Consider the following 129,897-nt stretch of genomic DNA (forward strand, 5'->3'; position numbering starts at 1 on the left):
ACTTGGCTTAGCCCCATAGCCCAAGTGGCTCCCAGGTGGCAACCCCTGGGTATCAGAACTCATCCTGCCACAGCAACCAATAGACCAAGGAAGATGTCTGTCCTCGCGGTCAGTAAGGGACTCCCAAGAGAGAAAGCCCAAGATTCAATAGACCATAGTAAGGACCACCCACAGGAAAATGTCTGGACACTCTATAGGTAACTCTTAATCTCTATTGACATGGTCTTTACTCCCCCGCCAATGGAAAAGAGATTCTGTCCTAGTCTATTTAGACTACTGTGCCAAAATACCTGAGATTGGATAATTTATAAACAATAGAAATTTATTGCTTACAGTTCTGGAAGCTGGGAAATCCAAGATCAAGGTGCCTGCAGATTGTTTAGTGAGGACCCATTCTTCATAAATGGTGCCTTCTTTCAGCATCATTATGTGGCAGAAAGGCAAACGGGTTCCCCCATGCCTGTTCAAAAGGGCACTAATCCTATTCTAAGCCCCCTGACCTATTTACTTTCCTAAGGCTCCAGTTGTTAGGACTATTGCCTTGATGATTAGGTTTCAACATGGGAACATTCAGATCATTGGGAATTATCTTCTCATGGCTGGCCTCTGAGACATTAGAACTGGGGACTAGCTGCCACTTGACAGGTCCTGGGTCCATCCAGATAAGAAGGGGTCCAAGGAGACCTAGGTGAGCTTGTGAATCCAGAGCTAATGATCTGAAAGGACTATGAGCAATAAGAAAGAACGTGCTAAGTTTACATCCACAGGGAAATTTTCTCTGCTCATCCCTCATTCCTTGAGGGATGCATAATGAAATTGTCTATATTTCTTATATGCAACTTCTGTGTCCTAAAGCCACCTGACACCTAGAGCTCCATGGCTGTGTCAACCACCTCCCTCTTTTTACCTCTAATCAGCAGCTGAGCTCAATCAGCAACTGAACTGGTCTAAATCTGTGGACTGTGAATGAAAAATCTTTGGGTGCCTTGTTCATCCAGCATGGGCTCACCGTCCCTCCAAGGATATGGTGTTTTATAGTGTTTCCTCTCAGTCTCATCCTCTGTACCTAAACCATCATGGCTAAGAATGTTTTCTCTTTCTAACCTTCTCCACCAAACTCTCCAATTAAATCACAACCCAAATGATTATTCTCCACGTTAAGTAGATAACCGGTGTCATTATTTGAGAAGCCAACAGTCTTTCATCTGCTTCCACCTGGCTGTGACCCAACATCCCCAGCACCTGTGTTCCCTCTCAGTGAACCCAAGGGATATGAGGGGACTAGGAACCATGGTGGGTTTAGCAAAGTTTGAGGGAATTGAGTGGGAATTCCCCTGATATTATGAGAAGGAACCATGAATACAATTTCCATATAATAAGAGTGTATTTTTGTAATAGAAATCATGTCTTTTATTGCCAAGTAAGAGTGCCCACTAAAACTATGCTCACTCTCCTTTATCTTCTTTTTTCCATTTCACATTGAACTTTGACACATAGGTGGCTATAATTACATGCACTCACACATAGGCATGCACATGAGGCACGCTAACCCATTCTAAGCTGTTCATTTTCACTTACAAAGTTACCAAACATAAACCAGTGAGTGTTTGGATGGATGGATGGATTGATGAGTCAGTGAATGACCAAATGAATGAATGAGTCAATGGGTGGATGAATGAATAAATGAGGACAAAGGCGAGGACTGTTGACAGGAAGACACTCCGGAGCAGAAAATACGAAAAGATTAGAATTCTTAATATACCCCAACGATTCAGAACATCAAGGAAACAGAGTATGGGAGCCAGAAAAATATGCCATTTCAATTCAGCAGTACAGAGTGTCTGAAATAACCCCCCAAAAAATAAGAAATTAAAAGAATAGGGAGAACAAAAGATGGAAAAAGGAGGAGATTTTTTAAATGGGGGAGTTATATGAGCGGTTTATGTAGCTAATTGTAGGATAGACTAAGAGTCAGTACTATAGATTTAGAGTCAAGTACTTCCAAGAGGTTCATATGTGTCAAAACAGATTTTCACACATATCAATACATTTAATACTCACATTAACCTTGGGAGGAGGGCATTTCTCTTTTTACTTTACAGATAACCAAATCAAACCTTTACGAAGTCAAGACTTGCCTAACCTAAGAGCTGTGAGCCTGAGAATGTGTGTCAGGGCACTTGGACAGGTAATTTGAGGAACCTAATGCAAGTGTTGACTATAGGGGGCACAGCTGGCTGGTCATGGAATGAGCATCACTGGAGTTCAGGAACCCCATCCCATCTCAAGTTCAGTGAGTCCCTTGCTGCCTTCTCTCCTAGAGGACCCCTCCATAAGTCACATGCACAAACACTCAATCCTTTGGAGTTGAACCCTCCCACGTGCTCTGGAAATGCTAAGAGACCTTGAAGAGAAGATCCTCATCCCCAGAAAGCTTTAGGTCGGCTCAACAGACAAAACTGAGCATGAAGTAGAGACAAAGTGGACCTAGAGCGGGGGGCCAAAAGCTATGCTTCAGACACTCATTATTCTGAAGGAAGAGGATCCTGTCATGAACCCAACACTCACAGAGGAGGTGAGGGACACTTGGAGGATGTAGATTGGTAGAAGAAAGGAGCTCCCAGGGCAAAAGGACAAACTGAATGAAAGTAAGGATAAACCTGGTGTTTGAAATATAGCCACGATGTTATCCTGGAAAGGGCCCAGGAGTGGTGGAAACAGAATGGACATGAAATAGAACTGGACTTCTCCGGGGCCTTCGCAGTCAGACAGAAGTAATCCAGGTTAACCTGGGTGTCAGCTGCTGACAGAACGTTCCTGCAATATTGATGAAGATGGAGGAGGGTGGCCACTCACTAGAACAGAGTTTGTAGACCTGGATGGAGAAGGCCAATCCGAGGCAGATGTGAGAATATATGCTTCAACAGAAGGACTCTCACCCCTTCCCCTATGGCCTGACCTGATTCCAAATCTCAAAATCTGTATTGACCAGAAAACTGCACAGGCAGAAAGCAGAGCAGCTTCTTCCAGAAGGAGGCAAAGCACTCTCCCTTGATAGTGCTTCTCTCTTTCTCCATCAACCTCTAAACATAGGAAGGCAGTCAGTGAGAGCTGGGAGAACAGGAAGACACATCAGGAAGGACTGGTACTGGTGAACTCTATAGATTCTGTATTTGGGAATATCAGACAAGCAGGCCGAGGGACTGCAGAAGAGATCCTTTCAGACCAAGGGATGGAGGAGAGTGCCACTGCTAGACGTGGGGACTGGGCCAGGGACTCTGCTCTCTGACTTGTTGTCCAAAGATGGATCTGGAAAGGGAATTTGGCAAGTAAAGGAACACACAGTGAACGACATGGCCATCTGTAGACATACACCAGATGTGGGAGAATCCCTGGGGCTCTGAGGAGTACACCCAAACTCAAGGCAGGCCCAGGGAAAACATGCTGTCATGCAAGGAGACATCATGTGGAAGACTTAGCCTTCAGATCTCTGGAAGTGATTTTCTACCAAAACCAAAGGGAAAATTGAGATCAGGACTTGGCATTCTCTCAAGGAGGCAAAAAGAGAGGGCCTGCATAATGCAGAGCAAAAGGGGAAATGATCTGTGATGAAAAGACAGCAGATATTATTGTACATAAAGGAAGGTAAGAAAAAAAATAAGCATGCAGTAGCAGATTTAAAATTCACATTAGTAGCAAATATCTCCGCAAAGATCATCTGTTAATCTCAAGGGGGAAAATAGAGCTTTTACAATAAAAGGCCCAACAGTTACTACCTTCACCAGGTGATCAAACTTAATATCACTGATATTGGAATGGGGGGGGCAATACAAAGAATATAGCATCACTATGAAGTATTGCTACAGTTTGGAGAGCAGTTGTACTCCAAAAGCTCATGTGTGAGACAATGCAAGAATGTTCAGAGGTGAAGTGATTAGACTATGAGACTGTAACCTAATCAGTGAGTTAAGCCACCAAATGAATTAACTGGGTGGTAACTGTAGGCAGGTAGGATGTGGCTGGGAGAAGTAGGTCACTGGGGTCATGCCTTTGGGGTTTATATTGTGTACCTAGCACCTTAACCAACCAGTCCCCCCACCTCTCTCTTTCTCCTCTCTCTCTCTATCTCTCCCCCACCTACTTCCTGGCTGCCATGAACTGAACAGCTTTCCTCCTCCAGGCCCTTCCACCATAATGCTCTGTCTCACTCATCTGCGGCCCAGAACTATGGAGTCAGCCAACCATGGACTGAACCTCTAAGACTATGAGCCAAAATAAACTTTCCTCCTCTAAGTTGTTCTTATCGGATCTTTTAGTCTCTTGGTCACAGTGACAATAAGCTGATTAACACAAATATTCTTGCCAAAAATATTTGCGCAGAATGTAACCACACCTTCAAACCTGCTTCTACTTTCTACTTTGTTTTTCTTTTTCTTAAAGATACATAATTGTCTTTATTTAAACAACAGTTCACCAAGGTTGCAGAATACAGAATATAAGGTAAATACACAAAGATCAATATTATTTCTGTATATTAGCAATGAACAATGGAAATTTTTTTAAAAAAATTAAACTACCATTTACAATAGTATCAAGAAAAGAAAGGGAGGGAGGGAGGGAGGAAGGATGAGAGATCTGGGTGTGGTGGCACACACCTGTAATCCTAGCAACTCAGGAGTCCGAGGCAGAAAAATGGCAAGTTTGAGGCCAGCTTTGGCAAGTTAGTGAGACCCTATCTCAAAATGAAATATAAAAAGGGCTGGAGATGTAGCTCAGTGGTAGAATAGCCCTGGATTCTATCCTCAGTGGGGTAAAATATGTTTAAAAATACATCTAGCAAAATATATGTAAAAATACATACTGAAATTTTTATATTATTATGAAAGAATTTTTAAAGGACCTAAATAAATGAAGATATATCGCACATTTATGAACTGTAAAATTCAATGTTATTAAGATGGCAATTCTTCTCAAGCTGATTTATAGATTCAATGCAATTTCAATCTAAATCCTAATAGTATATATGGTAGATATTGACAAATTGATTCTAAAATGTACATAGAAAGGTAAAGAAACAAAACAGCCAAACAATTTTGAAACACAAAAGCAACGTTGGTGGACTAACACTACCTGATTTCAAGGCTTCTTTTAAATCAGTGATGGAGAAAGTATGTCATTTGTGAAGAGGTACATACATCAGTGGATCCGAGTTCCAAAATAGGGCCTTGAATACATGATAAATTAATTATCTTTTTCAAAGGTGTGAAGACAGAAAGCAAGATCTTTTTAACAAATTGTGTTGTAATGACTCTATGCAAACTTTGCCTATTCCTCATATCTTAGACCAATTTCATCTGAAAATGTAGGCATAAATGTAAAAGGTAAAACTATAAGAATTTTGGAGGAAAACATTAGAGAAAATCTTTGTGACCTTGTTAGGGCAAGAATGCTTAGCTACAACACAAAAAAAATAACAATCTGTGTTAGGGCAAGAGTGCTTGGATACGACACAATAACAATCTCTATAAGAAAAATATTTACAAAATGGACTTCACTGTTATTAAACATTTTCACTGTGCAAATGATACTGTTAATAATAAATCGAAATCACAAGTCATAGACTTGGAGAAAATATTTGAAATATCCTATCTGACAAAGACCTTTGATCCACAATATATAAGTAACTCTCAAAATTCAAAAATAAGAAAAAAATATAATTAAAAACCAGGCAAAATATTTGAACAGTTTATTAAAGAAAATACACAGATAGCAAATAAGCATATGAAAATATGTTCAGTATCACTGATCTAATTAAGAATAGGCCAATTAAAACTGCCATGTGTTGGGACTGGGTTGTAGCTCAGTGGTAGAGTGCTCACCTCGCATGTGGAAGGCACTGGATTCAATCCTCAGCCCCACATAAAAATAAATAAAATGAAGGTATTGTATCCATCTACAACTAAAACATATTTTTTAAAAAACAAATGTGACTTTTTTAAAAAAAAACTGCCATGTGGAAACACTACTTATAGATTAGAGAGGGTAAATCAGACTGCCCAGTCCATGTACACAGGGAGATGTGGGACAATCAGAGCTCTTGGAGAGACTACTACCCAGTAAGTTTGGGAAAACAATTTAGTAATTACATATAAAGCTAAACATTCACTAAATTACAATCCAGCAGCCCACTCGTAGGCATTTATTAGCTAAGTGAAATAAAAACCTATGCTTCCAAAAAACCTGTAGGTGAATATTTGAACGGCTTTATCCCTTACCACCAACAACCACAAATAATCCAAATGTCCCTCAGCTGGAGAATGACTAAACAAACAGTGGTGCATTCACCCACTGGAATATGATTCATCTATTAAAATTATGAACTACTGATCCATGCAGTAACATGAATTAAATTCATTATGGGGCTTCCACTTTGTAGAAAATGCAGGGATGAAGGAACAAGGTAAGTGCACCAAGAGGAAATGATCAGACTAATCCAGGAAGTGGGACAGTCTAGAATTAATAACATAGATGGGGTGTGGTGGTGGCAGGAGCAGGTACTCTCTATGAAGAGACCGGAGGCAAAACAACCAAAGGTCACTGGGATACTTCCTTGTATACTGGCTTGGAGTGGGGGGTAGGAAGGCATTTTGGCAACCATTAAGGAAGTCTGAATGTGAACTGAATTCAGATATTAAGGAATTATTAAATTTCTTTGATGTAATCAAGATATTGAGGTTATAAAGAAGAGCATCTGTACTTTAAAGAGGCTTTTTTGTTTGTTTGTTTGGTACTAGGGGTTGAACCCAGGGGCACTTAAACACTGAGCCACATCCTCAGCCCTTTTAATTTTGTTTTGTTTTGTTTTGAAACAGGGCTTTGATAAGCTGCTTAGAACCTTGCTAAGTTGCTGAGGTTGGCTTTGAACTAGCAACACTCCTGCCTCAGCCTCCTGAGTCACTGGGATTATAGGTGTGCACCACCATGCTAGCATATGTATTATTCTTTCACATGTTTTACTTAATAATGTTTTGTAGTGATAGGTTGGGAATGTACAAAGCAGAATTAACCATGCTCTGTAAACCATTATGCAGGGGACAAATTCAAAACACACTCTAGAAAGTAAAGGAAAAGAACAAATACATGGAAACTCTGAGAAAGACAATAGCAGGTGTGCAGGCAGATGTCAAGAGAGCTAGAGACCGTGTGAGTGAGAACGCATGACAACATTGAATTTTGTTTCCCAAGCAGCAGAGATGAAAGAGAATGGTACGACATTCCCATGTGATCCAACATAGGAATTATCAGTGTTCCTAAAGAAGGCCTTACAACAAATAGAAGAAATAATCAAAGATGTAATTAAAGAACATATTATATAACTGATAATAAACCTGAGTAAGAAGAATAATGGCATGGTCTGAATTTCAGGAAAAAAATCAATGAGTTAATTCATTTCTAGAAACCCTTTTTAAAATTATTTTTAATTATAAAGAACTGCAAGAAAGTCCCAGGAGCATCTACATAAAGAAAATTTTATTTTCATTATAAACGAAGGAACAGATTTTATGTTGCCTACTTCTCAGTGATGCTAGATATTGAGGCAGGGGGAGGGTCCTATCAAGACAGTATTGAGTGAAGAAAGTAAAGTTTCAATAATATGATTCCCAGACAAATTGTGATATGTAGAGACAGCATTAAAATGTTCTTATAAATGGGCATGGAAAAAAATAACTTTTGTGGGAAAAAAATTACATGAACATATGTTCCATTCAACCAAGAGATAAATTTAAAACACAAGACTGGTGAAAGTACATCTAAAAGTATTTTCAGATTCTTTCTTGCTGGATTTACATCCCAATCTTAGTAATCCAATCTAATTATGTGTCTACCCGGAGCAAAGCTTGGCCATGCAGTCACCTCCCTATGTTCACTTCTGCTAAAGCATCTTTCCCAGCACCAGGGGGTGTGGCTTTGAGCCAGATGCATCACTCCATAATTGCAGTGGTATCTCTTGCCATGCTTGACAGACAAGGAAAACAATAACTGCTGTAGTTCTGTTCCAGCAGTTACAAACAATAGCACACAATCAACATGGTAGAAGGGAGAAGGCTATGCCAGGAGATTTACTAAACAATCTTTCTTTCCTGCTTTCTGTTTTAAAAAAGATGTTAAATACAGCCACATAATAATAATGATGAGCTTGAATCATGATTCTTCTACATCTCTTCAGTGGCATAAAATTTTTGGCTTTGACTCTTTCTTTTAAGTACTCAGGATTGAACTCAGACCCTTGTGTATGCTTTACCACTGAGTTACACCCCCAGCTCCCTTTTTTTTAAAGTAATAAAATACCATAAAGGAAATATGTTATCAAGCTCTATTCATATTATCACCAAGACAAGTGAGTAGTCTTACGTTAACTCTTCTTTAAAAGTAATATATGTAGTGTGATATTGACAGCAATACAAAGTGCATCTATGTCATATAAAGAGAACTTGAGAGAGTATGAGAAAGCAAGATAAAAATGAATCTTATTTTCCAAGTAACAGTATCTTCTGCTGTCATGAGGAAACACTTCTTTATAATAGACATTTACCTTGATAAGCCTTAGGTGCATGGTGACAATTCAATTGCTAATTTTTCCAACTGTCTGGCTTTAGTTTACTGAGTGGGGGATACAAAATGAAGTGGCATGGAAAGAAATAGAAGGGTAATAATAGCTAACACTTCTGAAGTGCTAGACACTGCAACATAAGGAGTGCTACAAACTCTGTGAGGTTAGTACTATTCTTCCCACTTAACAGATGAGGAAACTGAGGCCCAGAGAGGCTAAGTAACTCATCCAAAGTCCTACAGCTAGTAAGCAGCATAACTTGGCAATCACACCAAGGAATTCTGGCACCATAATCTGTTTTAAGAGCCAACATGGTACTGCCTGCTATAGCTTGCTATCCAGGAAGGAGAGCTAGGGCAGAAAGAGTGAAATAAATTTGGGTACATTTCTGATGGATAGTATGCCAAGTATGGACTGTATCAGAACCTGTGTCCGAACAAAGAGAAAGCAAGAATGTAGAGGAATCTGGGTAAATTTTTTGCTTTACATTTTCATTTCCTATAATACTCTACAGTTGAATGTATGCTTTTATAATCAGAAAAGAATCATTTCTTAACAACATGATGATTGCATCTAAAATATTCATAGCAAGTAGCTTGGAAAGAATCTCAGAGAGAAGTTAGCAATGCTTATAACTAGATGGAATAACTGTGGGTGATTTCTTTCCCTTTCTTTCTTTACTGAATTTTGTAATCTCTCTACAGTAAACAGATGTCGACTTTGAAATGGAGAAACAAGTTATTTTAGATAAAATAAAAAAGAGAGTAATTTTAGATGCAATGGACAATGGGACATTATCCATGAGAAGTGACATGAAGACAGAAGGTTTTAAGAAAGTTTGAGGGGCTGGGGTTGTGGCTTAGTGGTAGAGTGCTTGCCTAGCATGTGTGAGACACTGGGTTTGATTCTCAGCACCACATATAAATAAATAAAGGTTCACACATCAGATGGAGCACTAAACTCTAGAGATTAAAGAACTCAAAAGGTTAAACACCAAAAAACAAATAACCCAATTAATAAATGGGCCAAAGACATGAACAGACACTCTCAGAAGAGGATATACAATCAATTAACAAATATATGAAAAAATGCTCATCATCTCTAGCAATTAGAGAAATGCAAATCAAAACCACTCTAAGATTTCATCTCACTCCAGTCAGAATGGCAGCTAATATGAAGACAAACAACAATAAGTGTTGGTGAGGAGCAGGGAAAAGGTACACTCATACACTGCTGGTAACTCTGCAAATTGGTGCAGCCAATATGGAAAGCAGTATGGCGATTCCTTGGAAAATTGGGATTGGAACCACCATTTGACCCAGTTATCCCTCTCCTCGGTCTATACTCAAAGGACTTAAAAACAGCATACTACAGGGACACAGCCACCATCAGTGTTTTATAGCGGCACAATTCACAATATAGCTAAACTGTGGAACCAACCTAGATGCCCTTCAATGATGAATGGATAAAAATATGTGGCTTACATATACAATGGAATATACTCAGCAATAAAAGAGAATAAAATCATGGCATTTGAAGGTAAATGGATGAAGTTAGAGAAGATAATGCTAAGTTAGCCAATCCCCAAAAACCAAATGTCAAATGTTTTTTTTTCTGATATAAGGAGGCTGATTCATAGTGCGGTATGGAGAGGGAGCCTGGGAGGATTAGACGAACTCTATCTAGTGCAGAGGGGTGGGAGGGTAAGGAACGGGGCAGGAGGTTATAAATGATGGTGGAATGTGATGGACATTATTAACCAAAGACATGTATGAAGACACAAACTGGTGTGAATATACTTTGTATACAACCAGAGATATGAAAAATTGTACTCTATATGTGTAATAAGAAATGTAATGCATTCAGCTGTCATATATAAATAAAAATAATTAATTATTAAAAAAAGAAGTTGCCAGGATCATGAAGCCTAAATTTAGGGGTATTTTTCTATGCGGATGGTTCACTAGATTATTAAGATATCTAAAATCCCCCAAAGAACTAATGCTTGCAAAAATAAAAATGCTAAGAACAATGGAAATAAATAAAGGTCCATCCACAACTAATAAAATATTTTAAAAGAAGAAAAGCAAGTTTGACTGACTGCTTCAGAGTTGGACTAGAGCCAGGTAAGAGGCCAATGATCGAGGTGTGAAAGGTCCCACTCATCCAACCTTGGTGAGTATTAATGTACTCAACAAATTATTATTGAACACCAACCATGGGCCAACTGTGGGCCAAACACAATGGACAAGGAGTTTAAAGACGGAGTGGGAAAAACATGTGCCCAACAAGTAAACCCAGGAATACATAGTTAATTTCAGATAGTGATAAGGGGCAGGAAAGGGGAATAAATAAGGTACTGATCAGAAAATAAGGCCAGAGGAGGAAAGCAAAGGACTGTGCTTTAGATAAGTGGGTAGGACAGGACTCCCTGGGGAGTTAGGGTTTGAGCTGGGGCCTGAGGGTGAGAAGGAGCTGCCCTGGGGTGGGGGGGTGGGGGGATCTGGGCACAGGATCCTGCAGAGACAAAGGCTGGAACAGAAAGATCTCCAGTGTGGCTGGAGCCCAATGGGGGTGGGGAGAGGAGCAGGAGGTGAGCTTGGAGAAAGCAGGAACTATCTGCATAGGGCTCTGTGTGCTGTGCAAAGGAGTTTTTATTGTATCCCACAGTCTAGTTGAAGCCATTGGAAGGCTTTGAATAGAGGGATAACATGATCTGAATTATGCTTTAAAAGGTCACTCTGACTGCTCATGGGGAAGGAGTTGAAGACAAGCAGAGAGACACTGAAGAGACCAGTTAGAAGGTCAGCACCATCTCGGTGAGGGAAGATGGGGCTAGGAGATATATATGCAGACCTCTGCTAGATGTTCTACATACCGAGATGGTTAATCTCAGGTGTCAATTTGACTGGATTAAGGGATATATAACTGGCAAAGCATTATTTCTAGGTATATCCATAAGGATATGTAGGGAAGAGAATGGCATTTAAATTAGTGGATTGAATAGGAAAATCTATCTTCACCTAATGTAGATGAGCACCATCCAATTGGCTGAAGACTCAAAACAAAAATTTTAAAAGAAAGGCAATTTCTCTTTCTCTTTCCCTCCCGACTTCCCCATCTCTCCTGCAGCTGGGACACACATATTCTCCTCTCCTTGGATATCAGAATTCCAGGGTTTTTGGCCCCTTGAACTCCAGTACTTACATCAGTTCTCAGGCCTTTGGACTTGGGCAGGAAGTTAGACCATCTGCTCCATGGCTCCTAGGCATTTGATCTTGGGCTATGCCATACTACTAGTTTCCCTGGTTTTCTAGCCTGCATATGGTGCATTGTGGAATTTACCAGCATTAATTAGCCTATTTCCCTAATAAATCCCTATCTATCTATCTATCTATCTATCTATCTATCTATCTATCTATCTATCTCTTCTTACTGTTTCTCTGGAGATCTCTGACTAATGCACATGTGTGGTATTAGTTTAATCCTAGTGATAGCCTGAGAAGGTAGACATTATTCATTCCATTTTATAGATCTAAAGCTAAGGTTTAGAGAGATTAAAAATCTCACCCAAGGTCACAAGGTTCAGAAGTAAGAGAATCTGGGCTTGGAATGCAGATCTAATAGGGTCTCAAACTCACATTGCCATTGAGTGGGGATTCAAGCAACAGATGATAAATGGGTGAACGAAGAGAGGAGGACTTGGATCAGAGCAGCACTGATGAGACAAGAGATAAAGAAGTGGCATAAGAGAAACCTCAGAGGAAGTTCAGATCATCCTCTGGATCTGTTAACTGTGGGAGGTGAAGCATTCATTCCAGGTAGCGTCAACAAGGCCCATCTGCAAGACTTCAAGACAGGGACCACCTGGTCACAGAGGTGGGAGTGGAGCTTAAAAACTGGAGAGCCAACCACAGTGTCACACACCTAGAATCCCAGAGATTCAGGAGGCGGAGTCAGGAAGGTTGCAAGTTCAAGGCCAGCAACTCAGCAAGACCCTGTCTCAAAATAAAAAGGGCTGGTGGTGTAGTTCACTGGAAAAGCACTCTGGGTTCAATTCCTAATCGAGAGAGAGAGAGAGAGAGAGAGAGAGATCTGAAGAGAGAGAATAAGATTTCTGGGACTGGGGATATAGCTCAGTTGGTAGAGTGCTTGCCTTACATGCACAAGGCCATGAGTTCAATCCCCAGCAGCACAAAAAAAACAGAAAAGGTTTCTGAGTCTCATGAGGAGCTGTAATGAAAAGGTCAGAAGTAACTATTGTGTCACAAAAAAAAAAAAAAAAAAAAAAAACAAGAGAGGAGACAGCTTGGTAGAAGTGGCCAAGTGGCCAGCAATGGAGTTAGACTGTTTCTAGGCCAAATATCTAAAAAAAAAAAAAAAAAAAAAAAGAAAAAAAAAAACAATTCCCAATTCCCACAGTGTGTGTTTTGAGGAACCCAAATTGCAATAACACCTAAGTTTATTTTGCAATTTGATTATTGAGAAGAGAGTCAAGTGTGAGTGAAGTGAGGGTCATCAAGTCTGTTTCCACCCCCTTCTCCCACCATGTCCCCATTAGTCACAGTAAATGAGAGGGTGCACAGCCAGGAGGTCACTGGTCATGGTGGGCAGATTATCCCCACCATAAGGCTTCTGAGTCTGATCTAAGGGGGAGGCTCCTTCCAACACCCTGCCAGGGCCCACCTGCACTCCAATTATGTTTTCCAGACTCTGCCTTTGCCTGCAGGGAGCCATGTTTTCATCTTATTACTGCTCCTTGACGGGAACATGAGTGTTGGCGGTGTGTGTTTCAGGGGTCTCACTAGGCCTCCCTCAGTATTTTCAGAGACATGTCCAACACAAATGAAGAGCAAGTATACCAAAGTTCAAGATAAAGAAAAGAATAATTCATGTTCCTGACATGAAGAGAAGAGGAAGTAAAAGGAGAACACCTCTGTTTCTCATTATTGGAGTTACCAGAAGCACAATTAAACCTTGCTAGAAGAAAAGTGCCTGCACTCCCTGCCAACACACGCCTCCCTCTGGCTCACAACCCTGGATGCCTGGAAAGTCTAAAGAATGCACAACCTTACGATGCCATCTTAGCAGTCCTGCAGCTGTGCCCAAAACTGATAGGTGAGCCCTGGAGCTGAACTTCCATTATTACAACTGCTAGGCATTCATTGACAAGGTGAAAGGTGGTCCACCTTGACTACATCTTTGGAGCGGGTGGGGTAAGGAGAATGGAAACAGAAATGTCCAGGAAGAAAGAGCCAGAGTGTACCTAGAATCAAAGGGGAGGAGGCAGACCAAAGAATGCCTCTGGTCACGCAGGTGTGCCTGCACCAAACTCCCGGAAATGAAGGACTTTGTTTTGACATAGGTGGAGGGAAGGAAAAAGAAAAGGAGAAGAAGGAGGAGGAGGAGTGGAGGAAGAGGAGGAGGAGAGAAGCAGAAGAAAAAGACAATTAAGATTCAAAGATCCAAAAGGACAGAAGTCTGAAATCTAGCACTGAACGAATGGATAAATTTGATTCACCTTAGCAGAAGGTAAGCAATTGTCCTTCCTAACCTAAAGTGTTGGGCAAAGGTGAACTTCCTTGGCAGTTTAGTAATAAAACTCGAATTACACAGGTTTTATCATATCTCTGAGTCCTTTGACTGTTTCATGCCCTCAAATAATTGACATCCTGAAGAGCTATAAAATACCAGACCAAGAGGCTATGGGAAACATTTCACTCCTGGGATCTCCAAGACTGTCCCTAGATGGGGCCATCTCAGGTGCCCTCTCCTTGGGCTCCTTTTCAATGGTATGTAGCCACCTGGCCCTGGAGAACGGACAACGACAGTCACCCATGGGGCTTTCTAGGGTTTTCTAATTACCTAAAAGGACAGTGGCACCACAGAACTCCATAAGCCCAAAGATGCCACAGAGGAAGTCCACTCCCTATATCCCCAAAGCTTGGTTGTAGTGGGCATAAAGCCAGCATTATTGAGCATTTGACAAGTGTCATAACCAGAGTCAAGGGCTGAGAACATAAATATGGAGATAAGGAAACTGTGGTAAGAGTCCTGCCTCCTCAGCCCCCAAGGCCTGGCTGAGGCAATGCACAAGATCAAATTGGACACCAGGTGGAAAGTACAGCCAGTGGTGGAAATAACATGCTATGGGCAGCCTAGGATGATTGAGTTGACCAAATCTGTCAGGCAGTAACATGAGGGAGGGAGTCAGTCCAGGCAGAGGGACTGCAGGGTCCCAGAAAGCTTCTCTCAATAACCAGCCCTCTCAACCCTTAGGTCATTGGCCACCTGCTGCATTTGTTTTATACTGTTGGATAGTGAATACCAGAGATTTAGTGGCTCAAAACAACAAGCATTTGTTATCTCGCACATTTGTTATCTCACACTTTCTGTGGGTCAAGAATTCAGGCATTGGGTATCTGGGTTCTCCTCTCAAGGTTGACATAAGGCAGAAATCAGGTACCCCACCGGGCTGCATTCTTTTCAGAGTCTGTAGGTGAAATGATCCAGTTCCTTGTTAATTGTTCAACTGATGTCCCTGTTTTCTTGCTGACTGGTGACCAGTACCTGCTCTCAGCTACCCACATGCCCCCCCTCTGTGTGCCATCCGCAGCAAGGCTGTCTGCTTCTGTAAAATCTGCAGGTGAATTTCTAGACAGTCTGCTCAGCTGGGGTCTTATATAGCATCGCCTAACTGAGGGAGTAACTAGTCCATGGTAGTTGAGGGAAGGGTATGATACAGGGTGAGAGTACCAGAACATATGAATCGTGGGGACCACCTCAAAATTCTGACCACACACCTGCAATTTATCATATCTAATGAGAAAATGTCACTTCTTTTGATACTTGACTTCTGGAACCATTGACACTCCATTCACTGATTCTCACTACTACCTTGAAATTCATACAGTGATCTTTTCTTGTCTCTCCAAACAGAACTCATCCATCCAAGTCCACTCCAACCCTGTATTTCCTAACACCATGACTGACACAACCATCCCCCAGTATCAATATAAAGATAGTGGCTGAGATCATGGATTCTTGAGTCTAAGTGCCTGAGTTCAAATCTTGGCCTTGTCATTTACTAGCTACATAAGTCTATGCCAGTTATATAACCTCTTCTCCTTTAGTTTCCCCATTTGTAAAACAAGAGTGATAATAGTACTGATTCATAAGATTGTGCTGAGGATTAAATCAGTTAATGCATGTATAGTGCTTAGAAAACAGGAGGGAATGTGATAAGCACTTGATAGATGTTAGTGGTTAATAGTCTATCCTACTACCTAGCATAGTAAAAGCATCAATAAATATATACAGAGAGAAATGATGAATGCCTCTGTTTTAGCTTAGACTCATTGCCTTTGCTTGACTATTGCAGTAGCCTCCTCACTGGGTTATGCTAACCACCATTCCCCTACTCCATTCATACTGCTCACCACCCTTAGGCACATACTTCTAATATTCATATATGAAGCTATTTTGTCCCTCTGCATTGCTTTGCACAATCCAGTGACTCCCCAACCCCCACATGGAGCCAAAGCAAACTCTGAACTCCTCATCTCAGCACATGTACAATGACCTGTGATCTCCTCTGCCTACCTACCTCTTGATCCGTGCATTTTCCAAACCACCAGCAGTTCCCAGAACAAGCCACCTTTCTTTATTCTTTCCATGCCCAGATTTCCAATTTCCTCTGCCCTGCCCAGCTGAGGAAATTATCATCTTTTGTTTCTGATGCTAGAGATTAAACCCAGGGTCACTTTACCACTGAGCTACATCCCCAGGCCTTGTTATTTTTTATTTTGCCTTGTTATTTTTATTTCCCTAAGCAGCTGAGGGCCTGGTTTAGTTGCTGAAGCTGATCTTGAACTTGTAATCTTCCTGCTTCAGCCTCCTGAGTCATATTATCAGTTTTTGCCTATAGCATCTGCAGTACCTGGTCCCAGACATGAGGGTTTCCAGGCAGAGTTAGATCTCTATGTCACTGTAACATTTATCAAATAACCATTTGTTTATATGTCAACTCCCCCAATGGGCTGAAGGCTCCTTTATAGAGAAAGTTAGATCTTAATCAGATTGGTATTCCTGGCAAGAAGCACAAGATATATAGTGGAAGATTAATATATGATTATTGAATGAATGCTTTGCTTTGGGAAGTACCTAATAAACCTTGATATTTGTATTTTCCCGAATCTTGTTTTGCTTGTAACTTTTGAATAGAAATAGTTACTGATGCTTATGTCACAAATTCATTGAGTTTTATTTGTATCCTTTAAAATGAAGATTGCTAGTTATCATTCATTCCCTAACAAATATGTATTGGGAAACACTTATCAGATACTAGAATTGAGGTGAGCAAATCAAATTTGGCTCCTCCCTTATAAGGCTTACAGTCTATTAAATCTATAACTTTGAAGAAGAGACTGACCTTGAGCCATAAATGCATCAATACAAAGTTATAAATCTAAGTGAGAGTTGTAAAGAGAACAGGTTACAAGGAGGGATCTAATTTATACATAAATGCTCCCTGACTTATAATGGTGCTATGTCCCAATAAACCCATCACACATTGAAATATCATAAGTGGGAAATGCATTTAATACTTCCAATGTACTGAACATCAGAGCTTAGGAACACAGAACACCGTAGGTTATTGGTTGTTTGCCCTTGTGATCACATGGCTGACTGGGAGCTGTGGTTTCCTGCCATAGCCCAGCACTGTGAAAGAACATTGTACCATATATGGATAATCCAGGAAAACATACAAATTCGATTCTCAAAGTATGGCTTCTACTGAATGCAAATCATCTGTGGACCATTCTGAACTCAAAAAAGAAAAATAAAATCACAAAAAGATCTACCATAAATCAGGGACCATCTGTAGAAAGTTTAGGGAACTTCTCTTTGAAGCCTTGACACTAGAGGGGATGTGAAAGACTGGATAGGAGTGAGCCAGGAAAAATCATGGGGAAAGAGCATTCCAGCCCATGGAAACCACATGTGCCAAGATCCTAAGCAAGCAAAAGGCAGCTGGTGAGGCGGGGGCTGGGAGTTCGAGTTGAGGGGACACAAACGTTGAGGAAACTGTCAGGGGCCAGATCATAAGGCTTTGATCTGAAATCTGGATTTTATCCGTGCATAAGGAAGCTGCTGAAGGTGTAAAACAGGAGAGTGACATGAACCTCTGGGTGGGATCTTCCCATGAGCACTATATTGTGCTCTGCTGATGTGGGAACAACTCTGGATTTTAGTGGTGAAAACACCAAGAACCCTTATTGTCCCTGATAAGCAAAGCTGTGGTCACCAGCTCCCTCCCCTGAACCCACAGAAGAAAGATAACAGAAGCTCACTTCCAGGGTCACACAGGAGAAGACCTTAAGCTGTCCTGGCTATTCAGATGGAAGTTGTCATCTCCTCCAGAGACCGTATGAGATGAGACATGCCAGGTAGATAGGATCTAAGGGTCCTTCCAATTCTGACATGAGTCTCTGGAGCCCAGTAACTGGAATCAGTATCCAAAGCCAGGTGCCTCACTTGCCAAGGGCTTTGGGTGACCCTGGGAGGCCATAGCACTTCCTAGAATGCTCTTCCCTCTCCCACATAGTCACAGCACTCCTATGATAAGCCTGGCCACGCTGATCTGGCAGTGTTCTCCTATGAAGCAGTAAATGGTGGCCTGTAACAAACTCTCCCCCATCTTGCCCTTGGTTCCACAGACAAAAACAGGAACACTCAACTGGCCCAGCAAGGTGTCATTTAGGTCAGGTTCTGGCAGCTGTGGCTCCCAGCTCTCACTATTCTCTGGGTGCCCTTATAGACCTGGCTCCTCTGCCCTGCATATCACCAGAATGTAAGCACCCTCTTCATCTCACAGCTCCTCATACCAGGTAGGAGGAGGAAGGAAGTAGTTTCATCCTCTCTGCATGCAACCCTTTGAGAGCTACTTGAGGCAATTTGTCACTCAGTTTCAAGCTGCCAGCCAAGGAGGGGAGCTGAGAAGACTCTGTAATGAGATCCTTACTCTGTAATTAAGTGCCAGGCTTTGTTTTACACCTATCTTTCCCATGGAGCTGATCACATCACCAGGATCCCCCAGGCAGTGAATGGGGAATGGGAGTCACTCTGTGATTACCCCTGCTCCCAAAGACAGGTTAGAGGGGAGGGTCCTGTCTGCCCCACCTGTTCCCCCTTTCCCCAGTCTTACTCAAGACAGTGCCATTTCTGTCCTTGAACTGGATTTCACCCCGGAAAGCCATTCCACTGCTTTCTGATTCAACTTCTCTTTCTAAACTTTGGGTTGTGACAGCCTCCAGGGAGTCGTTTCTTTCCTTTGACAAACCCCTTTTCCTGAAAGTGCAACAAATCCCAGCAGCAGAGGAAGGGCAGGAAAAGGAAAGAGAAGTTAGGGCAGAGGAACACTAGACTCATAGGACACAAAGGGTCTGTCCTCTCTTGCATTCTCCCAAATGAGAACTTTCCTTCCTCAAATCACCCCAGCTCACAAACACGGTAGCATGGGCTGACCAGATCCTGTCATGAAGATCATCAGAATTTGCCCTGAAGTTGCGCAGCGGAAAGAGCAAGGCACTAGGACTTTGGACACTTCAGGTCTTTGGACAACACTTCAGGGGTTTGCTGAAGTGTTGGGTTTTGCTTCTCTGTACTACGGAAAGAAAAGGGGCAGTGCTGACCTGGATGATCTCGGTGGACAGACATATTTGGGATCTACAAGGGCCCCTGCAGGACCTCTGCCTCCTCTCGGCGGCCCTTCCCCTGGATGCAGGGTACTCACAGCGGCCAGTTCCCTGCGCCACAAACTTTGGAGCATTTTGTGTTTTCCCTCGACACGTGGACACCTTGTCCAATCCCCCAGGGTCACTGCCACGGAAGCCCGAGGTCTCCTACTTAACAAGAGAGCAAGAGGGGACGGGGCGGTCGGTGGGCGTGGCTTGGTGGTGGGCGGGGCCTCCCGGGACCTGTGGGGCCTTCCCAAGCCCCGTGCATTGCTGCTGGGAGGAGCGAGCTGAGGCTGGAGGAGGGAACCGAGGCTGGAGGAGGGAACCGAGGCTGGAGTAGCGAACGGAGGCTGGAGGAGGGAGCCGAGGCTAGCCACGCTCCGGGATTCACCCCGGGAGGTGAGCGTCCGCAGCTGCAAGAGACCAAAGTGGGGCCCGAGTCCTGCGCGCGGGGTGGGAAAGCCGACGCCTTTGGCTGTCGGGGGGCCTCTGCCCCTCCTCCGGCCTCCCCCAGGAGCTGGCCTGGGTAGTTTCCAACTCGTTTCCCTCTGCGATCATCCCATACCCGCATGGCACTCTCAGTATGGCGGTGCTGAGGAAGGTGGGGGTCCCTTGACCCAAGGTGGGGAGGGGAGAGTGACACGTGGATCCCTGTGCCCAACAGGCAGGACAGGAAGAAACCTTGGCAGTATAACTAAGGCATTCTCATACTTGCCTTGGAACAGAGCCATTCTTTCTTGGCAGACTTTTACATTTTTAACCTAGTCCCCACCCTGTGGAAGGAGCAGGTGACTTGTTCTGAGTTAGCTTTCTCCTTGCCCTCTTGGAAAGGAAAGACACATAGCCACTGCTAGTAGGGCCATGGAGATCCCAGAAAGTCACTGAGATGCTCCACAAAAGGCTTTAAACACCTTGCCCCATAGTGCCAGGTGGAGCAGCCTGGCAAACACTCCACAGTAAAAATTGTTGACCTTTTTTATGTTGGAAAAAAGAAAAAAGAAAAATGTCAGCCTGTGATGATAATGGCCCAGTGGCTCTGCGTCTGTAAAACCACAATTGAAAAGACATTTTATGGGGTGGGTTTGGAACCACATTGTGGTTTGGTTGATTGACTCTCCTGTGGGTGAGATGCTTCCAAGAACACTACTTGAGGCCTCATTCAGTGGAAATCTATAATGGTGGCTTTCTCCCAGGTGTGGGTTAGCTATATGGATACCTAGTATTTGGGACACATCCGTCCAATATAGTCAACTCTGAACAGCTTGACCCCACTGACCTTCAGATACTGTTGCTGCGCAATAACCCAATCAATGCAATGCCTTGTTTGGACATCAAGTGTGTTTGTAATGCTGTCCTGCTTCTCGGTGCCTGGAAGAGGGGGTTGGTTATCTGATGATGCTAGCTGCCAAGCAGGCGTAATCAGACTCTTGCCAGATGAGTTTAGTTTGATCACTTTTCTCTGCATTTACTCAGGATCTGAACAGTCCATCCAAGATCTCCTGGACACTTTGACTCATTTCACCTTTTTCTCTGGGAAAGAAAACAATGGCCAGGAAATTCCCAGAGTGCCATGCACAGCCAGTCAGAAGGAAAGCCCTGGAGCAGAGCCCTGGAAAAAGTTCTGTGGGGCTAGATGCTAATCCTTCCCTTATCACATTGTGGAGAGGTTCCAGAGGTGTCCCAGAGGAAGGGCCCAGGCCAAAGCTAATTACCAAGCAGTACAAAACCAGTCTATATTTTAACAAAATTGTGATGGTACCCACAGGCTTAATTATCCTAACAGGCACTTATTTCCATCCTAAACAGTGGCACAGGATCACTGCTTTGGACATTTATTCTTTGAGCAGAGCAGGAAGCTTTCTGATTCCATTGTCAGAATGCAAAGCCGATCCTGTCGGGTTTTCAGTTTGGTTTGAGGAGGGAAGACACCTCCTGGGGAAGGCATGTGCATCACAGAGACTACTTTGTTGATTTCCACACATCTGGAAGTGTGACTGCCCAGCGATGAAATCAGAATCGGTCTATTTGTTCACAGACTTGGATAGCAAGGAAACCCTGGAATGTCCAGTTACTGATTCCAGATGTGTTTGTTTCATTCTTTTTTAAAATTAATTAATTTATTTGTTCTAATTTGTTATACATGACAGCAGAATGCATTTCAATTCGTATTACACACATGGAGCACAATTTTTTATTTCTCTGGTTGTACACAAAGAAAGAGTCACACCATTCGTTGTCTTCTTACATGTACCTAGGGTAATTATGTCCATCTCATTCCACCATTTTTCCTATCCCCTTGCCCTCTCCCTACCCCTCCCTCCCCTTTGCCCTATCCAAATTTCCTCCATTCCTCCCATGCTCCCCCTACCACACCCATTATGAATCAGTATCCACTTATCAGAGAGAACATTCGGCCCTTGGTTTTTTGGGATTGGCTTACTTCCCTTAGCATGATATTCTCCAACTCCATCCATTTATCTGCAAATGTCATGACTTTATTCTCTTTTAATGCTGAGTAATATTCCATTGTGTATATATACCACAGTTTCTTTATCCATTCGTCTATTGAAGGATTGGTTCTGTTATGGGGAGACGCCTCAGAAAGCACTCTAAGTCCGAATTTCAAATCAAAAGAGAGCTTTATTTACCTGGCCAGGAGCTGTCACCCACCACAGAGACTGAAGCTCTGTGGGTGGACAGCATCTTCCTGGTCCATCCAAAGAGAATATAAGCACAAAATCCACAACTCAGTGACTTGTTTATTGTCATGTAAGCTAGCCAATCATAGAAATTCAAACATTAATAAGTGGGACCTGTGAGCTCTAGGCAAGACTGGAATTTTCCAGTCAGCAAGCAAGCGATAAACAGAAGCAAAAAAAAAAAAGCATTAGCTTTGCAGTTCAGTTGACCACAGTCCTGGGTTCAAGCAGGTGCTGGACAGTCGCATCCTGAATTTGGGCAGGGGTCGGTGGGCAGAGAATCTACTTCAAAGTCACGTAGACCCACAAGGTCATTCAAACCCAGGATATAGCTCACCATGACCACCGCTACATCCTGAGTAGGTTACAATTTGTGGGGTACAAAGTGAAGAAAAGCAATTTTTATAAGAAAACAAACAGCTTTCATTTCAGTTTCTCAGAAACAGTTCTTGTAACAGTGTTTTATAGAAGGCAGCAAAATGGACAGTTCTTGCTTTATAATTGTCTTATCTCACTTATCAAAATCTTATGTCTATAGTCTATATTTTTTACTAATCTATAATCTATAATTTACACTCTTATTGATTGTATTTATTAGTTCACACCACAACCATTCCACAATTTAGCTATTGTGAACTGTGCTGTTATAAACATTGATGTGGCTCCCTCAACTGTGGAAAAGAATGCAGAAAGCAGATCTCTGAATCTGCCTGAAGCTCTGAATCTTCAGTCAGTTCTCCAAATCTTTGAGTGGTTTGAAGTTCTGGCTTCATAGTTCCCTAATTTGTGAACCACGACCTATGACGTATTCAGCTCTGTGGGGCAAACACAAGTTTGGAGTATGGTTTCTATTATTCTGAAGCCTCCAGGTGTAGATGGGAAGATAAAACCAGCACCTGTGAGATAATTAGAGAGCAATTAAGTACAAAATTATGTGGTATCGTCCTCTAGTTCAAAGATAAAGCCCGGGTATGCTTAGAAAAGGCAAAGAAGACTTTCAGGAACTATTTGGTCTTGAGCTCAGTTTAGAAACCACAAAGACTAGACAGAGTAATAAGAAACTCAGGACAAGCAAAGGCACTTGCTGTCCACAAGCTGCACTCTGAACTCCAGCTCTGGTCACTCTTTTCAGGCACACAACCTACTGACCACACCATTTTTTCCTACCCTTTTTTCCCCTTTTTGCTTGCTCTCCTGTGTGCAGGATGCTCTGCTAGGGGCTCCCCTAGATTTTTAAAGCATGCCAATGCTACCTTCTGCAGTGAAGGCTTCCCTGGCTGGCCCCGACTCCAAATTTCTCACAGAGCTGGAGAGCTTCTCCCTTGTCCTCCCATTGCTCCTTGCATAGACTCCTATTGAATCTCTTACCATCCTGGAGTTGAGGGGGTCTTTGCCCCACTCACAGAGGTTTTTAGGGAGTCCTAGGCTAGACATCTGATTTTGAAGGTCCCAACAAACAAACTCTGAGGTTCAGCCACTTGCCCCAAAAACCAGACAGAAAAGATAATAATGAAAAACAGGAGGAGATCTTTAATCAATATGGCCATCTTGGAAAGGCAAAGCAAGATCCAGCATCTCAGCCCTGTCTTTGGTTGTTGACAGGAGCTTTAAATTTAAATAGACGAAGAACTGGGGGAATGTGTGAGGGGTATGCAGAAATAAGCAATCTCAGTCAAACTGTGGTCTGGTTGATTTGTTTTGTCAATTCTTACTCTGTGAAGTAGCTCCAGGGAAGTCCTGGTCATGTGACAATTGCCACTTGCCACTCAGGATGTCTATTAGTCCTGTGATCTTGGAAGGAAGAATTATTTTCCATGAGATGATTGCCTATGCTTGGGGAGGGAAGAGTCTCATTCTGGGGTGATCTGAAAGATGTAGGGCAACTGCTAAAGACTTGTGAGCACTACTCCAGGGTTCTGAAACAGGATGCTGCAAATCTTGCCCCAGTCTTAAAGGAGGATGAGGTAAGTTAGGTAAATTTAGGGCTAATAAACCTTACGTTATTTTTTTTTAGATGAACATCCTTAAATGATTATCATGCCAATGTGCAGAGCTGAGCAGATCACAAAATTGAAGGTAATAAAGGAGACGGATACATAGTCAGGCAGGGATGCCAAACTTTATCCTGTTTGTCATTACCTATAGGACATCTGAAGGAAGTAAAGAGCCACTGCTTTTAGCCAAATCAGCCTCTCTGAGTCCCTGTTACAAGGCAGAGCTGTGTCACATCTGGGGATCCTCTGAGCCAAAGGTAGTATCTGGCACACAGGAGGCATTTGGTAAATGAGCCTTGATTGAACACCAGCCACATAGAGGGAAGATTAAAGCTCCCACTTACTTGGAGCAGAGGATGTGAGATGTGTTATTGAAGATCTAAGATTGGATCAATTAGGTGGAGCTCATTCCCAGAGCTCTTGAGGAGTGTGAGTTTAATGCAGTGGTAGTTCTCAAAACCCTCTACTGCCCTCAGAATGGAATTCTAGATTCTTTTTGATCTGGCCTCAACATATCCTGTGCAGGCTCAACTCACACCTTGAACAAACAGTTGGTCTTCAGAGCCACCCCAGCTCCAAGCAACACCCCAGCCTGGATTCTCTCTTGCCCTTTGACCGTGCTACTTAGAAGCCTCTGCCAGGACTGCGCACTGCTGTTCCTACCTAACTAACACTGGATCCTTGGGACCCCTTGTGTGTAGCCCCTGTGTGTGCAGGTCCCCTGGGGCAGGGCTATGAGTCCTCAGTGGTCCAGAACATCCCAGGCACATCCTCCAACAGCAATTAACATACCCTCCTGTAGCTGCAGTGACATGGCTGTCTTCCTGATGGTGACTGTGAACTCCTTGATGGCAGCCAAGGGTTTATCCTGGGTGTCATACCATCAGCTAGCTTTGTTCCCAGGAGATGGTTTTCCAATAAACATGTATGAAATGGAAGACTAAAAACAACACTGGGGTGATGAAAATACCAAAGTAAGGAAAAATCTACAGACATTTGAAAGGGGTGGGGGAGTAGGATTTGGTGATTAATTAATTCTATAAAAAGAGTAAAGGACACTGCAGGTAGGGGCAGTGTCCCACAGGGATCAGATTCCTGGCCTAGGAGAAGTCCACTTATCTGTCTCTGAGTTCCATGCAAAAAAAAAAAAATGTTTTTATCTCTTGTAGGATTTTCAAAATGCAAAATATTTTATCATTTGGGGGCCTAGTTGAGTCTGGTATAAGAGGACATCCAGATGGATGTCCTTTGAAACCAGGAGAGGTCAAGGCTAGAGAGAGATCTTGAGGAAGGAGTGGGCATGGTCCAATTTGTGAGAGCAAAATGTGGTCACTGAGGGAAGAAGCCTACAGCTGAGAGACCCCCGGAGGGCAAAATGTCCAAGCTAAAGGGAGTAGGAGATGGGAAAAGAACTGGTGAGAAATAGAATGGTGGAAAGATAGAAGGGAAATCATGGAAGCCAAGAGAAGATAGCCTAAGAAGAAATAGTGGGCCAGAGCTGTCTGATGCTAACAAACAAACAAACCAACCAACCAAGGAGGTTCAGAAAAGAAAGGAAGAAAGCAAGCTTCAAGAGGGCACCCTTGTAGGAAAGCCAGAGTTCAGGGGTTAAAAAGAGGCTAGTTAGTAGGAAATGGAAACACTGGGGAGAGACTTGGGCTTCATGTCTGAGGAACCTGGCCATGAAATAAAGAGTAGATTATTTTGCATGAAAAAGGGGAAGTAGTTGGGTCAAGAAATGAATTTCTGACTGTTTTGTAAGAGACTGATGTGTAGCTTGCGTGCAGGACAAAAGGAACCTGTTTATGCTGAAGGAATGTGGGTAAATTCTCCTGTTCGTATCGATTATATTTTATTTAATTTTTTTTTTTTTTTTTTTTTTGTTTCCCTTGCAAGTATCTCATAGAACTTTCTGGTGAATTTCCAAAGTCATGGAATCGATCACTAAATCTAAACCACTGGCTGTTGCAATGCCAAAATGAAAATATCATTACTAACATTATAAACTTCTCTCAGAGGTCCCCACGCTTGACTTTCTCTCATAATGGTGGTGGTCATTCTATCCTTTACACAGATTAATAACACCAGCCATAGCAGCAAACACACACACATAGCATTTACTTGGAGCCAGACACTGTCCCAAGTACCTGGGGAAGGTAAATGGCGAACCAAGGTTCAGACTCAACATGTCTGTCTTCAGGTCCATGCACTTAAACCACCATGCTAAACTCAAAATTAGTAAGTTGGTATTTTATTGTAAATTAATGTTAATGTTCCTGATACTTCTACAAGATTCATAGACAACTCTGACAACGTGGCTTGTCCAGAGTTGCCAAGCCACTAATTCTCCAGACCCAGTTTTGTTGTGTGTCAGACCAGCTTTAGTAGTCAATAAATAATTTAATAGCTATCAAATAATCTACCATGTGCAAAGTATTACAAGAACCCTGCAAATCTGAGCTGTGTATTCCATCTCATTTGCTCTTCCTAATCACTCCAATTTGGAGACAGGGGAAACACTGCCAAGATTTGAACTCAAACAACCACAATAAAGGCAAAATCTAATGCCATTTTCATCTGTGAGTGTTTTGTGATCTGAGATTCCCTCTCATCTTGCTCAGAGGTGTAACTGAGTCCCTGTAATTTTCAAGGCTATCTTTTATTTTCTTTGTCAACATGTTAAACAAATCGATGGTATTCATCTCTAATATGAACATACTCAGATGTGCAAAAAAATCACAACTTTTTCTTTATTTCCTAGATACTGACTTAATATTTGTTTGGAGTCTTCATCTCCCTGGGCTGGGAGCCATAGAAACGGCCTCAGTTTGTATCACAATTGCCAGATTTCACTCATTGCCAAGACCTCAGGGGCAGAGCTGGGAGGCATTTACTGCCCAGTTCTCTGATCCACACAAGGGGGCTCTTGTCCCTGTCTACTCGGGGACCCCTTCGGTTCCAGTTGGTCTCTACTGCTTCAAGAACACAAGGCTAACTTTTTGGGGTCAAGTCACAGTGCTGTCCTCCTGGGGACCTGCAGACCTCCTTTGCTTTCTGGTTTCTCCCTTGCCTCTCTGCTTCTACCTAGCAACCCCCCACCCCCCTTTCTTACTGTGCCTCCTATCAATGACTCTGTGTCCTCTCCCTACAGCTTTGTTTAGGAAATCAAAGCCAGAAGAACCTGCATGTGTACTTCTGAGTACAGTCCTGCTACTTGCCTGCCCAAGAGCAATGACCAGGGGATCTTCTAGAGAGGTGCAGGTGAGCATCGGAAGGTGGAAATACAAGAAGGGGGAAAACAAGTTTTCTAACCTCAGAATATCATCTAGCCACAGATGTAGTCCCCTTTAAGAGTACATTTTTAAGGAAGGAAGAAGTTGCTATCCAGGATATATGTTATAGGTACATTGATAATGTTATTTTCCACTATTTTTTTTTTCAAGATCCTTGGTAACAGGTTTGCAAATTTGCCAACATGGAGATGAATATTCTGCTCCGGGGAGGATTGGCTGTGGTCTGTGATTTCTGTCATGATACTCAACAAGTTTCCTTAGGCAATTTTAGAGTTCACAAGGATGTGAAAACACTACCAGTTCAGATTTGCTATTATACATACATATGGAGAAACTGAGGACACAAAGTTAAACTTGTCTGGGATGCCCCAGTGGTACCCAAAGAAGGACCCAGATTGACTATTACCCAGCCCAGTGCTTCTGCCATGATTGCATGTATCCTGGGAGTAAACACCACTAGCAAGTTGGAGCCCTGAGTCAGTGTGGAGCACAGCCACCACAGGCAGCCTGCCCAGGCAGATTCACACATAATAAACTTCCTAGGGAGAACAGTGCCCTGGGCACATGGAAGGGACCTGTGCTCCCACATGGGCTGGCTCCTGCTCACAGTCACTCAGGCACAACCATTGAAATCATCTTTTCTCTTCGGTGCCCAGAGACTCACAGAGATCCTCCCTTCTTCTTCACCTCTTTGGGGGCTCACCTTGCAACTGAGGCATCTGCATAAGCTGCAGAGCCAACATGGTTTTACGTACCTAAGGAGTTTAAGAGAAATGCAGACTACAGATTCCCAGGATGGTTCTCAAGTGTTTTATAATTTCTCTTCCCATTTCCATTCTCTGCGTATAACTGATCACAGTTGAATAGGATTTCTATTCCCTGTTCACACCTCCCACCCTGCCCCAACCTCTTTCAATTTACATCACAGTCCAAATGATTTTTTTGCTGCTCCGAGCAGATTGTCTGTGTCATTACTTTCAGGGGATGCTATATTGGACTTCCCAGCTCTAAGCTCTCCAGCTCCCTGACCTTGCAGTTACCTAGCTCTCCTGGCAATTTACTTCGCCCATCAATACACCAGGTTTAGCTGAGTTGCATTCGGGGAGGCTGTCAGAGCCTGCCATGTTAATTTTCTAATTGAGAATATGAGCACAGACTGAACGGGGAGACAGGTAAGCATGTTCACTTCCTAGGTGAGCTCTCTCTCCCTGAGGATTTTGGATGTGTTGTGCGAGTAGTTCACTTTTCAAAAATCATCCAGATGAAATTATTTATTTTAATCAGATGCCTTTAAAACTGTGCTAATGAGTTTATAATAAGCAGACAAAAGGGAAGCCACCCTGTGCCTAACCCATTTCAGTTCTCAACATACTGTTTTCAGATTATCACTCCCTTGGTGGCTGCTGTTTTTGTTGTTTTATGGTGCTGGGGACCACCACGAGATGATATTAAAGAAAACAGAGGAAGCTGGTACATAATTTCCCATGAGTACTCAAAAGAAAAACACCAAATCACCCTAGCATGTTGAGAAACCCACTTCCTTCTCGCACTGTTCCCCTTCAGTGGTTTTAAAAGGAATGCCTTTCTGCTGAGGGGTAGGCGCATAAATGATGGCTTTCTACTTAAGCAAGTAAGAAATATTAGAGGATTACGTGGATAATTGGGTTCTCTGGTTTGGACACTGGAGGGTCCTCGGTAGCCTGCTCTTAATGTTGCTGGAGGAAGGAGAAACTATTATTTTACAGATGATTTAGACTGATGCACAGAGGGTTTCAGCATTTGCTCAAGCTCACACATCTGTTACATGGTGGAGCTAGGATCTGAATCCAGCCACTAGCTCAGTTGTCATTTTAATCTCCAAACTCACCTCATTATGCAAGCAATATAAGCTTCCCAGAGGGCCCAGCCCAGCCTCTCCCACCCTGATTCTGCCCTCTGTGCGCCCCCTGCTGGTCTCCAGGAGAAGTGTTTCTCCTGAACCAGAGAAATTGACCCCAAACCCTCCTGTTTTCTTAGCTCCTAGTAAAACGGTGGGACCCTTCTGGCTCCCCCTCTTCTGAAACCCCAAATGAGTCCTCTTGGAGGTACTATCTGATGCTTCACTCTTCAGGGATGAGAAGGGCTTGGGAGTGAAGAGTTCTTCTCAAGATTGATTAGGCAGCATGAAGCAGCCCGGGTGGGCAGGAAAGCAGTAAGCACCTAGACTGATAGCACATCTCTTGATAGCACATCTCTTAAGGTCCTCCCCACTCTGTGGTCAGAGGAGCAGCAACTTGATCACCACCCAGGAGCTTGTTAGAAATGCAGGCTCTGTGGCCCCACCCACAGGGGATTCTCCTGCAAAGCACCCGTTGAGGCTCTGCATGTTTTTGCAGTAGATTTAATTTTGACTTTGTTTAAAAATCACAATGACAAGATTTCAACTGGATTCAAACCCTAGCTCCATGATTTAATAGATGTAAGACCTTAGGCATGAGCTTAGCCTTGGTGAGCATCCATTTAAATCATCTATAAAATGATGAAAAGCAAAACTGTTCAAATCTTCAACTCTCAGGACACTCTTGTCCTAAATCTGAGACCCAGTAATTGCACAGAGTCTCCTAACAGCACCGTGATTTACCTAGTCCTATTGCTTAGAAATGTCAAGCTCTGATGGTGACCTTAGCTCTATGTTCCCCCAGAAACTCACAAGATCCTTTTGTCAGCAAGTTCTCTGCTCACTGGAGAGTAGAGACGGTGGAATTGTCTTGTCCTTGTGCTTGATCCTCAGAAATCAAACGACCACAGAAATGTCACGAAAGAGACTTCTGGGTCCTGGGGGAAAACTTCCCCGTCACCACAGTGAAATTTTTTTCCCCTCCCTGGAGTTATAAGAAAGAAAGATGCCCATTGGGCTGAGTGACTCAGACATCCACCTTCTGAAAGAGAGGCTGGGTCAGAGATTTTTTCAAAATCCCTTCCACCTTGATGTCCTATGTGCTTCGATTTACAAAATGGCCTTGATCTTCTCTGATAAACATTCCACTTAATAGAATCACACCTAAAAAGAAAATCGCTGTAGGACACAGAAAACCACCTGCGTAATGTTTTCTGTTTCTTCCTCTTAATTAGCTTTCCTGTTCTCTCTTAGGCAAACAAAAGCTCTTTCTCCTGATTCATTCTCCCCCCACCCCACCTGCACACACACCATCACAGTGACGAGATTCCTACAGAATCAAAAACTGAAGCCTTGAAACAACCTGGGGACCCTCTGCCTCTAGAATGAAAAGAACTTAGAAGGGCCTCATACTAGGATGAGGAGGTAAGTGCTTCTGATGAAAATATGTCTTCTTCAAATTATGAATGGGAAAAAAATTGCTGGGGTGCTTAAGTTGTGCCAAGTACTGCAGGGGATCCCACGTGAATAAAATTGAGTTCCTGCCCTCCAGATTTACAATCTAGTGGGAAAGGCATAATGTAATAAAAATGCTGTCGTGGAGATGTACTCAGAATATCAAGGGCCAGAGACAAAGAATGCCTGGAGAAATGGGAGGGCTGTTTTGTGGAAGACCCGGCCTCAGAGGCAGCCCTTGCAAGGAATGTTGGGATGGGATGAGCTGATGAGGCATGCATAGGCATTCCAAGCCCAGAGACCAGCCCAAGCAGAGAAGTCGGGGTGGAGGTCAAATTCTGAGAATGGCAAATTATATCTGGGAAACAAGGCAGCAACGGGAAGGCAGTCTAGACATCGCCAGGAAGGTAGGCTGGGTTGAGTTTCTCCCTCTGTAAAATGAGAGTGCAGGCCCTAAGTATCTCCTCTAAGTAACCATTCCAGATTTAGGGTATGGTTGCAGGAGGAGGACCCCAAAGCCATTCTGCAGAGTTCTAATTTTGAGAGCCTAAAGAGCCAGGGGAGACTTTTCTGGTAGGAGTTGTGCTCTGGGAAGCTCCCTCAGGGAGGGATGCATATGTCAGAGTTACACATGATGTTAGTCAGTCTGTTACTGTCACAAAATACCCGAGACAATGAATTTAATAAAAAAATGTTTTCTTTGGCATACAGTTTTTGAGATTTCAGCCCATGGTTGATTGGCCGAGTTGCTTTGGGCCTGTGGTGAGGCAGCACATCATGGCAAGAGTGCATGGTAATGGAGACGTTTTTCAACTCATGGTAACTGGGAGGCAAAGAGAGAGATAGGAAATTGCTGGGATCTCAATATCTCCTTCAGGAACCTAATTTTCTCCTGCTAAACCCCATTCTACCACTTCCCAACAGTGCCATGGGTTGGAAACCAAGCCTTCAACATAGGGGCCTTTGGGGAACATTCAAGATCCAAACCCTATCACCCACTCTGGGAGGTGGTTGCTTTAGTGGCCCAGGCAGGAGACAGTGGAGCCTGGCAGCAGAGGCGAGGCGGCAGAATGGTAGGGCAGGGGAATCACTGCCAGAGATCCCGGAGGTGAAATTCATAGCATTGGCCACCAACTGCATTGATGCCATCCTTGAAGCTTCTTCCTGTGGGGACTTAGGAAAGCCACTTATTTGATTTTTAAGGATATATGTACTGAAGACAGAAACAAGGGTCCATGACCAACAATGAGTTCGAGGCAGTGTTTGGCCAGTTCAAAGGGATTTGGAAAGGTTGTAGTGCATATGCTGTGCATTTAGGGGAAATGCTGCAGATGCAGAAAAGGATATCTCAGGGTGTGTTCAGGGGAAGAAGCAAGGAACAAGCTCACTCTCAGAAGCAGATGATATGATACAAACAGGTAATCCCTTCAAGTTGTGGTCCAAGTGAGATGGGGCTGCCCTGAATGGGCCCAGATCAGTTCATCCAAGGGACCCAGAGAACCAGCACACAGCTCTCAGCACCTGGGCAGCCATCTCTGCAGGTCCAGGAAGAGGAAGGGAGGCCCCCCACCCCCCTGGCAGAACACAAGCAAATTCATTCATTTAGCAGATATTTGCCAACATAATACCTTCGGAGTGCTAGTGATGGCAGTAAACCAAACAGAACAAGCAAAAGAATTCTAATTCACAAACAGGGACACAGGTGGGACTCTCAATAGAAGCCGGGGAGTTTGATGACAGTTGTAGACAAATTTCTAGAGGAGATTTAGTGGATGGTCTGCAGCTCAGGGAACCCTGCACTGCGTACGTTCACTGCAGCAAGGTCACATGCATCCTGACAGGGTTTCCAGTTTCTACCAACTCCAGGAGGGAATTCGGTTTGGACAGCATGTCTCCCCACCCTCACCCAGTGCTCATGGAACAAAGACTAAACATAAAAGGGACATTTCTCACTGGGCTAGACTTAATAGTCATGTTTTGTGTTATAGAATCATCGTAAACACTTAGAGATGCAAACAGAACCTAGTGAGACCAGCTAGCGTCAGTAAATAAATCAGCCATTCTCCTGAGCATGCTCCAGTGCCCAGAAACTTAATGTGCTGATCTCCGAGTCCTGTTTATAGAACTGTAGGCAGTCGCCAGACTTTTACCCTGCTGTGCTCATCCTTGGTGCTCACAGAAGATGCTAATGCTCGCCACTGCTCGGGCGTGATGGGTCTAAGTGTGGGTGTGGAGCGTGCTTTCCATTTTGCTTGCATGAAGTCGCCTTTCCCCAGGCATGGGGTGAGCGCCTTTTGCACTCAGGTTTGCATGAGTGAGCCGCCCTCTCTCACCACATTAACCTTAGTGTGAAGTGCGGAGGCCCAGCCTCCTCTGCTTGACTTGAGTGCCCCTCCCAGTGTGGTTGCAGGGTGCTGCCCCAGGACTGCTACAGAGCTCTCTATGGGCATTGCTGTCCCAACACAGGCAGCCACACGAGTGGCCAGTAGAGGGCAGCAGCACGCTCCCTCCCAGTCAGGAGCTGGAGCTGGGCCTCCCTGGGCTGCTAGACCTAGGAGGCAAAGCCAGCTGCTTCTGGGAGAGGCAGGAGGGGCTGACAGTGTGGATCACTCCTGAGGGAGTGAGAGAAAGAAGAGGCTTGGTGAAGTTGTGTGGAAGGCACACTTGAGCACTGCACTTTTGTGAGGGCACCAACACTCGTCATATGGATCTTACTGCCAGAACTCAACCTCCATCCACTTAGGGTTCAGGGCACTTCTTTCTTTTTTTTGTAGTTTTTGTTTTTGTACCAAGGATGGAACCCAGAGGAGCTGAACCACTGAGCCACATCTCCAGCGCTTCTTGTTTTTTTATTTAGAGACAGGGTCTCACTGAGTTGCTTAGGGCCTCACTAAGTTGCTGAGGCTGGCTTTGAACTTGCGATCCTCCTGCCTCAGCCTCCCCAGGTGCTGAGATTACAGATATGTGCCACTGCTCCCACTCCAGGGCAGTTCTAAGGCCATCAGGAAGGTGCCATAGTTCAAATAAAGACATGAGAGAGCTGAGAGGAGACGGCTGTGTTGAAAGATCTCAACGTTTCAAAGGAGGAATTATGCCAACAAGAAATTACATAGAGATAAAATGGACCTTTGTATGGACATTGAAGAGGACAAGGGCTGAGAGGGTGACCTGCTGGGAGCCAGGGCCAGAGTGTTTTGTGATTAAAGGATTCGATCACAAGATGAGCAGACGATGACTGTGAGGTGGGCTGAGGCAGGACCACTGCACAAAACAGCTTGTACTGCCATACAGGAGGACGTTAGGCATAGAGGGTGATGCACTGCAGATGAAGCTGTGTGCTCTTAAGTAAGTTGCTTAACTTCTCTGAGCCTCAGTCTCCTCATTTGTAAAATGTTGTCTACAATGATAAGAGGAATCTAAAGCTTCCCACTGTATGATATGACAGTGATTAGCATTCAGTCTTCACTCAATATCCACAGGCAGTTGGTTCCAGGACCACCCACAGAAGCCAAACACATCAGATGCCCAAGTGTCTTGTATAAAATAGTGTAGTATTTGCATGTAACCTACACACACCTCCCACATACTTCAAATAATCTCGTATGAATTAAAATGCCTGATATATTGTCAGTGCTGTGTAAAGAGTTGTTATACTGTATTATTTAGAGAATGACAGTAAGAAAACCATCTGAACATAGTCAGTGTGGGTGCTGGGTTTTTTTCCCCCAAAATGTTTTTGGTCTACGGTTGGTGGAATCCACTAATGCGGAGCTGGAGGACACAGAGGGCCGACTGTATACAATTCTGTCTTCCCTCCAGACTCTAGCCTAGCGGTTCTCAGATGTGAGCATGCATCAAAATCACAGTGCCAGGCCCCAGTCCCAAAGCTTCTGATGCAGGGAGTTGGGGTGGAATCCAAGCATTTGTGTTGCTCTCTAGATGCTCTTGCTGCTGGCGGGGGGAACACACTGTGGACATTACTATTCCACAACCTGTAGAGACTGTACACTCCTGGTGGGCAAGGGTGCCCAGTATCTAGTGCAGTGATTGACATAACTCAGACTAGGAAGAGTCTCTGTAGAATAAATAGAGGTGGTGTTGAATGAAAACAAAGTCACATCAGTACAGTCTTGAAACCATGGTGGTTAGTGGCAGAAGCTAGAATTGTACCTGGGGAGCAAACTCTGAGGCTAAGGGCATGCAGTCACCCAGCTGTTTTAATGAAACTTAGAGTCAGAGGCTGGAGGGACTGGGGCCCTAATAAGGTTTTGGACTTGTTCCAACCTGTTGGCTTGTTCAGTGGGAGGCTTTATTATGGTGCATCTAGAGAAGGTATTTGCCATGAGAGACTTCCCCTGGTCCACTGCCCTTCAGCCTTCTCAAGGCTAAACCTGCATTCCATACCCACATGAGAAACTAGTCCAGTATTTTTATTGTTATGTGAACTTTGCAGGAACTCTCCCAGGTCCCCATTTGGAAATCTACAAAATCTTTCTCAGATATTGAGTCCTCTAAGCTTGGTGCTCTGGTGGTGCCCGAGGTTGACCTGGTACCTGCCAGAAGAGACATTTCTCTGTAGCTTACCACATGACCACAGCTAGCCTGGGACCAGTTCAGACCTGGGGCCCTGCCGAGGATCCTATTCCTGGTATTATTTGTTAGGGATCAAGCATTACATGAGCATAGGAGCAGCTCTGGCTCAACCCAAGGCATTCACAGGCCAACTGTGGTGTCCAGGGAGCAGGGAACCCCCAAAATGTAGTCTATGTATGTTTGCTTCTGATTCACCATGGTCCGTACCTCGGGAAGCTTAGGCGAGCAGCTCTGTTGTTCAGGCAATTAAGGGAAGAAAGGGAACCTGCTGCACTAATGGCTGGGATTAAAGTAAAATGGATTCACTTCAAATGAAAGAGAGACTGACCCTTCTCCCTCTGGTCTTATTATCTTAATTAACAGTGGCTGGCAGGAATCTTGAGGCCTGCATTGATTGTGCTGTTCCTGTTTTCTCCCCCTCAAAACCCTAGATACACATTATTCCAGGCTTAGTAATCCAAACCCAATACTCAACAGCCCTCTAAATTTCTTATCAGCCCTTCTTCCTCTCCAAGAATCACAGGGTTTCTGAGCTGAAGGGCATCCTGAGAACTGCTTGCATTCAAGTACCTGGGATATGGCTATAAAATGCAATTTTCAGTTCCTGCCAGACCCAAGCAACCTAAATATCCAGGAATCGGGTTTGGCATCAGTAGTGAATTTGGCTTAATTTAATCTTTTAATTAATATGTATAGCATAGACTTTATCATTTTAACCATTTTGAAGTGTTCAGTGGCATTAAGTACATCCACCGTCATCTATCAATCAAATTGTTCATGGTCCCAAACTGAAACAATCACACCCCATCTCTTGCCTCCTGCCAGCCCCTGGCACCTCAGTCTACTTTCTGTATCTGTGAATTTGTCCATTCTAGAAACCTCATACAGGTTAAGTGGTGTAGCTCAGTGGTACAGCACATATTTAGCATGCTCAAAGTCCCAAATTTGATCCCCAGTTCCCCCAAAAAAAGGGTGGGGAGAAAAAAAGAGAATTCTACTTAAGTGAAATCATACAGTATTTTTTCTCTTGTGTCTGGTTCATTACACTTAGCATAACATCTTCAGAGTTCGTCTATGTTGTCTGGTGTGTCAGAATTTTAGTCCCTCTTAAGGCTGGATCCTATTTTCTTATATAAACCCCCAATTTTGTTGACTTATCCTGGATGGACCTTTGTATTGTTTCCACCTTGGGGCTATTGTGAATCATACGGCGTGAACATGGTGTATAAATATCTGTTTGGGTTTCAGCTTTCAATTCCTTGGGGTGTTTACCCAGAAGTGGAATTGCTGAGTCATGTGGAAATTCAGTGTTTATTTTTTGAGTCAGTAGTGTTTTTCAAGCACAGTCGGGGCCGCATGCGGAGGACAGGGTAATCAGACTTCCTGTGATTGGAGTTACCTGGAAACCAACGAGACCAGCCTTCCTCAGCTGGGATTAAGGCACCTGTATGTTTTTAAAGTCCCCTGGTGATTCCAAGGTATAGACACATTGAAGAATCATTGCTTTACACTGGTGCGTCTCAAATTTGAGTTGGTATAAAATTCACACACTTGCTAAGAGTACAGATTTTTGACAGCACCCCAATCTTGAGAGTCTCAGTGAATGGGTCTGGGGGAGCCTGGGCTTCACTGGTCTCAAGACTCTGCAAGTGATTCTAATGTGTAGCCAGGGCTGAGAGCCACTAATCTTGTTCGGCCTCAGGGAAACATGAGAACATTGAGGCTACATGAAGGGACACATTCTGTCTAAGCCTCTGAGCCCCGAAGGGCAAATCTGCACTGGTTCCTAGGCTGATCCCCAAATCAATCCCATGTGTTCCCGCAACTGTATCACCCAGCGTGGGGGTGGGATCACTTACAGAATCTGCTACTCTTCTGCTGATGGGAACAGTACCCTAATGTAATAATTTGTGGTAGAGTGCTTGCCTTGCATGCACAAGGCCCTAGGTTCCATTCCCAGCACCCAAATGAAAACCAACAACGTCAAAAGACAACCTGTGATTAGAGAATGTGAATTTTGCATTTGCTTATGAACAGTTTCTTAACACGTAACAGCAGAAAACCATCAAGCTGATCTAAGAATACACAAAATATTCCCCACAGTCTGTCAGTTACATGAGTTCTCCATTGTATTTTGTGTCCCTTGCATCCATATCCAGGGTTTCCCTTGGATACCAAATATCTCTCCTCTTTCCACCACTTCATAATAACTTAATAGATTATAATCCTCCTGACGCCTGCTTCCACAAACAAACTTCACATCTTTTTCAAAGTCAAGTGCCATATCTATTCTAGTATTGATGTATTTCTTAACCATTTAACTTAGTTAATATGGTGTTACTGTTTTTATTTGGGTCCTGTCTTTTTTTTTTTAATGTGCCACTAATGAAGTTTTTTAGTGTTGTGCTATAGTCCCATATTTTCCCATAAGCCCTGTGGTTATTATTGTGTGATTTTTATACAGTGCAGTGACTTCTAAGAAGTACAGTATATACTACTTATAGAACTAACCACAGAAATAAATTTTACATGTGTCTTTAAAAGCGTGCTGATGCATAATAGTGAGACATAGTAGTGGGATTCACTGTGGCATATTCATACATGCTCAGAACATAATTTGATCAATTTCATTCCCCAGTACCTCACTTACCCTCCATTCCTCCCTCTCCTGGCCCCCTTTCTATATCCTAATGGTTTCCCTTCTGTTTTTATAACATCACTTTTCTCCCCTTCACATATGAGAAAAAACATACAACCCTTCACTGTCTGAGTCTGGCTTACTTTATTTAACATGAAGCTCTCTAGTACCGTGCATCTTCTTATAAATTATATAATTTTGTTCTTCATTACGGCTGTGTAAAATACCATTGTGTGTGTATATATATGTACATATGCATATATACATATATATCATATTTTATTTTTAAAATTAATTCTTTTTAGTTATACATGACAGTAGAATCTATTTTGACGTAATTATAAAAGCATGAAATATGTCTTGTTTTAATTCAATCCCCAGTACCTCTCCTTCCCCTTCCCTCAACCCCTGCTCCCTTCCCTCTATTGATCTTTTGGCCATTTACTCATGGTTATTTTTTGTTAATTTCTTGTGAATGTGGATGATGATGAGATTCACTGTGGTATATTCATATATGTACATAGGAAAGTTATGTCTGATTCATTCTACTGTCTTTCCTTTTCCCATTCCCCTCCCTTCCCTTCATTCCCCTTCATCTACTCCACTGAATTTTTATTCTCCCTCTCCCCTCCATTGGGGGTTACCTTTCACATATCAGAGAAAACATTCAGTCTTTGTTTTTTTGGAGATTGGCTTATTTTACTTAGCGTGATAGTCTCCAGATCTATCCATTTATTGGAAAATGTCATCAAGTCGTTCTTTTTATGGCTGAGTAATATTCAATTGTGTGTAGGTACCATATTTTTTTATCCATTCATCTGTTGATGGATACCTAGGCTGGTTCCACCCCTTGGCTATTGTGAAATGTGCAGCTATAAACATGGTTATTCATGTATCTCTAAATATATGATGACTTTAATTCTTCTGGATCAATACTAAGGAATGGGATAGCTGGGTCATAAGGTGCTTTCATTCCTAGTCTTTTGGGGATCCTCCATACTGATTTCTATAGCTGCTTCTTATCAGACCTCTAATAGTGATGTAGGAACACCCCACCTTCTAGAGAATTTTATTCCCCATCCCTTCCTTTTCTCCCTCTACTCTTGACAACCACTAGATGGCGCACTACACTGATGGCTACAAAGCTCTTCTGGCTTTTTGGTGCCCACCACATGTCCTGGGGAGAAGCAAGTGGCCACAGCTCTCTGGCTGCTTCTGGGCCCTACATCACCTGCTCACACCCGTCTGGCTCCCTTCCAGCCTTGACTTACTTAGGGTTTGGGGATTCAGGGGTTTCAGGTCTCTTGGTACCTCTTGGATTCCCTATGTGCCAATCCTCTCTGGCTGTATGGATTCCATTCTTGGACTCTTTCTTAGGTCTGACTGGGTCTGAACCAACTTCACTGTTTGTTTTTTTTTTCATTTTCTGAGCCCTATTTTGGGGCTCAGTTGAAATTTACTTCCACCCATTTTAGCTTCTGGCTCCCATTCCAGAACATCTGTTTGTGTGACCCTTCCTCCTACCTTTTTCTGCACAAACCACCTCTCCAGACCCCTCAGTTCAGCTCACTTGACTATTCTGCCCACCTGTTCAGGCATTGGACCCATAGAGATCTGATTCAGAGGTCAAAATGTAGTTATTTCATGCCTTTCTATATTTCATAAGAAAATAGGTAAGCATGAAATTTTTGCAATACAACATAAGCTCAAACAATTTTCTTTGAAATACTTGTGCAGCTGGCTTTATCCACCTTACTTAATAACTTTAATTTTAGCTGTCCTATTATGGATTTGAAAATTCGGTGTCTTGAAATATCTATTGTCTTTCCGTCATTGTTACCAGCAGATTCAAGGTCAAGTCTCCTAGTTTGGTATATATGCTTGGGGGCCAGCATTGACCCATCCATAAATAATAATAAAAAAAACTAAAAATTTAACTCTCTTATCCTGAGCTGGTGTTCTCACTCCTGTGTCTCTGCAGGGATTTCTCTGTCTGGCTACATAAGATGAGAATTCATTTTGATGTTTGGATAAAGCAGCGGCTACAAAACTGACAGCTACTTGGGGACTACACTGGCTCTTTTCTGCAAATACCAGTAGTTCAACATCAGAACGTGTTTATCTTAAGTCACTTAAAATCCTCATTTGTGAAATCAAAGGTTCTGTGCTCTTTTCTTCTTAGAACAGAGGTCAGCAAACTGTGGTCTGTGTTTGGACTGCAAAGCCTAAAATATTTACCATCTCTCCCTTCCCAGAAAACTTTTTTTCCAACCCATTCTAGAAAATAAACCATGGTGGTTATTTTTATATATGGTAAAGGTTATCAATGTGACATTGAAATGGGTAGGACTCTGATGATCAGTGAACTGTCTAAACCTGGGTGCAAAATTTGGTTTGTGATATAAATGTGCAATTTTGGAGGACAAGGACTTAAAGCTGTCAGCAGGCTCTCAAAGGGGCCCATGACCTTAAAACATCGAGAATTACAATCTATTGTCTCCTGCTGAGCAGTGTCTCACCATAGCATCCAGGTGTGGGCAATGAGACTGACTTTCTCATGTCTTGAAGGACATGCTAGAATCCACTTCCTACCAGAGGATGTGAAAAAGCTTACATGAAACTCAATCTAAATGTGATTGTTTTCCATGATTTTTCATTTTTGTCTTTGGGTCACAAGGCCTGATTTCCCCTGTTCTTGTCTCCTCTGAAGTGCATTATCAGAATCTTCACCCTGAGTACCACTAAATAAGGGATGGTGTTCCTACCCCCCATCCCTTGATCTGTGCCTTCCGAGACTCTATCAGCTTCTGGAATCAGAGCCCCAACGTGTGCACACCAGGACACTTGGAACTGGATTCAGAGGCCCTTGCAGTGCCTGTCTTCCATCTTATCCCTTGACAAATCCGTCTCTTTTTCTGTAGATGTTAGTCTGCCCTTTTTAGTCTTTATCCATCATAATTTATATTTGGTATTATTGATGCTTTTGGAAAATATGTAGGATATAAATGATAAGGTATAAAATTGAGGACGTCAGGTACAGTGGAAAGACAGTAAAACCCCCCATGATGCCTGAGAATGAGGGTCCCAAACCTTCAAGGGAGACAGGATGGTGTCTGCCCCTGGGGGTTCTGCTGCACCCTTATCTGTTCTGATTGATTTCTATTTTCTTTCAGTGATTCTTCATATTGACTATTAAGATTACTTGGAACTTTTATTCCATTTTCCATTTTGTGTATTATCTATAAATCCAAGATCATTAGTTCCCATTCAAAGCCACAAGAAATTCATTAAGAAATGCTAATGTAGCCAGGCATGGTGGCTCATACCTGTAATCCCAGTGGCTCAGGAGGCTGAGGCAGGAGGATCACACGTTCAAAACCAGCCTCAGCAATTTTGTAAGACCCTGTCTCAGAATAAAAAAATAAAAAGGGATGGCTCAGTGGTTAAATGCCTCTGGGTTCAATCCTTGGTATTAAAGAAAGAAAAGAAGGGAGGGAGGGAGAAAGGGCTACTTTGTTTCTATCACCTAATCTGATCACCTGCAAAAGAAACAATCACAGGTAGAAAGAATAAGTCAAAGAATTCCTGGTTTTAGCCACCAGGGTACCTGGAAGGAACATGGGAAGAAAGATCTGGAAGCTTTACATCCCTGGGCTTCCGTGATGTCAGACCCAAATCATTTCTTTATAAAAAATATTTGAAATGACCTCTTATAGAATGTTGAAACCAAATGTATAGCTATACCATGAACTACCTACATACATAATTTTAAAGAAGCTAATATCATGCCCTAACTGGGGATATAAAAAGAAAGAAATAGAAAGGAAAGTAATAATGAATTAATATGTGTTTCTCATGTGAACTCTGGGCCACCGCTGCACTAGAAGAAAAAAGGAGTGAGTAGGATAAACTTGCCTACTTATTATAGAAAATCAGTTTGTATTTAAGAGAAGTAGTAATATTCAACTGGATCTTCTCAAGCTTTTTTTTTTCTTGCCCTTGACATTTTGAAATGAAAGGCAAATAAATATGCATAAACACATAAACACAGTCACTGTGAAGGCACACAGGTGGAGACAGAGTAGGGTGTTGGTCCTGATTCCCCGGGGAAGCCACGCAGTTGAGAGGGGATTTTCTGAAATGGTGAATGACACTTGACAAAGTGTTTGTTGGCATGTAAAAGTTGGTTTCTGAGATAATTTGAAAAAGGTTCTCACCTTCAGGGACACCCTACATCGGTGTGGATATTGGCTGGTTCCATGTGCTGCAGGACTCTACCTGCTGCGGGTATGAGTGGCCCCATCTTTGTGACGACCAAAATGGCCTGCAGGTTACACCATGCTCTCTAGGGACAGCTGTCCCCATTAAGAACCTCTGCTCTTCTATAGGTAAAATGCAGTTGCTTTACTCCCCCCATCTCTACCCCCTCTCTTCCCCTCTCCCTCTCCCACCATTCATCTTTCAAAATGCTTGCCAGCAGGAGGGATGGACAATAAGAAAAAAAAAAAAAACAAACAGGCGAGAAAATTAAGGATTTATGATAATAGCTTTGATGGGAAAACACAAGGTCGTTTTTAAGAGAGAGTAGGGGAGTTATTTCAAATAGTGAGTGTGAGAGAAAGCTCTGTGGGGAAATGTTGATGTGAGATCCAGCCATGCGAAGAGCAGAGAGGAGATTCATGTAGAGGAAGCAGCTTATGCAAAGGCCCTGAGGCCAGGAAGAGTTCAGAATGACAGATGAGAAGCCCATATGCCTGGAACCCCTAGGACCATGGTGCTATATGCTCTCTCATCCTTGAATATAAGACTTCTTCACATCTCTTCTTTACTTTATTCAGATTTTTGTTTGGAGAATGGAAAGACTAGAAATAATAGAGGCAAGAAAGGAATCTCCAAATGGAGGAATAGATAAGCTTGGGAGGAGGAGCCTACAGAATTTGCAGATGAACTGATGTAGGGTGATATTTAAGAGAAGGAGGGTGATTCTGTTGTTGTCTTCCTGTGTCTCTGGGTGGAAATAATATGGTCATTTGCAGAGATGGCAGGAAAATTAAGAGTGATGATAAATATTCTCACCAAGTTTCTCCCAATAACCATTAAATGCCTCATTTTGATATTTTGGGATGCCCAGGAGTGAAGGCCTGCTTTTGATCTACTATATTTTTTGTGCCATAGCTTCAAAGGTTCTTTGGAAACCCCACCACAAATTATTCCCAGCAGGAAGCAAAACCCCACTGGAGTGGGGTTCAGTGCCCAACTGTAGCTCCATGACTATTCTGGCCTTAATCTATTTTAAAGTCAAAACTGTTGCCGCTGATGGTATTTTGTGGGATTTCTGCTTTTTATAAACTTTGCTTCCTTCCTATTTATTTATTTTATTTTCCCCTTCATTTTCTTGCCCTCTGAGTGCATAACTCTTTGCAGATGAATTAGTCAGCTTTTCATCATGGTGACAAATTACCTGAGTAAACAACTTATAGAGAGGAAAGGTTTATTTTGACTCAGTTTCAGAGAATTTAGTTTTGTGATGTTGGGGGTCTAACTCAGGGTTTTGCACCTGCCAGACAAGTGTGGCCCCCTCTGAGCTACATCCCAACCTAAGTGAATACCTAGAATAGTGCCTAGTGTAGAGGAAGGGCAATATTAAGTGTCTGATAGAAAGACAAAGAGAACAGCTTCATCCACAGCAGGCGGTATCAACCACAGCCACATTCTGGCATCAGATGAAGAAAAGGGTCCACTGGAGCAGGCACATCTTAGAGGAGACCCCCCCAAGTTCTGAGGATCTACGTACAGTGCCTCAAGCTGAGATGCTGTGTTTTCATTCTCCTTTTCCCCCATAGGATCATGGCAGATCACCTTGACCTTCTCTTAGGAGTGTTGCTGATGGCGAGTCCTGTGTTCGGAATTCCTTCCTGCTCCTCTGATGGTCGGATAGCCTTATTTCGTTTCTGCAATCTCACCGAGATTCCCCCGGTCCTCAACACCACAGAGAGGCTCTTGCTAAGCTTCAACTACATCAGGACAGTCACTGCCACGTCCTTCCCCCTCTTAGAGCAGCTCCAACTGCTAGAGATCGGGAGCCAGTTTACTCCCTTGTCTATCGACAAAGAGGCCTTCAGAAACCTGCCCAGTCTTAGGATCTTGGATCTGGGTAAAAGTCAGATCGACTTCTTGCATCCAGATGCTTTCCAGGGACTGTCCCATCTCTTTGAACTGAGACTGTTTGCCTGTGGTCTCTCTGATGTTGTACTACGAGATGGTTATTTCAGAAATTTAACTTCTTTAATTCGCTTAGACCTGTCCTATAATGAAATTGGGAGCCTTTACCTTCATCCTTCGTTTCAGGAGCTGAATTCCTTAAAGTCCATAGATTTTTCCTTCAATCAGATATCCATCTTATGTGAAGAGGAGCTCAAGCCACTCCAAGGGAAAATGCTGTCTCTTTTCAGACTCAAAGCAACTTACCTGTACATCAGAGTCTCAGTAGACTGGGAGAAATGCATGAACCCATTCAGAAATATACGGCTGGAAACCCTTGATGTTTCTGATAACGGCTGGACTGTGGCTATCACAGGAAACTTCAGCAACGCCATCAGGGGAAGCCAGATTTCCTCTTTGATTCTCACCTACCATATTATGGGTTCTGGGTTTGGCTTCCAAAACCTCAAAGACCCTGACGAGAACATATTTACTGGCCTGGAGAGAAGCTCAGTAAAACGCCTGGATCTGTCCCACGGGTACATCTTCTCCTTGAACCCCCGACTCTTTAAGACACTCAAGGACTTGAAAGTTCTGAACCTTTCCTACAACAAGATAAACCGGATTGCAGACAAAGCCTTTTATGGACTTGAGAACCTCCAAATACTCAATATATCATATAACCTTCTGGGGGAACTTTATAATTCCAACTTCGAGGGGCTACGTAGCGTAGCCTACATTGATCTCCAAAAGAATCACATTGGAATAATTCAGGATCAGACCTTCAGATTCCTAAAAGAATTGCATACCTTAGATCTCAGGGACAACGCTCTTAAAACCATTTCTTTTATTCCAGACTTACTTACTGTCTTCTTAGGTGGCAACAAACTGGTGACTTTGCCAAACGTTAACTTTAAAGCCAACTTCATCCACTTAGCAGAGAACAAGCTAGAAAATCTGGCTGACCTCTACGAACTTCTCCGGGTATCTCAGCTCCAAATTCTCATTTTAAATCAAAATCGCTTTTCCTCTTGCAGCCCAAGCCACGCCCCTTCGGGGAATCGCAACTTAAAACAACTTTTCCTTGGAGAAAATATGTTGCAACTTGTCTGGGAAACTGGGTTCTGTTGGGATGTTTTTAAGGGGCTCTCCCAACTCCAGATTCTGTATCTGAATAATAACTATCTTAATTTCCTTCCCCCTGGAGTATTTAGCGATCTGACAGCATTGAGGGGACTGAGCCTCAACTCCAACAGGCTGACGGTTCTCCCTCCTGGCAGTTTACCTGCTAATTTAGAGATCCTGGATATATCCAGAAACCATCTCCTGTCTCCTGATCCTGGTTTATTTGCATCCCTTAGCATGTTGGACATAACTCATAACGAGTTCATCTGTGAGTGTGAACTCCGCACCTTTATCAGTTGGCTTAATCAAACCAACGTCACTCTATTGGGATCTCCTGCAGACATCAACTGCATGTATCCTAACTCGCTCTTAGGGGTTTCCCTCTACTCCGTTTCCATGGAAGACTGTGATGAAGAGGAAGTCTTCAAGTCCCTAAAGTTTTCTCTTTACATTTTATTCATTGTCACTTGGACTCTGTTCCTCGTGAGTGTTCTCATAGTCGCAAAGTTCCGGGGATTTTGTTTCATCTGTTATAAGACAGCCCAGAGACTGCTGTTCCATGACCGTACACAGAGAATAGAATCTGATAGGTACAGATACGATGCCTATTTATGCTTCAGTAGCAAAGACTTTGAATGGGTACAGAATGCTTTGCTTAAACACCTGGACACTCAGTACAGTGACCGAAATAGATTTCACCTGTGCTTTGAAGAAAGAGACTTCGTCCCGGGGGAAAACCACATCACCAACATCCAAGCTGCCATCTGGAGCAGCCGAAAGATCATCTGTCTTGTGAGCAGACACTTCCTTAGGGACGGGTGGTGCCTGGAAGCCTTCAGTTACGCCCAGAGCAGGTGCCTCTCTGACCTCAGCAGTGTCCTTATCATGGTGGTGGTTGGGTCCCTGTCCCAGTACCAGTTGATGAAACACCAGTCAATCAGAGGATTCATACAGAAGCAGCAGTACTTGAGGTGGCCAGAAGATCTCCAAGATGTGGGCTGGTTTCTCAATAAACTCTCTCAGTGCATCCTAAAGAAAGAAAAAGGAAAGAAAGAAGACAGTCTCATTCAGTTGCGATCGATAGCAACCGTCTCCTAGTCCAAAGAACAGCTTGCAATTCATCCCAAGCCATAAGGAACGCTTGACTTTGTATTTGCACAAAGTGACCATTTGGGGGCTCTTTCTGGAGGTCTTGTTCCTACTATAAAAACATCAATCTCTTGGCTTTCATGTCAACACGATGTTTGTCTCACTGACCTCCAAGTGGAAAATAATATCTGGAAAATTGCAACTGCCCCTAGAGGTTCCCACTCACCATTGATTTCCTTTCAGACCCAATAATACTGTTCTCTCCTGTTGTATGGACTACAGAATGTCCCCTAGTCATGGAAAGGGCACCTTGGAAAAAGTTACAGGTGGCTTCATGGTTTTGCAGGGTTCGGTTCAAGAATGGTCTGGTCTGTGATTCTGATAACTCTGTTTTCGGCAAAACAATACTAAAAAGAACTGAGACCTCTTTCCTTCTTTGGCTTTAGGAACATCAACAGTGCTGGATGCAGGTCACATTTTATCTTGGGGATAAAAGGTGGTCCCAAGGAACCTTCAACTCCTCTGAGTCTAACCCTTGTGAACCATGCCATTTTGCATGTGACTCTTCTTTCAGCCTGATGCTCAGGACCTACCATGTTAGCACCAACCTACCTCTTGAACTTCCCTTCCTGCCAGTAACACCTCATTCATCAACTCCGTAAGCTGTTGTAGGAAGAATATGGACTTTATACACAGATCCTGGATCAAATTTTGATTCTGCTGCTTGTTAGTTGGGTCACTTTGAGTATGGTACACCCTTGCTGGGCCTGCTTTCTTGCCTGTGGACATCACAGTTACTAGGAAAATTATATTAACCAAGAATGTCAGGACTTCTCAGATCTTTTCCTTAGTTTTCCTAATGGCCACAAGAGATGAAACACACTGAATGGCCTCTGGGGGCAGTTGGAGTGTCTTTGAATTTGTAATTTTTGCCCTAAAAGGAATCTACATGTATTTCACATTCTAATTCTTTTTTTGTGTGTTTCTTAATATAGAGGCATGTTTCTACAAAAGCATTAATAAAATTTTTAGCCAAAGAACATGTGTCATATTTACCTGTTAGCTTCACATTCAGCCTCTTCTACATCCGACATACTGTATGTTGTAGTCATGTCAATGACTGTAGCTCAAGGAGTACTCTTGGGCTTAGGACTCAGCACTCCCAAATGTCACTCCCTTCCCCTCACGGTGCATCCCAGTCCTCACCTCTTTAACACACGCATATATACATACACACAGGCTGTTCTCATGGCTTCTTTGGGACTCCTCTTATCCATGAGACAGAGCTCACTCTGCACCCAGTGATGGACTTGGCCTTATGAAAGCCACGAGCACCACACCCTGTTCTTCTTTCTGGACTATTTTCCCAGGTCTTTCCATATATGTTCTTCAAAATCAAGGCTATGAAGCCTCTGGGGATCCCTCCAACCCAAAGTCCTCTCTCTTGTGAAAACTCCTGGCACTTTATCAGTTCATTTTAAACTAGCACCTTCTACTTCCTGCCTTTGAGAGCTGTGAGCCTGTCTGGCCACCTACCCCTCTGGACTACAAACCCTGTGACACATCTTCCATGTCTCCCCGTCACTGGCCGTAACAGATCACATGTAGTTTCAGGCCTTCACAAGAGTCCCCCACCAGCATATCTTGTCTGAGTGTCCTCCTCCACTGAATTTCTTCTCCCCATCTTGGTCTTTTGGTGAATTTCCTAGCCTCGCATGACTTCCCATTCATCCTGGTCCCATAGATTTCTGTCACTAAGATGTGACACTTTTGCCAATGTGTTTCATATGTGTGAGCTTGGCACTCAGGACTGGGAGATCCTGATGGCAGGACCTTGTCTTGTTCGTCTGTGTATCCCAGATCCAGGATGATGCCTGGGCCATAGGATGTGCTTAATAAATACATGACATGTACTGTGATGGCCACCCTTATGTCAGCACCTGCTGCTATCAGTCTGTGGGGAGAGGCCAGGAAGAGAGAGGCCATGAGAACTGGAAGTCCATGGAGGTGTGGAATGGCAGGGTGAAGCGAGAGGAGACCACAGGCTCCAAATACCAACTCCCAAGCATGGATGGGCTAGAATGGAGGGAGGGATAGAGAGGTGAGGAAGGGAAACAACCCACATCAATCTGCAGGGGGTAAAGTCCTCTTGAATCTGGTTCTGAGAAATACAGTAAAATAGAACCAAATCGCTGCTGCTAGAAACAGTTACAAAAACAAGTCAAAAATATTGGAGAAGGCCACACTGGGCCAACTCAGTCCTACCTGTCACCTGTGCTCATCAGCCTTTATTCTCCCCAAGCTGCAGGAGCAAGGGCAGCCATGAGGCTGATAGGGGTCCTCATCTGCACCTCTTATAAGGCAGGTCTCTTGGGGAAAGGAGGTTGCTAGTTTTGGGTGGGGAGTGGGGCTTGGGTGGGAGTAGTGCTATACCAGGGAACCTTTCCCTTGCTTTGGGTGACCATCACCAAACCTCAGACACGTAAAATTACAAATGCAAATGTACTCATAGAACAGTAAGTTGGAACACAGATATGTCTTGGCATATGAAAGAGGTCTATCTCACAGCCTTTCCTAATCCTCATGTTTAAGAACATAACTACCAGGTAATTTACCTAATGAAATATGTTCAACAAGCAAGCACCTTTTGTCACTTCTATACAGAGTTCCTAGGAGACCTGCTCACCATACATCCACTATTGAATTCAACATGCCCCCCCCCCCCAGTTTATTCCAGAACTTCTGTTTGGCAAAGACCCAGGACTTTCTTCAATTCTTTTCATTTGTCATTTCTTCCATCACCAGTACCTGGATTTCTTTTTGAGGCCATTTTCCCAAGTCTTTCTCACTCTGTAAGAGTTGCTACACATATGCCAAGAGGAAGGTCGAGCACAGCCGTGTTGAGAAGTGAGAGCCGCGGGGTCAGAGAGACCCTTCTTGCTGGGCAGTTGTTCCTCACTCACTTCACAGCCATTAAAAGTCAGGTCTCAGTAAACAGATAAACCCCATTGTGCTGGTCAGATTTCTGTCATGATAGCAAATACCTGAGACAAATCAACTTATAAAGAGAAAAGGTGTGTTTCCACTTGCAGTCTCTCGAGGTTCCAGTCCATGGTCAGTCAGCCCCATTGCTTTGGGGCCTGTAGTGAAGCAGCACATCATGGCAGGGAGCATGTGATGGATCAAGGTTACTCACCTCATGGCTGGAAAGCAAAAAGAAGAAGAAGAAGAAGACGGGGCTGAGGTCCCCAGTCCCCTTGGCAAGTACACCTCTAGTAACCTGAAGACTTCCCAGTAGGCCCTGCCCCTCAAAGCTTCCATCACCTCCCAAGAGCATCACTGTGGAAATATGGGAGGGAATCTCTGGGGAACACTCAAGATCTAAACTATAGCATTCATCGTGCACAGTCCATTGGAGTCATGCCAAAATAGTAGGAACTACTGCAGTGCAATCTAAGAATGCCCAGAGCTTTTCAGGTTTGAAGTTGATATTATTCTGGAAAATTTAGAATAGTGATTGGGGCTGCTGAAAACTTCAAAGAGAATCTCCCTCATCACCCCAAATACAAGGGACTTTGAAAAGTCCTTGCCAATCACATGCACCTGCAATAAATAGTATTTCAAATAGTCTTAATATAAAGTAAAATGAATGTGATTTAAAGTTTTAAATCATGCAATGAAATAGCTCTATTAGGAGGATAAGAGACTGTGGTGTGTACATGTAAGATAGTTACATGTTCATCTACTGCAATAAGCAATCAATATAAAGAGTTTATAATGTTAAACCAAGAAATAACATTCTAAATGCATATTTTAAAACATAGAAATGACAGAAGAAAACACTAGATGGATTAATGATGAATATCTGAGGGGTCCTGATTAGTTCTTCCAAGGAGAACATCTAGAAAGGCTGGAGAAATTAATTTTTAGAATCTATTTAAAGGCATTGGAGAGCTGCAAAATAGTAACTAGAGCCAAGATCCAAGAGAAGAAAATCAAGAGAGATGGATCCATTAATTAGAAGAGAGCATCAATGAGTGAAAAGGCAAACCATAGCATGGTAGAAGATATTTGAAAACATTTATCTGAAAAAGACTCATAATGCAAATATGAAAACATGTTTACAAGCCAATAAGGAAAAGACAGCAGAAAAGACAACTGGGCAAGATATTGAAGATTTTACAAAAGAATATCCAATGCCCAACACACAAATGAAAAGATATTCAAGTTCATTTAGTCATCAGAGAAATGCAAATTAAAATTACATTATAACCAGGCCTGTAATCCCAGCCACTCAAGAGCCTGAGGCAGGATTGCACGTTAAAGGCCAATCTGGCAACTTAAAAATAAAAATAAAACGAGCTGGAGATGTAGCTCCGTGGTGGAGCACCCCTGAGTTCAATTCCTAGTAATTAAGATAAAATAAAATGACATATTGTCATACCACTACAAACCCACCAGACTGGCTAAAATTAAGGGGGCTGACAGTATCAAATAGTGGAAAAGACAAAGAACAATTGAAACTCTCCTGTGTTACTAGGAATTGGCACACTTTTAAAAACAGTTTGCATTATCTATGGAAGTTGAATTCACACATGCCCTATCATGCTGCAGTTTTACTCACAGATATATATGTACACACCAGGTATGTGCACACCATTCGCATGTGCACCAAAAGACACATAAAACATCTTAGAATCATTATATGTAGGAGCCAGCTTTGGAAACATCCCTCGTGTTCATTATCCATACAATGGATAAGTTGTGTAATTGAAAACTAGACAGAAATGAAAACCAATTAGGGCGAATTGTAAAAACATGAGTGCATCTCACAAAAATGTAAAGTCATAATGATGCATAATGATTATACACTGAGTGCTTCGATTTTCAGAAACTTCAAAAAGGCAAAACCCATCTATGATAATGAAGATAATGGTCACCTTTGGAAAGTGCTGGAGGGGACTTGTGAGATACTGGTTATTTTCCATTTCTTGATGGAAAATAAAATGAGTGATGGTCATTGGGTGTATGCACTTAGTGGTGTTGCATTTTATCTGCACCCATTAATTTGTTCACTTATCTGTAAGGTCTTATTCTTCAATTTTAAAAACAAAAATTTTAAGAAGCAGGGAGATTTCAGGGGTTGTTGTTAAAGGAATAGAAGACATGTAGTAGACCGATTCATGTAGAACTAATGGGACATGCTCCCTGAACACCTTATTTTTGCAAAATGAGTTTTTTCTTGCTCTCCCAACCAAAGGAAAAAAACACAAAGGATTATGATGGGGACCGAGGGAGATTAGGAGGAGGGGCAGAGGGCTGCAGGCTTTCACTATGGGTCTTTTGTATTATTTGATGTTTAACTCTGTACATGCATTTCATTAACCACTGTTAAAATAGGTAAAAGTACAGATGTGCTTACATAAAATTGAGATGATAACTTCTGTCCACGGCAGCAGCGAATATAGATAGGATTAGCCAGAATTTTAAAATGAATCCACAAAGAAAACAAAATTACTTCAGCAGATGAATATGTATGCAAACAAGATATATGTTTTGCTTGGTTTTATTTTTCTTAAGATTAAAGGGATTTTTAATCTGTTTGACTTTGCAATTAAATGTTTTATTTCTCAATAGCTTCCATTTAGATCGAACTTTTAAGAAATGAAACGTTTTTATTTTACAGAAAATTCCATGGAAAGAACTTGCTAAGGCTCCTAGATTCCTCTCAGGCACCAGAGTCCAGGCAAGTCTGACAAGGTGGCTTTATTCCTGAAACTTGGGGACCTGATCCAAGTGGCTGGAAATCATGTTTCTTTTCCCAGCGCAGGCCGTTCACCTCCTCAGGCCTGTTTCCCTGTCTCCTCCCCAGGAAGGTCGCCTCTCAGAGACGTGATAAAAAGTTGATGACATCATGTCTCTTTGGGAGCCCGGCTGCCCTTCAGGAAGCAGGTGTTGGGAGGACCTGAGGCTGGGACCTTTTTCTGCTGCACTGACGGGGTTCGCTGTGCAAGTAGCCCGCAGGGCCTAACACTTGAGGCCACCTCCATGGTTTTTCCAGTGGCCTGGGCTGTTAATTGGATCCCAGGGCTTTCTCCAGCTGCAGCTGTGTTATAGGGCCAGCATCTTCCAAGTCTGCAGGTCATGCCAAGCCTGGAGGGATTTGCAAAAAAAAAAAAATGTCACCAGTGGTGCACTGGTCCCTGTGAAAACAAGTGCTTATTGGAGAAGAAATTAGGACTCCCCTCTGGTGCTTCTAAGGAAGACACTCAAGCCTAGGTACCCAAGACAGGAACAAGAATGGGGAGTCACTGGCTGGTGAAGGCATGGCCTCTCTCCTTGCTCAGGCTGCAGCCCTAAAATGAGCCTTGGGTTCCCCGGCTGCCATCCTCCCCAGAGACAGCCCTAGATAATGCTCTGGACTAGAAGAGCCAAATTGCTGTTCTAGCTGTGTGTTATATAACTTCTTGGAGCTTCATTTTAGGATTATGGATTCTGTTTTCCCCAGGGTTAAAAGATATGTAGAAACAATTAACATAGTTTCTAGTGTAAGATCAATGCACAGTGACACATGGGTGGTGCAGAGAGGTGCTAGTCAAAGTGGACCATCTAGGTTTCCCTCAACTCCACAAGTTTGCATCCAGTTCTCCTGGTCTGCGCATTCCCTTCTTTGTCTCTGGGATAAAACTCACCTCTTTGGGAGTCTAAGCAATACCTCCAGACATCTGAGAAATAAATAACTAAACTGGTTTTAAAAAAAGCAGTTAAATGAACAAATTACAAATATACCCAATACCCTTCAATGTCTATGTCCATGTAATCACTACCTTGATTAAGAAAGAATATTTGCATCACTCCAGAAAGTTCCCTCTTTCCCTTTCCTGACAACTGCCCCTACCTTGACTCAGAAGACCACTGTTGTGATTTCTATCAACATAGATGAATTTTTCCTGTTCTAGAATTTCACATAAATGGAACCATTCAGCCAATTTTTTTTGCATCTTTTTTTTTTTTTTTTTTTTTAGGAAAGGCATCTGTTTTCTTTTACTTACTGGAATTTTTTGAGGTGCTTCCAGGTTGTTGTCAAATATCAGTATTTTGTTCCTTTTTATTGAATTTTATGGATATACCATGATTTATACAGTGTCCTATTGGGCTGTTTTCAGGGTTTAGCTGTTAGAAATAAAGCTACTATGTACATTCTTTCTGGAGGAGGGGGTGTTAACTGGGGATTGAACTCAGGGGCACTCATCCACTGAGCCATGTCCCCCGCCCTATTTGTGTTTTATTTAGAGACAGGGTCTCACTGAGTTACTTTGCGCTTCACTTTCACTGAGGCTGGCTTTGAACTCTGGAGCTGCTGGGATTACAGATGTGCACCACTGCACCCAGCTACTTTATACATTCTTTTACAAATAATTGTACAGACCAGTATCTAGGAGTGAAATTGTTGAGTCAGAGGGTAGGCATATATTTTTCCTTTCAAAAGAAACAGTATATAAATAAAGGCATTGTGTCCTTCTACAACTAAAAAATGAAAAATTAAAGAGTTTTCTAAGATGATTGTAACATTTTATACTTCTACCAGCTGTGTCTGAGGTTCCGGTTGCTCCCACATCCTCCCCAGCATTTGATGTGGTCAGTCTTTAACATTTTAGCCACCCTCCTGGGACTGAAGTTGTGGCTCATGGTGGTTTTCATTTGCATTTCCCCAGTGATTAATATATTGAGTACCTTTGACATGCTTAGTTGCCACTTCTATACCTTCTTTTATGGAGTGTGTTTTCAAGCAGTGTGCCCACTTTAATTAGATTCTTTTTATTATTGATTTGCAGGTAGGCATGTTTTAAATATTTGGATACAGATCTTCACTGGATCTATGTCCTAGTGTCATTTTCTCACAGTCTGTAGTTTGACTTCCATTTTATTAACAATACCTCGAATGAGCAAAATCTTTTAATTTTGATGAAATCCAATTCATTTGTTTATTTCATGGTGAGTTTTCTTGTGTCCTGCCTAGAAATATTCCCCTATCCCCAAGATCATCAGTATATCTCTGTGTTTTCTTCTAGAGACTTTCTAATTTTAGCCTTTATTTTTAAATCTGTTGTCCTTGAACTGGTTTGGGGAGATAAATCCATGGTCACAAGGAGATAGTGTAGCATGAGAATGTGTCCCACTGAAGGGAACCCTCAGTGCTTTCCTCCCTCACCCGTTTTCCTTCTGAACAGGAGGGAAGAATGAGAAGCCATTGTCTTAGCCTGGAAGTAGAGGAGTGTCCTCACCCTCTCTGATGGCTGGTGGTAGCGTCTTTGTTAAGCATGCGGGCTGCCTCTGCCAAGAAGGAAAAGGGCTAACGTTTACTGGGCTCCTTCAATCTGCCAGCCTTCATGCTAGGGAAACTGCACACATCATCTCATTTACTCAATGCAAAGAGTGGTCGCATCCCCATTTCACAGACAAGGAGACTCAGACTCAGACTCAGAAAAGTTAAGCAATTTGCCTAGATAGTAAGTGATTCAAATCTGAGGTTTTTATGATTCTTTGATTCATTTGATTCTTTCCCATTCTGACCCACCCCCTCCACCCCCCTGCTGAAGTGCCTCTTTCTTCCTTCTCCCTGTGACTCACCCAGAGAGAAGAGAGGTTGTTCTCCTTGCTGGGATGGGCCTGGTTCCTTTCTCACTGCTAAAGCACTGTGGCTCTGTGCTAGAAAAATACCAGAGGGCCCCTGCTCTCCGAGCAGGCTTTAAGACACTCTGTATATCTAAACAGGCGCTCAAAGTTTCCATTTGGAGAATGGTCTACAGCTGACCTGCTGTAAGACCTGGGGAAATGAAGGGCAGGGAAACCACCACCCCAAAGGCCCTGGCAGCAGCTCTCCAGCAGGAGGCGCACTGCACACTGCGAACTTGCCAGGAAGCAGCAAAGGGATGTCTCTGAAGTGCTCCAGGGAGTCCTCCGGAATATACAATCCCACATCTGGCAGCATCTGTCTCTGGAGAATACTGGCCTTTCCTCTGCCTTCTTCCTGGAGTGCTTCTCATGTGCAGACTTAACCCGGGAGCCAGACAGGGAAGGGATCTGGGATTTGCTCCTGGTTTTGCTTCTTTCTGCAGAGGAGACTGAGAGTGGGGATGGGTAATGCAAGTTGACCTCAGACAGTCCAGCCCTCACTCTAAGAATCACACACCCCCCAAGAGGGGAGTCTGTGTCTCAGTAGCATATACAGAGCCCCTCCCAGAAAGCTGGGTCATGGTGTTAGTGTCCCTGCAAGAGACGTGCAGAGGTGGAATGATGCAGGGTCAGTCAATGCCAGTCTTAGAGGAATTACCCAACATGCCCTCTCCCCACCAGGTTCTAGGGTGTGCCCCAGGCCTGGGTGTTTTGTAAGCTGCCTTGGAACTCCAGTGTGCTCCAGGTTTTTGCTTGGATGTGTGAAGGACTACTGTTGTCTTCTAATTCCTCCTCTACAGAGCAGTCAGAGGACATATTCAAAAACAAATCCACTCATGTCATCCTCCAACTTAAAAAAATCTTTAAATGGGACCCAAATGCTCTTAGGATAAAATTCTGAATCTGCCCCTTGGTTTCCAAGGCTGTTCCTGAGAGGTGTGCACCCTTCAGCAGGGGAGCCTGGGAGGTGCTCCAGAGAGGAAATGCTCACCTGAACACCCCCCGGGTTGCAATGGCAGAGAAGCTAGGCTGGCAGACAAGGGAGGCATTGGAGCCAGAGTCCAGAGCAGCAGGGGCGGGATGTAACTTCACTGTACTGCTTGTCAAGCTTAATCCCCGTTGTCCTGGAGGGTCACCCCTGCCCACACATCTGCAGGGAACTTTCCTTTTGCTAGTTTGTCTATTTCATCTCTATCCTCAGTGGCCAGCCCAGCCCTTGTCTGTCACATCCAAACATCTGTAAAGGAAGGAGAGAGAAGCCAGGAAGGTGGGACGGCCACAGGGCTGGACCACAGATGGTGCCCATGGTGGGGCTGTCCCAGGGGTGGGGCCAGCAGAGATTAGAGTAACCGCCATAATCATTTCCAAGCTAAGTCTTAGACTTTGTCCTTAGAACGAGGAGATATCACTGAAGGGTTTTAAGCTGAAGGGACACGACCTGATTAGTATTTTGAAGAAATAATCCTGCTGCAGCGGAGGGAGATAGGCTGCCAAGATACTACCCAGGAGCAGAGGATTTTAGTTAATAGATTCCACCCACCCCCTCAGGAATTTAGCCAGAAAGAGATGAAGGCAGAGAAAATGAGGCTCCAGCAAATGGGACCACAGGACTCCAGACCCAGGTAGGGGTCCTGGAGCCAGGGGTCCTGGAGCCAGGGCTGAGCACAGGAATGGGCAGCATCTGCCCTGGGGTTGCAGAGTGAAGCACCCAGGGGGGCCAAAAGCTGGGAAGGTCCCACAGCAGCCCAGGGAGGCTAAGAGGCCACCTGCAGGAAGGACCAGCAAAAGCCACTTTGAGCCTCAGTTTCCCCACTTGTGAGTGGGATAATATGAGTTCTGAGCTCACAGGGTCATGAGGGTTTAGTGAGATGGCACCTGTGAGGCCCTCGGCTTAGCATCTGACTCAGAGTAGCACTCGTTAAGTTAATGTGGTTACTAGTTCAAAGGGAAGGGGCTACAGTCAGGGTCAGAGGGGAGCAGGCAGGATGGGGCGTAGAGCTGGAGGGAACCCTGACCACTGGTGGGGAGCATGGGGCCTCCTAATCTGAAGGCATAGAAGAAACTTTAAGGACATCAGGCCTTTTTTTTTGCCCAAAAGGGAGAGGGAGTTGGCCAAAAGGAGAGGGAGAGTTGAGGACAACCTCCATGAGTCTGGAGCCATATCCTGAGCACAGAGTGAAGGAGGGCTGTGGACACTTAGAACCAGAGGCCCCCATCCATGAGAAGCCAGTGGACTTCTGGAGCCAAGTAAAGAGGCCCCAGCTGGAGAGACAGTTTGGGGGGTCCTCCATACAAAGGAAGAAGTGAACTAAAGAACAGAGGAGGGTGGGGACCGAGCAACCCTGCAAAGCCCAGGTGTTGAAATTAAGACTCATCAAAATTACTGTGTGGCGGGTAGTAGATGGGCGAATGGTCCTTGTCAAGGGCAGTGTGGAAATCCCCTACGGTAACACCTGAGGAATGCCCCATTGATTGTCGTAGGCAGAAGTCACAGATGAGCTCAGAACATATGGCAGTTTTTTGGAGAATGGCAGATCAGTGGGTGACACGGTAGAGATAGCAAGCTTAGACTGCTCTAGCAAGCGACTTGGCCACGCAGGGCAGAAAAGACACAGGGTATTTAGGAAGGAGGGATTGGGTGGAGAGAAGGTTCTGTTGTGAGACAGAGGAGTCTGGAGAAGGTTGAGATGCTCATGGAAAAACCCAAGAGGCAGAAGATGGCTAAGGACCCAAGTAAAAACGGAGATCTCTAGGGGCAGGTGAGAAAATGGGTGAAGATGAACAAGATCCCCAGGGAACTAGGAGGGAACCTGTGGGAGCAAATGAGTATGGGGGAGGGGAGGAGGAGAAGTGAGAGAGGACTCTCAAAGCTCTGCATACACTTATGACCTTGTCTGTCAACATAGCCATGAGCGTATTTTTGAACTTGGAAGAAACAGAGGCCAAATACAAACAGATTGAAACCTCCTAGGCTTTATGGAGCTGGCTACAACCCTTTTGCAGTTAAAAAGCATTTCAACAGCTAACCCTTTTGGCACATAGTAAATTTATCCATGACTGAACTAACTCCTTGTTTAATTTGTTTTTTAGGAAATTTTCTTCATCAGTAATTTCAAAGATGTGTGTGTGTGTGTGTGTGTGTGTGTAATTTCATCTTGTTTAAAATTTCAACTGGGAAAACTGAGCCATCCAGATTCGTAATGGAAAGAAGTGTTCACTTCTCATAATAATCCGATGGGGAGGGGAACACGCAGTGGATCTGTTACATGTTTTATGTGTGTTTGTCAGGGAGCAGCATAATTGACATTACAGCGAACCCTGAGGAATTCTTTCTCCCACCAACTCCCTCCTCATTAATTACACTTAACTTTTATGGAAGAAAAAAATTTTTTTTTTTTCCTTCAAGTGTTCCACCATCTGAGTCAGACTTGGAGTGAATCTTCTTGGGGGAAAAAATGAGCTAAAATTGTTTCAACTGTTTTTGACGGATGGGATGTTGGAACGCTCAAGCGAGCTCATGCATACATGCGCACGCGCACACACACACACACACACACACACATACACACCACGTTTTCTGTTCGTTAAGAGAGAAGGAAGAAAAAACATTGACCTATTTTTATACTCACGTAAGTCCCTAACAGTGGAGCTATAAACTCCAAACTTGGCAGGGCTGGGGCTGACATCTTTGAAGAGGCAAACCCAGCTGGCTCGAGAGAAAAAGGCCACAGACATCACAAAAGTTTAAAATCCTGCATCCTGAGCCTACAGAGGGAAATATTTCCTATCCAGAATTTTAGCAATCCTCATTATAGGAGCCCCACTAAAAAGCTTCAGGGATGTTGCCAACTGCCGTTTCTTTTCATTAAAATACAATCCTGGAAAAAAAGAAGCAGCAGAAAGCAAAGCAACATTTATCCCCTGGTAGCATGGGAATGGGGCGCCTCCGAAGTCTGTACTTCAAAGACCCAAAGCCCCGCAGACACCTTAACAGACTCTGGAGCTGATTGCAAGAGTTTTTCTGGAATTATGTGAGTATTTTAAATCTGCATTTGAAGGCATAAACAGTGTGTAGTCAAGGCACTGGGAGTGAGCAGAGTAAGCCCATGAGCAGAATGAGGCCAGCAGATTTGATTCCCTGAAATGCACCTAAAAATTCAAACACAGAAGATCTCCTGTTAAAAAAAAATGGTTCAGGTGTGTCCAAGGACAAATTATGATGCTGATCTCACAAGAAAAAGTTGGACTTGACCTGGTTTTATCTGTAAGGGATATATTTATCCCACCCATTCATGGCATTAAAGGAGATCTCCCACATGCACGGGTTTGGAGTAAACTCTGTTTTGAGGAGAGGAAGAGCCAGACAGTCTACAGAGCATGGGGCTTGGAATCAGAGGCCCCAGGTTCAAAGCCCAGCTCTGATAATCACTGCCAGAGCAAGTTACCTTGCCAAGTCTCTGTTTCTTCTTGGCAGGACTGTTGTGAGCCTGGCATGAAGTACATGTTCGATAAACAGGACTTACTTGTAGTCGTAATGATAGTAGAGGCACCTGAGCTGCACAGTCTGCCTCTTCCATTTATTTTTTGTTCTTTAGGCAGCTCCAAAACTCCAAGCCTCAATTGCCTCATCTGCAAAGTGGGTCTAATGATAATGGTAATGGTGATACCCACTTTATTTAAAGTACACACAGGTGCTTCCATGTGTTCTCTGCTGGGTCTTAGGGGAGCTTCCTCTCATCATATTAGGGATAAATTAATAAATACACATGAGAGTTTGTAAATTGTAAAGTGCCAAAAAATTTTCTTATTTTTATTGTCACTATATGCTGCATGAATATGTAATGTGTAAAACACCTAAAAATATACATAAATTGTTGAGAGCCACAGCCGAAGGGGCCCCAGCAAACTTCCAGCTGCCACCAAACTTCCAGCTGCCGGCTGATGATTGGCTCACAGCGGCCCCAGCAACATCTAGCTGATTGGCTCCTCGGCCCCAGCAACATCTAGCTGATTGGCTCCTCTGCGGTGATGCTCATTGGACTGTTTCCCTGCCCTTTCAGACCACGGAGCTGCTCATTGGGGGACTTTTTTGGCTCCGCCCACGTGACCCAGCCAATCGGCCTCAAGAGCAGGAGGATTGTGGGAGGTGGAAAGAAGCTTGTGTGGGAGAGAGAGGCTTGTGGAAAGCCGGTGGTGGCAGTTGAGGCTCTGAGGGTTTTTCCTGAGAGGCTGTTTTGTTTGGCGTGTGTGGTTCTAAAAATAAAGTTAGTTTCTTTTGACAAGTGGCTCCTGATTGTGCCCAGCCAGACTGCGGCAATAAATAAGTATTTATGCATTCCCAGTGGCATTAGTGTGCAGAGCTGGTTCTCTCCCTTCAGGCTCTGGGCCCTACCACCACCTGTTTGGAATATGGGCAGTGACAAAGACTCTTGCCTCTCAACAAGGCTTTTCCCAGGCTCTTCCGAATCCTCTGCTCAGTGGGCTGGACCTTGGGCTTCCCTCTTTGTCTGGTAGAATCCAGTCTGAGCAATCCTGCTAAGTCAGTTTAGAGAAAATCTTTCCCAAACCTCCCACTGGGTATCTGATCCTCAATGGCTCCTCACTCTGGCCCGCCATCAGCAAGAAGTCTGTTGCATCTTTCTAGCAAAAACTCTCCATCCACTGATACTCTCCCTGCTTCTTGGCTATGAACCCCATTCATTTGTCTTTGCTGGGGTAGGTGAATTTCAGACTCTGTCCCCCTCCCAACACACACACTCTGCAATACTCCATTGCAGTGCTCTCTAAGATCTACCACAACAACCCCCCTTAAACAGAGCCCGTCTTACCATCGTTAGCAAGTATGAAGAGTGATTTTTCTTTGCCGGCACTCCAGTCATGGGATCCTCTGAGGCCACAGTTCTCAGCAGCACCAAGCCCCAGTGTGGCAAGGAACGGCGTTCGTCATTATTGCTTATGAGCCCACTGGCAGCACCGTTGCTCCCACAGCCAGAAGCTCACAAGACCTGGTTCATGGAACAACCTCAAAGAGGTTCCTTCCCCACCCTTCCCCTGAGTGCCCTGCCCTACCTGCTAACCCCGGCTGTCCTCCACATCCCTCAACTCACCACGTGGCCCTGTTCCAGGCCCAGATTCATGCCTTTCCAGTTTCCCTCCATCTGTATGGCCCATTTGTCCTCCCAGCGTGGCCCTGACTCAAAGCCTGTGTCATCAGGTCTGGGGATTGTGAACTCGTTGTTCCCTAAAATGTGACAATCTATCTCCAACACTTCATCCCTGGAACCATTATCATCTGCTTCAAACAGAATTTATGAAGTGGGAAGGGACTCTCAAAGAGTCCAGGGAAAATTCCATTTCTTTCCCGAGGTGTCTAAAGGAAACAGATGCTAGAGCAGCCAGGGTCAGCTGCACCCTTGGGACCAAATGCCTCAGCATTTCCTGAGGATCCGAGACCAAAGAGTGCAACAGCAGACCTTTTGGGCCCTTCTAGTGAATTCCAGGGGTGTGGCCAGCATTTTTGAGAAGGGTGAAATCTGAAGATTAGTGTGAGCCTTTGCTAAACAGAAGAAGTATAGTATGTGGGTTTCACTTCCATTTACATCCTGACCACTCAACAAGTATGCTGGGAACCTCAGTACACATGTCTGCTATACATTGGCTCTTAAATGGCCTCCAAACGCCCATGGGTTGAAGGCTCTGTCACCAGTCTGTGATGCTGCTGGAAAATGGTAGAACCTCCAGGAGGTGAGGCCTAGTGGGAGGAAGTTAGGTCTTGGGGGGCGTGCCAGTGAAGCGGATATTGGGATCCCAGTTCCTTCCTGTCTCTCTCTTTGCTTCTTGGCTGCAATGAGATGAACAATCCTCCTCCATTATGTGCTCCCACCATGATGTACTGTGCAACTACAGGCTCAAAGTGACAGGACCCACCGGCCATGGACTGAAACCTCTGAAACACTGAGCCAAAATGAAACTTTCCTCTTTGTAAGTTGAATATCTCAGGAATTCCATCACAGTGACAGAAAACTAACACAATGTCCAGTACTGTGCTACTTCTGGTAGAAAGGAATGGTAATGGGCACTGTCTTCCAGAAGTCCTGTTTTACAAGCCCCTGTGTGCAATGTGGTATATGAAGCACAATGAGGTGGAGTGGGGAGAAACAAAATCAAGTCTCATGTTTGTCCCCTGGATGCCCAACATTTCATGTGCACATACAAGTACCACCTGGAGAAGTAAGACAAACATACACTCAAGTTATAAGGCTTGCAAAATAGCTTCTCCTAAAAAAAAAAGTGGTGTGGAAATAATGTACATCATATAATTTGTTGTAATTTGGCTTGGTTTTTGTGTCAGAATAACACAAGCTGAGATGTGCAAAGAAAAGACATGAGTCAGTTCTTGAAGGTCAGGAGGATTTAAATTTGCTGGGGCTTCTCTTGAGTCCCTCAGCAGTCCCTGCTCATGCCCTTGAGCCAGCCTGAGTATCTTCGCACAGTCTTCCCAACATAGTGAAGTTCAGTCTAGGTACAAATAAGGTAATCCATGCTAAGGTTTCCCAAGTACACGGAAGAAAAGTTTTCTTCATACCCCAACAATGAAACTCCCTCCCAAATACTTATATTTTTTGAAGAGATGGGGTTTTGTTATATTGCCCAGGCTGACCTTGAACTCCTGGGCTCTAGGGATTCTCTTGCCTCAGCCTCCCCAGTAGCTGGGGCTGCAGGTGCACAAGGTCTCCCAAACTCTTAGCCTACAGTTCTGATATTTCTCCTAAGTTTCTGTTCCTACAGAGGCTGCCTCCTCCACCTCCACTTCCCACATCCACCAACAGTCTCCCCCTCTCTGTATACTTCCAATCCATCTTCCACTTCAGAATTTCTGGTCAGAATTCCATTCCCTTCAGCCTTCAGATTCCATTTAACAGAAGGAAAAGTACAACGACTGTCCATACCAGAACCGTGGATTGGTACAGAATCATGCCTCCACCTGCCAAATTCCTAGGTTGAAGTCCTAACAGCCAGTGCCTCAGAATGTGACCTTGTTTGGGCCCTGATTCAATATGACCATGCTCTTACGAAAAGGGAAGTCATGGAGACAGACATGCACACCAGGGAGAACACCATGTGCTGAGATACAGGGAGAAAATAGCCACAAGCTAAGGAGAGACACCTTCTCCCCCACTTCTCTCAGGAGGAACCATCCCAGCTAACACCTTGACTGGGACTTCCAGCCTTCGGAACTGTGAGACCTGTTTCAATCATCCAGTCCGTGGTGCTTGGCTACAGCAGGGGTGGGCAAGCTCACACACGGCTCCAGCGGCCCCTAGCTGTGTGCAGGAAGTTTTTGCACATCTTGCTCCAGTAGAGAGGAATGTGATGGGTGCTCCAGGAAGTAGAGACAGCAAAAATCAAAGTCCTGGAGGCAAGATGTACAGGGAGGTCAGGAGCTGGCTCTCCAGAGTTTGTGGTCAGGAGCATCAACAACAAGTCCAGGCCAGGGCCACGTAGGAGAGCAGAACACTAAATTCAGCTACTTCCTGCAATCGTCACTTCTTTGTTTCACTTAGGCTGTAGTAGCATGTGGCCCTTCCAGCTTCAACAAGCCTCATTTCTCTCTGGCCCCGATGGCAGTGTGGGGATTTTGACAGTGACCTGCTCAGTGACACTGCTGGGTTTTGGGCTCTCCTTATGCTCACAGTCCCCTCCCCATAGTCAGCTCTTGGCTTTATTCTGGATCTGCCTTTCTCCTTTCAGGTTGGAAGTTCCTCTGCTGCCTGTTGTCCCTCTGGAGGTAACAATTATGCACCCTGTGCCTCCAGGTGGGAGGGGGGACAGCAATGGGAAGATTTCCTGGGCTAGGAGTCAGGATCTGCCGTCTCCTCGGCTCAATATTCTAAGGATCTTTAAATCATTGTTACCTTTTTAAAAGTGTGTTCTGACAAACAGTGGGGCAGGAAGAGTGGGAAATGGTATCTTAGAGTCCCTCTGGGATCCCAGGCATCATAATCCCAAAGGAAGCCCAGGCTTTCAGGACGAACTTTCTTCTTGTCCACTAGTGGACCCCAAGGAACTGGGCAGTCTCCTCTGGGGTTCGTGCAGGGAAAGGTAACACTGACCACCAATGGCAGATGTGAGGATGCTGCAGAACCCACTTGGCCTCCTCTGGGGCCTCTGCAGTCATTCTCCTCATTGCCCCCAGATGGCGCCACAGGATCATGGCCGTGAGAGGTGCCCTCAGCTGAAGCTCCCCAGGCCGGCCTCAATTACTGTCTCCCAGGGAGAAACCAAGAGACCAAAGCTTAAATGCAAGGCCTGGCCCTTTTCCAGCACCCCAAAACCTTCTGCAGCCTTCCAAATCCAATTGAGTCAAAGGCATCTAGCATGTCCCTGTCATCTGACGTCAGAAGTGACACAGGGCTGTGAGCCTGGCTGCTGGAATTCACACTCGGCCAACACCAGCTAGTCTGAGCTTGGGCCATCTCACCCTGAGTCTGTCCAGGGCCTCTCTCACCTCTAGAAACCCTACTGGCACCACATCCTCAGCCGCCTCGGCCTGGGGAGGAAACCCCTGTGAGGCTCAAGCTCACAAAAACAAACTAAAACAAACAGAAAACACAAGAACAGCCTTTTGACAGATGGAGGCGTCTGGCTGGGAACACAGCTCACCACCTCCACCTACATTCCTTCTGTTATTCTTGCAGATGACTCTGCAGGGGTAACACACACACACACACACACATACACTCACACACAAACACACCACAACACATATACCACATATACACATACAACATAGCTCCACTTTTACACAAAAAACATACAACATACACATAATACACAACCATCATATATACACATGACACATACTATATATATACAACACACACTATCCATATAACACACACTTGCAGCACACACTACTTGCACAATCATTACAAAACATATATATATCACACTACATACCCACACTGCACTCACCCACATACACATCCATCGTGCACACGCTTATATCATACACACATACAACACACAAAAGACCATACACACCACAAAAAATACCACCCATCACATACATACTCACCCACACACACTACATACCACACACACGCCGCACTTTATAGTACACACACCACATCCACCAAACACCCCACAGGTCATCCCAGAAGTGCAATCCAAGGATTGGAATAATCATCCCCCCAGGTGAACATGCCAGGTGGCAGGGAAAGCCAGCAGCCCGCACAGCAGCCTGGCCTGCATGCACCTGCAGACAGGTGATGGGCAGCACAACTGGAAGCAGAGAAGAACTTGGAATATGCTAGAAAATCTGATAAGAGCGCATTTCCCCATGCCTTTGCTAATTTTGCCAAGAGTTGTGTGCTACTGAAAATAAAGACAAACATTTATGAGGTTCAGAAAGGAAAAGGTTAAAGCTGATTGACCTGCAGCTACATCTTTTACATGTTAAGTACCCTCATTTGACCCTGACCTTGGCCAATAATGAGGGAGATTTTTCTTTCCCTGTTCCTGTGTGAGCAGGAACAGTACTTCATCTGGACCCTTGGTTTCATCCTTCCTGCAGGGACAGGATAAATGGCCTTGGCAGTAAGCCAGGAGCAGAGGCCAGCCAATCGTTGGAACCCAATAGCCAAGAGACCCCAGAAAGTCAGCAGGACCAGCACAGTGTGCAGATTAAGATCCTCTGGCCTCCAGGCCTGGCTGCTCAGCCTAGCCCGGGTGGCTGTGAGAACCCAGGAGAAAGTGTGGAAGGAAAAGGCACAAATCCTGTGGGCCAAGCCCCAGGAATGGGCTCCTTGGAGAATGGGGAAACCTGAGCCCAGTCTTGTGGCTGGGGACAGTGGTAAATGCCAACATGAGAGGTAAAGGTTTCCAAGTTTCTCAAGGAGCACTCTGAACTATGTCCTTTCCACTTTCATCCCATGTGACAGGCCAAGCAGAAACACTTTAACATCTCTGCACAAGATCTTTCCTTGCTTTACAAATTCCACCCAGGCATATATTACAGTAGGAATGCTCAAAGCCACACGACCCAACTGACTAGCTGGTGTTGAACTTGTTGTCCAGGTAGCTAGGGCCTCCCCGAATTCAGCCCACCTGCCCCCATTTCTCAGCAGTGAGCACACAGGCAAATAGGGGTGGTTCCCTAAAATGAGGATCACCCCACTTACAGAATGATAATTGTCACCCAGTTGGGCCCGGATGGTTAGAAGGAAGGGTGATTCAAGGTGCAAGGAACCTGGGGAGTCTAAAGATGATAGCCTCTCTGTGTAGAAATTGGTACTATTCTTCAGGTAGGGATGCTCCAGCTTTGACTTTGACACTTTTAGGAATGGGGGAATCCCCATTTTAGAAATCAGCCTACTCCATTCTTGAAGAGTTTATTCGTAAATGGATGTGAGGTCTGCCTTCTGAACTTTCACACACTGTTCTGAAATCCACCTCTGAACTGACTCAGAGGGGCCTTCTGCTCCCCCACACAGCAGAATGACCTGAATCTCAGGCACTGACCACGGTCAGCAAGAGGAGCTATTTAAGAGAGCAAGAGTGGGACAACAGCCACTTGGGTCAAGGCAACCTGCCACTCTTTCCTGGCTGTCATGGTTTGGACCTCGGGTGTCCCTGAAAATCCCATACACTAAAAGCTTGGTCACCAGCGTGCACAGTTGGGAAGTGGCAGAACCTTTAGGAGGTGGGGCCTAGTCAGAGGACATTAGGTCATTGGGGCATGTACTAGAAAGGGATGTGGGACCTGATATCTCTCTCTCTCTCTCTCTCTCTCTAGCTTCCATGGGGTGAACAGGATTTTTCCATCACATGCTCCCACCATGATGTTCTGCTTCACTACACCCCAAAATCAACAGCACCAAGTCACCATGGACTGCAGCTTCCTAAACCCTGAGACAAAACAAGCCTTTCCTCCCTTGAAGTTGATTACTCCAGGTATTTTGTTATACTGATTAAAAAAAAACTGGCCAACATATTGGAAAATCACCCAGAGTCCGTGCCTGGGTTGGAAGCCAGGGTTTGGGATATCTCAGATTCTGTGGAGTGACAGGATAGCAAAGCTTGTGGCCTCAGGGGAGATGTTTGTGGCTTCTGGGCTGAACCCTCCCATGTGGAAGGACAGACATGCAGGTAGTCTCCAAGGGTGGCCTCCACTGCTCCTTCCTCCCATCCATAGGTGCTCCTGGACCTGCAAGAACCAAGGCCTTCTCCCTTCCTTCACCTCTGGACAGGCTTGGGACCTTCCCTGAGCAACAGAAGGGAGCAGAAGTTCTAAATGCATCCTTTAAAAGACCAGACATTTTCCTGTTTCTCTTCTGAGGAGGCCATGCCGTAAAGCAGCCCTGACTGGTCTGAACAGCAAGAGAACACAGAGCAGAAGCTCCACTTCCCCCACCCCAACCACAGTCATTGTCCAGGTCCAAGTTATAGCACCAGCCTAGGCCCACAGCCCTCTTCCTTCCACTCAGGCCCCCTCTGCCCAGTGCACTGCCCAGGAGGGGCTTGGCCCAGGCCTCCCCCTTCTCTCTGGCCTCTCCTTCCTGGTCTCCCAAGGCCCAGGCTCTGATGGATAACAATACAGACAGCCAGAGCAAGAGAAGCCTCAGAACAAGATCAGGGGGTGGCTTTGATAGATGAAGCTCCCAAGTTTCCCGAAGGCCTCATAAATATTGATCCCATCCCCTCTGTCCCTCACAGCTTTACTGCAGGAGAATCCATCCCAGCGAGAGGTTTCAAGGCCCCCTCCTAGAGCTGGGAGGGAGTCGGATGGACGCCTGGCTGTGCATGTCCCCTCCCCTCCCCGGAGCAGTTACAGACATTACCTCATCTCTCTAGGATGAGTCTCGGGGACAGGAGGGGAAAAGTGACTTTCCTTCCCTCCCTTCTTGTTGGATCCCTCCACCCCACCCCAGTGTGGCCCCACCAGCAGAGAGCACCCAGAAGGGGCACACAGACTTGAGGTACCCACAGCTGAGATATTCACAGGGGAGTAGTGGAATCATCTGGACCCCCCTCCCAACAGCCCCCAATAAAGGACCCCGGAGCCAGGGTCTGCCTCTTAGGAATGCGAGGCAGCCCTCTGCCTGATGACCAGCTCCACCTCGTACCAGGACTGAGGGTCCCCAGGGATCTGTTGGTCCCCATTCCTTTCTCCTGGGCCCTGGCCTTTGGTGGGGCCCAGCCGTGTGTCTATATGGGTCTCTCCACTGTGTCCTCAGCCTTCCCAGGAGAAGATCTCTCACGTTCATCTTTCTCAGAGGCCCCATGGCAAGCAGTCTGTTATAGGATAGTTGCTCAGTAAGTGCAGTTAAATGGAATAAAATTAATTAGAGCTGCCTGGTGTGGAGCTAATGGGGAAGGACTCTGACCTGCCCTAGAACCCAGACAGTGGACGCCAGGCCAGAGCCCTCCCCACCCACCCCCGGTATCCTTAATTTGAGCTGGCAGATGCCCTGTGAAGCACCAGATCCAACAGATGGCCACGGGGTGCCAGGACACTCGTCCCCAGACCCCTGTGACTGCATCTGTGTGCTGAGGGTCATGCTCCCTAGGGATGAAGAATAACCCATGCGGCAGGCAGGAAGGAGGGGTCTCTGGAACAAAGCCCATCTCTTGGCGGCAGCGGCATCCACGTACTCAGCCTGCTGCGGTTTTCCTTCCTTCCACAGGGACTATTATTGGTATTTCCCAGTCATCTTCAAGACTGAAAAGGAATCTTCGGAAACCGCAAGAAGGGGAGGGGGCCACAGGGAGGAATTCCATAAGCCAGCTCCTGAAAGTCACTGATCTGCAAACAGGAAGGCTGGTCTTTCCTGTTTAGACATCATGTCTGGCAAGAGGAAATCAAGACCAAAGGAACAATAATAATTACATCAACTTATGATATGTTAACATCACTAGTATCAAAAATGGTTCTGTTGGCACAGGGTCTGCCAAGCCCAACAGGGCACAGCCTGACTATAGGCTGTTGTGGTCAAATGATGAGCGGTGGCATTTGGAAGGCTTCCCTAGGAAAGGGGATCCCTCAGGGACTCCCCTGGATGCCCAGAGGAACCTTCAGGATCGGGAGGAAAGGGCCCTAGGGCAGAAGGGGAAAGCAGCGGAATCAGGGGAGAGAGTGTGGGCTCTGCTCTCTGCTCTCTGCTCGAATCCCAGTCCAGCTCCTGCGAGCTGCTTGGCCTTGGAGGAGCTGCCCCACGTCTCTGTTTCAACCTCCTCAACATTAGGATGGAGGAAAAACATAACTCATATGATTGTTAAGTGGGAATAATAAACTGGCAGCTTGCCTGGTACATACCGCCCCCCCCCCCCATGCTGGCACGTTTCTGAGCCACACTAATTCGACTTGAAGAAATGTACAGGCTAAAAGCACAAGCTTTATTTAATTTTGAGAAGGATTGAGGCAAAAAGGGACTTCATTTACAAGGGGCCAAGAAATCTTATAGAGGGCAATATAGGTCTTAGACCTGACTCAATACCCCTGGCAAGATCATGGCTCTGCCCAGAGCAACCCTCAGCCCCCTGGTCACTGTCAACAGGATGGCATCCCAGGTGTAGTCTGTGACAGCCCTCCCACGGCTTAAATACATGTGCTCAATTCAGCTGGCACGTCCCAAGTGCCAACAGGTCTGCTGAGAGGCGACACCATGACAGGCATTGAAGGCCGTACCTTTGTGCATTCAAAAGGGAGCCCGGAGGAGGGAATGCGAAATGCTCTGTGGAATCCAGCTCTGGCCCCCCAGGAGCCAGGCCTTGGCTGGCTGGCTGTTCCTCTGAATTGCAGTTGAGGTGCAGGGAACAGAGCGCTAGAGGGACTTCTCATTAAATACCTGAAGCACCTCCTGCCCCAAAAGATGGTGCTCAGAGAGTTTGTTGGTTTGATTACTTTCTTTTCTTTCTTTCAGCACATTTCATTAGAATCATGTTTGTGGAATGAACAAACAAAGGAGGAAACTGAGGCCCAGTGGGAGGAAGACCCAGCCCCAGGTCCACACAGCAAGTCCTTTACAAAACCCCAGCGCGCAGCTGGGAAACTCATCAATGCCCAGTTGATGGAGGTTAATGTGGTCTCCTACCCACCAGCAGGAACTGAATTGGTTCTGCGTGGGCTGCCTTGTTTTTTTAATCTAATGCTTCTTTTTATTTAACTGCATCTGATATCTTCATGAGAGACCATTAAGGGGAAAAAAAATTCATGATTACCGAATTTAACAAATTGTGAAAACACTCTATAAAGGGCTAATTGTGGAGCTGTGAAATTTCGACACACTGCCGATGAACTGAGGACCTTTCTCTGGAGGACACAATGAGCTGTTGTGTTGAGAACACGGACATCAAGGCAGGTGTGTGCTTCCCCACTTGCTGGCCGCTGGTGGTCACCAAGCGTCCGTGCCCCACCCACGTCCACAAATACTTGTGGCCTGTGTCGCACGAGCCCTGCACGGCCGGCCCATGACCGCGTTGTCACTTGCTGTCTTCCCAAGTCCACAAAAAGCAAAATACCTCTTTCTAAAGAAAGAAGTGACCGCGGAGGATGGGGTGTGGAGTCCTCGCGGCTCCTGTGGCTGTGGTCACCACGCTGGGTGTTGTCCCTCCCCCGGGGTCTCACTCACCTCTGATCACCCAGGCCTCTCTCCACCACCACCCACCCTGACACATACACCCTCCCAGACCCTGCGAACCAACAGCTTCGTTCCACACCTCGGGGGCCCTGCGGAGGCCAGGAAGTGTGCTCTGTCCGCTTCTATTTTGGGAGCTTGGACTCAGCTCTGGAATTTTACAAGCCTGGGAGGAATTGGCCAGGCCTCAGTACTTTTCTTCCCCGCCTGCCTCCCCTCCCCAGGAGGCCCCTTCCTCTTCTGACCCCCGGGATGGAATGCCTAGCACCCTTGGGCAGCAGACTGACTACAGAAGGCTGTCCCCCCCTCAGGCAGGGGGAGCAGAGAGGCTCCAGAGGAGAATGTCTGGCAGCCCCAGGCTTTCCAGAGGATGCCTCTTGATTTACTAGAGCAAACGTATAGTAATCTCTCCACTAGATTATCTGGGAAGATTCCCTTAGATGATATTAGAGCAAAATAAACTGATTTCTATTGAGAGAGGGTTCCTCACTATTGAAATCAACTGCATCTTGATTAATTATGATCTTATCCACTGCTTTATGGCCAGCACATGGAGCGGAACACCTGGCCTGTGAATTACAACTGTAGCTGATGCTTGGTAAATGCTGACTGACTGAATGAAAGTAGGAATGGACGTGATATACTCCTTTGCCTCTATCTCACAGATACAGATTCTCAGACACAGGGGACAAGGAAGAAAAATGGGTGTGAATCTATGCAAACCACCTTCCCTACCAAGACCCAGGGATCAAAGTGCACTGACTTCACAGTCTTATGTCACTGCCCTAAGTCATACCCATGGAGGATGAACTTCTGCATCAGGGAGTAATTAAGCTAGACTTTAAGAAAAACTTGCAGTTACTCCCATAATGTACCATCTGTACAGATGACATATATGTCACTGCTGGGTTCCTACAACAACGTCAGGGAAGTCTCGTGGCAGATCCTTATGTGAGGAAGAGAGACATTCGCCAAACTTAGAGACATCAAGTTATTTCCAACATCCCAAATTCAGACTGACTTAATCTCTATTTGGCAAGAATCATAGAAATTCAGAGCTAAGAATGATTTCTCAGCTTCAGCACTCTTTGACATTTGGAGCCAGATACATCTTTTATTGTCCTGTGCCTTATAGGATATTTAGCAGCACACCTGGCTACCCACTAGGTGCCAACAGCACCTGAATCATGACAACCCCCCCCCCAAAAAAAGTCTCCAGACATTACTAAATGTCCCCTGGGGAAACAAAATCACCCCTGGTTTCAAAACCAATGATGGAATTTATAGAACTTTATTTTACAGATGGGGGAAGTTATGAGGGCTTGAGTTGCACGATGCCACAGTAAGTAGCCCCATATCAGAATTCAAGGGTGTAGAGAAAACTTTTTTCCTGCATGTGATAGTCCACAGGACACAGTCAATACTGGAACAATGTCTGTTGGTAAAAGGATACAACAGCACGTCACCAGTTCTGCATGGTTTGTTGCCAGGAAAAAAGGAAGAGGGAGATTCTCATACTTTGTGGATGGTTGGAGAAGGGAAAAACAGATGGTTTCCCTTCTAAGAGAGACACCGTTGCTCCCCCAAAGATCATCCCTGGCTTAGGGACACAGAGGTGGGTGGAAGAGTGACTCAAACAAGGCTTAAGGCTCCTGTACCCTTCATTTAGGGTCTCAAAGGTTTTGCTTCAGGGAACTTCACGCCTAGAATGATAATTGTGTTAGCCTGTTTTCCAGCACTATAAAAATCACCTGAGAAAATCGACTTTCAAAGACTGAAGTTTACTTTTGGCTCATGATTTCAGAGCTTTCAGCCCATTATCGTTTTTTTTCCCCATTGTTTCTGGGCCTGTGGCAAGGCGGCCTGTCATGGTGGCCTTGAGTGGCAGAGCCAAGCTGCTTACCTTACCACCAGGAAAAGAGAGGAGAAGAGATAAGAGCCGGGGTGCCACTATCCCCGTCAAGGGAACACCCCCATTTTACTGACAACCTCCCACTTGTCTCCACTTCTCGAAAGTTCCACCACCTCCTATTGCACCATGGGCTGAAGGCTTAAACTTTAACACATGGGTCTTTGGGGGACACTTCAGATCCAAATTACAGCAATAATTCTTAGGCAAATGTTCTTTCCCCACATGGCCTTCTGAGGTCATCCTCCTCCCTATTTTTCTACCCATGCCAGGTGTGTCTCTGTGGGGCACACCTGTATTTCCCTCCCATCATGTAGAGCTTCTGCTGGGGACTGCATCTCCCAGCCTCCTCACACCTTAGCAGCACCGTGCACATGTGCTCAGCTGTAGCAGGTGCATAGAAGGAACAGGTGGCATTTTCATACCAAAGTAGGTTAAGAGAGACCTGTGTCTTCTCCCTAGTGCCTCTCTCCACCCCTGGCTAAATGCAGTGGACACCAAGGATTCACAGAAAGGCAGAGACACGAGATGGAAGGAGCCTGGATCCCCAAATGACCACCTGGAAGGAACTCTAGCCAGAAACATCATCAGTAGACTGTGAGGTGTTAAGGCACTGTGAATTCAGGGTGTGTCTGTTACAGCAGCCAGCATTACCTTTGCCACTATACTAGGCCACTAGGAAAACATTTCACAGAGAGGACTTTCCGTCTCAGATGGTCTTGCTTGAGGACAAAATCACCAGATGAGGGTAACTATTAGGCCTTCCCTGAGCTTCAGCAGTTCTCCCAGGTGACAAGTCTCCTGACCCTAAGGCAAGCATCCAGAGCAATTTCTGAGTTGATAATTCTAAGCAAGGACACTTATGAATAATCTACTCAAAGGCATGCTATTGTTTTCAGGAAATAAAACCCCTCTCAGGGCAATCCTATCCTTGATTTGGAGTCCATTTTCCAATATTCCCTCCTCTATTCCAGAGGCCCCCCCCCCACCAAAGCAAATTTTGGCCAATTTCTTTGCTGTAAACAAATTTCAATATAAATTTATAGAGATTTTTATGTTATTAAACAGAAATATAGCCAGTGACACAGTCCTTGATGTTTTTTATTTTATCAGTGCTTGTCCCAAGAAGAATGAACAGGATTCAACATACCCTGTGTGACAAGAGGCATTACAAAGTCATCCTCTCTAAGCAAGGAATAAATCAGCTACAAAGATTCCCCTGATTTTACTGGTAGAGCCAAATAAAGACTTTTTGGATTACTTATACTTTTCTCTCTGCTTCCAAGAGGCAGAAAGATTGAGGCTCAATCTCAGAGTGTCCTGTCACTTGACAAAGAAAATATTTTAGTGGTCAAGAAGGCACATCCATCTTGGCTGGACAGAAAAATCCAACACTGTGTCCAATGTGTGTCCAGCACAAGTGGACTTGTGGTGAATGAATCCTGAGTAGTCGGGGGCTGGAAAGCCTGTGGGTGTGGTCTCTGGTCTGTTGTGAGCCATGCAGCCTGGCATCAGTGGATTTGGGAGATTTTTCCTCAACACAGATAGACCAATAACTCATGGGACTGTGAGATCCCCAAGATTGAAGACTCTGCCCCCTAAACCCTGTGCACTGCCTGGCTCTCAATGAGTATCTCCTGATTTAGTATTTGTCACTTGGAACAAAGTTTTTATCTTCTTCCCTCTGACATGCCACCTCATTTCAAGCCAGTGAGCACAGGCATTAGGTGGGGTGGGGTGATCAACTTCCCATCCCTTAAACAGAAATATAGCCAGTGACATAGTCACTGGGCCCCACTAGGAGGTGGTGGAACCTTCAAGAAATGGGGCCATACTGGTGCCTCAGCAGCCCCATGCACATATGCTCAGGATTTAATTCTTTCTTGGAGGATCTGATGGTTCCCTTCTGAGCACTTAGGATCTGGATCTCCCTTTGTGGAACATAGCCATTGATTTAACAAAATTTTTTTGACCATCCACCCTATGCCAAGCACTGGAAATGAAAAGGAAATAGCCCTACCTTTTCGGAGACCTGCCAAACACTATTTGTGATCACAACTTTTTCCCTCATCTAGCTCTGGCCTGATGTCACTAAACCTTTGCAAGTATATGTATGGCTCTGCTTCCAAGATTAAAGACTCTCTTCTCCTGGTCACTGGGCTTCCCAAGCAATTTAGATAAAAAGAAAGAGAGAAGTCTTTAGATCCCTCAGTGCTTAAGGGTTTCATTCTGGTCTCTAAGCCTCTATGAGCTTGGTTACAATGAGTTAGCCTCAAGAGATAGAGCAATGTTTGGTGTGCTGAGAGCAGGTGACTGGGTCTCAGCAGGAGGCTGAGCACCAGAATGAGAGATGGTCAGATTCATCGAAAGGAAGTTCCCTTGGATCTTTCCTGAGTTCTTCCCTCCTTGTTACTTTGTACCTCCATGAACTGATGACAGTGGTCTCCCAACTACTGGGAGATGTAGGGCACACACAGGTCACCATAGGGTGTCCTCATTAACATGCATGGAGAGCCTCAGAGCCTTCACACTGGATGGATAGGACCTGCATGGACGCCATCTGGCCTTCACCCTCCAGGTTTCAATATGTGTTTGCTCATCAGCAAACCATTGATAAATGTCTTATTTAGAGCTTAAAAAACAAACAACCAACCAACCCAGAAGGTTAATTAAAAGGAGAACATGATTTCAATGACTAGAAAACAAAGAGGACAATTAAATTAATCAGTCTCACTGTTTTTGTACTCAAGGAAAGTGTTTTTAATTCAATTGTTTCTAATTCTCCATTAACTCAATAGAAAGTTTGACAATAATTAACCTATCCAAAAACTAAGAATTTTAGACAAAGCTTGAGACAAAAAATAAAAATTAAAAAAAGGTAAATCTGAGGGAAAATGCTGTTTCCACACAAAGCATGCTGAAGATGGTCCATCTGAAGACTCAATGTGCAGCAATTCAGTGCTATTCATTGAGCGATAACTGCAGCACAATCTTCTGTTGCCTCCAAGACTGCTCATGAATTGGTTAATGTTGATTTTAGCCAATGCTTGTGCCCTAGCCAGACTGTAGCTATTTTTAAAAAAAATTATCCTGTTATGGAAATTTTGTTTCTTATACAAAATCTTCAGTGCTCCTCCTAACACCTCCTCCATCTCCTTGAAAACTCACTTCAGGGGCTGGGGATGTGGCTCAAGCGGTAGTGCACTTGCCTGGCATGCGTGCGGCCCGGGTTCGATCCTCAGCACCACATAAAAATAAAAACAAAAATGTTGTGTCCATCAAAAACTAAAAAATAAATATTAAAAAGTTTTCTTTCTCTTTCTTAAAAAAAAAAAGAAAACTCACTTCACCTGTCCCACTGCCTCTCCACCTGTCCCACCGCACATCCCAGATTCTCCTCCTCTAGCAATGAGGAAATGATGCCCAAAGGGGAGAGAGGGCTGAATCCAGGTGCCATTCTGGCCACTTCTGGGCACTGTTGATTTTCCCATGATGGCAGAATGTTTCCATTCTGTCAAGAATGAGCTGACAGATTCTTATAGCTACCACCCCAGTCCCATATGTGTCAAGATGGCCTGGAAACTGAGAAGACACTTGTTGTCCAACATGAATGCTGCACTGCACCCAGGTTGGGACCATTCCTTGCAGGACTTCCTTCTAATTCTTCATGAGAAGGGCTGATGTTTTTCTGTACCAGGGTTCAGGTGGGGCTTTGGTGATGAGCCATGGAGCCAAGGGGCTGGAAGTTAAGGTGGAGGATTTGAGAACGAATGGGAGCTCTCATTTTAGTTTTGAGGGATCAGTCAAGGACTAAAGGCCAGATCCAGAGTGAGGGTCTAAACCCAGAAAGCCAGCTCTGGGGGTTGAGCTGTATGCACGCAGCTCAAGAGAGGGAATGGGAGGCCAGGGCACCACCAGGCCCTTTCTGGGGTACTTCCTGGGAGGATGAGCAGGATGGGTGCTGATTCTGATCCTTTTGTTTTATTGCCCCAGCCAGAAGCTGCCATGGGGCTGGGCCCATTATAACAGAAGCCACAGCTTTATTGTAAATCTACAACAGCCCAGATGAAGGCCTCTTTCTACAACTGCCCTGCTGCCTGGAAAACAGAATGAATCTCTGTTTCCCTTGTGCTCACATCCACATTGTCAATGCCTGTGCCTCTTCTCCAATCAGATCATGAGCCTCTCAACAGCACACAATGGTTTTATTCATCTTCATATCCACCACTCAATAAACATTTGTTGCGCAATAATGATCGCATCGGTAATAAGAAAAAGATGAACAACTCCCCAAGTGCCAAGTACTTTGCTAAGTGTTTATGTTAATGATTGCTTGTTTATATTAATGATCTCATTTACTTCTCAGAGCAATCACAGGCTGTAGGAATCAACAGCTCCATTTCAAAGATGAGAAAATTAAGGGTCAAAGAGGTTAAGTGACTCGCCTGAATCCTCCAGTTAGTCACTGACAGACCTTAGCTCTTTATACCAAATATTTTTGACACTAAAATTGAGCTTATCCCACAGAGGAGTCTAATATCTAACCCTGGACAAAGGGACGAAGAACCAGGCAATCTGGATGAGGGGTGGGGTAAGAAGGATAGGTAAAGGGAACGTGACTTTTGAGTTGCATTTAGGAATTTAGGAATACAGCCATTCCTTTGCTCTGAGAACTATCTAGATGCAGCACTGAAACAATGAATGGCTTGTGGGCATCTGCTTGTCTCCAGATCCCCCTGAACTGCCTGGTGTGGATCATTTCTGATTCTACCGAAAGTCACAAAATCGCCACTGAACCTCAGAGAAGAAACCCATGTACCTGGAATGGGCAGAAGGATTGCAGATGCCCAGGTCACTCTCTGCAGTTGGCCCCCACCTTGTGAAAGAGAGATAAGCCATTACTAGGGAGAAACTGGGGGGTCAACAAAGGGAGCCCGTTAGTTCTTAGAAACTCCTTGGGAAAATAAGTTATTATGGTTCAAACATGAGGTGTCCCCCCAAAGTAACTGGAGGTAGGCGGGGCGTGGCTGGAAGAGGCAGGGCACTGGGGGCATGTTCTGGAAGTGTTCCTCTTCCCTCAAGTCCCTCCCCTTTCCCCTCTGCTTCCAGTTGCCCTGAAGTGAGTAGTTTTCGTCTGCCGCTGCCCTTTGACCATGATGCTGTGCCTTACCTTGGTCTCACAGCAATGGAGTCGGCTGACCAGAGACGCAATCCTGGAAACCATGAGCCCAGAATGACCTTTTCCTCCTCTAAGTTGTTCTCGTCAGGTATTTTGGTCACACAGTGAACACCTAACACATGAGGCTTCGTCTGGTTTTAATTCTTTTGTGGAGATGGAGCCAGACTCCTGGCACGTAAGCCAGAACATGGGAGAGGTGGCTGTTAGACATCAAGACAGTTCCCTGGCATTTGCTAGGGCCTTTCCAGTATCACACACACCTAGCAACAATCCTGAGGGGGTTAAGATCATGCATTTATTAGTGACCTCATAATACAAATGAGGAAAATCAGACTCAGAGACCTTCCTAAGGTCATACAATTCAGTTCTGGACACAAATCCAAGTCTCCTGGTCTCTTCTGGGACAAAGCAAGGAAGGATGTGGACTTAGTGTTGGACTAGAAAGGTCTTCTGGGGGCCATCTAAGCTACCCTCACCCATGCAGAATCTCCTGGGCCCTGGGCCAAAAGGCATCACCCCAGGACTGTTGCTTAACTGTTGCAGGCCTGCTTCATGCACTGTTCGACAAAACAGCACACACCACTTTGGAGAGCATTCGAGTTACAGTGCTTATCCTCATTCATTCACTAGGAGAAGGGGTCTGCTTGAGTCTCTGCTAATCGAGTCACTCAGGGCTCAGGCCTGACTGCAAAGCGCTGGGAGGACAAGGACAGGACATCAAAGACTGTCCTTTTGCAAAGAGGCCATATTGGCTCTATGAAAGGCTCATGCTGAGGGGCACTTGCTGGTTTTCCAGATCAACAGTGCCCATTGCATGGCGTTCCTGGTGACTGGGGTGTGAAGGTCATGCTGGTTCCTACTGAAGATGAACAATATATCTACATCACGTACAGCAGGATCAGCTACATACCTAGGAGGCAGGAGATGCCTGTAGATACCAACAAAAGAAAGTCAATCCACTGGAATACAAAGGACATGAATAGGTGAGTCACAGAAGAGGAATACAAATGGCTAAACAAAAATGTGCTCACCTTTACACACAAAAAATTTCTCATCCCAAAATCAAATAATGTTGGTGAGAGTATGGGAAAACAGGTGCCATTTGTGAGAATGGATGCTCATAAAGGCCACCTGGAGTACATGTTAGCTGTGTCCATTAAAGTTTGAAATGGGTGTTTGCTTTGACCTGTGCTAATCAATATACTGGTTGCTGGCCATGTGTGACTGTTTAAATATAAACAAATTAGGATTAAAACAAAATTAAAATTTCTGTTATTCATTGTACTAGCTACATTTCAAGCACGCGAAACTCACAGGTGACCAGTGGTGGCCACATTGAGGAGTGCAGAATTGAACGTTCCCATCATTGTAGAAAGTTATTGCATAGTTCTGCCTTCTACCTAGGAGTTTTGCTTGAAGGTTTGAAATCTTAGAGAAATGGTAGCATGTGTACCCCAAATCACATGCATGCGGGTGTTTCCTGAAGCACTGTTGCAATTTTAAAAAAATGGAAACAAGGACTACTAACAAAGAAATGATTAAATCATGGTATATCTGCACTGAGAAATGATATTTGGCAATCAAGAAGAAGGAAGTAGTTTCCCATTTGAACAAAAAGAAAAGGGGCTCTAAAAAAATAACAGTGTCACCCCTTTTATATAAAAGCCGTGTAAAACAAAATTACATTTCCATAAAATAGGGGTGAGCATGTGTGTGTGTGTGTGTGTGTGTGTGTGTGTGCTTACATGTGTAGACATAGAAACCTCATCGCGGTGTGTATATCTGGGGAAAAGATAGGAGTGGGTAGTCAAAGGGTGTCCCATCAGGCACCAGGAGCCCATAGCCACACCCCGATGAGCAGCAGAGATGGCAGCAGCCATCCTAGAGCCACAAAAGTTGGAAAAAGCCATTCCTTCCAGTCCTCATGACTTCAGGGTTGGCTGCCCTGTGAGACATCATCCCAGCCCGCAGAGCAGAAGAGGAGAGGGAACAGCCTTTGACACTTAGCCTAGAACAGGGTGAGACATCCTCCTCAGACTCCCAAGAGGTCCTGGGAAATAGGAGGGCCACTTGGGATGGAGATAGATTTGGAGAAAAAGTGGCTTCATAACTGTGACTCTTCCAGCCCTAGATTGGTATACTGGTTTGCTCAGGTCGCCACTGTAGCATGCTACAGATTGGATGGCTTAACAAACTTTTTTGATAGTGCGAGAGGCTGAAAGTCTGAGATCAGGATGTCACAAAATTGGGTTTCCTCTGAGGGCTCTCTCCTTAGCCACAGAGGGCTTTCTTTTCTCTAGGTCTTCACATGGGCTTCTCTCTATACAGTTTTTCCTTGAAAGAAGTCAGCATCCATAAATTCAACCAACTGCCAATCAAAATATTTGAAGAAAATTGCATCTCTACTGAACATATATAGATAGTTCTCTTGCCATTAAGTCCTAAATAATATAGTATAGCAACTATTAACAGAGCATTTACATTGCATTAGATATTATAAATAATCTAGAGATGATTTAGAGTATACAGGAAGATATGTGAAGGTTATATGCAAATACTACTCCATTTTATATAAAGGACTCAATCATTAAGAATTTGGGTATCTGCAAGGGGTCCTGAAATTAATCCCTCTAGGTTAGACAATTTTATGTGTCTTTATTCTAATCTTTTCTTCTTATAAGGACACCAGTTGTACTGGATTAAGGCCCACCCAAAGCACCTCATTTTAGCACCATATCTGTGAATCCAGTCAGCTTCTGAGGTACGGGGGGGTTAAGAATTCAGTATAAGAATTTTAGTGAAGACAAAATCCAACAAATAAAACTGTTATTGCCTGCAAAACACCAATTGCTCATTCAGTTCATCATTTATTCACTTAACAATTATTTTAGGGAGCATGGTCTCTGGGGCAGACATTTTTTTATTCAGCGTTAAGGATACAACACAGGCAAGAGCTTCAAAACACCCATAATATGGAGACAATTATACAGATAAAACAATACCAGCCTGAGCTAACTTCCTGCACCCACTTACAGGTCACCCAATCAACAGTATCTGCTGACCTGTTCTGAGTCATCACCCGCCCTGGAGTCTCCTGGGCTTGCCTCCACTTCCCACTGGGCCATCCCACCATTTTCTTTCACTCTAATGCAGACTCCCTTGCCTGAACCATGATTGATGATTGCCACAGCCCCTAGATATCACCCATGATTCATCGTCTATTCATTCAACACATATTTATTCAACACCCAACATTGTCCTGTCCTAGATATTCAGGCAGAGATAAATTCAGTAGACAAGTCCCTACCTTGAGGAGCTTGCATGCTAGAACAGGGAGATGCACAATAAGCAACAACACAAATCAATATAATTGCTATGATCAAAATGAAGCTAGGTAAGGGGAGATAAAGAAAGGAAAGGAGTTATTTTAAACGAGGCAGTGGCCAACCAGAGAGATGACTTATGAGCAGAGACTGGAGGACCTGGGGAGTGAGCACTGAATCAGGCAGAGGACCCAGCCTATGCTGGAGGTGGGAGCAGGCATAGGGTGTCTGAGAACAGCGAGAGGACAGCACAGTGAGTACACCCCCAGGAGATGCTCCCCTCAGGGGCCCTGGCTCCAGTAAGGAATTTCACTCTGCCCGCTGGGAGTGAGATGGGAAACCATCAGGGGACTTTGAGTACAGTCACTCATACTGAATGTCTGTAGAAAGAAAACAGTGACAAGAGTTAGAAGGCTATTCCATTATGGGACCCTGGGGAGAGATGAGCAGGTCTGGCAAAGGGGGTCTTGGCAGTGGGGATGCTGAGAAGTGATTAAATCAGAGATGTCCAAGGTAGAGCCAACAGAGGAGAAGATGGATGACTCCTAGACACTTGCTCTCCCTTTAGTCTGGAAATGGACAGAAGACATAAAAGCTGTCTTCTGACTGTTCTCTCTGACTCAATTCGGCTTGCTAGTGTAAAATTAACCTCCCTGCCCCTGCTCCCCCAACACCCACCATCATGAATGGGGCCAATGGAGATATTTTGGAAAGATACCAATGACGAGATGTCTGATTTTTATTAAATTTCATAAGCAATCTATTAAATCATCACAGAAACAAAGGTATGGGTACTATTATATTGCAAAAGAATTTACTCTGTGAGTTCAGCCAAGGACCAGCAAGAAGCCCTCTTGTGGATCTGACAGCAGAAATTACTGCAAAGGACTCAGGGCAAAGATTGATGTCCCTATCCTACAAATGGTCCAGAGAGGCCAAGTGGAATCTACATTCCTGCAAGTGTTGATGGAGAGAAGACTTCATGCACAGGACTTTTGCACACCACTGAAATGGAGACTGCCACAAATAAGAAGTCCATTTCAACTCCAAAGACCCATTCACAGATTAGGCCTGAATCCAAACAAAAACCCCAGCACAGCCCAATTTGTATATGGCCTCAGGACAGCCTGGCCCAGGGGGAAGGGGCACTGGTATCAACAGTCAGGATATTTGGACTCTGGGCCCAGGTTTGTTTTGATTTAACGCTCTGACCCAGTTTCCCCATCTATAACAGTGGTAACAATAAATATCTTCCCTTTCCTCCCTTGCTGGGAGACAAAGGCCCTAACTATATCTAAGATGCTAATGCAATGCTTGGCAGGGACCTAAGAGTTCTAATTCAATTGCTGTCTCAGTACGGGATTGCAGGGGGTCAGAGGCAATTACTTTACCTTGCATAAAAGAAATGCTTTTATCATCAGAGCACTTTCTAACCATTATTATTGACAAGAATACCGATTGGCAGCACTTCTATTTAACAAAGGCAAGAGAAAGAAGTAAAACTCTCTCAATTAGCAGATGACAGGATTGTATGTGTAGAAAGTCCAAAAAATTCACAGATTATTAGAATTAGTTGTTGAATTTAATAAGGTCATTAGACAGAAGGTTAATATTAAAAAATCAGCTGTATTAAGCCAGGCCTGATGGCACACACCTATAATCCCAGTGACTCAGGAGGACTACAAGTTCAAGGCAAGTTAGCAAGACCCTCAGCAACTTAGCAAGAGTCTGTCTCAAAATAAAAATAAAAAGATGCAGCAAATTAGCAAGACCCTCAGCAACTGAGCAAGAGTCTGTCTCAAAATAAAAATAAAAAACTCAGTGGTAAAGCACCCCTGGGTTCAATTTCAATTACCCCCATACACAAAAAAATTAATTGTTATTTCTATATGCTATAAACCAAAAATTGAAAGAGAAAAAAATTAAAGTCATTTATAATAACATCAAAACACAAAAGATGTGCAAGACTTTTATACTAAAACTCTGTAAAATGTTGCTAAAAGAAATTAAAGACCTAAATAAATACAATACAGACATATACTCTGGTCATAAATTGAAATATTTAATACACTTATGATGTTAATAATACCAAAATAGATCTATAGAGCCACTGCACTCAAAATCAAATTCATATCAGACTTTTTAGAACTTTGAGAAATTAATTTTAAATTTTACATAGAAGCACTAAGGATTAACCAAGAATGTTTGAAGAACAAACTTGGAAAGCAGGTACTACCAAATTTCAAAGTTTATTAATCAATTTCAAAGCTACAGTAATTAACAGAGTGTAGTATTGATGGAAGGATAGATAGAAAGACCAATGGAAAAAATTCAGAGTTCAAAAATACTTATGATCCCTTGGATTATGACTGTAATTCAGTAGCATAAATGAGATTCTTTTCAATAAATAGCCAGAGCAATTGTAGGTCTACAAGGAAAAATATAAACCTTGGCCTCTACCTCACACTGCACACAAAAATTAATTTGAGATGAATCATAGTTCCAATGTCACAGAAAAAAAGACTAAAACTTCTAGGAAAAAAAATAAATGAAAATCTTCATAATCCTGGAGTAGGCAAAGATTTCTTAAGTTAGACATCAAAAGGCTAACCACAAAATAAGATTTGATAAATCAGACTACAGTAAAGTTAAGGACTTTTCATCAAAAGTACCACCAAGAGCATTGAAAAAAAGAAAAGAAGAAAGAAAGAAAAACTAGAATGTGCTTGTAGCCAAAGTGTATAAAAGACTTCTAAAAATCAATCATAAAAAGATAAACCCATTAAAAAATGGCCAAAACACTTGCACAGACACTTCCCAAAAGAGGTTACTGAAAGAAAGATTCAATGACATTACAAAAAGGTGCTCAATGTTGTTACTCATCAGGGAAATAAAAACTGGAACCACCAAAGGGTACCACTACATCCCGACCAGGATGGATAAAATCAAAATGATGGGCAATATCAAGAGTTTGCAAGGAATGTGGAGCAATTGGAACACTTGTCCATCTCTAATGAGAGTGTAAATTAGTAGATAAACCTCTTTGGAAAATATTTCTATCAGTATCAAATAAAGCTAAGTATACATACGCACTATGACTCAGCAATGTGACCCATAGGTGTATAGCCAAGAAATGTTTGTTGGTCAAAGGTGTGCCTATGACCACCAAAGAAGAATGTATAAGAATATCATAACAGCCTAAATATCATAACACCTATACAGGAAACAATCCAAATGTCTACCAACAAATGAACAGAAAAACAAAGCATGGGACATCCATACAATGAAATACTACCTAGCAATTAAAAAAAAAAAAAATGTAGGTACACGTAACATAGACGAACATTGGAGAAATTTTGTTGCGCAATATCCAGATGAAAAAGAATACCTACTGGATGATTCCACTTGTAAGAAGTTCAAAAAGAGGTAAATTGAAACAAATGAGAACAATGGTTACCACTGGCAAATATTTCTTAAATTAGATACAAAAATATGACCCACAAAGGAACATTTAATAAACTGGACTTCAATACAATTAAGAACTTCTGCTCATCAAAAGATAACCATTAAAAGCATGAAGAGCCAGGCACAGTGGCACACACCTGTAATTCCAGCAGCTCAGTAGCCTGAGGCAGGAGGTTCAGGAGTTCAAAGTCAGCCTCAGTAACTTAGTGAGGCCCTAAGCTACTCAGTGAGACCCTGTCTCTAAATAAAATACAAAAAAAGACCTGAGGATGTGGCTCAGTGGTTAAGTGCCCCTGAATTCACTCCCGGGTACCAAACAAACAAATGAACAAAAAAAACAGCATGAAGATGCAAACTTCAGAGTGGAAGAAGACATTCACAATCCATAAACCTGATAAAACTCTTATATCCAAACTGTAGGGAAAACAACTAAAACCCAATAATGAAAAGATCAGGAAATTCATTTAAAATGGATTTAAATACAAGAGGGTGGATATTTACTGAATAAAAAAAAAGAAGAAGAAGAAGAAGGAAGGGTGTCTTCTCAGGTGATGGAAATGTTCCAAAAGTTGATCTGGATTGTAGTTAAAAATGCAGTGAACATATGGAAGCATTTATTAAACTATACGCAGAGGATTAGTGCATATTGCATATTTACATATATTTCAATTAAATATATTCTACCTCAATAAAAAGCAAATAATAAGGATAAATGTCCAAAAAAAAAAATGCCTACCACCCAGATTAGCATTCCGCATGCGGTGTTTTAAGACATACTAACACTTTATGATAAGTTAATAGGTATATCACATAAAAGGAGATCCATGTTCAAATAAATTGCTTTAAAAAAAAACTGGGTTAAAAAAAGATAAATATCCTTTGTTCCAAGATTCCTCAGAGCTGTTTTACACTGAAGTTTTTATAAAGTATCATGGGAAAGAAAGGATATAGGCAAAGCTTCCCAATTGGATCTTGTGCCTTAGAGCATTTATAACACAGGTGTTCTTCAAAGCACACTTTGGGATATGATGGCTTGAGACTCTATAATTAAAAGTGTAACTAAGATCCCAGGCAATCAAGGGAGTTATTATTTTCTTGGTTTTTCAGTTGAGTTCTTCTGGGAAACAAACTCCAAGATGGATTTAGAAAGGCATTAGAGACAATGCCTGCAAGGGGCACAGGGGAGAGGGAGCAAGCGCAGACAGAGGAGGCCTTCAGACTGTGATGTGGGGAGTGGAGAGGGAAGGAAGGAGGTTTGGATAGGAAAGACCTCAGACTCTGATGCAACCCCAAGGAAGTCTTGGCCAGCCCCAGGGGTGCTTCAGTGAAAAACTGCCTTTAGTAGGTCCCCCAGATGGGCGGAAATAGCCAGGTCCTGGGACCTCTGCCCTACTATTTTTGGGCAGGCCTTACCTAGGAAGAGCATGGCTTCAGCTAAATACTGCAGCTGGGGGATGACCTTCTCTGGCTTTTTGTACTGATGGGCAAGTTTTTTTTTTTTTGTTTTTTTTTCTCAGAGGAAGACCTGGGTGATGCACTCGCATGGTTCTTATAGAAAGCTTACAACTTCTGAAGGAAAAAATGACATTTCCCACTATTTTTCAATAGTAAGTTCTAAGAAAAAAAAAAGAGCATTATCTGAGCAGCAAAAAAACAACATATACGAGAGGAGACACAGCAGCAAGTCATGATTTTGTGGTTGTTATGGGTTAGATATTAGGTGTCCCCCCAAAGCTCATGTGTGAGACCATTCAAGAAAGTTTAGAGGTGAAATAATTGGGTTAGGAGCGCCTTCACCTAATCAGTGTATTAATCCCCTTGTAGGGATTAACCCGGTGGTAATGTAGGCAGAAAGGGTGTGGCTAAAGGAGGTGAGTATTGGGGTGTGCCTTTGAGGTGTGTGTGTGTGTGTGTGTATACACACACATGTTAGGAATTCTGGTTTCAGCTGCCTTCAACATCAGTTCCTGGACAACATTCATTAGAAAAGCCTGTTGAGATTTTAATGAGCTTCAAGCTTGCACTGTATTTAGGCAAGAATTGTGGGCTTCATCATAAAAGGACTACATTCTGTGTGTCTCTCAACCAATGCTAACTCTCCAAGGACCTCTTCCTCCCCTGCCAAAAAACCATCACAACCATGTTATGTGTGGCTCTTCTTTTACACATCATCCATTTCAGCCAGATCTTTTCTAGTGAACTGATAGAAGCATAGGCAGTTACCTAGATACTTGCTCTATCCAAAGCAGATTTCTCACACTTAGAAGCTTCAGAACATTGAACTTGTCAGACATATAGAAGTGTATGTACTCAATGATATGATCAAATAAGGAAAAAATAAATTTTGCCAGTTAAGGAAATTTCATCATGTTGTTAAAAGGTCTTGGAGAGTACAGGAAGGATTGGGAAAATCAGCAGGTACCAAAAAATGCAACTGTTACATTCTGGACTCCATTAAAAGGAAAATCCCTGAGAAGTTTTCCAGCGGAAAGCAAAATAATAACAAGAGATTCACCACCAGAAAACCATAAGCTTACTGGCACCAGACTTCCTGTCTCCAATATGGGTCAGTAACATAGCCAGTCTTTAAGTTTTCATGGAAAAAATATTTTGCTACTAGAAGAATTCAATACCTGACAAAAGAATGTTTTTGAGTGAAGTCAAAATGTTATTAGATAAACAAGAGCTTATAAAATTTTTCCCTGAAAAGATAATATTGATAAAAGAGTAATTCGTGAATATTTTTTTCAAAATATACAAAAGTGAACCCAAAATAGATAAATAAATGGAATATCAGGAATAGTATTTAGTGAAGTTAGAAAACTATGAGTAGGCCTAGCTAACTGTTAAAACAGTAGTGTAATGTCTAATATAACTGATAACAAAGAATTCTATTTTAAAAAGAAGAATGAAGTAAAAAGAAAAATAGGGTAACATAGACAAATAAAAAAATATTTGGAATGGTATTTCAATATGCTAAGAATTTACTTTTTATAAAGCTAAGGGTATAAAATATTTGTGGGAATTTATTCTGTTAGATGTAGAGGTAATGAGCCATGAATCAAAAAAAATGTGATTTTTTTTCATTTCAATACCAAATTACCTAATATATCCAACAAATAATAGAGTTTGCTTATTTTATTTCAATGATTAATCCAAGGTAGGCTTCCAAATGTACATTTTGGAAAAACTAAATATTAAGGAAAACCCAATAAACTACAAGTGTTTCCTTGCTGGCACCAGCAATAGAAAAACCTATTCACTGCTGAAAAATCACCCAATTTAATAATGACTCCCAGAATTCCACCACCCATAAATACTCAGAGTTCCCATTTGGGCATATTTCCTTCAGGGTGTCTTCAGAGCACATGGGCCCATCCATACACACATCTGACCATGCTGGGATCCTGCAGGGCCACTGTCTGTTCTTTATAAAAACATCTGTGGGCCATGCGATTTCTCATTTGTGGATGAGTGGGGTTCTTCTGTATTCCAAAAGATATCTGCTGATTCTTTATGATGCTGCCACTTCCCCTAAAGTGTTCCTCTGGAGGCCAGAGGAAATTTTGGTGTAGGGACTGAGCAGGTATTAATTGGAAGGGTCAATTAATACCTGCTCAGTCCCTTGGGAGCTGGCAGTGTGGGAGGGATGTCCAAATCTCAGTGGTGATTAAATGGGTGTCATGGAGCCACACCCTTATGATCCACTCACTTTTTGAAAAATGCTTATTACTGTTTTAAAAAGTTGTAAATGATAATGGAAAAATAATGGGAGGACATTATGGGAGAGGGAAGTAGAGGCTCACTTGAAGATTGGCTGGAAGAGGAGCAAAGAAGTGAGTTGGAGGTAGAGGGTCAATGGAAAGTTGATCAAAATGGGAATTGTTACAGCAGGTTTCTGGGCAATTGGAATGACCCAGAAGGGAGGGGATATTGATTATAAAAAACAAAGTGACACCATTTCTGGGCATATCTCTGAGATATTGGGGGTTCCGTTCTGTATCACCACAATAAAAACATGGCAATAAAGCAAGATGGTACATTTTTGGTTTCCAAGTGCCCCAAAAAGTTATGTTTACACCATATTGTAGTCTATTAATTGTGCAATAGCTTTATGTCTAAAACATTATGTACACATCTTAATTTAAAAATACTTCATTTCTAAAATATGTCCATGATCATCTGAGCCTTCAATGAGTCCTGTCTTCTTGCTGATGAAAGATTCTTCCTCAATGTCAGTGGCTGCTGACTCATCACCAATATAATTGGTGGTTGCTAAAGATTGGGGTGGCTGTGTTTATTTCTTAAAATAACAATGAAGTTTGCCATGTCAATTGACTCTTCCTTTCACAAAATATTTCTCTGTAGCATGGGATGCTGTTTGATAGCATTGTACCCACAGTAGAATGTCTTTCAAAATTGGAAACAATCTTCTCAAATCCTGCCACTACTTTATCAACTAAGTTTACATAATATTCTAAATCCTTTGATGTCATTTCAACAACATACACAGTGTCTGCTCCAGGATTCTGTCTGAAGATATCACAGTTTCACTCAACCATCACATGCAACTCCTCATCTGTTCAAGTTCAATCCCGGGCTTGTAGCTATTCAGTCACATCTCCAGGTTCCACTTCGAATTCTAGTTGTCTTGCTGTGCACAACACATCTGCAGTTATTCCTTCCACTGAAGTCTTGAGTCCGTGAAAATCAACCATGAGATATGGAATCCACTTCTTCCAAACTCCTGTTAATGTTTTTATTTGGACCTCCTCCCACGAGTCAGAAATGTTCTTAATGGCATCTAAACAATGAATTCTTTCCAGAAGGTTTTCATTTTAGTTTGCCCAGATCTACCAGAGGAATCGCTATCTATGTTAGCTATAGCTTCCTAAAATGTATTTCTTATATATAATAAGACTTAAAAGTCAAAATTGCTCCTTCGTTCATGAACTTCAGAATGAATGTTGGGTGAGGAGGCGTGAAAATATTAATCTCATTGCACATTTCCATCAGAGCCCTTGCATGACTTAGGTGAATTGTCAATGAGCAGAAATATTTTGAAAGGAATTTTATTTTTTCCCCCCGAGCAGTAGGTCTCAATAGCGGGCTTAGAATATTCAATAAACCACGTTGTAAACTCATGTGCTGTCATCCAGTCTTAGTTTTTTATATTTATAGAGCACAGGCAGAGTAGATTTAGTAATTCTTAAGTACTCTAGGATTTTATCCTTTTTTCTCAGGATAGTTGAATGAGCATTGGTTTTAACTTAAAGTCACCAGTCACTCAACAAGAGCCAGACTGTACTCTGAAGCTTGGAAGCCTTCTCCATAGCTGTGAAAGTCCTAGATGGCATCTTTTAGTCTAAGATTTTTTCATTTACATTAAAAAAAATGTTGTTTGGTGAAGCCAACTTCACAGATTATCTTCACTAGATCTTCTGACTATCTTGTTGCAGCTGTTCCATCACCTGGCACTTTTGTCTGAGGGAGCTGAATTTTTTCCTTAAACCTCCTGAATCCACCTCTGCTAGCTTTGACATTTTCTTCTACAGCTTCTTGGCCTCTCTCAGTCTTCATAGAATTGAAAAGAGGAAGGGCCTTGCTCTGATTAGGCTTTGGCTTAGGGGAATGTTATGGATGCTTTGATCTTTCCAGACCACTTAAATGTCTCCAATAGCAGCATAAGAGTGTTTCATTTTCTTATCATTCGTGTGTTCACTAGAGAGGCACTTTCAATTTCCTTCAAGAACTTTTCCTTCTCCTCCCTAATTTCTACCCCTCCCTCACCTTCCCCTCCTCCCTGAATCTCAGGGGAGACAGAATCACCTTTCTTTCCCATCCTAGGCAGAGTTCCTCGTCTTTGAGCACACACCCACCACTAGAACAAAGCAATTCAGTCTTGGAGATGGCACCAGAAGATCTAAAAAATGACTAACTCCCAAATTAACCAGTGAAGTACAACTCTTCACAGAGAACACCTGGAATGTAGCCTTTGAATCACCTCTTTAAAAAAAAAACAAAAAAACAACAAAAAAAAACCCTTCCCCCAGATGGGCAACATCATAGCCTCTGGGACAGGAGTCCTCTGTGTTTCTCATTTGCTAGAAAAGCAATAAGCCATCTTTTTCCTTTTTTTTTTTCAAAACAAAAACAAAAGCTTCTTCTTTACATTTACAGCTTGAGTAACTAGCACAAAAGGCCTAGCTTTTGGCCTAGCTTGGTTTTCAACAGGGGTTTCCTGCTAGGCTTCAATATTTTTAGCTGTTGGTTTAAAGTGACTCTTCCTTTCACTTGAATACTAGAGACCATTGTAGGGTTATTAATTTTCCTAGCTTAGTAACTGTGTCTATCAGGGAACAGGGAGATCTGAGGAGAGGGAGAGAGATGGGGGCATGGCTAGATGGTAGAGCAGTCAGAACATACAACATTCACAGATGGGATTTGTGATCTTATATAGGTGCAACTCCTCCATGCCCCCAAACAATTACCATAATAACATTAAAGATCACTGATTTTAGATTTTAGATCACCATAACGCATCTAATAGTAATGGATATTTTTGAAATATTACAAATTGTGACACAAAGTGAGCACACACTACTGGAAAAATGGTGCCAATTAGTTTGTGTAACACAGGGTTACCATGAACCTTCAATTTGGAAGAAGCACAGTATCTGTGAAGTGTGATGAAGTTTAAGGTGATAAAACAAGGGTTGCCGGTACAAAAACATCAGCACTTAGTCTTCAATGGTCGTTTCTTCCACAGCAACAGGAAGGAAGACTGAGAGGTGGGGCATAAGTGAGGGAGGAATAGCGATGTGATGGTGAAAGTATGTGTCTTTCTCTTCTTATTGTTTCCCATTTCTTGGTTATTCCCATAGTGGGCTATCAGTTAAGAGTCAGCACGGTGAAGAAGGCATTGAAGAAATGAGGAAAGGATGGGTATGGGAGGGGGGCAGTGAATGCACTGGGCTTGCTAGGAAGCACCAAGGCCCACCTGATGAGCCTACTCTGCAGTGCTGGGCATCTTCAGCCAGGTTAAGTTGATGCACAAAGTAGGAAGGGATTTGGATGTAACCAGAGTTGAGTTTCCCAGATCATTAACATAGAGGAGCTATGGAAATGTAGGGCAATTGCAGAGGAGGGATTCTAGTAATAAACATAGGCTGGAAGAAAGTTGAATACTCAGGAGGAGTGGGGAGAACCCATGAAAAGATGGCAGAATGGATGGATTGCAATCCTCATGCAGTTAAAGAATAGGTACTAGAGGGAGAAAGTGTTGGGAAGAGGTGCAGCTTTCAATTGAGATTCAGTAGATTATGGAGACCGCTTAGCATGTGACCACTGAAGTTCAGTGGAGGCCAAGATGAGTGAGGAGAGAAATTCAAGGTCAGAATGTAAGGAGAATCCTCAGGTCAGGAACAATGTTGAGATTGACAGTAAACCAGGGGCTGAAAGTGAAAGGAATGAGAGGGAAAGATCCAAGGGGTCTATACATAACTCAAGGGACACCTCATAAAGCCTCTGCTTAAATAAAACTAAAAGCTGGAGAGTTTGGGGAGAATAAGTATCAATATAAAGAAAGGAAGACTCTGCATCTCCTCCAGGCTCAGTGGGACAAGCCCATAGAGTAGAAAAGTGTCCCCACATGAGAGGGTCCTAGTGGGATCAGTGTCCTCAGGGAGGAACCAGGTCTCCATCAGAGCAAGAAGACACAAGGACCATTCAGGGAGAAATATATTGGATATAGGGAATGATGAATTGTGATTCCCAGAGGGCATAGTTGGGAAGAAAGCATATAGAGTCAGATAAGGAACTGGGTAGAGTTCTGTGCAGATAAAAGACCAGGAAGCTGCTCCCCACGGCAAGCCTGCCCCATTCTGGAAGTCTAAGCTAGGAATCAACTGGAAGTTCTCAGCAAGAAGTCACCGAAACACCTGCCCCTGCCTGTGCTTAGAGACTTTACCCACCATACCATCACTTGAGTTCTACTTCCACACCAACCTTCATGCCTGAAGCTCTTCCCTCCATTCCCCTGTGTCTGACAGAATGCCAACCAATCTTCTCTTTCCAGGCCTTGAGAACTGGTTGCTTTTCCTGGGAGTGGGGTTTCTGCTTTTACCAACTCGTCTCTTACCCTAGGACAGAGGCTGAGAACATAACTCCATAAGGTCAACTAAAGAAGATCCATTACCCAATGCAACTTGATGTTTCTGCCATAAAACATCAGCTTTTAAACTTTGTTTTAAGTATGATCTGGGGAAATTACTTCTCTCTTGGTTTCTCTCTTTGTAAAATGAAGGTCGGAAGAGTCTGAGAACTGATGTGTTGGGTGTTGTGGAATCAGCTTGCAATAACTAATGCTAAATTCCTGGTCCCTCTGGGTCTCTCTGCTCTGTGGGGTTTACTACACAGGAATGCTGGCCAAAGCCAGGGTCCCCTTGGGGACCTCACAGTTTCCAAAGCAAAGCTCACATCTACCCAGCATGATAACTAGTTTATAAGTTAAGAACAGGGAGTGAGTCAGTATTTGCAACCAAGCACTGGAGCTGAGGTACATGTAAACTGTGTACATCAGTCAGAGGCCAGTGCTGTGGACAGAGCCAGACACCTCTCAGAAGTGGAGACCCAGAAAGGGGTCAGTCTGCAGAGCACCACAGAACACACACCAGGAGCCAGAGGGACCCAACCTGCCAGGTGGGGCGGAAATGTGAGGAGAAACTAAATGGAGACTTTATTGGGTGTTGGGCTTACAGAACTGTTTTTGTTTGAGATGGAGTCATAAATTAATCCTACACATAAGTGTTCCCAAAGAGAGAACCCAGGAAAAATATTTCAATTTTAGGAGTATAACTAAATCTCTCAGTTTCCATGGCCCAAAGGAGTTCTTCTCAGGCTTCACAGCTCTCTCTCTCTCTCTCTCTCTCTCTCTCTCTCTCTCTCTCTCTCTCTCTCCTACTTTCCTCCTTTCCCTTCTCTCTCTGGTGAGAGGCCCAGAGCCTGAAGACAGGATCTACTCTTCCGGGACAGAGAGGAGGTTGGAGCAGGAAGATAAGCAGTGGTCAGCAGCCAAGCGAGGCAGATAAAGCTCTGTTTGATTTGGCTGTACTTGCGTAGCCCTGGTCCCTGCCCAGACCTTCAAAAATAGAAATGCCAGGCCCAAGGAAGGAAAAGGACTAACGTAGAATGCACGTAAACAAATGTTAAAGGGAAACCTGAAGGAGACCAGACGGACCCTCCGAAGGCCGTGGTATGGTGACTCCCTCCTCCTCCTCCACATCACTCCCCACCATCTGGCCCAGACAGCACCAAGCATAGGTGGCCCCACTGGGATTTCATGGTCACAACAGTAGGTAAAAGAGGAGCAGAGTTGAGCTCAGCACTTTGAAGTACAAGATAAAGCCGAAGAATTTGATGAGTGATGTAAATTCCCAACCAGGGTGCTCCATCGGGTCTCCAGTGGAAAAACCCTGTAGGAACCATGAGCCACTGCCTGAAGGGCACCATAACCATTTTCTTTTAGTGCTAAAAGAAGCCTAAAGACCCTTCCATCCTTACATAAGAGGGGTTCTGTCAGGGTTCCATGCTTATGATTCTTGGTCCTCCTCTGGTTGCTGTTCTTCCCATGGGATGAGGAATCTGTAAGACCAAGGAGATATCCCACGCCCTACCTTCTAGAATCTAGACCATGTTTTATGGACCCACAACCCTTAAATTTCTTCCAAATGGCCCCAAGTTTTCTTTTAGGATCAATATGGGACTCTTCCCCAAGTATGTCTTTCCCAAGGGATGACAAGAAAACAGTGTTTGTGGAAGTCATGAGCAACTAAGACGGGGGTCTAGGGCCCACGGCTATGGGGGCCCTAGAAGTGCAGGATGGAGCCAGGCTGGGAAGAGAAGGGGTGAGCCATGGCCAGCTCTGACACAGGACTCCAGAGAGTCCAAAATTCTAAACTCAAACCTGGATTTCCAGATTGCTATAAAAGAATATTTGTCAAGGATGGAGAGTAGAACGCATCACATTAATGGCCTGTTGGCTTCGTATTTAGACATATGGCATGCAGGCTTCTCTGTGTACTCTTGCCCTGGGTCCCACAGCATCAGGTCAGAGCTGCCTAGAAATGAATATAAAGAAGTGCTGTTTCTAGAGGGTCAGTTTTAACTCCCTTTTGTGTTAGTTATTTCTTGTGCTTGCCCAAGGTGTCAGACTGAGAGCAAGTCAAGGGTTAGTTTGAGGGTGACCAGAGCAGACACCAATCTGATGGTGTTGTGTGCTTCAAATCCTTTGATGTCCTCTCTTCTTCAGTTGGCTTCAAAGCCCTTTGTGTCCCTATCTCCTCAAATTCACCCCTTGCATTCCACCTGTACTGGCCCCGTTTTTCCCTTCAAGTGCCCTACTTCTTCTCCCTTCCACGTGTTAGACCTCCACCCCTGCTTCTTCAGAAGCCTTCTCTTTGTCCCTCCCTGAAATGGCTGAAATGTCATTCTTTTGGAGCACCTTTCCTGGGTTGGATGCTCCTCTCCAGTTCCCACCCAATTTTTCAGCGGCTTCCTGGTCTTTTTCTTTCTCACAAGACAGTGGGTATCTTGAAAAAGTCCATGTCACTTCTGCACTTTTGAGTTGAGGGCCTGTTGGATAAATGAACAGGCACATGAATCAATGGTGGAGCACAAGCACATTGGGACTGGGAATTGGGAGAATCCCATTATAGATTGAATTTGTGGCAAAGTTATCTTAGAGTTTCACCTTCCAAGGTCCTGGTCTTCTTGTCTTTAAAGAGGTCACAACAGTAGAATGAATGGGACATAGCTTTCCTATGTTCATATATGAGTACACAACCAGTGTAACTCCACATCATGTACAACCACAGAATGGGAAGTTATACTCCATGTATGTATGATATGTCAAAATGCATTCTACTACCCATTTAATATTCAGAAATAGTGGCATAAGCATCCCATCTTGGATTCTGCTTATCAAAGGACCCAGAATAACACCCTGACCTTGGGTAAGTCTCTGTAGTTCTTAGGACCCCCATTTGTTATATTAAAAGAATAGAATCATGAATCTAATAACAAGGGCTGGGGTTGTGGCTCAGTGGTAGAGCACTTGCCTAGCACATGCAAGGCCCTGGATTCGATCCTAACCACCACATAAAAATAAATAAACAAAATGAAGGCATTGTGTCCAACTACAACTAAAAATAAATATTTTTTAAAAATCTAATAACAGTATAAAATGGATACAATGAACACCTGTTAAATGTTTTAACTTGGGGATCCAACATGGCGGCCGGCAAGGAAGCAGCACTTTCAGTATCTCCACATTAACCGGATCAGAAACACCCATTAAAACAGCTACATTCTACCTACTGAGGAACTTCTAGCAAAATTCCGCTGAAAGGAGACCTGCCAGGAAGTAGTAAGTTATATTAGAGGTGACAGTTGGCCCCAGACAAGTGAATCTTGGCCGGCCACGCGGACGCAGAGGTCCAATCCGGCAGCCACCACCCAACCGGCTCTGCAAGCGGCCCCCGGAGGCCCGGGGCAGCGAGAAGGGTCCCCGCCTGGCCCAGCAGACGGCCCCCGCCATCCTGGCTCTCCTGGCGGCCCAGCTCGCTCTGTGATCGGCCACCCCGCCCGACCGGCTCTTAGCCACGAGGCCGCTGCCTACCGGGTTCTACAAGCGGCCCCTGGTGGCCGGCGCGGCGAGAAGGGTCCCCGCTTGGCCTGGCAAACAGCCTGCGCCCTCCTGGCTCTGCTAATGGCCCCGCCCACCAGGCAAACGGGCCCCCCGCCCTCCGGGCTCTGCTGGCGCCCCACCCGCGGCAAGCGCCCCAGGCTCTGCAGGCAGCCCCCAGCGGCCCTGCGCGGCGAGAAGGGTCCCCGCCCGGCAGACGGCCTGTGCCCTCCCAGCTCTGCTAACGGCCCCGCCCCCACTGCGAACGGCCCCGCCGACCCGGCAAACGGCTCCCCCCCCTGAGACGACATGAAGGAAATCTAACCAAGCCTTTATGAAATAGTGAACTGGGAACTAAAACCAGAGATTGGGTCAGACCAGAGACAAGCCAGTTCCACCCCTCCCTTCGGACACTCCAGCAAGGAGGCAGGGGCCCGCCATTGCAGAGAGGGGAAGTCACCAAAGTTCGGCCAAAGAGATTCCTTCCCAGCAGAATCTACTTTAGCAGGTGTGTGACTCCCACCCGCATCAGATACAAACAACCAGGAAACTTCAAAATCTCTCCGTGGGCGTGACTGTAAGGGCCAAAGGACTCTCGACCCCCAACTCCCAATACTGCCAGTGACGTGGGCGTGACTGTAGGGGCGGAGGGAAGCAGAGAAGACTCCCCACCCCCAACTCCCCCAACCGCCAACTGAGAGGGCGTGACAGTAGGGGCGGAGGGAAACAGAGGACACTCCAGACCCCCAACTCCTCCTACTGCCAGCGGAGTGGTCGTGATTGTAGGGGCTGAGGGAAGCAGATGGGATCCTCGACCCCCAACTCCCATTACCACCAGTGGCGACACCAATGGTCTTAGCCGCCAGACTCCGAAGGTGTGCCCACCCAAGGGGACCGGAAAAATTAAACTATTGACTCCCAGAACACAGCTCCACAGCACTGGGGCTTAGATGAATGACAGAGAGAGTGCTCAGTCATTAGGGAAATAGAGCACCCAGAGGGGCTGAAAGTGTAACCAAATCCTTGGAGAACCTCCTCCGGTGCACAGGACCTGGCTGGTTGGCAGGAGGAAGGGGAGGAGGGGCTGTAGAAGTGAAAGGGCTCTGGACCAACAGGATTGAGAGACTCCCAGGAGCCGCCTTACAGGGATTGCTGTTGACACATTGAGGGCAAATCTCAGCCCGGAGGGCACAGCTTTGCCTACGGGAAGAGAAGAAAATGGATCTCTAAGACCTAATTTTATTTCTTATTTTATTTTATTTTTTCTCTCCCTTTTTCCCTCTTTCTCTCCCCTTCCAAGTTTTATTGTTCTTTCCATTCTCCTCTATGCTATCTAACTCCCCCTCCTTCTTACTTTTCAAGAGAACCTTCCTTCCCCTTCCCCCCAACTTTCATCCCAAGCATTACGTCCTCCATTTCGTGTAACTGTCTAAATGCAAACAGGTGAATGTTTCGAGGCCGTCTATAGTGCTCCTAAATACCTAGCTACTACCAACACCCTGATCCAATTGACGGTTAGCATCCCCCTTCAGTAGAGCAATCTTCTAAAGTAGCCAAGACATACTAACCCGTATACCTTCATAGCACCCAACATAAAGTCCTAAGAACAAAAAACAAATCACTATATGCATACAAAATCCGGAAGCCCTTTATAAATTGAATGAATCAGCTCTAAAGTACAACAAAGCCCAACATCTATAGGCATAATCTCCCACCACAAAGGAGAAACAACAGATATAAACAAAGCCAAAACAAATGTATAGGAGAAAGCAGTTACAAAGCAGTCAAACAGAGCTGGAAAGTAACGTGAACAACATGAAAAAACCAGGGAAAAAAGGAGTACAGATAATGCAGGACAACTTAAATCTACAGGAGGACCTAGAAGCATCAGAAACATGGACAGGGAAAGAAATCAAGGCATACCTAACTCAGATGGAACGGAATTTTAGAGAAGACATGAGACAGCAAATCCAAGAAGTGAAAGTATATTTTGAAAACCAACTAAACAAACAAATTCAAACTGCAAAGAACGAGCTTTACCAGGAGATAGAGATCTTAAAAAAAAAACCAAACAGTGATTTTAGAAATGCAAGAAACCATAAACCAGGTTAAAAATGCTAACGAGAATATTACAAATAGACTAGATCAAGTAGAAGTCAGAACATCAGATAATGAAGACAAAGTTTATCAACTTGAAAAGAATATAGTCAATACTGAAAAGATGCTTAAATCTCACGAGCAATCTATCCAAGAGATATGGGATCTCATCAAAAAACCAAATTTGAGAGTCATTGGGATAGAAGAAGGCACAGAGATTCAAGCCAAAGGAATGGACAACCTATTGAATGAAATAATCCTAGAAAACTTCCCAGAGATGAAAGATGGAATGGATTGCCAAATCCTGGAAGCCTACAGGACCCCAAACATCCAAAACTGTAATAGGCCAACTCCAAGACATATAATTATGAAGATAGCCAACATACAGAACAAGGAGAGAATATTAAAAGCTACGAGGGAAAGGAGGCAGATTACATTCAGGGGTAAACCAATTAGGTTAACGGCTGATTTTTCATCACAGACTTTGAAAGCGAGAAGATCCTGGAACAATGTATTTCAAACGCTGAAAAATAATGGATTCCAACCAAGAATACTGTATCCAGCAAAATTAAGCTTCAGATTTGACAATGAAATTAAAATCTTTCATGATAAACAAAAGCTAAAAGATTTCGCAGCCAGAAAACCAGCACTGCAAAGCATTTTGGGAAAAATTCTACAAGAAGAGGAATGGAAAAACAGTGCCCAAAACCAACAGCGGGAGGTATCTCAGTAAAGGGGGAGGAAAACAACCAAAAAGTAAAAACTAGCCAAACTAAAATAAATAAATAAATAAACATGACTGGAAGTACAAATCATATTTCAATTGTAACCTTAAATGTTAATGGGCTAAACTCACCAATCAAGAGACACAGGCTGGTAACCTGGATCAAAAAAACAAATCCAACAATATGCTGCCTTCAGGAGACTCATATGATAGGAAAAGACATACACAGGCTGAAGGTGAAAGGTTGGGAAAAATCATACCACTCACATGGCCCTTGGAAGCAAGCAGGAGTGGCCATACTCATATCGAATAAAATCAACTTCAAACCTAAGTTAATCAAAAGGGATAAAGAAGGACACTATATCCTGTTAAAAGGAACTATTCACCAACAAGATATAACAATTATCAATTTATATGCACCAAATAATGGTGCAGCAACGTACATAAAACAAACTCTCCTCAAGTTCAAGAGTCAAATTGACCACAACACAATAATTATGGGTGACTTCAACACACCGCTCTCACCATTAGACAGATCCTCCAGACAAAAGCTGAATAAAGAAACTATAGAACTCAATGACACAATCAATAACCTAGACTTAACCGACATATATAGAATATATCAACCATCATCAAGTGGATACACGTTCTTCTCAGCAGCACATGGATCGTACTCAAAGATAGATCATATATTATGCCATAGGGCAACTCTTAGTAAATATAAAGGAGTGGAGATAATGCCATGCACCATATCTGATCATAATGGAATGAAACTGGAAATCAATGAAAAAAGAAGGAAGGAAAAATCCTGCATCACATGGAAAATAAACAATATGTTACTGAATGATCAATGGGTTACAGAAGACATAAAGGAGGAAATCAAAAAATTCTTAGAGATAAACGACAATTCAGACACAACATACCGGAATCTATGGGACACAATGAAAGCAGTTTTAAGAGGGAAATTCATTTCCTGGAGTTCATTCCTCAAAAAAAGAAAAAACCAACAAATAAACGAACTCACACTACATCTCAAAACCCTAGAAAAGGAAGAGCAAAACAACAGCAAATATAGCAGAAGACAAGAAATAATTAAAATCAGAGCGGAAATCAACGAAATTGAAACAAAAAAAACCATTGAAAAAATTGATAAAACTAAAAGTTGGTTCTTCAAAAAAATAAATAAGATCGACAGACCCTTAGCCATGCTAACGAAGAGAAGAAGAGAGAAAACTCAAATCACTAACATACGGGATGAAAAAGGCAATATCACAACAGACACTACAGAAATACAGAAGATAATTAGAAAGTATTTTGAAACCCTATATTCTAATAAAATAGAAGACATCGATAAATTTCTTAAGTCATATGAGCTGCCCAGATTGAGTCAGGAAGACACACACAATTTAAACAGACCAATAACAAAGGAAGAAATAGAAGAAGCCATCAAAAGACTACCAACCAAAAAAAGCCCTGGACCAGATGGGTATACAGCGGAGTTTTACAAAACCTTCAAAGAAGAATTAATACCAATACTTTTCAAGCTATTTCAAGAAATAGAAAAAGAAGGAGCTCTTCCAAATTCATTCTATGAGGCCAACATCACCCTGATCCCGAAACCAGACAAAGACACTTCAAAGAAAGAAAACTACAGACCAATATCTCTAATGAACATAGATGCAAAAATTCTCAATAAAATCCTGGCGAATCAAATACAAAAGCATATCAAAAAAATTGTGCACCATGATCAAGTAGGATTCATCCCTGGGATGCAAGGTTGGCTCAATATACGGAAATCAATAAATATTATTCACCACATCAATAGACTTAAAGATAAGAACCATATGATTGTCTCGATAGATGCAGAAAAAGCATTCGACAAAGTACAGCATCCTTTTATGTTCAAAACACTAGAAAAACTGGGGATAACAGGAACTTACCTCAACATTGTAAAAGCTATATATGCTAAGCCTCAGGCTAGCATCATTCTAAATGGAGAAAAACTGAAGGCATTCCCGCTAAAATCTGGAACAAGACAGGGATGCCCTCTCTCACCACTTCTATTTAATTTAGTCCTTGAAATACTAGCCAGAGCAATTAGACAGACAAAAGAAATTAAAGGCATAAAAATAGGAAAAGAAGAACTTAAAATATCACTATTTGTGGACGATATGATCCTATACTTAGAAGACCCAAAAGGGTCTACAAAGAAACTACTAGAACTAATAAATGAATTCAGCAAAGTGGCAGGATATAAAATCAACACGCATAAATCAAAGGCATTCCTGTATATCAGTAACAAAACTTCTGAAATGGAAATGAGGAAAACCACCCCATTCACAATATCCTCAAAAAAAAATAAAATACTTGGGAATCAACCTAACAAAAGAGGTGAAAGATTTATACAATGAAAACTACAGAACCCTAAAGAGAGAGATAGAAGAAGATCTTAGAAGATGGAAAAATGTACCCTGTTCATGGATAGGCAGAACCAACATCATCAAAATGGCGATATTACCCAAAGTTCTCTACAGGTTCAACGCAATGCCAATCAAAATCCCAATGGCATTTCTGGTAGAAATAGATAAAGCTATCATGAAATTCATATGGAAAAACAAAAGACCCAGAATAGCAAAAGCAATTCTAAGCAGGAAGTGTGAATCGGGAGGTATAGCGATACCAGATTTCAAACTGTACTACAGAGCAATAGTAACAAAAACAGCATGGTACTGGTACCAAAACAGGCAGGTGGACCAATGGTACAGAATAGAGGACACAGAGACCAATCCACAAAATTACAACTTTCTTATATTTGATAAAGGTGCTAAAAGCATGCAATGGAGAAAGGATAGCATCTTCAACAAATGGTGCTGGGAAAACTGGAAATCCATATGCAACAAAATGAAGCTGAACCCCTTTCTCTCGCCATGCACAAAAGTTAATTCAAAATGGATCAAGGAGCTAGATATCAAATCAGAGACTCTGCACCTGATAGAAAAGTTGGCTCCGATCTACACATTGTGGGGTCGGGCTCCAAATTCCTTAATAGGACGCCCATAGCACAAAAGTTAATAACTAGAATCAACAAATGGGACTTACTCAAACTGAAAAGTTTTTTCTCAGCAAGAGAAACAATAAGAGAGGTAAATAGGGAACCTACATCCTGGGAACAAATCTTTACTCCTCACACTTCAGATAGAGCCCTAATATCCAGAATATACAAAGAACTCAAAAAATTAAACAACAAGATAACAAACAACCCTATCAACAAATGGGCCAAGGACCTGAACAGACACTTCTCAGAGGAGGACATACAATCTATCAATAAGTACATGAAAAAATGCTCACCATCTCTAGCAGTCAGAGAAATGCAAATCAAAACCACCCTAAGATACCATCTCACTCCAGTAAGATTGGCAGCCATTATGAAGTCAAGCAACAATAAGTGCTGGCGAGGATGTGGGGAAAAGGGTACACTTGTACATTGCTGGTGGAACTGCAAACTGGTGCGGCCAATATGGAAAGCAGTATGGAGATTCCTAGGAAAGCTGGGAATGGAACCACCATTTGACCCAGCTATCGCCCTTCTCGGTCTATTCCCTGAGGACCTTAAAAGAGCATACTATAGGGATACTGCCACATCAATGATCATGGCAGCACAATTCACAATAGCTAGACTAATCAACCCAGATGCCCTTCAATAGATGAATGGATTAAAAAACTGTGGCATTTATGCACAATGGAGTATTACGCAGCACTAAAAAATGACAAAATCATGGATTTTGCAGGGAAATGGATGGCATTAGAGCAGATTATGCTAAGTGAAGCTAGCCAATCCTTAAAAAACAAATGCCAAATGTCTTCTTTGATATAAAGAGAGCAACTAAGATCAGAACAGGGAAGAAGAGCATGAGGAAAAGATTAACATTAAACAGAGACGAGTGGGGGGAGAGAAAGGGAGAGAGAAGGGAAACTATGGAAATGGAAGGAGACCCTCATTGTTACACAAAATTACATATAAGAGTTTGTGAGGGGAAAGGGGAAAAAAAAAAACAAGGGAGAGAATTAAACAACAGCAGATGGGGTAGAGAGGGAAGATGAGAGGGAAGGGGAGGGGGGATAGTAGGGGATAGGAAAGGTAGCAGAATACAACAGTCACTAATATGGTATTATGTAAAAATGTGGATGTGTAACCGATGTGATTCTGCAACCTGTATTTGGGGTAAAAAATGGGAGTTCATAACCCACTTGAATCAAATGTATGGAAGATGATATGTCATGAGCTTTGTAATGTTTTGAACAACCAATTTAAAAAAAATGTTTTAACTTGCTAATTAAAGAGGGAACCAATATATCTTTACTAGACATAATCAATATGAATTGAACTTGCAATAGTTCTAACACTAGTCAATAATCAGTTACGTTCAACTTTATACAACTAATTTGTATGTGGTTTTGTTACTGTTGTTTGTTTATTTGTTTTGTGGTGGTTTAATCTAATTCAGGGCCACACACACACCACTGAGCTACACTCACAGACTTTTTTTTAATATTTATTTTTTAGTTTTAGGTGGACAAAATATTTTTATTTTATTTTTATGTGGTACTGAGGAGCGAACACAGTGCCTCACACATGCTAGGCAAGCACTGTACCACTGAGCCACAACCCTAACCCTCCCAGAGCTTTTAAAATTTTATTTTGAGACAGGATTTTGCTCATTTTCCCAGGCTGGCCTCTAACAAGTTTTCCTCCTGCCTCAGCCTCTCAAGTAGCTAGGATTATAGGCCTGTGCCATTATGCTTGGCCCAATTTGTATTTTTAGGGAAAAAAGAATAATTTGCATTATTTTCAGTTTTCTGCAAGTTACAGAGTTATAAAAATAACTTTGAGACAATGAAAGGAAGATTGCTTTAGAAAGATACACTAAACAAGGCACTTGGTAATTTTTTTCTTTTTTGCCTATTTTAGTCTTCCATAATTTTTCCTGACAGGATGATCTCTGGAGTCCCTCTAGCCCAAATTACTGTGCCCCAAAGGCTCATTTGTCATATGTAAAATCTGGTCCCTTTGCACACTGCACAAATCTCCTGGGGAGAATCAACCCATAGCCTTCTTCTGAGCATTGCTCCCTTATTAGGAAATAACATTCTGTGGATTCTGTGTTAAATGCTAATTGATAATTTAAAATTAAAAAATGTGGGGAGTAATCAACCTTTAAAAATTGAAGGGAATCTCACAGACCGTAAGGCATTAGTCAGGGTTCTATTTTCCAAACAGTAGCAGCAGACTCTAGTTAATGGAAGAGAAAGGTCAGTAGCTTACAGAGTCAAGAAAGCCTAGAAAAATCACCCAAGCAGGAAATAGTAGGGGCTGGGGAGAAGTCAGTTCAGATGTTGCCATGGCAGCCAGTAGGACCCTCATGACTGTCTCTGGGAGCTGGTCTTAACAGTAGGGGGCAACAGCTTCTTCACTTGGCCACAGCCACCCTTAAAAAGAAGTCTCTCTCTGATCTGGAGTCTTTTGTTGTTCTTGTTCTTTTTAGATATATATGACAGCAGAGTGTATTTTGACATATTACTCATAGACAGAGTCTAACTTATTCTAATTAGGATTTCATTCTTGTGGTTGAACATGGTGTGCAGTTACACTGGTCTTGTATTCATACAGGAACATGGGAAAGTTATGTCTGATTCATTCTACTGTCTTTTGACCTGGAGACTTGATTTATTTATTTAATATTCAGAAATAGTGGTATAATCAGCCAGTTGGCTATGTATCCAGGACATCCCCATGATCAAACTGCTTGGAGTTGGTAAAACAATAGCTAGTCTCATCAAAGTTCTGTAAGAAGAGGCCATGGTACCTCTCAAACCTTGGGATTTACCTCAAACAGGAGAGGTGCTTAGATGCTAGACAGCCATGGTGACAAATGGCCACTGTATTAGTCTCCTAAGGTTGTTATTATAAGTATCACAAAGTGAGGAACCTAAAATAATAGCACTTTATCATCTCATAATCCCAATGTCCAAAATCAAGGTGTGAGAAGGGTCATCCTCCCTGACATTCTGTCGATTCCGATCTCTCCTTGCCTCTGCTACTTTCTGGTGATGTGCCCACCATCTTTGCCTTCCATTGCCTATGAACATGTCACTTCTGTCCTCCATCTTGACGTGGCTCTCTTACGTCTTCATGTGTCTGTCATACTGGAGTAGGAGCCCACTTTCCTCCTAGCATAACCAGTTGTATCTGGAATTATCCTATTCCAATAAGGACATATTCTGTGGCATTGGGGTTTAGGACCTCAAGCTACCTACTTTGGCAAGCACAATTCAAACCATTAACACCCACCCACAAGATCATGCTATTCTGTGGGGTTTTTTTTTAATGCTTTTTTTTTCTTTCCTGATACAGTTTCACAAACATAAACAGCACACACTTCCTTTAATATTTGGGAGAAATTTTAAGGGATTCACTGACAACTATAATAGCAAGTTGGAAGCCTTGTATTAGGTCACTTTTTCAGACCACAGTCACCTTCCTCCCTGCTTCATGCACACATACCCTGCTTTTGTTTATAAGCAAACTCCCACTTAAAAAAACAAAGCCCAGAGGCCCAATGACAAAACAGGACCTCACCTATAACTTCTGACTCCTAGTCAGTTCTGATGTGACATAGCCTGTGGCAGAAACCACAGCCATACCAACATCTCTTAGACACAGAAAGTAAGAGAGAAAGAACTGTAAGATTGGTTCATCGGCTTAGTTATTCCCTAAGCTAACGAGCATCTGCCATAGGCTGAGTACCTTTTTATACCCCAACAGGCAGCAGCTTCTAGCCAGACAAGAGGAATCTCCAACTATCCTGAGACTAAAAGGCAAGTTCTAATGTAATTGACAGAGCAAATGGGGCCCCCCCCACAAGTCAGGAAATCTCTTGCTCAGCCCCCATTTAATAGTCCCTAAAGCACAACTGTTCCGATAGTTGGAGGAGGCTTCCAAAGGGCTCAGAAACTGTCTTCCAAAATCTCATAACAGAAAGGGTCTGAGTTAGGAGACCAGGCATTTAGACTTCCATCTGCTGCCAAGCTAGCTAGTCTTGAACAAGTCCCTTCAGCTTTGGCGTGCACATTCTCCATCTGTCAGTCTTTATAGACCACACCTATAAAGAACATTGAAAAACCATAAAATATTCAATGAAAATAAAGTAGCCTGTTGTTACTGCTATTACTGCCTATAATGTAAGAATCAAAAAAGCTAGAGTGAGACCGAGGCAGAGGATCTCCACAGAGAACTTGGCAGAATCTCTCCATAGAGATTTGCCACAGTGCATCTTGCTATCGATTTTCATATATATATATATATATATATATATATATATATATATATATATATATATATATATTCTGTTTATTATATGTTATTTCATGAATCTCAGAATCTGTGTCTTTCACCAATTTGAGTATATAAAATATAATCTTTTCAAACATTACCTCTCTCCCAACCTCTATTTTCTCTTTCTGGAACTTTAATTATATATGTGAAATTTGTTTTTGTAATATCTTTCATGTCATTAATTTATTTTTCATATTTTCCATCTTCTTTCTTCCTTGTACTGAGTTCTAGATAATTTCCTCAGATCTATCTTCCAGATAACTAATCATTTCCTCTATTTTTTTTCTGTTCTTTTTAAAAAATTCCTTCAGCTATTTTTTTTTAATTTCTAGAAGTATTTTATTTTCAAGTTAACCTGGTCTTTTAAAATATAGTAAACCAGGTTTTTCCCCCATATTTTCAATTTCACTTTCAAAATTCTGTAATAAGTTAAGCATGTCTATTTTATAATCTGTATCTGATATTTCAGTATCTGACTGTGGAGGGAAATTTAATTCTTCTTCTTCTTCTTTTTTAACCAGTTCTTGTTCTTGGTGGCTTATTTTTGTGGCTTGAGATTTTGAGCTCGTATTTGTTTTCTCCTAGGGACTCCACCCAGGGTAAAATCATCACCCTGCACAGGGGATATACATTTCCCTCCATTAGACACCCCATGAGTACAATCAACCACTGTTCATTTTTTTCTCTTTCCACATTTTTTATTGGTGCATTATAGTTGTACATAATGATGGGATCATTACATATTTGTTCATGTGCACAATATAACAATATAATTTGCACAATACCACTACCCAGCTCTTCTGTCCTCCCTCCCCGCCACTCACCCCTTGGTTTCTTTCATTTACTGATCTCCCTTGATTTTCATAAGATTTCCCAATCACCTTTCTTTTCCTTTTTTTTCTCTCTAGTTTCCCCATATGAGAAAAAAAGCATGATCTTCAGACTTTGGCTTATTTCATTTAACATAATGATCTCAAGTTCCATTCATTTTCCTTCAAATGACATAATTTCATTTTCCTTTATGGCTGAATAAAACTCAATTGTGTATATATACCACATTTCCTTTATTCATTCATCCGTTGATAGACAACTAGGCTAGTTCCACAGTTTGGCTATTCTGAATTCTGCTGCTATAAACATGGGTATGCATCTATCACTATAGTATAATGACTTTAATTCTTAGGATAAATACTGAGGAGTGCTATAGCTGGGTCATACGGTGATTCCAGCCCAGTCTTTTGAGGAACCTCCATACTGACTTCCATAGTGGTTGTACTAATTACCATGCCACCCATGGTGTGTAAGTGTTCCTTTCCCTCCCACATCCTCTCCAACATTTATTATTGTTTGTATTCTTGATGACTGCCATTCTTACTGGTGTGAGATGAAATATCAGTGTAGTTTTCAAGATTGCTAAAGATGTTGAATATTTTTCACATATTTGTTGGCCATTTATATTTCTTTTTTTGAGAAGTGTATGTCTTCTTTTAAGAAGCGTCTGAGGGGCTGGGTCTGGGGCAGAGTGCTTGCCTAGCATGTGTGTGGCACTGGGTTTGATCCTTAGCACCATATTAAAAAAACAAACAAATAAAGGCATTTCTTCTACAACTATAAAAAATTTTTTTAAAGAGAATGTCTGTGTAGATCATTTGACCATTTATTATTTGAGTTATTTGAACTTTGGTGATTTTTTTTCAATTCTTTGTATGTTCTGAATATTAATCCTATGTCAGAAGAGCAGCTAACAAAGATTTTTCTCCAATTTTGTAGGTTCTTTCATCATATTCCTAATTGTTTCCTTTGCTGTGCAGGAACTTTTTAATTTGATGTTGTTCTGTTTATTAACTCTTGGCATTATTTCCTAAGTTTTAGGGTCCTATTGAGAAAGTCATTGCTGTGCCTATATGCTGGAGTGTTGACCCTACATTTTCTTCTAGGAGTTGCATAGTTTCTGGTCTAATTCTCAGGTCTTTGATACATTTTGAATTGATTTTTGTGCAGGGTGAGAGATAAAGGTCTAGTCTCATTCTTTTATATATGAGTAACCAGTTTTCCCAGTACCATTTGTTTAAAAGGCTGTCTTTTCTACAAAGTATGTTTTTGGCATCTTTTATTAAGGATGACTGTAGATGTGTGGGTTTGTCTGTGTCTTCTATTCTGTACCATTGGTCTAGGTGTCTGTCTTTATGTCAGTACCATACAGTTTTTGTTACCATAACTCAGTACTATAATTCGAAGTCAGGTATTGTGATGCCTCCAGCATTGCTTTTTTGGCTTAGAATTGCTTTGGCTATTCTGAGTCTTTTATTCTTTGAATGAGTTTTGGGACTATTTTTCTAGCTCTGAGAAGAATGTCATTGGTATTTTAATGGGGATTTCATTGAATCTGTATAGTGCTTTTGATAGTGTGGCCAATATTAATTTTGGTAGTATGGCCAATATCTATTAACATGGGAGGTCTTTCCATCTTCTTCTGTTTCAATTTCATCAACATTCTGCAGTTCTCATTGTAGAGGTCTTTCCCTCCTTAGCTAGATTTATTCCTACTTTTGGGGGACAGGTATTGCAAATAGGATTTTTTTTTATTTCTTTCTCAGCAGATTCATTATTAGTATATAGAAAAGCTATTGATTTTTGTATGTTGATTTTGTAACCTGCTACTTTGCTGGATTTGTTTATTATTTGCTCTAACAGTCTTTTAGTGGAATTTTTTGGGTCTTTTATGTGTATTGGAACATATCATCTATAAACAGTGATTATTTGACTTCTTTTCCTATTTTTATCCCTTCTCTTGCCTAATTGCTCTGGCTAGAATTTCTAGCATTGTGTTAAGTGGAAGGAGTGAGAGTGGACATCCTTGTTGTGTTCTAGTTTTTAAAGAAAATGTTATCCGTTTTTCCCCATTCACTTTGAATTGGTTTTGGAATTTTCATATATAACCTTTATGATGTTGAGGTAGGTTCCTTATATATCCCTTGTTTTTTCAGTGTTTTTAAATCATGAGTGGATGCTAAACTTTGCGAAAAGCCTTCTTTACATCTCTTGAGATAACTAAGTTATTTCTGTCCTTTATTCTCTTTATGTGATAAATTACATCTATTAATTGTGTATATTAAACCATTTTTGCCTCTCTGGAATAAAACCAATTTGGTCATGACATCCAGTCTTCTTAATATGTTCTTGAACATGATTTACCAATATTTTAGAATTTTTTTAAAGAGAGAGAGAGAGAGAGAGAGAGAGAGAGAGAGAGAGAGAATATCTTTTTTGTAGATAGACACAACACAATGCCTTTATTTTTATGTGGTGCTGAGAATCAAACCCGGGTGGTGCCCGGACTAGGCAAGCGCTCTACCACTGAGCCACAATCCCAGCCCCTATTTAAGAGTTTTTGCGTCTGAGTTCATTAGGGATATTTGTCTCTAGTTTTCTTTCCTTGATGTGTCTTTATCTGGTTTTGGTATGAGTGGGATATTGGCTTCATAGAATGAATTTAGAAGTGTTCCATTCCTTTCTATTTCATGAAATAATTTGAGTAGTATTGGCCATATCTTCTTTAAAGATCTGGTAGAATTCACCTGAGAATCTATCTGGTCCTAGAATTTTCTTTGTTGGGAGGCTTTTTATTACTGCTTCTATCTCATTACAAATCATTGGTCCATTTAGATTTCCTATGCCCTCTTGATTCAATTCATCATTTATGTCTAGAAATGAATCCATTTCTTTGAGGTTTTTCAATTTTTTACCATACAAGTTTTCCCTCAAGGATCCTCTGGATTTCTATTATGTGTGTGGTGATTTCTCATTTTTCATCTCTAATTTTATTAATTTGGGTTTTTCTCTCTTTTTCTTTTGGCTGATTTGGTTAAGGGCTTATTAATTTTGTTTATCTTTTCAGAGAACCCTTTGTTTCATTGAGCTTTTGTATTATTTTTTAATACTCAATTTCATTGATTTCAGCTCTAATCTTAATTATTTTCTTCCTTCTGCTGGAATTGGAATTGGCCTTTTCCTTCTTTTTCAAGGGCCTTGAGATGCATCATTAGATTGTTTATTTGGGATCTTTCTGATTTTCTTATGTAGGCACTCGTAGCTATAAACTTTCCTCTTAGAACCGCCTTCATAGTGTTCCAGAGTAGAACCTGTATGTTGTAGCCCTGTTCTCATTTGTGTCTAACAATTTTTAAATTTCTCCCCTGATTTCTTCTATCACCTGCTCATCATTCAAAAGTTTATTGTTCAATTTCAATTTATATAGTTTCATAGGGTTTTGTCATGTTGATTTCTGATTGTATTATATTGTGATCTGATAAAATACAAGGAACTATATCAACTTTTTTTTTTTTTTTTGGATTTGCTAAGAGTTGCTTTGTGGCTTAGAATATGGTCTATTTTTTGAGAAATTTCCATGAGCTGCTGAGAAGAAAATGGCTGTTGTTGAATGAAGTAGCCTATAGATGTCCCTTAAGTTCATTTGATTTATAGTATTTTTAAGTTCTAAAGAATCAATGTTATTTTAGAGAGATACTTATTAATTCTTGCCATTTTGATTTACTTTTAATGTTTAATTTGGTCCTGTTTCTCATCTGCTAGACTACTCTTCAAATATGATTTGTTCATTTGTGATCTCTGGGGTTTGTTTTTCTTCTGTGTGACATATTTCTTTTTATCTATCTATCTATGTATTTATTTATTAAATACATGATAACAGTGGAATGCATTACAATCCTTATTACACATATAGAGCACAATTTTTCGTATCTCTGTATATAAAGTATGTTCACACCAATTTATGCTATTATACATATAATCTTTTATTTTTTTTCATTACAATTCTTTAAGGAAGTTCTATAGTTCTGGCTTAGTAGTCATGAACTCTTTTAACTCCTGCTTATCTTGGAAGATTTTTATTTCTGCTTCAATTCTGAAAGATAGCTTTTCTGGACATAGCCATCTTGGTTGGCAGAATTTTTGTTGTTTGTTTTGTTTTGTTTTCAGGACTTGAAACACATCATTTCCAGCCCTCTTGGCTTTTAGAGCCTGTGATGAGAAATCAGAGTGATTCTGATTGGCTTGCCTCTAAATGTGACCTAGTTTTTCTTTTGCGGCTTTTGAAATTCTATCCTTGCTCTGTGTGTTAGGCATTCTAATTATAATATGTTGTGGAACCTTTTTTTTAAATCTTATGTTTTTGGCATTCTGAATGTCTCCATGTCTCCTTTATACAGATGTTTATATCATTCTCCAGGTTTAGAAAATGTTTCTATTGTTATTTTCCTGAAGAGGTTATCCATTCCATTAACCTGCATCCTGCAACCCTCTTTAATTCAAATGATTCTTAAATTTGGTCTTTTTATCAATGTTCCAGAGTTCTTGTATATTCTGATCATGGTTACTTATTTTCTTTTCTTTAATACCATCTGAATGTTCAAGACTGGCCACTTTGTCTTTCAGCTCTAAGATTCTGTCTTCAGCATGGTCTACTCTTTTAGAGAAACTTTCAACTGAACATTTTATTTGGTTTATTTTGTATTTTATTTCCAACATTTATTTGGTTATTTTTCTCTATTATTGAATTTCTCATCCATATCCTGCAGTGACTTCCTTAATTCATTCATTGTTTTTTTATCCTCTTAGAATTCATTGATCATTTTTATAATCATTTCTTTTGAATTCTTTATGTGGTGGCATTTCATTCACATCAATATTTGGGGGGTGAGTTGCTAGTGAATTTTGAACCTTAGGAGGTGTCATGTTACCTTGTTTTCCAAATTTCTTATATTCTTGAGTTTTATGAATCTGTTGGGATTTTATGAATCTGTTGGGATGGATTCCTCTTCCACTTTTATGTGTGGGGTTTTTTACAGCACACCCTTCACTTGCTAAAGAGACCCTCTTTTAGGTGTGGTATCCAAAGCCCTTGTGTTAATTCTGTTTTTTCTATAGCAGTGGATGTCTGTTGTGGCCCCTAGTCACTTCTACTTGCGGTGTGGTAATTGGTTTGGGTTTTAGTCTCTTCTATCCTTTCTATTAAAGTATCACTAAAGCGAGTGTTGTTAATTTGTGTGTGGAACAAAGTGCTTTGTCTTTTGGTTGAGTTTAGCTCATCAGCAAAGTCTCCACTCTGTGAACTTGTAATGTCCCTGGAGGATCCTAGCCCTTCACAGAATAGGGGTAAACAAGTGATAGCATCAACCAATGCAAACAATATACAGCACTAAAATAAATATCTGATTCCTACTATGATATCTACAATGTTAATTATCACACACACCTGCACACATAACACAGAACACAGCCTTCCAAGTCTTAGCCCTGTACATATTTACACCCACCTGTTCAGATTTCTGACCCACTTCAGTTGGTCATGTGAGCCTCCAGACTCAAAGGGAAAGTGAGTTGGACTCCCCTTGGTTTTTCTGGTTTGAATATCCCTGAGTACAACCTCCTCTGTGCCTGTCTTGCTCATATTCTAGGCGAGATGGTAGGTGCTTTTGGGGAAGGCATGGTGGTGTTTGCCATGGTCTTCCAACTCTCATAGGAGCAACTGCAGTGTGGCTGCCTCAAGATGGCTTCCACCTCAGCTCTCCACAGCCAGTTGGGAAACAGAGCACTTTTTGAACACCTGTTTGTGGTGCAGCACCTGGATCAGCTAAGTTCAGACTGTTTTCTGATCTCAGGTTTTCCACACCAAATCTGTCTGTTGTGTTTCTCTGTGTTCTCCCTCTCTCTGTGGTGAAGTAGAGGCACTGCAGCTACCACACCTGGCTTGGCTCCCAGGTACTCTTTCTTCTGTTTTCAATGTACCATAATTTCTGGATCTCTAAGACACTCCGACTCTCTAATATTAAAGTTTAGTGGAATCCCGTTTTCACCCACCTCATTGAGAAGCACTACTTCTGCTGCTAGAATTTGGAGCCATGGAGCAACTAAGAATGCAGACTTCCTCTAATCTGCCATCTTGAGTCCCCTCCCACCGTTCATTTTTTAGGCTTCATTCTTGGAGGTGATACTGCCATATATTATCAGTTCTCTCACTGATGAAGGAGTGGAATGGAGTCTTTGCTTATTTTTTTTTAAATTGTACTTTATGTGTGTTTCTGTATGCATTTGTCAATTTGACTCTTACTGCATCTGAGAACTAGACATCACTTAATTACCCCTGATAGGCACTAGGTAAGAAAATTGTAGAATATGGTACAGAGTACTGTCATTCACTGAAAAGAAACAAGGTGGATCTATATATGCTGACATAGAATATTCTAAAAGGTCATATGGTGGGTGAGGAACCCAAGATGCAGAGAGCATCACAGTTTGCCAACATCTATCTTAAAATTTTTAATATATATGTGTATGATAATTGGTACAAAGACTATAACTGTTTATCCATAAAAATTTTGGTAATGCTGGTAACTAACTTTGGGTAAGAAAACTGAACAGTTGTGGGACATTTGAATTGTTAGCTTTTTAAAATGAGAATATATATTTTTTTCACCTAAGGTTTTTTTTTATTCACTTTTTTTGGTTTAAATATGATGTTAGTCAACTTTCCATTACTATTACAAAACACCTGAGAGAATCAACTTACAAGGAGAGGTTTATATTGGCTCATGTTTTAGTTCTTAGTTGGCACAAAGGCATTGCACAGGAGGTCTGTTTGTTTTGTGGTGGCCAAGAAGCAATAAAAAAAGAGAGAGAGAGAAAGAAAGACAGGAAGAGTCTGGGGTCTCAATATCTCCTTCAAGGACATATCCCAATGACCTATTCCTCCCACTAGGCCAGCCAACAACCAAATGTAATAAGTGGTATCAAAGACAATTTTAATACATCTCAACAAAACACCCCTTACCTGTGCCACCAATTTGCCCCTCCCCAGCCCAATATCTTTACCAGTCATATTACTAGTTTTCTAATCATTGTCCTCATAAGCTTTTGAAAACAGAAGCAGGAACAAATATTCTCCCTCTGGGGTAAGGAGAAATCTCATCCTGGGCAAGCCCTAAGTCCTTAGGCTTCTCCTAGACAAATGCCTCATTTGGGGCTTCGGAACTGCTGAGCACAGCCTTTTCCCTTGTCAGTCTGTCTGTGGGGTGTCCAGTGCCTTTGAGGGCATGAAAAATCCTATTTTCTGTGTACATTTAGGACCCCTCCCAGAGCTGGACATCAGAAAGTTCTGAACATGCTCTGAATTCTTGCACAGATGCCAGCATAATGCCTGCCTCAGGGAAGAATTAACCCCTGACCTTCTCCAGCTTGATCAGATGCCAGTGAAGACTCCTGTCAAAACCAGCAGCACAAACCACAACCTCTGAGGAGCAGACAGGTGAGCTGAGTCCTCCTCCTCCTCCTCCTCCTCCTCCTCCTCCTCCTCTTCCTTGTCCTCCTCCCTGTCCTCCTCTTCACCACCTGGTCACATAGACACCCCTCCAGGCAAAAGAAAAAAAAGAATGGTGAAGGGGAACAAAAACCTCAGGGTCCGTGTGCTTCAGACAACTTCATTAAGAAAAAGCCTCTTCGGAAAACTGCTAAGGAAGCCAAAAATGTAATGTTATTTCCATTTGGAGATCCTACTGACCTTCAGTGACCTTTGTTGTTTCTCAAGATAAAGAGCAAGGGAATCTTTTGATTTCTCTTTGTTTTGCCTTCTATTCGTAACTCTCAGCTGCTCTGCAGTAGGAAGTACTTCCCAGGTATGTTCATGTCTCTCTATTTCATTGCCAATAACCCCAGTGAAGGTCTTCAGCATCTCTTTCTTGCCATCCCCATATCAATTCTCCTATCGATAACCAACCAATACACCAGAGGAGGTCGTTGTCATGCTACAAGTCAAGAACTCCCAATGGTACCCAGATTCAAATCCCATCCCGGCTGTGTACACGGGCCCCATGACCTGCCCTTATTGCCTTCCTCCAACCTTTCTGCCCCTTTATTGTGGTCCTGCAACAACACACGGGACCCCCTTCCTGTTCCTAAGCCCTGAGGCATTCTTCCCAGCCCCCTTACACACTGACTCCTTGTCCCCATTCCTTTCTCAGCCCAAGCCACCTCCTTAGGAGAGGCCCTCCTTGACTACCCCTTCTGTCTTTCTGTCACCCCCAACGTACCCATTCCCCAGTTTTATTTTCATCAATGGTTTCACCATCTATAATTAGCACATTATTTTATTTACCTGTACCTCTGTGTCCCCAGGCAGTAAGTTCCAGAAAAGCAGAAAAATTACCTTGCCTGTCCTCTTCACTTTGAGCCCTCAACAGCTGGGATAGGGCCTCCTCATCTGATGCAGATAGTCTCCAGAAGTGGAAATGGCATGAATGGAACCCTCCACACTCTCCTCTTGGGTCAGGATTGGCATCTCTTTCAGGTGAGCTTGGTGCCTTTTCTTCGGGCACGGACAGGAGGCATATCAGAGGACATGCCTCATTCTCCTCTGTTCAGACTGGTGTTGCTAGCAAGGGGTCTTGCCCATGTCAGACATAGACATACTCTTGCAGAGGATAAAAGTGAGCATGGAACACCCCACTTGACTCCAGAAGCTTTTGTCCATGGGACACACATCACCTCCACTGGCGGTTCATTGGTCAAAGCAAGTCATGTGGCCATGTCTGCATTCATAGGGCCAAAATAGACTCTGGGGTGGATGGGGTCTTCACCTTGGTTCTAGAAACTTATTCTGATGAGATCTTTCAACAGACTTATGATGGCTACTTCCACATGTCCCCATCACTGGGAAGGATACCTACGTTCACCCAGGGCCCCAAAATAGAGAGTCAACCCCACCTTGTCCTTCCTTCCATCCCGGACAGCTGTGCTGGGTGGGCACAAATGAATAATAGGGCCAAAATGAATAATTCTCCTCTCTCTATTTTTCTGTATTTCCCTAAGTTCCCTACATTGAGAGCGAGAAAAAAAAATGCTATATTAGATAAAGAACTGTATGGTACTCCTTTCTCCTCCAGAAAATTCTGGAAGACTCTATACCCGCCTTTGGCTTTCAAGCATAAAACCTGTGGGGGTGATGCCATCAGATCTGTGTTCTAGAAGTCCTCCCTGCTGAGTGTGGGGAATGCACTACAGGGGGTAGAGCTAGAAACCAGTGAGGAACCTGGCATAGCCTTCCAGGAGGGAAGAAAAAGAAAAGGTGGAATTAACTCTCCAGGATCTGTTTTGGGTCATTGGGTGAGTAAAGGTGCCTTTCCCTGCAATGGGAATGTGGGGGGTAGCCATTGTGGATCTGTCAAGAAGTCCTGCCAGAACAAGTGCCTCGAACCAGGGTGAAGCTCCACCCATCAGAATGTCCATGAACTCAGCTCACCTGTGCTGTTTTGTGCAGCCAAAGAAGCAGCTGGCTAAGTTGAAGGCACAACCAGCAGGGCCAGGAGAAGTAAGCAGGTGCCTTGGGTGTAGAACTGGAGATGTGTCTGGGTCATGCAAAGGCAGGTCTGTCCCCAGGTGTGACACCTGCATCAATCTGACATTCCTCCCCTTCAGTGAGTTCACAACAGAACGTGAAGGGGCCTGAGACATTCTTCCCAGGGGTCCTGTCTTCTACCTGCCGGTGTCAGACCTGGCCTTTCCAGGTCTCCTCTCTAATGGAATGGCCAGACACTGGCTCCACCTCATCTGACTCAGACCTTGCCATCTGGATTCCTGTGTCCACTTGCCTGGTCTTTACTAAGCAACTTGGACTTTGTAGCTCTCCCCAGAATGTCATTCACTTCTCTGAGCCCCACTGTCCAGGTCTTGCCATTACCACTCCTGGGCCTCATCCACCTGCCTACACCACTATCACAGCCTAAGAGTTCTGTGAGCTCTCTCTGCACTGGACAAAGTCCTTCTGTGAATGCTACAGAATGCAGCTCAGAGTAGCTGATGCCAAGTGAGGCCCTGGATCCTCTGACCATCTCCTGTGCCAATTCATGTCATGCAACGATGGCATTTACACAGGCCGGCTGCCACCCTTCCCAGAATCTGGAAACGAGTCCGCCTGGCTACAAGAATTTCATAAACACAGTGACGCACAGAGAGGTGGGTTGGAAGGCTGGGAAACTTCCAAATTTTGTTTGAAAGTAGAAACACACAGTGTCTAAAGCCATGGAGCAAAATATGCAATCTCCCCTTTCAATCATGCAAGCACTGTTCAGTGAGAAGGAGATGATCACGTGGGAGTTTTAGGGAGACTCAGGCAGAGACCAGCACTTCCTGACAGGGCCTCCCCCCAGCACTCCCCTGGGGACCACCAAGGGTGGCCCTGCCCCCAGACAGGCAGTAAAGACACCACTGGCCAACGCCTCCAGGCCAGATGGGATGAGACATGAACACACAGCCTTGGGCCTCTTTTGCCCAGACACTTCTCTGTCCCCAGAACTGCTTTTCTGGAAAGAAAGTATGAGGCCAACAGAACTTCTGGGTTCTTTCTCTTGGCATGGCCAAATGCTCTGGGCTCACTGTAGACCCACATACCAAAGGGTACCCACAGAAATATCCCCTTCTCTGTCCTCCCTTCTGAAGGGTGACCTCCTCAGGATATGGGGATGAGGGCAGCACTATCTTTCCACCTTGGGATCTCCACACTGCCAGCTCCTCCAGGCAGCTTGGTGGGGAAGCCCACCAGACCCACGTTCCTCCTTGCCTGCAAATGGCCCATGGAGTAGACTCAGTAGATCTTTTCCCAGATGGGAGGACAGGAGCCCGGACAGACAGAGGGCCTGCCCTCTCACACTCTCCTCACTATTATCCCCCTCTCTTCCCTCCTGCCTTCACCCACTTCCTCCTTTGCCAACCTTTCCCTCTTCCTTTCCTATCCCTAAGTTCACTTCTCCACCAGGACTCCTGCCTACTGGGGTCCAGGGCAGGGTGACCAGGAAAAGATGCAGAAGGCCTAGTGGATTGTGAATGCCATATAGACAAGAGAAAATTCACTCGTACAAGTGGGTTTCACATTTTATTTGCTAAGAGTGGCAACTTTAATCATGAGATGGCTGGTGGGGAGCTTCAGGGCCTCCAGTCCCTCTGCCCCTCTTAACCAGGTGCCTGGTAGCAAAGGTTCTGGATGTTTATCATTCAGCGAACTTTCTAGGCAGCTCAATGTATTCACAGAGCGCTTCCTGGAAGACCAGGTAAACATGGAAAATGGGAATAATTTTGGACAAGGAATATCAGATGGGGTAACAGCGAGAGGAGTGACTTAATGACTTTAATACGTGAAAGAATGAGGAAAGCAGGTGGATTTTGAAGACAGACAAATCTAGACTCAAACCCAGAGCTGATTCACTGGTTTCTGGCTTTAAGGAAGTTGTGTAACCTCTCTGACCCTCAATCTCCTCATCAGGAGATGGGAATGTCATTGCAAGGTTGAATAGTCAGAAGTAATATCTATATCAAAGATGCAGTGGGTATTGGACAAGGAGTTGCCACCGCTGTGTTCATTATTGGCACATTATTGGTTGCCTTGTGATGAGTGAGGACATGAAGATGCAGGCTGTCCCCTTTCACTTGGACTGGTCGCTTTGATGGGGAGTTGAGAAACAAGCAATACTGTGTAAAGACCCTTGTCTGGCACCAGGCCTTGGACCTGGCCCTGGGGACAGAGTTATGATTAGGCCTTTCTCCAGAGCTGGCCAGCTGAGGAAAGTGATATGTGATTGCCTGGTCAGACTGAAAGGCATGGATATTACGCTCTCATGGTCTTAACCTGACAGGTGCCTGCCTCTCACCCCTCAAGCTGGGGCAAGAGGAAAGAGAGGATGCACAACCACCCCTCTCAAAACCCCAAGCATTGCTTTGCCCACCAGAGAACCTCAGAACTGCAGGAGCTCTTACAAGTCCTGGATGCCAGCCTAGAACTTGCTCAGGCTGCAGCAAGCCCAAGTGTGTCTCTTCCAGCCCAAAGGTCTCTTGGGAAGGCAATTCCAAGGATAGGACTTTAGAGAGAATGAGGGGAAACCTCTGTGGTGGGTGAACAACTCTATGGGGTGTCATTGCAAGGTTCCTGGGGCAGCCAATGGTTTCTTTCGGAAGAGGCTCTAGTTGATCTTTCTGGCCCCAGGGCAAGGTCTGGGATCAGGTATGGACTGTGCAGAGGTGGCAAGAAGGGGTTGCATGCGTGCCCTGCTGGTCCAAAGTGGGCCATTTGTGTTTCAGCTGAACACAACTTCTCTAACAGCCCTCCTTGTTGGCTCCTCTTGGCGACAGCACCTATAATTTCCCAATATAGCATCTAATTTGAACTTCTCCAAGCATCCTCCCCTCAAAATACTTAATTATTATGTTCTTCTAAAATATCGAAGGGAATCTTTCCAGCCATCTGAAGTTCCCTGGAGGAAAAAAGGAATAAACCAGCAATTAGTGCCATGATCTCTGATCCTGGGAAATTCATGCAAAGCCCGGGGATGTGTTCGGCCCAGGACTCCACCTGGGAGAGCTGGTGCCTGCTGGAAACTGAGAGCAAGCTGGCGGGCCAGAGGGCTGGAAATGGCAGCTGTGGCTGGGTCTGTCTTTACTTTAATTTCATCTAACACGCGTTTCTCCCTGGACACTCCCTGCTTCTGAGATCTCTTCCCATAGCCCCTGCAAATTGTATTGCTTGGAACTTCATTTGTTGCTCCATTCTCCAGAATATTCCTTTCCCCTTCATTCAAAAACTTTCAAACTCCAGCTCTCCTTGCTACATCAGTTTATTTCATCTTAATTTCCCATTCATTGAAATCTTCCATGTCTGGCTCATCCGGAGGTGGTCCAAGGCCATGGTATGATCCACGGACTGACCTGCTCCTCAGTCTCTCAATTTCCTCTTCATTAATAGCTGTCCTGTTCCATCTTGGTGACACAATCCATGGATATACTTAGGGTCAACAATGACTTCCCAAAGCTCAAGTGTCACCCTCTGGGATCCAGTTCCTCCTTGTTTTACACCCTTAATCCCACTACGCCTATCCTGAAACATCTAAGAGTTCTCCTCTTCTCCCCAGTGACCTTCCATTTTCTCTCTGTACCACACCTTCCCTTGGCTGGAACAACATTCTGATCTACACGACACTGCCTTGTTCCCTTATTTTTTTCATTTCCCCAACCAACCTGGATCCAGATTTCTCCAGAGAGTGAGATGTCACAGCCCTGCTTCTGGTCACAAGCAGGTTTCTCGGCCCTTCCCCTGTGGGTTGCTGACAAGCTAACAGTGGTGTGCCCCAGAGCAACTTCATCCTCCCATGCTGCTTTCAAACCCATTCCCTCCTTTTTGCTTAGACACTTGGTATTTGGACCCTAGGGCCCCCTGAGTGACCAGGGGAGTCCACTGAATCTGCGTCCCCCAAAGGCTTGGTTCATGGGCTGGAATCTTTCTGTCACAAGCTTTTAGAGGCCTGTTGTGCATATCCCTTCCCAACTCCAGGGCAGTGATGTCGTGCTGGTCTTGGTGAGAGTATTTACACTGTGGAAATTGGCAAGTGCCACACATGGGGCCTGTCTTTATTCCAGAGAGTGGTTTCCTGGCACAGCACTGCCAGTACCTACCACAGAGGTCAGAACTCAAGGCCCTGCCATGATGACTGTCCTATTTTGGTAGAGACAAGCAACTGTCATGGTTTATAAGGTAACTGAGGCTTTATTTCTGAAAGAAAGAGTTCATATCAGTAACTACAGAAGGGACCAACCACTTTTACATATTTTAACTGTCTCTTGACTAATACAATTTGACTATTTTCCACTGGTGGGTACTTCTAACAGTAAATGTTCAGACTTAGAAATACTTTCTTATGATCAAATAAAAGCATATTGCACTTGAATGTTTGATTCCTGCTAATAAAGAAACTTAAATCAGTGCTTTATTTGTTTATACAGCCTATTGAAAGATCTCCTGAGAGCAATCACCTGGTGAAGCTTGATAGTGTCCGTCATCAGGGTGCACTGGCCTTTCCAAGGGATTTTATGGAATCCCTGGGTATAGGCACAATGAAGCCAAGGCATAAGCCCAGCATTTGATCTAACAGAATCCTCTCATCAAACCTATGAGGTAGGCACTGTTATTATCCTCATTTACAGATGAGGAAACTGAGGCCCAGAGAGATTAACTTATAAGTGGAGTTGCTGGATCGGAGCCAGGTTGTTGGTTCTGACGTCTGTACTAGAATCCACAGGCACCAGAAGATTAAGGAGGGAAAATCCTGATGGATGCCTGAGCCGAAAGGCCTGGAGGATGCTGCTCTTGACTTTCACTTTCCACAATAGGTTGAGCCATTTCCTTCCAGGAAAGAAGGGCCACTAGCATGGGAAGCTTAAAAATAGCCTTCCTTCCATCCCCAAGGATGCATTAAAATGTGCAAGGGAATGACAGGAAAAGAGGCAATCAGACCCCGTTGGCCTCTTGGGTTTTTTGAACAACTGTCCCATGCTGGGGCTCACTCATTCCCCAGGGTCACAGGTGGATTTGGTTGTGTTCTGAGCTTGTGTGCCCACCCATGCCTAAGAGCAGGAGTGAACTGGCTGGAGCAGTCAAAGGAAGATGTGCTCTGAGTGATTCACTTCCAATAACCTCCACCCAGTCCTGACAAGGAAACAAACACAGACACCATTGTCAGCCCCAGAAATGAAAGTCTGATCCAGGGATATTTCTTCCAATCAGAGAAACATCTTGGCTGTAGAAAGGAAACTTCTAACCCACCCTGCCTGGGGACAGAGAAATGGCCCATAGCCTCTACCCCAGACTTTGCCCTGCCCATAATTCCACTGCTCCATTGGCTCCAGGCCAGGTCTCAAGGCATTGACCCCATGGACTTTCATTCCACTCCCACGGAGCATGGAAGGAGCGGTTATCCTAACTTCCAAAGCTTCCAAAGCTAGCACTTTACTCATGCTGTTCCACCTCCCTCTGGTCCTTCATCTTTCCTTCAAGGCCAGTCCACCTGACCTGACCTCTCTCCTGATCACCCTCAACCCATAGGGGCACTGCCTTTCTTCGGGGGCCTTATCACATGTGTGGATACCACCTGCCACTTGCTTCCATTCTCTGGGTGTTTCTGGTTACACTTATTTGACATATGTGAGGAGTAGAGAATGTGCAAGTGTGAGCTGGTGGGTGTCATCTCCTCCAGAGGGTTTTGTTTTTTTCTCTAAGTTCTCTCCTTAGCTGAATATTAGAATCATTCTAGAACTTTTAGATTCCATGATGCCAAGGGCACATCCTGATCATTGAAATTGGGGTCTGTGGGGGAGATAGGAATGTGTCTCCAAGCTTCCCAGCCAAGACGGAGAATCAGTACACAGGGCCTATGCTTGCCCAACATGATGGTGTCTATGAATCGTGGGAATTCCAGGAGGAAGCTCTTGGGGCTGATTTTTGTGGGAAGAAGTGGGACCCAAGATTCTGTATTTGAAAGAATCACCTGGATGATCCTGCTCCTGGTGCCACTGGTCCGTGGGCCTCACTTTGAACAGGAAGGCACTGGGCTACATCTGGAACTGTCCTGCATACAACATCATCTTTGCCCTCTCATCCTCTTTGTGATCACTCCATTACCTTCTCACTGAACTCTGAGGGCAAAGATAGGGCCTCACTTGTCGCTGTGTCCCCTGTGGGTTGCACAAGGCACTGTTCCCATGGTTGCATGTGTATATGCATGACTGAACGAGGTGATTAGTGGATAGAATGCATTTCAAAATGCCCCAATACCTGCTCTATTTAGTGCTCCCACCCTCAATCGACCCAAGTGCCTGTTGCTAGTCACCAGCAAAACACAGTCTCTCACCTGGTGGAGAGACCAGGAGCTCTGGACTATCAAAATTCAGAAAGGTACATCCTGCAGGCTGAATCACAAACCAGCAGAGGCTGCCTGGAGCTTCCTAAGGAAGGATGGGCCGGTCCCAGATAGGAGAGAGGAGAGGAGCAGGAAGGCTCTGCTGGGGGAGGAGGAAAGGGCAGGGCTGAGGGCTGGTCCCAGGAGAGAAAAGCCTCTAATGACAGCAACATCTGATCTGCCTCTCCTTCCTGCTAATCCTAAATCACAACAGTGTGAAATCTGAGCAAGTGTGAACGCCTGGAGCTCCAGCTGCTTTTCATATCAAGCCCCAATTCTAACCTGTCAGAGAGGGAAGCCCCCACTTGGAGGACGCAGCTCTTTCAGGCTGCGGGGCTGGGACCTAATCCCTGCAAAATGAGAGGATGGACACCTTAGGCTCAGGGTTACATGTGGGGAACCAGCCTGATCTCTCCAGCCCAGCTGCCACTAAGACTCTGGGTCTGCGCACCACCATGTCCCTGGGGACCCCCGTCCTGCCTTCCTGCCTTTGTGAGCTTCAGAGGCCTCTGGGATGTGCACCAGCAGTGGAGGATGGGCAGGAGCAGCTGCCTCGGTGGGAAGCTGGAATGGGAGCAGTATTGGGGGTTGGGGGCAGTCAGCCAGCAGGCCAGCCCCAGCTGAGACCAACCCCCGCCAGGTCAAGGTGACAGGCCAGGGAATTGGCTTGGGGAAGCTCCGTTGTTGGGATTGGATTAGCAAGAGGAGATGGAACAACGGTGGTTTAAGGGGATTAGGGGCACATTAGATGGGCCAGGTCCATCAACCTGGATGAAATGGTGCTCCAGGAGGAAGCGCTTGGGGCTGGCGGATTGGGGAAATGCCTGCTGGCACCAGAGTCAGGCCCCGCTCTGTGTGCAGGGTGGGTCTCCTGTTACCCTTGGTGGAATCCACTCTTTCATTGGGGCCTGGGGGGAGTAAGGAGCAACAGGCCAGGGCAAGACAGCTTCCTGCTGCCTGTAAGGTGGGGCTGAAACCAGCGCCTCGCTCTGTTGATCTTACCCCCAGCCCTGTCCAGGCTTGGCTGGTGTGCCGACAGGTAATTGGTGGTTTTAGAGCTGAAAGGGTTGTCAGTAGCTTGCTGTGACAGATGTCTTTTGGAGATGCCTTCCCAGCCCTCCTCCAGCCGCACCCCTGGGGTCCTGCCCAGTGAGAAGCCAGAGCCCTGTTCTGTGAGTTCCAGCTCCTTTGCGGCTGGCTACCTTGACTGAACTTCATCCTGGTGAGATCTGACCCAGGAGGACTCACTCAGAGACCAGGCTGGGCCACTCTTCAAATTGCAACCGGGGCTCTGAGACGCTGGGGCAGTTCACTGCTGGAGCTGGGTGACATGAGTACTGGGTTGAGGGAGCCAATTTGGAGCAGCCCTAATAGGCCATGTTCAAACTGAGCAGAGGAAGCCAACCCAGAGAGAGATGGAGATAGAGAAGTGACACAGTATTAAGAAATCTTGTCACCCCAGAGAGAGGGACAGAGATTAAGAGAGAGATGTTTTCTTGGTTCCAGTCATTAGGGAGCCTCTAACAACCCCAATTCTTCACACCAATAATCTTCCTACTGTACTCAAAATAGAGCTGGATTCTGTTCTATGAACATCATTCAAGTTATAATTGGGCTTTGGTGGCCGAGGCCAGGCAGTAGGACAGCACTTGGTCTACAGTCCAGGCTGGGTCCCTGGGTATCCAGCCTAGAGAGTGGCCCCATCTTTCTCCACAGAAGACCTCAGAGCTGATGGGGAGCACAGAAGCCTCACACTTGCCTCTACTTTTGTCCTGATAGTAGGAGTCTGCAGGCTGCCTCTCCCTGCAGAATCCATGGTTTCCTTTGACCCACAGCCCCTCAGCACTGATCCTTGGCAACAATGGAGCTTATAAGAGAGAGATGAGGCCTGCAGACACCCCACCCCCCATCCCTGGCTCCTTCCCAACATCAGGGAATAATTGTACTTTGGACACAGAATAGCCCAATATCCAGTTTCCAAGAAAGGTGGACAACATTATTTGAACCTGAGACATACCGGGGTAATCAGATCAGTCTGAGAAAACTAAGAAGCCTATAATTTATGGGGACGAGCTTGGCAGACGGGAACCAGCAGCCTGCTACAGTGTCCCTGGGGCCCTGGAGGATGCTGAGATTAAAGTGATTCTCTCTCACTTAGGGAACCTGGATCTGAGGGGCCTAGCATGGGGACTTCATGGACTTTATGAGTTTCTGTTCCCACCGGGCCAGGACTGACCCCACAAACAGCTTCTGAGACAGTGGCCACTTTGGATGTCCTGGAGCACCAGTTAGCTGTTGGTGGGTTCTGAGGGTCCATTTTCTTGACATAACTTACGTTATGTACCCAAGATGCTGTGTGTCCTGAGGTGTTGAGTCTTTGGGTATTTCAGGCTCCTGTGAGCCCCACCCCAAGCTCCTGGACAAAGTCTGACTCAGGACTCTTCCCAGCCCAAACCTCAGCTTACCAGCCAAGCACTTTCTTAGGAAAACCCCAAAAGGTTGGAATTCTAGGATGAAGAAGGACAAATTGAGGTAGAATTTACAAGGAGGCAAAAGAGGATGGTGGGCAGAGGATCTGGGTTCCTAGATACAGAAATGTAACAGTGTGGCTTGTTTTTAGGGACTAGGAACTGGTTCCCTGGACGGTGAGGGATTGAGGGGTGCAGAGAGGAGCTTGTTTGTTTCATCTTCACCATTTTTTTAAAAAAATAAAGTTACTATACTCATTTTCAGATACTGAGGCTCAAAGAATTGAGCACTAAGTTCATGTTTACAGTCCGTCTGACTGTACCCTCCCAGGATGACATGCCCCGTCTCTCCTTCCCACCTCAGCTTTGTGTGAAAGTCCTCCAGCGCTGTCCATCCATTCAATACAATTTATATACAGAGAGAAGAATGGGGGGTGGGAATGTCAGAGGGAAAAAATAAGACAGGAAGAAGAGAAGGCTGAACTTGGGAAGAAGAAAGGAGAAGGAGGGAGAGGATGGCCAGAGGGCCCCTAAATCAGAGTCTCAACTGCTCATGAAGGTGTGAAGCCGGAGCCTCTCCCTGCCCCTCCTGCAGCCAGATCTCTGGGTCAACTTTTCCATAAACTCCTTGGGTGCCCCTTTATTCACAAAAGTTTGAGAACCCCCTGCAGCCTATGCTGGGCCATCCAAAGCAGTGGCCACTTAGATTGAAACAAGTTAAAATTAAAAATCACATCTTCATTCAAACGTATCAGATTTGATATGTTCAGTAGGCACAGAAGGCCGGTGGCCATCAGACCTGGACATCCATTTGAGGTGTTAGTGTCCAACTCTGCCCTGTTGCCTAGACTAATGGAGAGATACCTGCCTCCTCATTCAGGGCCCTGTGACAGGCACTGCATCCTCAGATGGTTCCCAGAGGCATGTGGATTTGGGGGAGTCCCACAGTGTCTAATAGGAGCTAGTGATGTAGGCCAGACACCCAACTGGTGTCCCCAGCTCTACACAGGTGCTATCCTGACCTGATCACCTGTAGGAATGGCGGGATATCAAGTGGCCATTATTAGAACCAGACCTCCAGGGGTTCTATAGAAGAGGGTCCAGTGTCAGAAGACTGAGCTCTTTGGGACAGGTGGCCTCCCATTCCTTGTCCCACCTTCACAGGCAAGCTATGACCTCAGAAGGACCAGGCAGCTCCATCCTGTGTAGTTCCCTATAATATGTCCACCTGGGGCCCAAATGTGATGTGAGGACGGAGGACTGTGCACGTGTTATCACCAACGTCCCAAGAGGTGAGCCGTGTGAGTCCATCCTTGGAGGAGACTGAGAGAGGTAACAGGATAGCCTCAGCCCTCGCTGGTGAGAAGTGGGTCTGGATTTGCTTCTGAGCCAGTGCTCCCAGGACCTCTACTTTCCTCTGCTTTGTCCTTGAAACCTGTCCTAGTGGAGATTTGGGTCCTCACTCAGGTCCTCAGAGTGTCCTGGCCACGCGGGCTCACAAGACAAAGCCTGCGTCCCAGCCCTATTGTGGGTCTAGATGGATTCCTAGCAAAAAACTCTCTTTCTGATCAATGTCAGGATATCCCTTCCTTCCAGTTAAAAAGAAATACCTCATCCAGGAATTCCCAGGGCTGGGACAGCCTCCTGTTTACCCCTCTCATTCTGTTCCCTCCTGGCAGATGAGGAAAAGCTGCCCATTCTGTCCCTCACACCAGTGCGCATTTCCTGCCAGACTCCAGGCAACCGCTTCCTAGCGGGGCTTTTTCCCAGGGGGTGGGGGTGGATGTTACAGGGCAGTCAGCTGGTGAGCACTAAGGGGAGAGGCAGCCTCCAGAAGCACCAGCATGCAGAGAGGAAGCAAGGAGAGCCAGGTCTGCCTGGGGACAGCCATTGTTGCCCTGTGGCTCCTCCCTCAGGAACTGATAGAAAGCTCTTTGGCTTTCCATAGAAGACTGGAAGCTTCTCTTCTGCCATGGACCCTGCACCTCTGCACTTGATGAGAACCTGCAGCTAAGCCAGACAAAAAGCTGACCCTGTTGGCTGACATTGGGCAGATCTGGCCAGGCATTGGTGTGCAGGGCTGGGGCCAAGGTCCAAGACCTGTGCAATGTAGGGTCTGCCCACAAACAACAGACCTCCCCAGCCAGCCCAGTGCATGCCTCCCTGGCCAGCCCACTGCTAACAGGCAGTCTCAGAACCTTTGCTTCTAAATACAGCACAGAGTCAGGGCACATCTTGTTAGATTGAAAGATTTACCCCATTTCTCTACATGCAACCTCATCCCCCAGAGTCTAGATTAATGGGTGGGAGTTCCCTGATGGACAGTAAAACTCCCTGCCCCACAACTTTCAATTGATCTCTTAGTCTTGATTTTGCTTTAATTAAGCTTTGCTCACTACAGAAGGAAAAAAAAATTCTGCCTTTAACTCTAAAGACACAGATGTGGGAAATCATGAACCCATGAGATTGGCCTTGCATGACCTCAGTGGGTTAATCCCGACTTCCCCAGGCCAGCCCAACACTAACCTCTCGGCAGACAGCCCTCGGTCTTCTGAATTGTTCTGTGCTGATGGGAATCTATCTCAGAGTTTTTCCTTAAGGAATGACTCCCCTACGGCACAGCAACCTGCGTGACTAGAACTTTCTTTGTATGTTAGGCCTCCAAATCCACCTCCCTTATTAATGTGGACAAAGAGAGTAGGGCAAGTACCAAAGGCTGTGTGAACTGCAGCCAAACTTCTGTCTCCGTTTGTTATTCCCTGGCTCTTCCATTAACAGATCATATTCTCTGAAGAAATCAAAGCTTTAAACATGTCTTCTCATCCTTCCATCTTCCCTCCCCTTGGCTCACATTCTTTCTTTTCAGACAGGCAGGTCTCATAGGGAAGTCACAGGAGGAATTAGGCCCCCACCTCCATCCATCAATTATGCATTTCAGCTGAGCTGTTTCCACAGTTGGCATTTTGCTGGGGAAGTGGGTGTTTCAAAGGCTTTAAGATCTAGACATCATTGCTAGATTATTTAGAATGTTTATAAATTACTAGAAGACACAATGGCTTTCAGTCAGCATTTAAAACTTTAGAAAACATCCACTCTAGCTGGTTTTCAGTGGGAGAGAATTTTAGAAATATTAGGAAAGTTACTGGCATGTTGCAAGGGTTAGAGGCACCCAAGCTTCCAGGAATGACTCCCAGCACCACACTGAAGAATGGCCCTGGTAAGGGTGTCAAAGTGACCTCCCAGATCACCTGCGTTTGCAAACAAATGCCCTGATCCCTATTCGTTTCGTCACTTTCCAACCAAAGTCTGACATGGGTCCATCAGATAGAAAGTAAGTTATTTGTCTGCAGCCTTGTGGCAGGGGAGGCTGGGAATCAGTGTTGGGATGCTAGGTTGGTTAAGTAAGTAGATTCACGACACAGAGGAACCATGCAGGCATGCCTGTGAGTGATCACGGTCTACCACACACATAATTCCCCTTTCCCTTAATAACTGTGTGACAATAGTGCTGGAGCCCTGTTCAAGCCCTTAGTTTTAGAGCATATGAGGGAATCTGTAGGAAGGAAAAAAAAAAAGATTCGGATTTTGGTGCTTGAAAACTCTCACTCTATTTTTATAGTCTTCTTGTCTTACATATGAGAAGTTTTAACAACTTTAGCTGTTAGCAATAGTCTCGTTCTCTGCTCTTATCTTGCAGTTGCCTCTGCCTGGGCTGCAGCTCTCTGCTCTGGGCGCCACCTACGATACCTGGACTGGGAACCTGCTGGACAAACCTGGGTTAACTCTAGCTCTGCCACTACATCACTGTATGGCCTTAGGAAAGTTACCGATTTTTAATCTTCAGTTTGCACATTTATAAAATAGGGCCACTATTACTGACTTCAGGTTTGTCGAGGCATAAGTGGGTCACAGATACAGAGGGCCTGTGTGAGTAGACAGTAAATACTCAGGATTCTTCCTCCCCTTCTCTTGTTCTATTTTCCTATGACATTTTGTTTGTTCTTCAATTATAAAACTTATACTGATCTATGGTGTTTGGGCATGTAACAACAGCAACTTATAAGTATGTGTGTGTGTGTGTGTATTTTTTGTTTTTGAGATAGGGTCTTGCTGTGTTGTCCAGGTTGGCCTTGAACTTCTGAGCTCAAATGATCCTCCTGCCTTGGCCTCCTGAGTAACTGGGAACTCAGATGTATACCACCATGCCCAGCTCAACATATTTTTTATTTAAAAATATTAAAA

General features: G+C 43.8%; 1 protein-coding gene across 9 annotated transcripts; it reads left to right on the plus strand.

Moving 5' to 3' along the window:
• The first annotated feature begins 19,638 nt into the window (after nucleotides 1-19,638).
• On the plus strand, nucleotides 19,639-76,789 carry Tlr5 (toll like receptor 5). Of its 9 annotated transcripts, none has more exons than XR_003582636.3 (6): nucleotides 19,639-19,749; nucleotides 27,195-27,304; nucleotides 30,467-30,637; nucleotides 31,379-31,460; nucleotides 66,787-66,944; nucleotides 76,530-76,789. XR_003582636.3 is itself a non-coding variant. In XM_027934690.2 (5 exons), exon 5 carries the CDS (start codon nucleotides 43,746-43,748, stop codon nucleotides 46,320-46,322), a length of 2,577 nt encoding a protein of 858 aa, XP_027790491.2. In that variant the 5' UTR covers nucleotides 19,639-19,749; nucleotides 27,195-27,304; nucleotides 30,467-30,637; nucleotides 42,122-42,286; nucleotides 43,742-43,745; the 3' UTR covers nucleotides 46,323-47,353. The 9 variants fall into 9 exon arrangements, 3 of the variants coding, with proteins under 3 accessions (XP_027790491.2, XP_027790488.2, XP_027790489.2); XR_011703960.1 differs by lacking the exon at nucleotides 31,379-31,460 and adding an exon at nucleotides 52,000-52,059; XR_003582637.3 differs by lacking the exon at nucleotides 31,379-31,460 and adding an exon at nucleotides 63,741-63,777.
• The last annotated feature ends 53,108 nt before the right edge of the window (nucleotides 76,790-129,897 follow it).

Source organism: Marmota flaviventris, chromosome 12 (genome assembly GCF_047511675.1).
Source record: "Marmota flaviventris isolate mMarFla1 chromosome 12, mMarFla1.hap1, whole genome shotgun sequence".
Lineage (NCBI taxonomy): Eukaryota > Metazoa > Chordata > Mammalia > Rodentia > Sciuridae > Marmota > Marmota flaviventris.